Source organism: Panicum hallii, chromosome 2 (assembly GCF_002211085.1).
Source record: "Panicum hallii strain FIL2 chromosome 2, PHallii_v3.1, whole genome shotgun sequence".
Lineage (NCBI taxonomy): Eukaryota > Viridiplantae > Streptophyta > Magnoliopsida > Poales > Poaceae > Panicum > Panicum hallii.
In genome coordinates, this window is record NC_038043.1 from 54,354,897 (window position 1) to 54,489,749 (window position 134,853).

General features: G+C 46.7%; 18 protein-coding genes and 1 non-coding gene across 31 annotated transcripts in view; 11 read left to right on the top strand and 8 right to left on the bottom strand.

The window, feature by feature from the left end:
- Nucleotides 1-305: 305 nt before the first annotated feature.
- Nucleotides 306-3,043, bottom strand: LOC112879630 (elongation factor 1-delta 1). The gene is made up of 8 exons (XM_025943972.1): nt 2,908-3,043; nt 2,194-2,307; nt 2,000-2,116; nt 1,827-1,911; nt 1,449-1,575; nt 1,172-1,285; nt 902-1,063; nt 306-677 (listed from the first exon to the last, which is right to left on the bottom strand). Coding segments are annotated over exons 2-8 (693 nt in total). The 5' UTR covers nt 2,280-2,307; nt 2,908-3,043; the 3' UTR covers nt 306-675.
- A 1,934-nt stretch (nt 3,044-4,977) lies between these two features.
- On the top strand, nt 4,978-7,702 carry LOC112879626 (transmembrane protein 87A-like). The gene is made up of 5 exons (XM_025943966.1): nt 4,978-5,273; nt 5,373-6,321; nt 6,413-6,508; nt 7,040-7,176; nt 7,267-7,702. Exons 1-5 carry the CDS (start codon nt 5,089-5,091, stop codon nt 7,463-7,465), a joined length of 1,566 nt encoding a protein of 521 aa, XP_025799751.1. The 5' UTR covers nt 4,978-5,088; the 3' UTR covers nt 7,466-7,702.
- Nucleotides 7,703-8,386: 684 nt separating this feature from the next.
- Nucleotides 8,387-8,583, bottom strand: LOC112883658. The gene has a single exon (XR_003226913.1). It is a non-coding gene; the product is annotated as a U2 spliceosomal RNA (small nuclear RNA).
- A 136-nt stretch (nt 8,584-8,719) lies between these two features.
- LOC112879627 (pentatricopeptide repeat-containing protein At1g05670, mitochondrial-like) lies at nt 8,720-13,907 on the top strand. 2 transcript variants are annotated; one of them, XM_025943968.1, is made up of 4 exons: nt 8,720-9,124; nt 9,557-10,503; nt 10,599-12,104; nt 12,912-13,907. In XM_025943968.1, the coding sequence occupies exon 3, from the start codon at nt 10,647-10,649 to the stop codon at nt 11,883-11,885; it is 1,239 nt and encodes a 412-aa protein (XP_025799753.1). In that variant the 5' UTR covers nt 8,720-9,124; nt 9,557-10,503; nt 10,599-10,646; the 3' UTR covers nt 11,886-12,104; nt 12,912-13,907. The 2 variants fall into 2 exon arrangements, with proteins under 2 accessions (XP_025799753.1, XP_025799752.1); XM_025943967.1 differs by having other exon boundaries at nt 9,557-12,104.
- A 13,562-nt stretch (nt 13,908-27,469) lies between these two features.
- On the top strand, nt 27,470-30,008 carry LOC112881582 (protein TIFY 10b-like). Its single transcript, XM_025946351.1, has 5 exons — nt 27,470-27,925; nt 28,167-28,290; nt 28,945-29,222; nt 29,335-29,392; nt 29,487-30,008. Exons 1-5 carry the CDS (start codon nt 27,805-27,807, stop codon nt 29,605-29,607), a joined length of 702 nt encoding a protein of 233 aa, XP_025802136.1. The 5' UTR covers nt 27,470-27,804; the 3' UTR covers nt 29,608-30,008.
- A 15,833-nt stretch (nt 30,009-45,841) lies between these two features.
- LOC112880634 (DNA-directed RNA polymerases II, IV and V subunit 9A-like) lies at nt 45,842-48,674 on the bottom strand. Its single transcript, XM_025945358.1, has 4 exons — nt 48,543-48,674; nt 48,352-48,427; nt 46,812-46,970; nt 45,842-46,218 (listed from the first exon to the last, which is right to left on the bottom strand). The coding sequence occupies exons 1-4, from the start codon at nt 48,569-48,571 to the stop codon at nt 46,138-46,140; spliced, it is 345 nt and encodes a 114-aa protein (XP_025801143.1). The 5' UTR covers nt 48,572-48,674; the 3' UTR covers nt 45,842-46,137.
- A 130-nt stretch (nt 48,675-48,804) lies between these two features.
- Nucleotides 48,805-52,963, top strand: LOC112880633 (protein FAR1-RELATED SEQUENCE 5-like). Of its 3 annotated transcripts, XM_025945357.1 has the most exons (7): nt 48,805-48,956; nt 49,043-49,182; nt 49,427-49,529; nt 50,222-50,999; nt 51,063-52,075; nt 52,158-52,213; nt 52,659-52,963. In XM_025945357.1, the coding sequence occupies exons 2-6, from the start codon at nt 49,055-49,057 to the stop codon at nt 52,182-52,184; spliced, it is 2,049 nt and encodes a 682-aa protein (XP_025801142.1). In that variant the 5' UTR covers nt 48,805-48,956; nt 49,043-49,054; the 3' UTR covers nt 52,185-52,213; nt 52,659-52,963. The 3 variants fall into 3 exon arrangements, with proteins under 3 accessions (XP_025801142.1, XP_025801139.1, XP_025801140.1); XM_025945354.1 differs by having other exon boundaries at nt 50,222-52,075; XM_025945355.1 differs by having other exon boundaries at nt 49,048-49,182; nt 50,222-52,075.
- Nucleotides 52,964-59,492: 6,529 nt separating this feature from the next.
- On the top strand, nt 59,493-67,770 carry LOC112880297 (COP1-interacting protein 7). Of its 3 annotated transcripts, none has more exons than XM_025944845.1 (11): nt 59,493-60,025; nt 60,123-60,302; nt 60,395-60,497; nt 60,596-60,626; nt 61,092-61,137; nt 61,346-61,498; nt 62,226-64,242; nt 64,580-65,462; nt 65,604-65,918; nt 66,815-66,898; nt 67,088-67,706. In XM_025944845.1, exons 1-11 carry the CDS (start codon nt 59,967-59,969, stop codon nt 67,150-67,152), a joined length of 3,936 nt encoding a protein of 1,311 aa, XP_025800630.1. In that variant the 5' UTR covers nt 59,493-59,966; the 3' UTR covers nt 67,153-67,706. The 3 variants fall into 3 exon arrangements, 2 of the variants coding, with proteins under 2 accessions (XP_025800630.1, XP_025800629.1); XR_003226284.1 differs by having other exon boundaries at nt 59,494-60,025; nt 64,580-65,918; nt 67,088-67,228; nt 67,366-67,770; XM_025944844.1 differs by having other exon boundaries at nt 59,494-60,025; nt 64,580-65,918.
- An 8,866-nt stretch (nt 67,771-76,636) lies between these two features.
- On the bottom strand, nt 76,637-81,533 carry LOC112882547 (3-oxoacyl-[acyl-carrier-protein] synthase II, chloroplastic-like). Its single transcript, XM_025947626.1, has 13 exons — nt 81,006-81,533; nt 80,126-80,331; nt 79,812-80,015; nt 79,594-79,704; nt 79,410-79,505; nt 79,293-79,338; nt 79,121-79,200; nt 78,819-78,887; nt 78,602-78,686; nt 78,345-78,499; nt 78,187-78,267; nt 77,379-77,438; nt 76,637-77,199 (listed from the first exon to the last, which is right to left on the bottom strand). Exons 1-13 carry the CDS (start codon nt 81,193-81,195, stop codon nt 77,083-77,085), a joined length of 1,500 nt encoding a protein of 499 aa, XP_025803411.1. The 5' UTR covers nt 81,196-81,533; the 3' UTR covers nt 76,637-77,082.
- A 3,756-nt stretch (nt 81,534-85,289) lies between these two features.
- On the top strand, nt 85,290-90,670 carry LOC112880573 (peroxisomal (S)-2-hydroxy-acid oxidase GLO4). 5 transcript variants are annotated; one of them, XM_025945273.1, is made up of 13 exons: nt 85,290-85,326; nt 85,448-85,669; nt 87,707-87,857; nt 87,933-88,057; nt 88,155-88,201; nt 88,292-88,369; nt 88,454-88,578; nt 88,834-88,897; nt 89,019-89,081; nt 89,509-89,578; nt 89,701-89,801; nt 90,010-90,114; nt 90,229-90,670. In XM_025945273.1, exons 1-13 carry the CDS (start codon nt 85,305-85,307, stop codon nt 90,406-90,408), a joined length of 1,353 nt encoding a protein of 450 aa, XP_025801058.1. In that variant the 5' UTR covers nt 85,290-85,304; the 3' UTR covers nt 90,409-90,670. The 5 variants fall into 5 exon arrangements, with proteins under 5 accessions (XP_025801058.1, XP_025801059.1, XP_025801061.1 ...); XM_025945274.1 differs by having other exon boundaries at nt 88,292-88,327; XM_025945275.1 differs by lacking the exon at nt 85,290-85,326 and having other exon boundaries at nt 85,516-85,669; nt 87,702-87,857.
- A 3,249-nt stretch (nt 90,671-93,919) lies between these two features.
- Nucleotides 93,920-96,442, bottom strand: LOC112883637 (40S ribosomal protein SA-like). Its single transcript, XM_025948975.1, has 5 exons — nt 96,189-96,442; nt 95,315-95,577; nt 95,030-95,227; nt 94,730-94,928; nt 93,920-94,276 (listed from the first exon to the last, which is right to left on the bottom strand). Exons 1-5 carry the CDS (start codon nt 96,334-96,336, stop codon nt 94,167-94,169), a joined length of 918 nt encoding a protein of 305 aa, XP_025804760.1. The 5' UTR covers nt 96,337-96,442; the 3' UTR covers nt 93,920-94,166.
- A 532-nt stretch (nt 96,443-96,974) lies between these two features.
- LOC112881732 lies at nt 96,975-99,148 on the top strand. Its single transcript, XM_025946567.1, has 4 exons — nt 96,975-97,209; nt 97,731-97,991; nt 98,112-98,176; nt 98,729-99,148. Exons 2-3 carry the CDS (start codon nt 97,742-97,744, stop codon nt 98,144-98,146), a joined length of 285 nt encoding a protein of 94 aa, XP_025802352.1. The 5' UTR covers nt 96,975-97,209; nt 97,731-97,741; the 3' UTR covers nt 98,147-98,176; nt 98,729-99,148.
- Nucleotides 99,149-99,518: 370 nt separating this feature from the next.
- LOC112880557 lies at nt 99,519-103,160 on the top strand. Its single transcript, XM_025945238.1, has 5 exons — nt 99,519-99,730; nt 100,390-101,234; nt 101,319-101,519; nt 102,232-102,427; nt 102,698-103,160. Exons 2-5 carry the CDS (start codon nt 100,428-100,430, stop codon nt 102,880-102,882), a joined length of 1,389 nt encoding a protein of 462 aa, XP_025801023.1. The 5' UTR covers nt 99,519-99,730; nt 100,390-100,427; the 3' UTR covers nt 102,883-103,160.
- A 991-nt stretch (nt 103,161-104,151) lies between these two features.
- On the bottom strand, nt 104,152-106,400 carry LOC112880558 (ethylene-responsive transcription factor ERF073-like). Of its 2 annotated transcripts, none has more exons than XM_025945240.1 (3): nt 106,044-106,400; nt 104,920-105,715; nt 104,152-104,440 (listed from the first exon to the last, which is right to left on the bottom strand). In XM_025945240.1, the coding sequence occupies exons 1-2, from the start codon at nt 106,264-106,266 to the stop codon at nt 104,955-104,957; spliced, it is 984 nt and encodes a 327-aa protein (XP_025801025.1). In that variant the 5' UTR covers nt 106,267-106,400; the 3' UTR covers nt 104,152-104,440; nt 104,920-104,954. The 2 variants fall into 2 exon arrangements, with proteins under 2 accessions (XP_025801025.1, XP_025801024.1); XM_025945239.1 differs by having other exon boundaries at nt 104,152-104,454.
- A 2,904-nt stretch (nt 106,401-109,304) lies between these two features.
- LOC112880272 (dual specificity protein kinase shkD-like) lies at nt 109,305-114,340 on the bottom strand. Of its 2 annotated transcripts, none has more exons than XM_025944808.1 (8): nt 114,199-114,340; nt 111,581-113,819; nt 111,414-111,491; nt 110,943-111,095; nt 110,486-110,797; nt 110,233-110,355; nt 109,829-109,916; nt 109,305-109,739 (listed from the first exon to the last, which is right to left on the bottom strand). In XM_025944808.1, the coding sequence occupies exons 2-8, from the start codon at nt 113,657-113,659 to the stop codon at nt 109,564-109,566; spliced, it is 3,009 nt and encodes a 1,002-aa protein (XP_025800593.1). In that variant the 5' UTR covers nt 113,660-113,819; nt 114,199-114,340; the 3' UTR covers nt 109,305-109,563. The 2 variants fall into 2 exon arrangements, with proteins under 2 accessions (XP_025800593.1, XP_025800592.1); XM_025944807.1 differs by having other exon boundaries at nt 109,497-109,739; nt 111,581-113,903; nt 114,199-114,319.
- Nucleotides 114,341-115,236: 896 nt separating this feature from the next.
- On the bottom strand, nt 115,237-116,510 carry LOC112881322. The gene is made up of 5 exons (XM_025945990.1): nt 116,496-116,510; nt 115,930-116,372; nt 115,654-115,825; nt 115,425-115,536; nt 115,237-115,289 (listed from the first exon to the last, which is right to left on the bottom strand). The coding sequence occupies exons 1-5, from the start codon at nt 116,508-116,510 to the stop codon at nt 115,282-115,284; spliced, it is 750 nt and encodes a 249-aa protein (XP_025801775.1). The 3' UTR covers nt 115,237-115,281.
- Nucleotides 116,446-119,443, top strand: LOC112880273 (probable LL-diaminopimelate aminotransferase, chloroplastic). 2 transcript variants are annotated; one of them, XM_025944810.1, is made up of 10 exons: nt 116,446-116,606; nt 116,699-116,820; nt 117,051-117,118; nt 117,197-117,313; nt 117,503-117,565; nt 117,695-117,799; nt 117,887-117,937; nt 118,127-118,447; nt 118,617-118,823; nt 118,901-119,443. In XM_025944810.1, exons 1-10 carry the CDS (start codon nt 116,509-116,511, stop codon nt 119,192-119,194), a joined length of 1,446 nt encoding a protein of 481 aa, XP_025800595.1. In that variant the 5' UTR covers nt 116,446-116,508; the 3' UTR covers nt 119,195-119,443. The 2 variants fall into 2 exon arrangements, with proteins under 2 accessions (XP_025800595.1, XP_025800596.1); XM_025944811.1 differs by having other exon boundaries at nt 116,699-116,784.
- A 326-nt stretch (nt 119,444-119,769) lies between these two features.
- Nucleotides 119,770-120,733, top strand: LOC112881323 (dirigent protein 1-like). The gene has a single exon (XM_025945991.1). The coding sequence runs from the start codon at nt 120,203-120,205 to the stop codon at nt 120,731-120,733; it is 531 nt and encodes a 176-aa protein (XP_025801776.1). The 5' UTR covers nt 119,770-120,202.
- Nucleotides 120,734-134,432: 13,699 nt separating this feature from the next.
- LOC112882774 (F-box only protein 13-like) overlaps nt 134,433-134,853 on the top strand; it is a 1,749-nt gene continuing 1,328 nt past the window's right edge. Inside the window, exon 1 of the mRNA XM_025947922.1 lies at nt 134,433-134,853. This exon is cut by the window's right edge and continues 1,328 nt beyond it. Within this exon, the coding sequence (XP_025803707.1) occupies nt 134,783-134,853 (71 nt within the window). The 5' untranslated portion in view covers nt 134,433-134,782.

Sequence of the window (134,853 nt, forward strand, 5' to 3'; positions counted from 1 at the left end):
AGAACGCCGCTTCCCAGCCTGGATGACAAGTGCAGCAAGGTTGTCCTCCAGATCGCCCTTCCATGGCTGAAATAGTGAACATGGGCAGTCCTCAAGCTAAAGTTGGGAGCAGCTCTGTTGTTGCAATTAGCACGGCCAACTAGCCAAGCCAGCAACTAGTTATTCAGGCAATTCCAAAGCACAGTACAGTACTCGCTTCAGTTTACATCGATTAGATGGACAGATGCAGTGTGGCAGCTTAGCTTACTCAGTACCTCGCAAATACAATCGAAACTTAACGCCAAGATCAGGGAGTGGCGGCGAACTCAATGGCAAGGACTCGCGCGACAGCGGCACCGCACGGGTCCCTAGTCCATCGGCACCCCTCGGCCAGATGGACTCATCACATTTCACAAAGGTGGCCAGCCGAAAATATACAACCACCATCCGGCCAAAGGGCAAGTCAGGACAGGAAAGACAGGAAATACAAGAACAGTAGAAAAAGAAAGTTCAGCCAGATGGTCTTTCAAATTCAAGCAAATTAACCCTGGTAACAGTAACTGGTACACTTTTGACTAGGTTCCAAAAACCTCACAGGCAATAACCAGTGACATACGGAGCAGGCATAGTGATGCAAAACTCTGGATAAATTGGGCCGGTGCAGCGTCCATACCACACATCCGGCACACAGCAGATTTCTGCAACACAGCATGAAGATCAAAGGTTAGACCAACAGATCAAAAGCACAAAAGATAATGTAGGCCCTGAGGTTTCACAGCATTCAGGGCAGTAAAGATTACAAATGGAAGAGAAATGCACGACAATAATATGGGTAGACAAGCAACTTCTCGGAAACAAAGACATCCAAATAATGTCACTGCAGATGTATGAAATTTGGAGGTTCACGTGATGGAAGACTTACAGATCTTGTTGAAGGCAACAATGTCACAGCTCTGGACGTACTCGTTCACTGGCTCAGCGCACAGATGGTCCTCGATCAGAGTGTCAACAGAGACAAGGTCATCGACAATAGTCATCATGATCTGCAGCTTCTTGATGCCATACCCAACTGGGACAAGCTTGGCTGCAAAAGGGGTAGTAGGAATACATTTCAGAAACCAAACTACATGGCCAAACAAGTTTGACAGTCACTAAACTTCGTAAATAGGAAAACATGTGAGTGGTAACATACAAGCACCCCAGAGCAGTCCTTCCATCTTGACACTCCTTACTGCTTCCTCAAGCTTGGCCATGTCAGTCTCATCATCCCATGGCTTCACGTCAAGCAAAACTGACGACTTCCCAGCTGACAAGGTAAGTAAATGTTAGCACCAGGATTAGAAGTTCATGACTCGTGATTATGAAACATAGCTCCAACAGGTGGCAGCAATGTATCAATACTACGGCATCGACGGTTCATCTTTCCAAAAAGTTGTCAACACAGAGATAGATGAGAGGATCTGACATACATTCTTTCTTCTTGCCAGAAGCCTTGACAGCTGCAGCACGCTCTTCAGCAGCCTTCTTCTCCTCTTCAGTCTCCTCACCAAAAAGGTCAACGTCATCATCGTCGTCGTCATCGGCTGCAGGCGCAGCCTGCATTCAGAAAGTACACTTCAGTGATCAAATGGAGTAATACAGGGGATTAATACCAGTGTTAAGAGGAAATTAAACCAAAACAATGATAACTTTCATCAACAACAGTTTAAGCCCGTGATCAGCAGTTCATCACCAAATTGATTATGTGAGCATTCAATACTACTTGATAATTTTTGGTAAAAGAAAAGGAAACAGGACAACATTAAGGTCATTTGATAGCTTACAGAATAGAAGATCAAGAATTATACCGCTGTGTCAGCAACATCAGGTGTTGATGCTGATGGAACAGCAGATGACTCAACCTTGACACCTTGGCCCTCTGCAGTAACTCCACTGGAACAAGTACAGACCATTAAGCACATTCACACCTCACAATGCTCAACAGGACATGTAGAGAAAAAAGGTTAGCACAGGTGCATACCTCAGCCTCAAGAGTGCATCAATGTGACTGAACCACCTTGCGACATTGATATACTTGGATGAGGGAGCAGCAGAAAAGGAGGAGTAGACAGCCAAGTCATCCTTGGAAGCTTGGTAACTAGACAAAGATTAATACAGTGTAAATTCAGTGTAAAATATGTAACACGGATATGTAGGGTAGCCCCAGTCACATACCCAGTGATGTAGCTGCGAGTGAGAAGGTACTCGTCAAGCTTTTTAAGCCCTGCCTCAGAGTTGACGTTAGCGAAAGAAACCGCCATCTCCCCTCAAGAAAGTTTCACAAGTGATCTGTGGGCACAGAAGAGAGTGCTCTTAGAACAACTTGAAGAGCCCGATCATGATAAAAGTCTACCAATGAGCAATACATTAAGCATACTACGTACTGGAATGTAAAGCATAACCATGAAACAATTAGTTGTCAATATTTCTTGTTACAAAAGTTGATATTTAACCTGCAAGCAGCCCTAAACCCTGATCCTAAACCTATTCTGAAGCGACATAACTTCAGATCAGAGTTTCCTCAACAACTTATGTGCACCATGCTGCAGAGCACAAGCAAATACTCAACTAACAGCCAGCTTATCCGAACAGTATGAAAAAAGACCCGTAAGTGTGATATCCAATAGGTCACTAGGACAAGCAGAATTCTATAGCATCCAGGACAAATCCAGGACCCTAGAACTAAACTCAATCCAACCAATTATCCCAGGTGCGGACCCAGCATGGAACACGGGTGTACACATGTACACCCGATAATTTTTCCAAACAAAATCGAATCTAGTGGGTAAAAGATCGTAACTGGGTCAGATCCGAATACGAATAACTTATATTAAGGTTTGACGTCCTCTGTTTCGCACAGCAGGAAGGGAAGAGAAGGGGAGGGCATACCTGGTGGCCGCGGAGGTGACGACGGCGCCGAAGGGGAGACGGGAGAGCAGCGCGCGGCGGCTGCTGTGGAGCTGGGGAGAGGGAAGACGAGGGTGCTAGGGTTGGAGCAACACTTTTTATATTGGGGAGGCGTGGGATCGGGCTGGCTTGTTAAACGGGCCTTGTCCGGGCCGCCGGCGTGCCGTGCCACATTAGCGGCCCAAGAACGGCCTGATGCGCCTTGTCGCGCCCAAATACTCGTTGAATTTGCAAATAGGACCCAAACAATAGTGGTGGATCGTTTGCTAGTTGAAACTCAGCAAGATGCGCATGGTTAGGTCGTCAGCCAAACGGGACGGGACGTCTCAAGACTGTCTGGTTTCCTGCCAAACCCTGGCGTGGTTTTCCACCCAGCTGACCATCCACACGCACTTGTTTTCTTTTTCCAGCGAGTTGGCCAGACCACTCGTAAGTTTCTCCTCGAGCCCGTACGCGCATGATTTAATTCTTTAATTGGTGACTAAATCGACCTTGACCCCGTACGTGTCCGCACGGGAGGGCGCGATTAGTGAGGGCGGGCACGTGATGATCCCCGGTGACACGGCACGGCGCCTCAAATTCAGCTCGGCGCTAGCTTTCCCATGAATCTGCAGGCGCCGCGTGCACGCTTGCTGAGGCCACAGGTAGAATGCTTAAACAAAAAACATTGTCAAAACTCGCGATCTCCGAGGTCTTCTCGAGTGGAAGTGCTGGTGTTTCTTCGCTCGAGGCACCAAGCAATCTGCATCACAGGAGATGCAGGTCGTGGGTTGGGGTGTACGTGCCCCCCTGTATCAGAGACAACTAGACAAGACTATCCCGTTGCATCTTCGATGCCCTCCTTCAGCCCACGACATACCGGGGATCCTTTCCATATATAAGCATGTGGGCAGCTTTAGGTTTCAGTAGAATGTTGTTTATCCAAACCGCTAGCAGTTGGTCGTTTTACAGCTAATCATCCATTTTCCATCGACACAAACTCAAAGTGAGAGGCGTGCTGTTATCATTTACAATTAGTAATCAAGGTGGAAGGTGTTCCATGATATGCTTTCAAGTTTCTAGCATAGCAGTAGATGCTCATTTACTTTGATATTGTTAAATCGTCTATTGGTATTGTTAAGTCTTATATTGTCAAAAATAAATCTAACCATTGGCTTATCATTCACCAATTGTCTGTTGCGACTAAACATGAAGTCAATAAACAAAATACTTTTCTCCAGGACCTTAATTATTTTATCATAAAAGTTTTGCCTTTTTTTTATGAAATAGGAGGGGTCCCCCACCCCTACTGGTTATATACTAATTAAAGAGAAACAAACAAAGTTCCAACAAAGGGTTTCATGAAACAAAGAAAATAAAAAAGATTATAACAGAGCTTCTAGCCATAAAGGAATTGCTTCTTTGTGTTTCGCTTTTGCTCTAAGAATAACCAGAGCAAAATCACTCTTAAAGTGCCTCCTATAGGCATCAGGGTGCGGTTGTATGCCTCTGAAGATGTAATCTAGTTTTAGATTAGAACGGAAAAATGGTATATTTAGTTTTAGATTGCATAATAACTTATAGATGAATCACGAAGTTAGCCCAAGCTTGGTGGTTCCATTGGCATTCCTAAGTTTTCCATTTGGCATCTCATAGTTAAATTCCCTAGGCAATCCTAGAAGATTTATTCGCATGCCCCAAATGTTTAGTTTATCCATGCATTTGCTAAAACAATATCCTTCACAATCTTGGAAGATTCACTTATTTTCATAGATGCATAGTGCGTCACGAAATAGATAATTTCAAAGCAAATCTTGCATGCCACTCAGTTTGGGCTCATCTCGCTTGTCCCATTTGCTTTGTTTTCTCATGCATTTCTGTCCAATTTCATCATTTGGGCACGGAATCCTGGTCACTGTTCCCTTTGTTGCGTTCCTCTGTTCCGTGGCAACGGCTTTTGGGCGTGGACCTAACAGTTCATCGCTTCTCCACGTCAAAGTCTCCGCTTCCGTTCTTCTTCCACTCCACTCCTCCCCTTGAGATCCCACCTCTCCTCCCGTATTTCTATCCTACTCAACTCGGGTGCTCCAGTCAAGTGCCGGTGCGCCACGAGCACGCAGACGCGCGCAGCAAGCTAGGCAGGGGCACCTCCTCTCTTGCCGCGCGCCACGGACGACGCCAATAATGGCCTCCTCGAGGCTCGCCCACGTCGTGGTGGCCTTGGTGCTAACGTCGTGCGCCCTCCTCTGCGCCGACGCGTCGGTGCACGATTACACCGGCGAGCGGTTCGTCGGCTCCAGCAACGCCTTCGTCCTCCACGGCGGCAGCGAGGGCGTCTACGCCACCTTTAAGGCCGGCGCGTTCATCCGGTGCGTATGGACCGACGGCGGAGGATCGATTCAGTGTTTCTTTGGGTTATCGGGGAGGCGATTGCGAGTTTTGACGCTGTGGTTGCTTGGTCGTTGCAGTTTCGAGAAGGTCGCCTTCAGGAGGACGCCGGAGTCCGCGGCCGCGGCCGAGGAGGACGGCAACCGCACGGCCACGGTCACGGCGGTCATGTTCGAGGCCGGCCACCGCGACGCCGTCGGGGGCACGGACGTCTCCGGCGAGCGAGCGCTCTGCTGCACGCCGGACATGGCGAAGCTCGGGGTGTGCACCGAGGGAGCGGTGATGCACCGCGCGTGGAACGCCACCGGCTGGCCCAAGGTGCTCTCGGCCTCCTTCCTCCCGGGCGGCCTCGAGGCGGCGTTCCCGGACGAGACAGTCGCCGTGTCGCGCACCGGCATGTACACCCTCCTCTTCGTCCACTGCGACGCCTCGCTCACCGGCGGGCAGGTGGCGGCCGCGGGAAAGACCATCTGGAAGAACAGCCGCGGCTACCTCCCCGGCCGGATGGCGCCCCTGGTGCCCTTCTACGGCGTCATGTCGCTGGCGTTCGCGGCGCTGGCGGCATACTGGTTCGCGCAGTACGCGAGGTTCTGGCGGGAGGTGGTGCCGCTCCAGAGCTGCGCCACGCTGGTGATCGCGCTGGGGATGGTGGAGACCGCCACGTGGTACTTGGACCTCGCCGAGTTCAACGAGTCCGGCGTCCGCCCGCGCGGGGCCACGTTCTGGGCGGCCACCTGCGGCGCGCTCCGCGGCGTGGTGGCGCGCGTGCTGGTGCTGACCGTGGCCATGGGCCACGGCGTGGTGAGGCCCGCGCTGGCGGGGCTGAAGAGCGCCAGGGTGGCCGGCCTCGGCGCCGCGTTCTTCGCCGCCGCGGAGGCCCTCGAGGTCGGCGAGAACGTCGGCACCGTCAGCGACCACTCGCCGTCGCCGGCGAGGAGGCTGTTCCTGGTGCTCCCCGTGGCGGCCCTGAACACGGTGTTCGTGTACTGGATATTCAGCTCACTGTCCAGAACTCTGACCAAGCTCAAGGTGAGTAGCACTGAGGCATCTCAGAATGTTTTCTTCAGGTTTCTTCAGTGATCCCAACAGAATTTCGAATTGTAAATCCATTTTTCTGTAGGCGAGACGGATGACGACGAAGCTGGAGATGTACAGGAGACTCAACAATGCATTGATCATCGCGGTGGCCGTGTCGCTCGGCTGGATCACATTTGAGGTAAACCACACCAAGAAACTTGGACACCCCCTTTTTGTGTAAGCAGGAGTGTGAATTCATTCAACCACCATTCCTGCCCAGTCGCTCACTGCTTTAGAATCGCACCGTTCAGCGTCTGTTCTTAGCAAAGACGACTCTATTGAGCACTGCGCAGCCTCAGCCAGAGCCTGACCCTTCCTGTGGAACCGTCGATCTTGCAAATTTTTCTTTGGATCTTTGCTCAGAATGTTCAGTCCGTCACTCCCATCAACCCAGCTGCGACTTTTATCGATCTGTCGCGGCCACTGCACTAAATGTTCCCAGGGTATATGATCGACAGCGAAAGAACATTTTTTCTTGTAATTGAGATAATTCTGAATTCTAATGCGCATGGTCTAAGTTACTGATCAGACGATGCCGTGGCCTAAGGGTCATTTCCCTGACCAGAGAATGCTCATCCTATTCAGTTGCAAAAGAAAACGTCATTGACAGTGACAATCTGAAAAATTGAAGCGGTTACCAGACGGCCTGATCATCTCAATGCGCGTGCAGATCCACTTCAAGTCGACGGAGGAGTACAACGAGCGGTGGCGCGCGGCGTGGGTGATCCCGGCGGTGTGGCAGCTCATCTCCTTCTCGCTGCTCTGCGCCATCTGCCTCATCTGGGCGCCCTCGCAGAGCTCCACGAGGTAAACTGAAGGCTGCTGTGGCTTGCAGCGACATCACCCAATACACAAGAGGGCATCATAATACTAATGGCGGCGGGCTTGCATTTTCAGGTACGCCTACTCGGAGGAGGAGGAGGGCGAGGACGTGGACCGTGACCTGGAGGACACGCGGCCGCTGATCAGGCCCGGCCCGCTGTCCTACGTGGACACCTGGGCGATCTCCGTCTCGCAGGACGCTACCAAGATCATCCTGCGAACGGACTCCGGCGTGTACGCCAAAGCCGCCGGCGACGGAGGCAAGCGGGTGTAAGCTCCAGGAGCTGAGGATGCCTGACGGTTTCGTCGTAAGCATGTTGCGTTAGAAACTACTTAAAAAAAAAGCTTCCCACACACTGTAGCACGGAGGAGTTTGTTTGCACAGGGGAAAGGGGAGCGAAGGGGATTCTGCCATGGCCGTAGCAGTTGCTGCTTGTACAAATTCGGCACTCGCTTCTTGGATAATCCTGTGGGTGCACTGCAACAACGCTGCAATTGCAGAGAGTGAGCAGCATCTGTCTCTGCATCTGTATCAGCTCGCGTAGCTTCAATGTCCGTCTCGCACGGAAGCCTGCTGGCCTACCGCGCGGGAGGATCCGCCGGTCAAGTAGCCCGGTGGAGCGCGCGTGCGGGGCGGCGCCGCGCCCATGACCGGCAGCGGCGGATCGTGCAACGATGCGTTCGTTACTTCGTTTACCGAACCTGAATACGTGTCTTGTGCCTACTGCATTCACTCCCCCTGCGCATAAATTTCCGCGTGAGTTCTTAGCATCTCCACCGCCGTCAAATTGGGTCATTGACTCATTTCCATGATCACCTGATGGTCTGTGTTTCATTTACCAAACACCACCCCAACTAGCCGTTTCCTTTTTTTTTTCCATCACCACACAAATTGGAGTCTGAAACTAGGCACGCAGATGCAGGCATGCAGCAACGTATTCATTCCCCTTCTCCATGTCCTTTCTTATTTTTTTTTCTTTGGCCGAATTAGTCGCACCTGTGGCGAAGTCATCGTCTTTTCGGCGTTTGGTTCCCCGAGCACCGGATCTTTCATCAGTGCTCCGAATAGAACTCAGCTGCAGAAGGATGTCTGGGCCGTGGGTTTGGCACGGTGTTAGAAAGAAAGCGGGCCGAGCCCAACAAAATACTATGGACTTGGACCATGAGGTCCAATTAAATTTTTATTGCGAATTGGTTGGGGTGCGCCAGGCTCGGGCTGTAGTGCAACGCCCGAGCGACACTCGAGGGCCCCAGTGGCAAGCCACTGTAATGGACCCTCCCCCACAAAAAATAAATTTAATATCGAAGTGGGCACATGGCCCACATATCAGATATTAAACTGATAAGAACAGATACTACACTTGATCTTAGCCAAAAGGCCGAGAAAGGTATGAGTCGCTCCGATGCCCTGGGTCTCGTTTTATAGATCTCCTCCGGCTCCGCTCGCTCTAACCCGCCAAGGTGGTACTAAACTGAAGCACGCACAGGCACAGCGCGCAGCGCATCGCGTACTCTTTTCCGTCACTTGGGCCGTTTGGGCTGGCAATTTGGCGGAGCGTTAGGGCCCAGGAATGGTGGTAGCCTGTCCTTCGTTTGCTTCCTCGCACCCCAACTCCGTCGCCGCCACAGCGGCGCTATTTGGCCGTGCCGCCGCCGGAGTTCGTCTCTGTCCCACGCCGTCCTCCGTACTCCGCTTTTCTCCAGCCGTGCACGTCGACGAGGGTGAAGAGCATCCGGGGCGGGAGGGGAGCACTGAGCAGGAGCCTGGGGGCTGCAGCGGAGCGCCGGAGCAGGCCGTGGGGCGTGCGGAGGCTCTACGGAGAATACTGGGGCCGCTACCACCTCGCGCTCGTGGCAATCCGTGACGCCGTAGAGCCCTTAGCCTCCTGCCTCTCTGACCTCTCCATCGAGTTTAAGGGGCTTGGCTCAACAGGTGCTAACTGTCTGCCACTGGAATATAGTGTTCTATATTTGTAGTTCTGTATGCAGCAGTTTAACACAACGACATGCGCCTTAAACATTTAGGTTAAGAGCCGCAACACCGTGATCGATGTAAGTTTGGGTGGTTAGTTGTACCTATCTTAGGTTACCTGCAGTAATTATCTCAGTATTTGTCCCAAATTTCCCATGGTCGGCGAGAGGTTTCAGAACTTGGTTCTCTATTCCCTAGCGAGAATTTTGTTATGTTGCTTGTTCACCTAGTCTTAATCTAGATGTACTGCTGTTGAGAAACTTCTATGCTAGCTACATGGTTTTTAGTAGTATCTGAAGGCTGAGTCTCTTGCTTCAGAAGTGACTTTGGTAGTTGGTACAACGTATAACTTATGGTTTATAGTGATTATGTCTTTTTTTTTGTTTCTTGCAGGAGTGTTTGATGTAATCTGGAAGCTGTGACCTATTATCTCTCAGTTGGTCCTTTCCATCGATATATCAAGTAATATTTCTCCATGAAGTGTAGTTTATGCACAGTTCATTCCTGCTTCTGCTGCTACTGTAAATGTAAGGAGGGGGTCGGCTTCCCTCGTCTATGCGCCGGGCAGTCCAAGGGTTCCTGCGGCTAGCCCTTGCAATCAGGAGCTCTACCCCCCAGTGTTGCGTCTTTCCTCTCAGGCCTGTTGCTTGAACAGCTCAGATAATGAGGAGCCCAGTCGGAGTTCTGCTTATGTTGATTATAGAAGCCAGTGTCTGCTTCCCTCGATCACGCTAGCAGTGGGGACTTCAAACTGGGATGCTGCCAGAAATATAAGCTTCAGGGAGTGTGTGAGATTATATGGGCCATCTCAATCAATTGGTCTGTTTGCATTGCTTGTGCAGTTGTTCTTACCAAGGAGAATCAGAGAAATCTGGTGCTTGATTCAGAGCATTGTTGATTATTGTGGAAATACCGGACAGGAGTTGTTTGAGTTGGCTCCTATGTTGGTCAGCAAATTGGGTGGGTCAATGACGCTGTTACAAGTTTATGCTGCAGTCATCCGGATTTTGTTAGAGTTGTCAATGTTTGAGGACGCTCTTCTCACTTACATTGAGGCCAAGAAGGTTGGTGTTGAGCTACGTTTGTGCAACTTCTTGCTGAAGTGTTTAGTCCAGGGGAATCAGATCGTGTATGCAAGGAGTTTATTTGATGACATGAAGAGTTCCGGTCCTTCACCAAATGTCTACTCTTATTCAATTTTGATGAGTATGTATACACATGGAGAGAGGTTATGCTTAGAGGAAGCTTTTGAGCTTCTTCGTGAAATGGAAACTAATGGTGTGAGACCGAATGCTGCAACCTATGGAACTTACCTCTATGGGCTTTGCTGTTCCAGACAGGTAACATCTGCATGAGACTTTCTCCAAGATCTTTGTCAGAGAGGGTGCCCTTGCAACACTTATTGTTTTAATGCCGTGATTCATGGTTTCTGTAGTGAGGGTCAGGTTCACAAAGCCATAGAAGTGTTTAATGGGATGAAGAAATGTGGATTTCTCCCGATGCCCACAGCTATAGCATATTAATTGATGGGTTTTGCAAACAAGGGGAACTATTGAAAGGTTATGACATGCTTGATGAAATGGCAAGAAAGGGAATCAGTCCTAACCATGTGAGTTATAGTTCACTTTTGCACGGTCTTTGCAAGACTAGAAATGTTAATCTTGCGCTTGGGATTTTCAAGATGCTTAAAGATCAAGGTTTCAAGCATGACCAGATAATGTACAGCATCCTTTTTCATGGCTGTTGCCAATATTTAGATCTAGATATCGTCAATGATCTTTGGGACGACATGATTCATCATGATTTTGCTCCAGATGTTTATGATTATACCAATCTGATCTATGCATTATGTAGACATAGATACCTTATAGAAGCATTGGAAGCATTTGAACTCATGCTTGAGAATGGGGTAACTCCCAACATTGTGACATGCACAATCCTAGCTGATAGCTTTAGCAAAAAAGGGATGATAGGTGAGGCCTTCCTATTCCTTGATAAAGTACATCAGTCACTGGGAATTGCCCCCAACCTTTTCACATACAAAGTTATTATCAAAGGCCTTTGCAAGACCAACAAATCGGACAACGTTTGGGAAATTTTTGCAGACATGGTAAAAAGGGGACATGTTCCTGATGCTACCCTCTACAGTATTATTATTGATGGTTTTGTGAAGGCTTTGGAGTTGCAGGAGGCTTTCAGGCTGTATCATAAAATGTTAGATGAAGGGATAAAACCTACTATTTTTACAAATACTAGCCTCCTAAATGGGCTGTGCCATGATGATGGACTTCCTGGATTTAGGAAATTGATGAGGGATATGATTGGGGAGGAACTGGTACTTGACAAGATTTTGTGCACATCTATTATTGCATGCTATTGTCGACGTTCAAATATGAAGGCCGCCATGGAAATGTACAAAAAAATGGAAAGCTATGGTTTATCACCAGATGCTTTTGTATATACTTGTCTAATTAGTGGTTTTAGTAAAGTTCGTGCGATGGATGGTGCTTTCTTGATGATGAAAGAAATGGAAAAAAGGAATATTAAACCTACTGTAGTAACCTATACAGCAGTCATAATTGGATACCTTAAAACAGAGGATGAGAAACAAGCTTTTAAGACGTGCATAAGTATGCGTCGGGCAGTCATTGTTCCGGATGACAAGCTGAGTTGTATATTGGGCCTTGGCAATGGCAGGGATGATTCTGATTATTATTCTTAGAAAGCAAAGGATGTAACATAGATTATCAAACAGAGCTTTATGAACTTATCAAGGGGCTCCTCTGTGATGGTGATGAGCTCACCTAGTGTGGAAAAATATTGGCTACACTCTTTTCCTCTGCTTCCACACTGCTATCGGATGAATAAGAAACAGAAATGAAGTAACCTGAAAGTGACAGTTTAATCCATGGACAACACCTGGAGGGTGCAATCATTACAGGTAGCCCATTGCTTTGTGCATGTGTCTAATATAGGATATTAGACTGCATTTTAGAAAATCACCTTTTTTACCTTATCAAAAGCCAATTTAAACTTTGGGTCGCATCAGTTCATATGTGTCATCTCCATCCTTGAAATTTGTGCTGGTTTCCTAGTTTCATATTTATAAAGATGTCCGCTAGTCAATTATTTCCTTCCACAACTGCTACAAGATTCGTTACATTCAATCATGCTATTAGTTCAAAAAACACTTTCCTGTAACTTTACTATCTATACTACTCGTAAAGGCATGAACTTGGCAGATCTGTAAGATTGCAACAATCCATTATCCATCAAATAAATCCAATGGCTGAAATTTAAAGATGTTCCCCACCTGAAATCATTACCATTCCATTAATCAGTTTAGTGCTTGATTGGTTCACCTTCCCTGCATTCTCATCCTCTGCGAGAGAAAAGAAAAATTACATTCTCTCTGGCGTGCCCCCTTGGGATTCTGTCTCCTGTAGGCTGACATGTAATCTCCCTCACTGCTGCATAGAACACTGCGCGGTGGCTGAAGCTGCCACTTGGCTGAAGAGGCAGCATGCTCCAGGTCACCGCTGAAGGCGCCACTCTGTTTACAAATACATTTATAAATATAATTGTTTGGTAGAATTCGCATGAAGTTCGTCATGGTGCCTATAAATATGCCGCAGAAAAACTTAAAAATGCATTGATATTATTCTGCCTGAAGGAACTTAAGTCTAGGAATCAAAATGTTCTTTCTGTGAAATGTTCACTTACTGTGATATATTCCAATACTCTGCAGCTTAGGCTTTTGAGAAGCATCAAGCATGGTTGTTACTCCATTTGTCCGGCCTATTGATTAGGACTTCAGAGTTGCAAGCAAAGACCAACAGCAGTCTATGGTTTGAGTTATCTGCTTCCTAGACTGACCATCAACCAATCTGGAAGGTACAGAAGCTCCCTCGACCTATACCACCAAAGGTACAGGTTTCTGCTGGAGACTGCTGCATGGTTTCCGACCAATTTGGCACATTTTACATATGTGGCATATAGAGATCCTGGGAGCTGTGTCACCTGTGGAACATTAGGGGATGCATCTACAATGCTTTGGTTAGGAGCACTTATGCCCAGTTGTTTTCGAAGGAGCTGTACACATACTAAGGTGCAGAATTTCCCCATCTACAGCCAAGATCTTGCTTGAAAGATATCCTGGATGATTATTATTGTTCGGTGCAGATGTGAGCTGTGTTCCTTCAGAATATGGGCAATCTGGACTGCCAGAAATGAAAATGAAGCATGGCGTGAACGGAAGGAGTGTAAGCTGCTGTCAAATGGGTTTGGGAGGCAGCTGCAGACTCGCTGAGTATGATGACAGCTATGCCAATCGAAAAATAAGAAGCAAGATGGTGAAGTGCAGTGGGGACCACCAAAGATAGGGGAAGTGAAAGTAAACACAGATGGGGCATTTTCTTTGACCAGCTCATTCACAGGGGCGATGAATGTCATCATTTGAGAGTGCAGGAGAGGCCCCTCGTAGGCTAACTCATGCTGGCATGATAATGTCCTGATGTGCTAACGGCGGTGATGCTCACTTGCGGGAACAGGAATGCAAGGTGCAGAATTAGTTGAATCTGAATAGGTCCCGTCCCGGGGGTAAGGGTTCGGGGGTTTTCTCAACCTGCGTGAGAGGTCTTCTCTTAGCAAAAATCTGAGGGCCGTCATACCTCCTGCAGGCCAAGTTTTTTTTTAATTCCGGTGAGGAAGTGGCATGAACAAGAAATAAATAAATCAGAAATAAGTAAACTCTTATGCTGAAAGAATTCCGAGCGACGGCAGTAGCTCTCCCGTCTATACGTACCGCTAGCTGACGTGTGTACTCGGGCTTCTGGTTTTTACCGTGCGTGATGTCAACATGCTCTTTTTCTCCAACACTGGTTGTTTTCCTTGCGGCATGCATCCATTCTGGACCTCTCATTCAGCATCCTCATGGGCTATGCCTCCGCACGAATCGTTAGTGCCCGCTCAATATTTCCTTGACTACTGCCGGCCCAAAAGCTAATCCTGCTGCGCCATTGTCTCTCCCTTTTCCCCTCTTCTTCTATGTAGGTTCCGCAACAGCTTTTATAATTTGGTTCGATACCAGTGCGATCCCATCACCGGGCGCGGCGAAGCGCGCTTCCTTACCTAGTCAGCATCATCATGGTGTTTTCATTATTTCAAGATTTAGTCTGTGAAGTCCTTCAAATGACATGGTAAATGCTTGTGCTCAATAGACATCATCAAGCTCCTCGGCCCTGTGTTTGATAACCATCTTTGTATTTCCCCATGTAATCTGTTTAGTGCTATATAATAAAAGCTGAGCTGGGCCTGTTTCTTAAAGAGAGATTATTGAAGTCAAGCTTTTGCATGATCTTGCTTCTAAAATATATAATCAGGAGCGAAGCTAGAGCATACAGGATCCAAGTGCACACCTCAATATAGACATGTAAAAGCAATCCTGTACCTTGTAAAATTTAGATGCTAATCACTGAATCTTTATTTTTCTCTTGAGCCTGTTTCTTTGCCCTGTATGAAAATCCGTTTTCGTGTTTAAACTAGAAAACTTGGGCGTGGCAAATGACCTACTAAATAATTTTGTGTGTGGTCGAAGAGCTTTAAAATTTGATGGAGAAACTATACAGGAGTGCGTGTTTAATCGAATATTTGTAATTGTACCTCATAATTAACTTAACAATTAGTTAAACAACATCTATGCACAATGGGGCTATATATAGGAATGTGCAATCAAAATAAAAACAATCTTTGGTATTATCCAGCTTACAAATGTCGTAGTTGGACATGTAGTGATAAAGAAGAGGTACAGCATATATTAAAAAACTGAGATACTGGAGAAAGACTAAGAGAGATGAAATTTGCAGACTTTCTGAAAGCCCTATTCATTTATAGCTTGATCTCTCTTGGGTATCTACTTCATTCCATGGTATGTTCTTCCATGTCATCTTTGTCTCTCAAAGTTGGGAAATGGTGTTAGTTTCAGCAGCTCAACCTCAAATCTTAAATAATAGTTGATATAGTTATAGCAACTGATACTTTACCAAAGACAAAAAAAATGAGAAATTAGAATTGAAACTATATAATCTCCAAATAGTGCATAGCAGGGAACTATCATTGATGCAATCATCATTCAGCATAAAGGTTCATGATAGTTATCTCTGCAAATTATCAGAAAATTATATTAAAAATAAACCGAAGGTCATCTAATTGCAAATATAAAATTTGACAACAATGATTTATTGGCCTTCTAGAGATGTCAAACTTCCATACCATCTAGTTTTAAGCCAGCAATCCATGTCTCTGAGTTACTACTGAACTAATTATCTTAAGTTGTCGTAATGTTTTGTCAAATATCTAGATAACCTATTTTCTGGGGAAAATTGGAATTATACCATCAAAAGATCCAAACTTTAGATATATACTATCAAAAGAATCAACTATAAATATATACCATCAAAAGATGACACTTCTTAGAATCCTACCGTATCTGTGAACTCCACGTTACTTATGACCATGGTACCCTAGGCTGAGCGTCTTCCTGAGTGGGTAACTAAGCTTATGTGCAGTGGCAGAACTCTCTTTATTACGCAACAACTAAAGATGGCAACGGGTATGAAATATCCGAAATATCCGCGTACCCGAGGATACCAAACCCGGTGGGCGTGGATACGAGTCTGGATCTGTGCCCGCAGGTACGGGCGCGGGTACAACTCTAAACCCAATGGATATTTTCTAACGGGTTTAAAAAAATGATACCTGAACCTGCAAACCCGCCAGACCCGCTGACATGTGGGCCCGAGTACCCTTATATATATACGAATTTAGGGTTTCACAATTTCACTTCCCAGCGTCCAGCCGCCTAGGCTCCAAGCCGCCAGCCCTCGGCCCCTGTCACCAAGCCATCCGCCGGCCGCCCCCATCCGTCGGTCACCGCCCCTCCGCCGGCAGCCGCCCATCCGCCGGTCGCCCCCGTCCGCCGCTCATCCGCCGGTCGCCGCACCTGCGCCGGCCACCGCCCATCCGCCGGCCCCTGTCACCAAGCCGTCCGCCGGCCGCCGCCCGTCCGCCGGCCATCCGCCGGTCGCCGGCCGCCGCCCGTCCGCCGGCCATCCGCCGGTCGCCGGCCGCCGCCCCTCTCCTCCTCCTCCGGCCTTTGCGCCACCTCGCTCCCTTCCCCCTCCTCCCTGTGCCGCTCGGGCTTGGCGCCGCCGTCCGGCCGTGAACATCCTCCCTCCGCCAAGGCGTCACGACCACGGCCCGCGCTGAGCGCCCTCTCCCCTTCCTCCACGCTGCCGCCTGCCGCGCCTCTCCTCCTCCTCTGACCTGTGCGCCGCCTCGCTCCCTTCTTTTATAAACAAGCCGCCTGCTCTGCTGAAGGTATATTTTTGGATATGGTCTGGATCTGTGCAAATTTCTGGTGGATCATTGATTCAAGAGATCCTATTGGGAGCAAAATAATATGCCTTGAATTTTGATCCTATTGGGAGCAAAATAATATGCCTTGAATTTTTCAGGTACCCTTTCTAGTCTAATAGATCTAAACATTCTGAGATGAGCAGTAATTCTTGTTAATTATATTACCTGCTTGATGCTCTGTGGACCAATTTCTGTGGACAGTGGACCTCTCAATCTCTATTCATTCTTTCTTCAACTTTTGCAGGTTTAATGAGCTCCATTATTTGTGATTCTACATTGGTGATTGGCTGATAACTTCTAATTATTCTCTTTCTACAAATAAATAACTAACATTGAATTTGGTCATAAGTCATTCTCTTGTTATCAGATAAGCTTCCAAGGTTGCTGCTATATTGCATCTTCATTTCCTTTAAGTTACTGTAATTGTGACTTGTATAAATCTTTGTTGGCTTAGCCTAGTTCCTTTTTATTAAACGAAGCTAGTAGGCTGCCAAAATAATATATTGACACAGAATGGATAAGAAATCATGAACTCACCATGTAGATGCACAGTATGCTTGATTTGCATGAGAATGCCTATGCTAGATATGATTGGTCTTTTAGCTAGATATGCTTGTTCTTTAGCTGCAGTGCATTGAATCACTGATGTACTGATCTGAACATGTTTATTGTTCTACAGTTGCAATGGCTAGTAGCTTCCAAGTTCCAGATTCCCAAGCATCAGGTGCTTTAATGGCTGCGGCTGACACAACAGAAGATAATGTTGTGCACATTTCGGATGGGGAGGAAGAAGCTCCTGCTGCTCCTTGTAAAAGGAGAAAACTTTATTCTAAAGTGTGGAATGACTTCGTCCAAGTGTGTGTTGATGGAGAATGGAAGGCCAAATGCAACCATTGTGGCAAGAAACTTTCAGCCATCTCAAGGAATGGTACAACCCATCTGAAAACCCATCTGAAATCTTGTCCTTTAAATAATAAGAAGCTAGGAGATAAAATCAAAGTAATTTGCGGTTTGGAACCACTGAAAAAGGGGCAATGACTGTAGAAAATTATATGTTTGATCAAGAAGTAGCTAGGAAAGCTCTTTATTCCATGATCATATTGCATGAGTACCCATTGTCCATTGTTGATCACCATGATTTTCGTAAGTTTGTTAGTGCCCTACAACCTTTATTTAAAATGGGTACTAGAAACACTATTAGAAGGGATATAATGCATTTCTATGAGGGTGAGAAAAGAAAAGCTAGGATATTCTTGCAAAAGACCAATTGCCGTGTTGCTGTTACAACTGACCTTTGGAGAGCTGATAATCAAAAAAGAGGCTATATGGCTATGACTGGATATTTTATTGATGACTCGTGGACGCTTAAAAGCTGCATTTTGAGGTGATTATCTTTTTTCATGAATTGTTGCTTGCTGTTCAGATTTTAAATTTCTATAAATTATGAACTTTACAACTGAACTATTGCTTTATTATGTGTAGGTTTATGTATGTGCCATGCCCCCACACCGCTGAAGTTATTTGTGATGCATTGCACAAGTGCCTCCAGAGCTGGGATATTGATCGGAGGTATCAACCGTGACTCTTAACAATTGCAGCACCAATGATAGTATTATTGGCTTAATGGAGACAAGGCTTGGTGCAGCTAATATGCTTTTAAGAGGTAAATGGCTGCATATGCGGTGTTGCGCACACATTCTCAACCTCATCGTCAAAGATGGCATGGGCGTCATTGGAAGTGCCATTTCAAACATCCGAGACAGTATTGCTTATTGGGTTGCTACACCAAAGAGGTATGAAAAGTTTGAGAAAACAGATTTAGATGAAATTGTTGAATTGGTCAAGAAGTTGCAACTAGATTGCAAAACTAGATGGAACTCAACCTATATCATGCTTAGAATTGCTATACCCTATAGGAAGATTTTTGAACGTTTGGATGAGCTTGATAGGAACTATGTTTGTCTACCACCAAATGATTGGATATTTGCTAGTATAGTTTGTGAGAAATTAAAATTATTCTATGACCTCACTGAGTTGTTTTCTGGGACGAAATATGTGACAGCCAACCTTTTTTCCCTAAAGTATGTGAGATTAAACTTAAGATCAAATCTTGGGAGCATGATGAGTATGAAATAATTAGGGAAATGTCTGCTGCTATGATAGAAAAATATGATAAGTATTGGACTGATATACACGGTCTTATAGCTGTTGCTGTCATTCTTGATCCACGTCTTAAGATGACAATGTTACATGCTTGCTATATTGCCCTTTTTGGTGAAGAACGTACTGAAATTTACGTGACAGAGGCCTATGAATTGCTATCTGATTTGATGAAATAATACCATATTAAAGAACAAGACTTTGTTAGTACATCATCGAGTGGTGCTAGTTCTTCAGTTGATGCAGCTGGTGTGTTGTCTATTTTTAAAATTCTTGCTGCAAATAAGAAGACTACTAGCTTTGTTAGAAGTAAGAATGAGCTAGATCGCTATTTGGATGAAGAAACTCTTCCTCATGATGAGAATGAATATTTTGATATCCTTGGTTGGTGGAAGTTGGAGGGGACTCGGTATCCCACTTTGAGGCAAATTGCTCGTGACATCTTAGCTATTCCAATCACAACGGTAGCTTCTGAAGAGCTTTTAGCACTAGTGGAAAGGGTTTGAATGAGCATCGCAGTCGTCTTACTCCTAAAATGTTGGAGGCTTTGATGTGTGGCCAAAGTTGGCTTCGTCACGCTCTTAAATGTAGTACTGTACTAGAATGTATTTTTGATATAAGACCTATAAACTGTGGCTATTAATATATGTAAAACTTGTTTTTAGATGACGGTGATGAAAGGTTCAATAGCTTCTGGTCATGTCTTGAAGAAATTCAAGAAAAAATGAAGGCAGATTCTTGCATCAGCACCGGTGATTCCGACTAATGATTTCTAATATTTGCTTGGCTCAATTGGATTTTTATGTAATAATGATTTTGAACACGGACTCTTGTATGGATGTATGCATTTGTTTCTATTAATGTGTGATGTACCATGTATTCATGCATGAGACTAGTTCATTTATTTGCTCAGATTTGTTTATTTTCTTAAATAAATGGTGTTTACTAGCTGTTGAATGGTAATGTGTGCTTTATTTCTTAAAGCTTGCGGGTACGCGGGCATGCCCGCGGGTACGCGGATATCCGCGGATAGCGGTTACGGGCGTGGTTTTGTGCCCATGGCGGGTTGTGGGCGCGGGTGCGGGTACGAATTTTAGTTCGCGGATACGGATTTATAAAGTTACTATCCGCGCGGATTTTACCCGTTGCCATCCGTAGCAACAACAGAACATGAACTTCTCTGCTCCTCTGGTCCTACCCGTTGCTCCACCAGAGTTACTCATTTATCTCCTTATTCCATCTTGCAAATGCACTTGCTGCTCCTGCCTCCATCTGTTTTCTTTTGAGAACCGCAAAGCAAAATCAAAGTAAAACTTGGAAGCAACTTAAGTTAGGTGGAAGGAGAGGGAGTATCGGCCACTCAATCGGCACGACACCGGAGCGTCGATAGGAAGATGCGCCACCCACTACCGAGGAGCGGACCAGCGAGGGGAGGGCAGGGGAGGGAAGAGGAGGCGGCCGTCGCCGCAGAAACCACTGGGTTTCTAAATTTTAAATTGCCAATCAATATAACTGCTAAGTCTAGATTTTGTATTCACCAAGTATATGTGAAATGTGAATTTGTTATTTTCATTTGTTATTTCTTCATAGTAAAAAAGCGCAAACTTTACCAACATCGGTTCATAATAATTTAAGATGAAAACACAACTATAATAGTTAATATCTAGATTAAGAGGCAATCACTTGCTAAAATATTGGACCAACCTTGGAAAGTTTAGCAAGGATATGTCAGGAAAATCCTGATATGTACATGGATTAAAAACTAATACCAGCCAATTGATTCATTTTAGTACTTGGGCAAGTAGTTACAAGGAAAAAATAACAACAATATTGCTATTTCTCATCAGGTTACCCACAGAAGTAATATTCAAATCATCAGTCTATTTGCAGTTAAGCTAACCAATTGTTGATGCTAAATTAAAAAGTAGATATCCAATCAGTAATAAAAATATAGTAGCCTAATAGGTATCATTGACGTCACACTGCCCCCTTGGTGATAGGAAGATGAACTTTTATATGCTGCTTTGAAAAATTAACAACGAGATAGATCTAGTATATGAGTTATAAATTAATGGAGAAGATGGTTTGCATCTGCATCTGGAGGGGGAAATTAAAAGATCTAAGCAAACACATACTATATATAAGTGAGATTTTAGTCTATTACCACGAGAGATGTTTTGCTTTGGAAAGTTCCAGTAGATGAAAGGTCGCATGGAAGAAGTGAGAAGTGGATAGAAAGCACCGGTCGCCGTCTTGACTACACCTCAGACTTGTATGTGGCGCCGCAACATTCCGTCGAACGGGTCATAGGCTCATGGCACGGAGGTGTGCGACACCCACATGCTGCCGGGTTGCTCGCGGCTGCTACAGTGCTACCTGGTGCCGCCGAGACCGAGAGCCCGGTGGCAAGGACGAGGAGAGATGCCGCTGCCGGCTGCTGCCCGGTGTTCTCGCGCTGCGCGGCAACATCGGCCGTCTCTTGACGCACGCTCACTTGCTCTCGTAGTCTCGCTTCCCCAGCCCCCTGCGGCTGCGCGGCGTCGCGGGCTGCCATGCTGCAAGGGGGGGGGGGGGGGGGGGGGGGGCACCGTAATGCTTCTCTTCTCGATGTCGCTGCGCTTCTAGGCCTCTCGCGTTGCCAAAGGGGCTAGCTCGTCACTACCGTTGCTACTTGCTCGGTCGCCCATGGCACCTGTCGGCGGAGACGGAGCTGGCCGAGCTTACCCCGCGCCGCTGTGGGCTCAGCATCCACCGTCGCTGCGACAAAGGATGGGCGATGGTCGATGGACTACCACCACGCCCGCGACCCCTTAGGCTCCTCCTTCCCGCTCATCGCTGGGCTGCCGCCATCCGCGAGCGCATCGGCGGAAGCGTCGCTCGATCTCTCCCGAAGCCAACGCGTTGCGTTATCCCGGAACCCAATCCTTTGGCCGTTCAAGCATGATCGAATGGCCGAGAAACGGAGGCGACGTGGCCCAATAAAATCGCACGGTTTGATCCCAGAATTTGTGTTTAGAGATATGAACAGTGCATTTCGAAGTGCAAATTTTGAGACATTCAGATTGTAGATTAGGAATACAAGTACCAAGGATGACAGGTATCTTCTAGCAAAACCGAAAGTTCAAATTGAGATGACACTTGAGGCATATAGATTTGCTGAACATTTTGTCTATTTCTTTGTAAAGTAGGATGGAGCATTGGAATGCAAACATGAAAAGAAAGAGATAAGCCTTAAAACTAGTTGAGAAATCACTTGGTGTAGGATTTACCACTTGGCGTCATATACTATAATTTTCGATTTTGGTCATTTCCATTGTAGGATCATGGAAAGATATGTTGATAAAAGATGGTCATGAAGCAACCATTGCAAGGTGTTGCGATTGGCCAGCCATCTACCAACATCACAGATGTATTCCCTCTATCATGCCTGCCTTGATGACAAAGTTTTCAGGAAATTAGGCATAGCTGTTTTCCATTCTGGTCTTGCAAGTGTATCATGGTGCTTTGATTCAATTCCGTTCCATAAGATTACCTTTTATTTTCCATACTGCAGTATATTGGAAGGTTATCATCCACGAACCACGCTGAGCAGGCGTGCCCGGCTTGTGAGCCGCAGCAGGCCGGAGGTGGGAGCAGCATTGGTCTCGCGCAACCAAACACTTGGGTTGCACGCCACAATTGACTCAACTTTTTCTTTCGCGAGTTTTTGGCCGTCGCTGGAGAGCCTGGAGGGAGCCAGAGGGTACAGGGACGTATCCGGGCTCCATGTGGCCGTCTCCATCGGCAAGATCTCGCCTGTCCCCTGCACCCATGCTTTCCAGCTTCCATCATGAGCTTTGATCGCAAGTGACCGCACAGGAGCTCGCGCCTTGTGTGCTCTGGTACACGGATCACATGATTGCAACTGCAAAATGTTCAGATACCGATGGTGATTTGTGCGCGGCCTGCTTTTAGTAGCCTCCAACCCTAGCCTTTCTTGCCTGTGAAGCATCCGGCATTCAGGCTAACTGGAGCTTTGCTTCATTTGGTCATGTACACATTACAGATTTTTCAGATTTATCTTTTCACAAGAAAGAATCAGCTAGCATGTTCTAAAACACCCTTCGTCAATGAACCATACCCGGATGCATCTTGTGCACGGCAGTTTGCTTATCTTTAGGAGCTGCCGAGCTGGAGCCCAGCGACGCCAGGTGTAACACGGTTCCTGACGTGAGTCCTGTGTCTGATGGGCAATCATACCGCTACTCATATCCTAATTCCTGTCACTGCAAGTTTCTTTCTTTTTCTTGACAAAAGAACAAGATTAGCAGATCCGAGCAGCTCGGTCTTTCTGTTCACACGCTGTTTCGGCCTTTCTGTTCACATTCTGTTTCCCTGCACCGTGGCGTTCTCTCTTCAGACTGCACATTTGCCATCGCTTTCTGCACAATAGCGCCCTCCTTTTCCCTGATTTCTTTTTTCTTTTTGCGAAGATCCTTTGCCCGATTTCAACAGGGTGACGGCTGACAACTCCTACCGGCCACAAATACATCTGAGAGAGAGAGAGAGAGGAGAAAAAAAAATCTCTGAGTCACACGTGTCTCCAAGACATTTGTGGGCTTAGCAGCCGTTCAACCAGTACTGTTGCGCACGTGTCTGATCCGCTCTTCTCTTCCACTCTCCTCGCACGACCACCAACGTGTCCGTACCACGAGCGGCAATTGCCCAGCGCTCTCCAGAGACCACTTGGCAGTTGCTGAGTGAGCAGCTACCGGCCATGGCATTCAAGTAGGTCAGGTACTACACCACCACGACTCCACGAGACGAAGCACCAGTGGCCAGCAGCTGACAAGGACTCGTCCTGAGTCCTGACCTGCCGCTGCAGTGGAGGCCCGTGTGAAACTCGAGCGAGCGCCGATCTTTCCCGGCCCGCGGGCCCACGGACAAGTTGCGGTGGCGCGGCGCGGCTCCGGCCGGCCACCGCGCACTGCACGGGCGCTGACACTGACGGTCAATTTATGGATCAACCGCAGCGACGCCGGTTGGAGATTTTCCAGGATCTCTCGCGCAGCGTACGAGCTGCAGGCGGCCACAGAACAGAACAGCAGCGTCACGGCCGCGGTGATTTGATTTGCGGCCGCGCGCGCGCAAATCAGCTGCCGGCGAGCGGTACATCGTGCACAGGCCGCGACGCGGGTGTTGCGTTGGCGCCAGCCGCCAGGCGCCACGCCGGGAAAGTCGCCGCCGGGGCCTCGCGCGTGCTCGCGCACGCGGAAACACTCGCTAGTGGGCGGCAGCGCGAGGTGGACGACGACCCCGGCCACGAGAACGAAGTCGCTCCCGTGGCTCGCTAGAAGGTCGTCCGACTTGTTTTCCTATGCGTTTGGGTAATTTTACTACTGTATTTCCTTTTGAAGAGTTGATCTTCTAGTGTCTTTGAAGACATCTGTCTAAAAATCCAGCCAGGATTGCGTAACCACAGTTGAATTTACTAGTAATGTGAAAGTTTACCAGTCAAGTTCCGACTGGACTGATCGTATGGGGGGCAAAAAGTCTCGGTCTATGCACACAGATGGCCGCCAGGTTTTCAAGAACGAGTCAACTACGGAGGTGCGGAGATCTTGTACCACCGGCATTTCAGCTCGATCATGGACTGTGGAATCCGGAGCATGCAACGACCATGCATGTGCCTAGGTCACTGTCATGGAATTGTCGCTCAGTTGGTAGTGGTAGCTCTGTGCTTTGCATTTTTGAATGCACCATGTGCTTTGGGGTTAATTGAACTTGAAGATCGCCTAGTCGTAGGCTCGTAGCACCCACTGCTAGAGAAACCACCACCCTCCAGCCTAACTTCCATCTTGGAAAGTGACAGTACTGAAATACTATCTTTGGAACGATGCAGATTCAGAAGAGTCTTGTAGGAAATGTCGAGTCCTCACATGAGCAAACCCTTCTATTTCCCCTGTGAAAGCGCATTAAAAAATCTACTGACCATTCGACGATTACTATTCTTGAATACTACAGGCACTGTATTTTAAAGGTTAGTAGTCTGTATGTCTATTCTTCATCGTCTGAACTCTGAACAGCAGGTTGATTCGGGAACAGGTGAGAACGGTCAGACTTCAGAGCACAGTTGGATGTGAAGGAGACACTTGGACAGAGACTAGGAGAGCCGGCCTGGAGCACACTAGAAGTAATCAACAGTTAGTGGGGGTTTCTTGCAGACAACGAAGACCAGGGTTACCTAGAAGTCATTATCAACTATCCACTTGTTTATGACTAATAATGCCAAAAGATAAACATATATACAAGATCGACGCGCATACATACATGATGCTTCTGCGTGGTGCACGTACTAATCAACAATTAGATACTAGAGATAAATGAGGCCTTCTTTACTCCTTTTAAGGAAGCAAGTGTGCCTCCTTTGGCTCATTAAATACGCGATTAGTACGATCTTAAGATATTGCACCCTGTCATAGTTGCTGTCTGCCTTCGCCTCACCCAAGCCAATGCAGGAGGGAGAAAATATGCTGCAAGTTTTTATCAAAGATGCTGCGGTTTGTCGTAAGAAAATTAAAGTGGCTGCGTATCGGCGCTCTTGGCTTGGTTCATGTATGCGTGCAACACGAGCTCCTTTTTTTATTGTGATGGACGCCAAGTTGTTCTTCGTCGTCAATTCCATGCCTCGTCTTTGTAGCTTGTCAGGAAATTTGGTTTAGTTTCCCGCGGTTTTGCATTGCCCGGTAGTCCGGTTTGCGATGTTGATCAAGTCATAAGTTAAAGTCTTCCAAGCCTAACCAATGCATGGAGCTCACACCATGTTGTACCCATGAGAAAACAACATTCGCCAAATTGAAAAAGGAGAATGAGTAGCTCACCAAATCTTTTAAATCAGCTCTCAAGGGATGTTCACATCAACATTACAATGCAACGGTTACTCGGAAATGCTAGCCCTCGGTAATTCTTTTTAAGCACGAGCCCAGACATTGGAGTGGAGCATCACTCTCGCGCGTCACTTTCCTTTGAGCACAATATATATACTAGAGATCTGAAAGCTACTGCTGGAAGAATCGTGGTCGAGTGAAAGGAGCACAAGAAAGCAACACAAAACCAGCAACAATGACCGAGCAGGAACGGCCCAAATGCAAGTGGGAGCAAACAACGGCGGAAACTAATCGATCGTTGGGTCGATCAGTCAGCAGTAGCGCTGATAGATTAACACTGACCACAGCAGATTAAGAATGCGGCAAAGAGGTGGGTAAAACAGTAAAAGTATTATCCTTTAATTCCCTGCCACTCGCACGCTTCCAACGTCTCCAATTTAATTCAGATTAGTAACGGTGCACAATACTTATCATGGGATGATTTACTCATTTACAGGATATTTGACCAAGCCGCACCATGCAATTTTGCTGTATTTTTATATTTTTTAAGAACCTTTTTGTAGAAAAAAATACATATAAAAAAAAGAAAACCACGCTGGGATGGGTACAAAAGAATTTCACCTGACAAAGATAGGATGAAAAGGATGGTCGCGGTAATAATATTCACATGTCACAAGGTACGAAGAGAGCAGGAAGTTTCATGGTGAAAAAGACTATTTTTTTTTCTTTAGAGGACCGTGGTGACAATGAACATAGTCATATCCTCCAAAAGGTGGGTTAGGTCCATTTCTATCACCTCCTGCTCCTCAGGGCATGTTGAGGTTTTGCTTCGGGTAATTTATTTACTTGATTTAGCTCTTTTTGAAAAAAAAGGTGGCAAGGACTCAGAGCCTATATATGCCCCTGTGCCCCTATGTATTACCTCAGCATGTATCTTTTTATTTAAATAGTTTACACGGTCTAGAAATGCTTCACTTTTTTCTATCAAATAGGTAATAGTTTACGTGAACTATTAATGTAAAGAAAAGCTCTTCCTATTAATGTCAGAAAATCAAAGAAGAAAACAATACAATGCTTCCGCGAGTACGATTCGTCCTATACTTTGAATATTGTCCAACTTTCATCACAGCCTGACTTCCTTATAAAGCCTTAAGGGTCTAGATTAAATGACAAAAGTTAGGAAAAAAAATTAGCATATAGTGCAACAATTGCCTAAAATTTTAAATTACACGCTTACTATAGTTACATTGAAGCCACTGCTATGCAACAAAAAATTCCTTGCTAACTCTATTTAGTAAGGCTAAAGCAGCAAGCACCCCCAAGCCCAACCTAACCTGCTATAAGCCGCTGAACCCAACCATAGCCGCATAATTAACTGTAAAATCTCTCAAAAGTAATTGTAATAGAAAAGAAAAGATCCAAAAGAAAAACCACATGGTTAATTGACCATGCCTGGTCCTACAACACACTGCTACGAGCACGGCCGTAGCTGCTAGCCGAGCCTATTAACCCGTCTTATCCAATCATCAACAGGGTCCAGTCAAACCAAACAAACCCGGCCCAACCCTGACCCAGCGCCAACTCGTGTTCCCGAACAGTCCAATCCGTCCGTCCGTCCGCCCCCGGCCCACCCGCGATCACGAGGCCGCCCCCCCGCTCGAGAAGAAACGCGCACATGGGCAGCAGCGCGGGCCCCACCACGGGCGACGAGCCCCACGCCCGTCCAATCCGAGGCGAGCGCTCGGTGGACGCAACGTCCCAAAAGGAAAAACTTTTTTTCCCCTCCTCCCCTCCCCCCCCCGTCCCGAAACCACCGCCTCCGACCGCCCACACGAACCACGTGCGAATTCTTTCCGAGCGAGACATTATGGCGCGCCCTCCGCCATTAAACTACTCCTCCCCTCTCCCTCCCCCGCCAGCGAAACGATAAATCAATTCCCGTGGTTTTTAATCGCGGGGGATTTGTATTCATTACGGCCGGAAAACTGGGGGCTCCTTTATAAGCGCGTCGGGGCGCGGCGTGCTCACACGAGGCAGCGCTTGCATCTCGCGCACGAACCCTGGGGAGAGGAGGAGAGAGGGAGGCGAACCACCGCCGCTGCTGCGAGGCGAATAGCACGAGCTGGGGCGGAGTTGGAGGCGGCGGCGCGGGGATTTGCTTGAGGAAGGTGGGGGGAAGGAGGAGGAGAGAGGCCGGCGATGGCGGCGTCCGCGAGGCCCGGGGAGAGGGCGACTAGCTTCGCCGTGGCGTGCAGCCTCCTCAGCCGCTTCGTCCGCCAGAACGGCGCCGCGGCCGCCGAGCTCGGCCTCGGGATCAAAGGTGAGCGCGGCACCGCCGGTCCAGGGTTTGGCTGCTACAGCTGGTTGCTTTTGGGGGAAGATTGCAAAAAAAATATTTTTTGGGGGTCTGCCGTCTGCGTCTCGATTCCTGCCGGAAGCTTCTGTTTGGGGCTGTTTGGTGTGAGATCTGAGCTGAGCTTCAGTTCTCGGGGCCGAAATTGACGGCTCTGGGCTTGAAATTTCCAACTCTCTGATCCGGGTTTGGCTTGGTTTGGTTTCAGGTGAGGCCGAGCCGCAGACGAGGAGCTTGCTGCCTGGAGCCGAGGCCGAGGAGGCGGAGAGGAGGAAGGAGACCATGGAGCTGTTCCCCCAGAGCGCCGGGTTCGGCGTGAAGGATGCTGCTAGGTACGTACAGTACTTCTAGATCGCAGCATGTTTTTCATTTCGTTCTAGGCTTCTAGGCGTGTGCAACAATTCTTAGGTACCAGTAACTAGCATAACACGAACATGATAGTTGTGCTGTCTCATGGACAGAAAGGCTAGTATTGACTCTAGAAGCCTCGCAATCTGAGTAAGTTTTGTGTATTCTTCGGTGATACATGTTGCAAGGTGGTCTGAAGTCTAGTTGAGCGATATGTTCAATCTCGTTTTTGACAGAGTTGGGTAATTATGTAAGCATCCTTGTAGTTTTATTTTGTCATGGTATCTCTGGTAAAAGCTGTATCTTTGTAGTCGGAAGATGCTATTCTTGCTTTTCTTGAGACGATATATGTTCTTCCAGATGAAGCAACAAGATATTTTCTTTTTTAGGCGAAGCAATCAACCCACCTCATTTAGATTGTAGCTAATGAAACATGAGTTCCTTGTCGATAAGACTTGGAGAACGGTTAATCTGAGCTGGAGTTTAGCCATCCATGTGTCAAAGATGAGGTATTTCAACCACGAAAAAGGTTCTGTGTTTGGTAGTGAAGATATATTAGGCAATCTATGCAAAACTGAAGTAGTGACCTACAGGCACGTTCTTACTTCTTAGTGTTCCTCTTGTGTAAATATTCTCAGGGAGCCAGAAAAGAAAGATAAATCTCAGCAGCTCACCATCTTCTACGGAGGGAAGGTGCTGGTGTTCGACGACTTCCCAGCCGACAAGGCAAAGGACCTGATGCAGCTGGCCAGCAAGAGCAACCCGATGGTTCAGAACGTTGGCTTGCCTCAGCCCTCTGCACCCGCAACTGTCACCGACAACAGGAAGGTCCACAAGGCCATGCCTACCCCTGTGAGCAGCTTGCCTGTTGCTCAGGCTGCTGATGCTCAGAAGCCTGCTCGTACAAATGCTTCTGGTACTTATTCTTTTTCTTCCTGTTGGGTCATTCCTCATTCAAGCTTCAAAATATGGATAGGTGAACTTTGTCATGTTGATTATTGACCGAACCCATTTCTTCTCTTTTGTAGACATGCCTATTGCTAGGAAGGCGTCACTTCACCGCTTCCTTGAGAAGAGAAAGGATCGGTAAGCAGCTGTTGCCATGATTGTTCTCTAAATATGTCGATCTTTTTTTACCAGTCTTGTATTTGCATCTAAATTATTTCTTATTGTTCTTCAGCCTCAACGCAAAGACACCGTATCAAACTTCCCCTGTCGACGCTACACCAGTCAAGAAGGAGCCTGAGAACCAGCCATGGCTTGGACTAGGACCAAATACCGTGAAGCCCAACCTGAGTTAGCACGACACTCAACCAATAAGATGGCACCGCAACCTCACCAAACCTTTGCATAAGGTTCTGAATATGCTTGCCATTAGAGTAACGAAATCACAAATATTCTCTCGTTATCGTGTTGTTTAGAGCTTTCTTTAGGTCGTGGTTCTACGTCCTCTTGTCACATAGTTCTGGATGTAAAGAAAAAGTAGCCAGTCATGACCATTACCCAGAGTCCGAGAGAAGTTTTGGGTTGTTAACACACGGCGACTCTGAATTGGCCATGCTAAGTAAAATGATAGTGCAAAGAGACCTATATGTATTTTTTCTGAAACCTGGATCGTTTGGCTCTAGCCTTGATGTATGCAGAACAAGTGATTGTAATGGATCCAGCGTATCATAAGACTAGTATTGTTGTTTTCTGATCACATGGCTTGATTGTCAAGGTTATATGGATTCTTGTTACACCTGCTGTTGCAAATCTTTGGTAGTTTCCGGTAACTGGAGCGATCTGGTAATGTAAAACTACATCTAAGTAATTTATTGTGTTTTTGTTCCTGTTGAACTATTACATGCCTCTCCAGTGTAGGGCTTGCTCAAAAGAAATAAAAATAAAAATCAAATAATAAAACATGATATCATAATGCTAGGACACAATCAATGGTACATTTGATGCTGTAAAAAAACACGAGTAATAGGTAGTAAATTGTATATGAACCATGGAGTAATTTTACCTTGCTCTTGTCCTAACAATCATGCAGATGGACAGATTCATGGCAGCACATGAGTCAGAGCCGGTAGGTTGAATGGCGTTGTCCGGTTGAAGATAGGGTCTGAGCTGAGGAGGAAGATGCACGGGCAGGACTTGTCGCTGCTGCCGAATTCTTTAATCAAAAGGCTCGAGCACATGTGAGAAATAGGGGCCCTGACAGCAAAAGCAAAGCGAAATAGTCCAAACACTCCACGGAAGAAAACAACGAGAAGTTGTTTGGAAACTGCGTGGGGACGAGAAGCCCGGGGGACACCCGAGCCCACCGTCGCCCAACTTGCTGCACTCAACTTGCTCGTAGTATAGTAGTGTTGACACAAGACTTCTGCAGAGCCCTTGCTGGTCGCTGTCCTTTTTTCAAAACTTTTTTCCTCCAGCTTTTGATTGTTTCTTGTGGAAGTTTCGTTCCCCTGGCTTTGATCATTGGCTCTTTGACTGAATTTCGTCAAAAGGGGGTTTGCGGGGGGAGGTTTCCACGGACGGAGTCGCTGAACTGAGGAAAAACAATGCATGGTTCAGGGATTCAGGCAAGTTCAGTACTAGAATACTCGCTTCTGGTGCTGTAGCAGAGAACCAGAAATCAAACCTGTCGGCAGTTGTGCAGGTTCATCTAGAGCTTGGCTTGTGTGTCACTCACTCAGCTTCTTTGCGTGATGCGTGTGGCCAACCACCCAAAGTCATCTAAAAGGAAGAGCCATGTGCGAGTTGCTCACATGCAAAAATCTTCTAAACTATACGAAAAAAATAGAAACAAAAAACCGTGTACCGTCCGCTGGTCCAGGACGCATGGTGCCCTGGTTTTCAGGATGGCAACGTTCTTGCTCGCTCGTACAGTACTGACCGATGGATCTCTCGCACCCAATGGCATGGCAACAATCCAATCCGGCAGGTCGATTTCACGGCGCGAGCGCACGGGAAAGGGCCTGCCTGGCCTGACTCCTCCATCCCATTCCATTCCACCTCGTGGACCACCATGAGCCAGCCATCCGATCCGATCCATGGTCCCTCCCCTCCACGCTGAAGCCTACCGATCGAGCAGCGACTGCCACCAAACACGCCTCGCGAGCAACAGAAGTTCTCGCCGATGGAGCTCGCTGCCGTTCCACGACGAAGTCTTCTGGAGATCGATCTCTCTCAGCCCGTACAGCCGTAGCAGACTAACAGTAGTGTGGTCCTGGAACGCCGTTGCAACGGAAGCAAACAGCCGTGCGTCGGCGGAGTAGCGGAGCACCACAGCAGGGGCGGGAGCTTTTGACGACGCCGACGGAGACGGGGCAAGATTTTTTTTTTAGTTTTTTATTTAAAAAAAGTTTTCTGTCTCGTGGTCAATGGACATGGAGTCGTCAGACCCGGGATAAACAATTCTGAAGTGTTGGCTGAGACCAGACTCCAGAGGCAAGATGGCGACCAACATGCGTGCATGGGCAATTGGGCAGCACGCAGGAATCTCTCGGTTTCTTGGCCATGCCCCCCCCCCCCCCCCCCCCCTCTTCTTCAACCTTCAGGTTCAGGTTCATTTCACCACATGTGGATTGTTTAAACAAAACGCGAGTTCCTGTACCTGCGGGCAAGGTCGTCAACCTCCTGCGCCGCGGCGGGTTCATGTTCCTGACGACCTTCTGAATCTGAAACACAGCTTCAATGAACCCTTCTCGGCCTGACCAACGCTCCCAACAGCCCACTGGGCTCGATACTTTTTCTTTCATCACGGTCTAAGGACAACGAGACGCATCCCGTCGTCGTCGTAGTCGTCGTGTGATTTTTGGGTTGGTTTGAACAACCACCTTGAATGCTAAAATTTAGCATATATTAGCATTTATATGTATATATTTTAAAGTTTTTAAATTTTAGCTAAAATTTAGCTCATTCCATTAGTACTTCTATTTAGATAAGATAGTATTAAAGTTTAGCACTTGTACTTATATCCAAACAGAATTTTTATTATATTTATATATGTGTTGGATGGAACGTGGGATCGCTTGACGAGCAATGCTATTACAGCGCAGGTGCAGTACAGTGTGATGCACTGTGCGAGCACGGGCTGTGCAGGCAGGAACGGGCGCGCGGCACATGGCGGGCACGGGACGATCCAAGCGTCGTCCTCTGACGCGGGCCCGCGCCACTGTTCATGGCGCTTTGCCGTGCGGTTCGAAGCTTCAAGCGGCACGGCGTGTGCGTCGGCGTGTTCCCGGAGATGGGATCGGCACGGGGCCTTAGATGGTAGTGTACACGACACGGATCGATCCATACCCGTGCAATCGCCGTGGCCTAACCACCCGTTCGAACCTAACGGACACGTGCATGATGCGTGCTACTGTGTGCATCGCTGCGCCTTGCAAGCCGCTGCACGGGGGCTGCTTGGGTCGCACGTGCGAGTGCGACTGCGAGCGAGCGTGTCGCAGAAGGTCCATCTGCAGACTATGAGCAGCTTGTTCCCGCCGCCGGATCCGCTGCCCACCAATCGCCTCTGACGACTTTTCACGCTCTTCCATTCGGTGCGTGATTTACCAGTTATCTTCCTGATCACCGGTGGCCGGCGGCTCTTATCGTCTCGCCGCGCCGTCCCCTTAACCCGCCACCGCCGTCGGACCTCCGTAAGACCTCTTTCTATATCCGGCGGTGCCGGATTCCGCACTCCCTAGCAGCCCCCCTCTCCGAACCCGATAGATGTTCGCTAGCACCCGCGCACGTGACTCGCCTGCACTTCGGAAATGTGTGAGTATAACAAAATTTCTATATTCTGCGTAAACAGATTTTAGGGCCAGCCTATCTGCGCTCGGTGGTGAGAATCTGAATTTACATTCGCTCGCTACCTATCTTCCTTCCTGACGCTTGATCCAACTAACTACCCTCCGCCCCACTAATATTTATTTCCATTTTCCTTAGCGTGTGGCTCCGCCTCACACGCCAGGCCGACAGGGACGCTGACGCCAGGAGGCGGCTCGAGCTTCGCCTCATGCGCGCAGCCGTCGGAGGTAGCCGTTGCAGCCTCATGCGTGCATGAACCAGCGTTTTATCCTTTTGAATTTTTGTTATATAACAAAGTTGGTACACAGCTGTGCCAACTTTGTTGAACAGATTACTGTAGCGTTGTCTTTAATTTTCTGGTTGTGGGCATGACAATATTCTCACTTGAATTTGTGATAAAAGATTATCTCACAAGAAATCATAAGTATAAATTATGCATAAAAGTTGTTCGCAAAATTTCTTAACATTTTCGCTTAAAAGATGGTATGAAAAAATTGGTACGTCAAACTTGTATATATAAGTTTATAAATTTTTGAAATTATAAAGTAGTGGAAAATAAAAATTTCCAAAAAAAGAAAATCTGAGGTTGTCGATCGCTAGGAGCCCGGGGGCTCCTTGTGGAAGCTGGTTAAGCAATATACCTTTAAAGCCTATTAGACCTAAATTAGAGATTAGGCCCAAATTAGAGATCTAAATCTAATATTTTAAAAGATTAGATTCAACATTTTCAAAAATATAAATCAACATTTTAAAATAGCAGATTCAACATTTTCAGAAACACAAATCAATATTTTAAAAGCAAATACTAACATCGACATTTTTCACGACCTGTTTCAACATTTCAAAAAAAATTCAACATTTTCAAAATCTAGATCAACATTTTCTTTGAAATAGATTCTTTCTCCTCTTCTTCTCCGGCGATCATCGCGCAGGGTCAACAGGCGGCGCGGGGGCGGGGGGGGGGGGGGGCAGGCAGCGGCGGCGCGCGCTCAGTGTCGGTGTTTTACCACCACACCCACCAAGGGATACCCCCGAGGTGGTGAGTTTGTAGGTAGGGTGTTGCCGAGATCAGAAACTTGAAGGTGCAAAGAAACACAAGGTTTAGACAGATTTGGGCCGACCAGAGCGTAATACCCTACGTCCTGTGTGGTTTGTATTGCCTTTGATGATGATTGTGTGATCTCTGGGTGATTCCCTGCGTGATAGTTGGGTTCTCCCCCGGAGGGGGTTCTATCCGTCCTTATATATTCTGGGAGGACAGATTTACATAGAAGTCCTAGTCGGGTACAAGTCTAAGAGTTCTACCCGAGCACTTTTCGGATACTTTCCTACCGTGTGCGACTAATCTAACTACTCTATGAGTAATCCTATCGCATTACAAGTAGTTACAACAGATATAGGACGTGGGCCATATCCCATCCTGTATCCTAAGAGAAGTATGCTACGTGTACAGTTCCGTGCACCCGGGTCTGACAAGGCCCCGAGCTCTTCGTAGCCGAGTACTGCAGGCGTCCGAATACTTCCGAAGGCGTCTTCGAGTTCTCCCGAACTTCATCTTGGAGGTGTCGTCCGAGTACTTCCTTGGCTGCATTGAGGCTGTAAGGTGCTCATGCCCCGAGTAGTTGTAAAGTCTTCTTTATATAGGGTGCCATTAAACTCGCACTCCATATGGAGTAGTCCCTGAGTCTTAGGTTGACTCGTAGAATCAGGCTAAAGGTCAATTTAATCTTGAGTCTTCGGTCCTTATCTTCCAGCAGATTTGAAAAATTATAAGTCGCTGATGACACGTGTCCCGCAGCCTCCGAGCCTTGAATTCAAATCCCCAAGTTTTGGAATAAAGGGTCCAAAGAATCGTGGCATGCAATCTTTATTGCTGAGAGCCGTAACTTATTCGGCCCCCGAGCCTGGGAGCTAGAAGAGTCGCATAGTATATGCCTAGTAGTCGGTGGCGCCAACCCTCGAACCTAGGTATTTGCCAATTGCCTCTAGATCTTGAAATGTCGATGAAGCCGACTAGTCGGAGTTGATTCCGACTAGTTTTGTAGACGAGACTAGTAGTCGAAGTAGTCGCCAGCGTGTCGCCGTGCATTCTTCACGAAGTTCAGTCGTCGCCGACGGCTAATGATGTGCCCAACTAGTCGGAGTCGAATCTAGCGAGGTGTAGTCAAGCGTTCTCGCGAAGTAGAAGTAGTCATGGGCAATTGTTGATGAAGCCAACTAGTCGGAGTGGAATCCGACTTGCCCAGCAGCAGGGTCCAGATCTGGTCCCCTGCAAGGTAAACGTAAACGTATGTTGTAACTGATATATATGATATCGTGTTGGGAGCAAATCCCAGTATTGTAAAATGTTGTACTCTTGCTGGGTCGTATAATAACACCGGGTAGGTAGCCTGTTACGCTAAGCACCTGATCCTTGATTACCATAAACCGTTGTGCAGGGAGCTTGGCGGCGTGCACGCGTAGTTGCATTGGCGTACAGAAGAGTCGAGGTATCACGATAAGCGTATACTACCCGGGTATTGTAGCAGCCGTTGAGAGGAAACTAAAACAGTTGGCGCTACGCAGCAGTCGGCGCTACAGAAAAAAGAGAACGCTTGTGGAGCACACTTATAGAATGTAACCCGTTCGTCCGTGTTGCAGGGCGGACCGTGCAGGCAATCAGGAACACGCATGACATAGCCTGTGAAGAGAATGCGCATTGCGTAAAAAGTATCTGAGCCTGTGAAGAACAAGTCGGAAAAGGTATAAATGACTTAGCTTGATTCGTGGATGATTATCGATGAGCCGCAGTGGCCGTCAGTGGAGCCGCAACGGTTTGTTGATAAAGCTGACTAGTCGGAGTCGATTCCGACTAGTTGTTGACGGTGTGAAGCCCACTCCCGACAAGTAGCCAGAGTAGTCGAAACACGCCCACTCGTGGACGGTTGTCGAGGAAACCGCAGTAGTCATCGATGGAGCCGCGACGATTTCTTGATGAAACGACCTAGTCGGATTTGATCCCGACCAGTTGTTGATCGTGCAAAACTAGTCACCAAATAGATTAAGGCTCATCCATGACCGGTTTCTAGTCGAGACGAGTAGTTTAAGTAATCGTTGGTGATATAGATTTGTCGAAGTAGTCGTAGCCGGTGACAGCAGCGCGTCTACGTTGCAGCGCTAGCTGAAGTCGAGCCGCATCGTCAAGTGGGTGGCAATGGCGTGTCGTCGTTGCACGGGTTGAATTCGAGTCAATCACGAGTAGGAGCCAGGTTGGGTCCACACTCGTCGTCACGGTTTCCAATTAGATCGGAAAATCAAATTCCGCTGAGATCTTCGGCGAGGTCGTCAATATCGGGGCAGGATGCTGGAGCAGATGTCGTCGGCCCCTTGGCTTCAACGAGGTGGTAGTTTAAGCCACCACCTCGCCGGCGATGCAGACCTAGAAGTCGAGGATGGGCACCGGCGAGGTGGCCAGCTCCTCGTTGGAATCCGAGTCGTAGTCGAGAACGGGGTCCCCCGACGCGCTGTGGCTCCCTCGTCTCAAATCTTGAAGAGGTGATCCAAGTCCTCCTCCAAGTCGAGGAGGGACTTGGATCATGAAGCCTCCTGAAACCTCCTCAAATCGATTTGAGTCCAATCTGAGTAGTCCTGGTGTAGCACGAATTGAATTCGCGTTGAAAACAGACATTTTTTCGATCTGTCTGGATAGATCGGGGAGCAGCAACTCATCAAGATCATCGACAAAGGAGTTGAGGTTGCAGCATCAAGTCGCTGCAGAGGCCTTCGGCTTCCTGGGATTGACTAGGTGGCTGAAGAAGCCTCCCAAGCCGTTGGCGACGCAGATCCAGGGGCCGAAGATGAAGGTTATGCCCTCGCCGAGCATGTTGGTGGTAAAGCTGAGAGATGCCATCGAGTTCTCCAGTGGATGCTTGATGAACACCCCTACCTAGCGCGCCAGCTGTTGGTGTTTTACCATCATATCCACCGAGGGATACCCCTGAGGTGGTGAGTTTGTAGGTAGAGTGTCGTCGAGATCAGGAACTTGAAGGTGCAAAGGAACACAAGGTTTAGATAGGTTTGTTTCGCCGAGAGTGTAATACCCTACGTCCTGTGTGGTTTGTATTGCCTTTGATGATGATTATGTGATTCCCTAGGTGATCGTTGGGTTCTCTCCCATAGGGGTCCTATCCGCCCTTATATAGTCTGGAGGGACAGATTTACATAGAAGTCCTGATCGGGTACAAGCCCAAGAGTTCTACCCGAGTACGTCTCGGGTAGTTTCCTACCGTGTACGACTAGTCTAACTACTCTATAAGTAATCCTACTGCATTACAAATAGTTACAACAGATGTAGAGCATGAATCATGTTACATTTCGTATTCTAAAAGAAGTATGCCACGTGTACAGTCCCATGCATCCGGATCTGACACTCGGGAGCAGCAGCAGGCGGCGACGGTGGCGCGGTGGCGGGGAGGCAGGCGGCGCGGGGTGGCGCAGTGCGCGGGGCAGGGTTCAGCTGCGAGCAACAGCCGCCCAGGCGAGCAATGGAGGCAGCGGCGGTGCACGACTGAGAGGAGAAGGAAGAGGAGGAGGAAGAGCAGGAGGATCAGACGGTCTATAGCTCGTGCACGAGTCTTAAAGCATCTGGAAGCCAAGTAACTATCCCAGTCACCGGAATCCAGATAGTTTGGCGCTGGGAGCCCAACTAGAAATATTGTCTCGGGCCATAAGCCCACAACACTTCACTCAAGAAGGCTGCACACTGCGCGAGTTTTTTCAAAAAGGGGATAAAAAATTAAAATTCGAAAAAGGGGAGCCGGAGGGGAAAATTAGGAAAATAGGTACCTCCCGCCCTTTGATCGGGCGGGAAACGTGGGGCCGGGGACCTCCCGCCCACCCATCGGGCGGGAGGTTCCAAAATTTTTTTTCAGGGGCCTCTTCGCGAATAAGAAAAGTTTCTTATTCGCGAAGAGGTCCCTAAAGCAGGCGTCCCGCCCGGCCAGTGGGCGGGAGGCATCCCGCCCGGCTAGTGGGCGGGATGTCCCCTGGTTATGATTTTTGTTATATTTTCTTTTTTATGTTTCACAAACTATTTGAAATTCAAACTTTTTTAAAATACAAGATTTATTCGGCATACTCTTATGTATGCATATAAAATTTTAATTCAATTTTAAGAAGAAGATTACGGTATCTAAAAATCGTACGAAGATGGTTAAACGATAACGTTTTGCAAAGTAGAATCCAAATATTACGATAGTTGACATGAAGCCATTAAAAATAAAATAATATGATAACAAATATTACAACAAATATTACAAATACATGAATCAAAATATTTTGTCTTTAGTCAATGCGGCAGATATTACAAATACACATTCAGGTCTGATACAATCTCAACGCGGCAAATATTACACATGAGCAAACAACGTTCAAATAAAATTACAACTAAATGATGCCTGATGATGTACTAGCACTCGATTGGCGACGTCTCCCACTCCTTGATGCAATCGGAGGCCTTCCATCTGTAGCATCACCTGTAGGGCCAGCTTCAGCAGAACTGCGGCCAGCATCATTGTTTGGACGATGTTTATACGTGTGTCCAATCAGATTACATGCACTGCAGCGCTGTATCCTCGGACGGAGCTCGGACTCATCCATATCATTACGAATACGCCGTGTCTAACGGCGCCCTCTCTTAACCCGTCATGATCTTGGGTCTGGAATATATATAACAGGATTCGCTATCTCAGTGAACGATCCAACCAAACGGAACCCATAGATCTCATACTGCCAGTTGCTGGCAATTGTCTCCTTTCTGAAGTAATGGGAAACATATATATCAACAGGATGTCGAATATCCGCACAAGCAGCCATTACAAGAGAACAAGGTAAGTGCAGCAACTTTGGCCTCATGCATGAGCAACAACAAGTTCCATCAAACTTGAGCTCCTGTGTACCACATTGCCGTACGTGGTGTAACCGGGCGCTAACTGCCTTCTTAGTCATATATTCTGTTATCATTTTCCCAAAATATCTGTCAGGATCTTGCATGAATACCTGATTTTTAGTGAACCGCTCCCTAAAGTAATCGGTACACCCGTGGACAATGAATTCCACAATTGCAACCAGTGGAAGCCCACGAACACCTCACAGCACCCAATTGTAAACCTCGGCGAAGTTGGTGGTCATTATGCCGTACGTTGCACCATCGGTATCGTAAAGTAACGCCCACTTCTCCTTGGGTTCATTCTCAATCCATTCAGAAAAGGTTTTCATCGCTGACCCAGACCTTCTGCGAGTATGTGCAGTATCCGTTGGCAAAGGACACAAAGCCTTTGCTTCATCCTGTGCAGTTATATTTTTTGATGCGTCCACGGCTCTTTTCTTCCCGGTCAGTTCATCAAGTTTCTGCCACTGCTTGTTAAATTTTTGCTGATTCGTTTCCTTACATAGCCTCTTGAACATATCCATAAGGTGCTTGTTCTTGAATTGACTGAAAAAGTTTGCACCGATATGTCTCATGCACCACCTACTGTGAACATCACGCCACTTGGGCGGCTCTCCGGTCTCCACACACCCCTGCTACAAATCTAGTATTGCCCTCAGTATGCCGGCGTGACGATCATGAATCAGGCAGACATCTTCCCTATCCCGAACGACTGCAAGCTTAACCCGTTTCAGGAACCAGTACCAACTGTCTGTGTTCTCACTCTCAACAAAAGCAAAAGCAACAGGAAGCAACTGATTATTTCCATCCACTCCAATAGCTGTCAGCATTTGCAATCTATACTTTTCTGTGAGAAAGGTCCCATCGATGCAAAGGAGAGGCCGGCAGTGTTGGAATGCGTTAATGCATGAACCCAAGCTGAAAAAGATCCGCTGCAGTATGTAGGGCGGACTTTCTCCTCTGTCTAGAGTTTTCAGGTCATAATAGCTTTCCGGATTTCTCTAACATAGGACGGCCAGCAATCGAGGAAAATTATCATATGCAGCCTCGAACGTACCAAACCTCATCTCCAACACCTTTTGTTTTGCACTCCACGTCTTGCTGTACGAGATGGTATACTTGTACTTTTCCTGAATATACCGGATAATAGACTTTGATTCATATGACATGTTTTTTACTATCATCCTGTACATCTCATTTGCGATGTATTATAATGTAAGGTTGCGATGGGTCTTCTGCACCCCCGGCAAATGACAAGTGTGCTGAGTGACAATTGAGCATTCCTAATAATTTTTCCATTTACCCTTATAGGCATGCACCCGCCACGGACAACCCTCCTTCACACATACCACATCGTACTTACGAGATTTGCACTCGACTGTTTTAACTCTCGCACAAGAGAGAGAGACCAACACTTAACAGCTTCCTTCACCTCTTCAATTGAGTGGTACCTCGCACCCTGGACAATTTCATTCTCTCTGCAATCCGAAGGCCCGCTAGATCCGTCATCTACAACAAGATGACTGAAGTCGCTGCTTACCCATTCTTCAGGCACATCATCGTCATCATCAGATGAATCGGCATTCATTGCTTCATCCAATTCACGTTTTTCGTCTTGCAGCTGTTCAACAATAAAGGGTATGTTCTCCCCCTCATCGGGCACGCATTGAGGTGCTGCGGTGCCACCTGCCTCAATGTTTGCCTCCTCAACTTCTTCATCAATATTTTCATCCCCCGGCGCAGCTTCAATGTTTATCAAAGGGTTCTGGTGCATACTGACAAGGAGTACCAGTGGCCATTGCCAATGACTTGCATTTTGCAGATAAGTTTACCAGTCCTCGTTGCTTGCAAGTGGCATCAGCTCCCAGATCAAAGCGTGAGTGGTATGATTTATGACGCATTGAACACTCACAGTGTGTGTCTCCTGATTAATCCTTAATCCCCTCATTAACCAGTTGCATAGGGATTCAAATGTCCTCTCGTGGGGTCCGGTAATTCCTCTGACCGCACAGTTGAATTCACTTAAATCTACCCCATTCGGCCCATAAATCATATTTCCTTCTCCGTAATATATACTGAAAATACCCTTCTCGGAAGACATATCTGTCAATCATTAATAAACTAGTTATACTACATATTAATACACAACGACGACCCTAAGTTTCAGCGATTCTCAGATTATATTTTACATATTCTAAACTATTCAGAATATAAATTATGCTAAAAACAAATGAAAATACTAAAAACTATTCAAAACATAACTACTCTAAGAAATATTTCCTAAATTATAGTTATTTTCAAGTAATTATACGGCTAGAACGATAATATACCTCCAAATCGACGTGTGAACAGGGCTTCGCCGCTTCCTCTTCTCTCTTCCTCTCATCTCTTTTTTTTCTGATTTTTGCTGGATAAAATGAAATTTTTGAGGCAGATTGGGGCTTATATAGCCAGGGGGACCTCCCGCCCGACCAAAGGGCGGGATGCCCCTCAGGACCACATCCCGCCCGTTGGGTGGGCGGGATGCCCCCGCAGGGACCTCTTCGCAAATTTCTTATTTGCGAAGAGCCCCTCGGGGAACCTCCCGCCCGCTGGATGGGAGGGAGGTCCCCGGCCCCACGCCTCCCGCCCAATCAGCGGGCACGCCTCCCGCCCAATCAGCGGGCGGGAGGTACCCATTTTTCAAAATCTTCCCTACCGGCACCCCTTTTGCGAATTTTATTTTTTATCTTTTTTTTAAAAAAAACATCCACACTGCGCGACTGACTTTGGGCCTGGATCCTTTGCTGGGCCGCCAAACTGAGATGATGGGTGCACGTGTGCAAAGTCGTGCTGGGTCAAAAGTCGGGTTGAACGGGCTTGCTGGTGGTTTTGGGCCGGCAGGCCTCAGATGATCAGTACAACTACTAGCTAAGATGGAGGCAGGACCAAAACCCCAAGTGGATTCCCCGTCCCTCGGGTCTGGCAAAGATCAACGTTGACGCTGCTACTTCCAAGAATTCTAACTCGGCTTCAGTAGCGGCTGTGGCACGAGACAGTACAGATCTCTTCCTCGGAGCTTCGACGGTGACTTTGTCAGGAATATCTGACCCAGAGACTCTGGAAGCAATAGCATGCAGGGAAGGTTTGGCTCTCGCAAGCGACCTCCTACTCCAAAGGATCCGAGTGGCGAGTGATTGCGTCAATGCAATTCGCAGCATTCAGGAGTCGTCGATGTGGCAGTATGGCCAAATTAACAGAGAAATCAGGCGACTTCAGAACAGTTCCTGAAGGTTGATTTCGTCCATGAACGTCGGGAGTCTAATCACGACGCGCACATTCTAGCAAGGAGTGCTATTTACGACTCGCTTGGCCGGCGTGTTTGGCTCATTGATCCGCCTGCGGGCGTTTGTAACCAGTACTCTTCTATTAATTAGTGAGTTTTTCCCCCTAAAAAAAAACTACTAGATAAGATTCATGCCACCAAGCTACTGGTACGAGGTCGTCTATGAACATCCACAGAAATTCACATGCAAATATGGAGATAAGCTTTGCCTTGATTCTGCATTGAGTTGTCGATAAACGACACCATAAAATAAAATTGCTCTTTTGTTTCGGTGCAGGCTGGACCTGAATTTTGCATTAAGGGATGAGAATTGCTAGTACATCCGGGATAGATCGGTCATCTGTGCATACATCACACGAGCAAATTAATTTACATTGTCTCGCATTCACATCGTCACACTATCTCTCACACTCTAGTTTGTTTGCATCCTGCTTCTTTACAGCATGTACAGTACGCGACGAACACGGCGCGGCGGTTTCATGGGAACGATCCGGAGTCGTCGTCGTCGCCGCGCTCGTCATCGGGGGCGAGGAAGATGCGCCTGGAGCTCCGGTCTGCAGCCTCCGCGTGCAGGTCTGCCTTGCCATCATGATGCGTCCTCCATGCCCTCTTGCTCGCCCGCGCCACGGCGGCGAGCTTCCGTCTCTGCTCGTACAGCTCCTCCAGGAAGTACTCGTACCTGCACTCCGGATTGCAGAACCCCTTGTCCCTGCCACGTGCCACCCAACAATTTTAAAAGAGCAGTTGATCAGCAGGTAGCAGGGGGTAAGAGTAAGACGACGAGCAATGCAAGCTAAATAATGGTGGCTCTCGATCGAGGCTTACATGTATATGTGGATGGTCCTGTCATCCAGGCGGCGGCGGCAGAGCTCGCAGGCGAGCAAGGACCCGTTGACACGCCGACCGCCGCCGTAGGAGGCGGTGTCGTTGTCGCTCATGCCGGTCACTGCTGACATGACGATGCCGGACGCGCCGGCGCGGGCGGGTTCGGCGACGCGGAGGAGGCGTGCGGAGGCGGGCTCCGCGACGGCGGCCATGAGGCCGACTCTGGTCTCCGGGTTGCAGGAAGGGACCCCGGTCGTCGACGACGGCGCCCCCGTGCGCTTCCTCTTCTGGAGGACAGGCCGCCGCGGGCGCCGCCGCGGCGCGCAGCCGGCCGCGAAGAGACTTCTCTCGGGGACGCGGGCGCCGCCGGGTCGGGACGGCGGCGACCAGCCGGGCTCCGCCAGGGCTAGCAGGTCGCGGATCGTCGACACCCTGCTTCCCAGCATCGTCGCTGCCTCGTTGCTCCAGTAATTATCTTGTTCTCCGCGTGCTCGAGAGCGAGGAGCGAGCTGGTGTGTTGGGGACTGCTGGCTTGGAGGGGGTTTATATAGGGCAGGAGGGACTGACAGGGGCGCCCTGCTCTGAACTCCTGTGTGGGTTTTTTCGATTACAAGGATGACGCAGACATGTACGCACCACCGTGCGCACTCACGCATGGATGCACCTTTTATCACAGGCCTTTTTTGCTTTTTTCGATCCAGAGAAATCTGTTTTGCTAACATCTTGGTGTACCTACAGACACACGAAGAGGATATACGTTCTCGTTAATAAAAAAAAAGATCAAATTTTTTTAAGATTCATCTATAGTTTGTTTCCTTAAACCTCCCCCTAAGCTTTCTTTTCACAGTCTACCACTAGCTTATTATTCACACTGATGCAGACTATATAGATTATGAGGTCTGGTTGATTGCATAATTTGTTTAGCATATAAAATTCGGGAATTTCTTGCAGTAGCTTTGTTCATGAATCGTACCCAACCCTTTCATCAAAAGAACTAAAACAAACTTAAAAATTAGGAAAATACTACGTAACATGCTAATTTTTTCGCATCAAGTTTGATTCTTGTTTGCCTTGTGATGCGTGATGGATTTCTTCCTAAGCAAACAAACAAAAATGGAATCTGAAGTCATATACCTCTTATGGAGTCTAGTCTTGACACCAAACGTTTGCCCCTCTCCTCGGCATATGAAGCCTTATTGTCGAAATATGTACACCAATTTGCGCTAGAGGATTACTCCATAGAGTGGGCCCTCCAGTAGCTAACCTAATTCGACTGTGTGAATCGATGAGGTTTCAAGAGCCAACGCTTCCATTTTATAGACCGTGCGTAAACACCGGTTCACCTCCTTTGCTTTACGCTTTCCTTATATTCATTCTGATCCCTATTTTATTGATATTTACACTACATGAAAATACCTACATAGTACCGCCTATTAGGACCTGTTTATTTCGTAATATGTGTAGGTTGAGTGGTGTACCCTTACCAAGTACCTACATTGCTTGAAAACAGGAAAGAGTACGGTAGATGGACTGTATCCCGCCGTGTCAGTGACTCATCTTTGGAAGAACCTGGGAGAGAGACCTGATCCCCACAACAAACCACCACTCCTGCGAGAACGTGAGCACACCAACCGGGCCATGCATCACAAAGCCATGGAAAATGTTTGGGCGCTCGCTTTTTTCCTGCAGCATCAGTTTGTCTCTAGCGCAGCTGCCTTTGCCCTCAGCGCATATGAGCGGAAGCCTCAACAGGCTCAGGCATGGTGTGTGCTCCTTGGACGTGTAAAGCGTAGTGATTTGGAGCTTTCTTTTCTAATTTCATCAGTGATCTGACCGTGGCATCAATTCTGTCTTACGTGCCGCCGGTTTCGGTTTGCTGTAAAGTTTTGGCACAGAATTGATGAAGGAACAGATTTTGTCTTTGGCCAAACAAATTTTGTCTCAAGTTTTGCAAATCGCCAGTGCCTTTTTGGCTCTTCCCGTCGGCGTGTACGGTGCACATAGCAAGGAAATCAATGCATGGATGCGTGCACAGTGGTGGTTCGGTTTGGCTTTGGTGAGAGCTCGGTTGTAAATGTGAAGTTTTTGGCTGAACGGGAACAGACTTTGTCTCGGGTTCTGACCATTTTTTGGTTGGGTTCAAGTGCCTTTAATTTAGATTGCTTTTCGAGATGTGACAACTGCTGTTGTCTGGATGACTGTATGTAGATAGGCATACGGACGTTTGCAACTCGATCGCAAAGCTTGTACATATGTTAGTGCTCTTGTGCAGTGGTCCGGCCAAGTTTGTTTTCCTTCCCCTTTGCTATGCTCTGGATGCAGAATGGCTGCAACCAGGCGATGTATGGCACCATCCTGTCTACTGTATGATTTTTGCAAAATGAAAAACAACTGTTTTGTATGCTTGTGTGTATGTGAGATTAGTTAGAGGCGCGACACAGATGCTGACTGTATGGTTTATCCATTTATGTTTATCTCACAGGAGATGATAACTAAATAAATGGGCCACTTGGGTATGTTTGCACACTAGGCCCATAAACCCAAGCCCGGGATGGAGCAGCTTGGTTTGAACCCAGCCCATATATATATTCCGGCAGTTTGCAAGCATGCTAGCGATTGCTGCTGCTGCTGCTGCTGCTGCATGAGACCCAGTTAGTACAAATTACTGTGCATTGCAATCCACGGAATAGTTTTTCTTTTAAGATCACGACCCTTTCGCTTACAAGCTTGCAGCACCCGCCAATTGACATGAGAGTAGTTACACCGGATCTTGTTCACAACATTACTCAGCAGCATGGTAAACCAAGCGCGCATCCAAAGGACAGGTTTGCACCCAAGTCTTCTTAACCGTGGCGCCCTTCCAATCCCGGTGAAGGTTCATGCCAAGACCTGCTAGTCTACTACTAAGTTTTCTGGAGTGAGTATTGATCCTTCTGGAACTGATTTCCCAGATCCGGGTACTTCTCAGTCCCTCCACCTGTGGCCACAGCTCGGGTTGCAGCAGATGAAGTAAAGCGTCATGGCTTGCTCTCCCTTAGTTGGAGCCTGCAAGTTCAAGGCATCAGAATACATGTTAACAGCACTAAAATCAAGCGCAGCAATGACTAAGTCAATGCACCAGGCAGCCCGTGCATTAATAAGGATTCCAAAACTAGCAGTAACGCGATCCATCGCAGTTATATTGCAAAAATAAGAGATACATGTCCTGAATCCTGATACACAAAAAGTCTGGGGAAACCAAATAGCTTACTAATAACAACTGGTTATAGACCCTTGGAGCATTTGGAACCCAGCTTTTTGAGCAATGTGACAGATTATGAGACCCAGGAAATTCGAATCTTACTTAAGTGGTACATAATGATTTGATTCCATCTGGACAGGTTGATTCAAGCTTTCATTGTATGGACTAGGTGGATGCCACAGGGGCTCCAATCCAGTTTGGCTTGGCTAAAGACGCAAACCTTCCCTAACCACAAATAACCAACAAATCATGCAACACTACACGCTGTTATTATGAATGCCAGTGTACTAACAAACTCCATCATGCTTTCGTATTAGCTTCTAGCCAACTAGATGACACAACAAAATCATCATCTCTAGTGACAGCTACAGTATGTAAACAGCACCCATGTACAAACCTGGAAAAAAGCAGCTTCTGGATGGTTGCAGTTGTAGCATCTAACACTTCTGGTGCGAGGCAGACTGGGATCAGCTGCTACATCCTTCAGGACATCCTTGGGTTCACCCGAAGGCTTACGGAGAACCCTTTTGTACACACAAGTATCGGAAGCAACCTCCTGTTCACATCAATGATTTAAAGATTGGAATGATCAGTGAAACTATGAGCAAGCTTGTTAATTGAAAATTAAATACGTTGAGCATGTGTGGAAACGGTATGTACAAATAAACAATGAGAAAAACTCATACTTCACTGCACACAAAAGAAAGAGCATCTAAGGGGAACAAGAAAACCTGAGAAATTTATCTACTTCATAATGTTCTGGAAGCATCAAAAGCATCAGCAAGATACATGACTTATTTTAAATGGCATTCAGCTTCAACCTGGGTTCCCCTTGCAAAAAATATTTTCACAGAAGGATTGCATTGGCTCCTTCACCTTCCTCTAAAGGTGGGTTTCTGCTAACACAGTTTAGTTCTGTAATTACTCCCACTGTTTTAATTTTTAAAATAGTTGATCAACAAAATGTGCACTGGCCACAGAGGGCCAACACATTTAACTGTTAATGGAATTGGACCATGATTACCTAGCGCTAGCTGCGATGCGGGTGGCAGCTCAGCCATTGGCAGCACGTGTGGCAGTTGTGGTGCGGGCCGTGGGTGCAGGGGCGAGCGGTTGGGGCACGGGCACCAAGCATGGGCGGGCGGCAGGCTGAGCAAGTGAGACAGATTGGCGGCAGCACGGGCGGGCAGGACGCTGCGGCGCTGGATCTGCGAGGTACGCACTCCTCTCTCTCTCTCTCTCTCCCTCTCCTCGATTGAGAGAAGTCCGAGCTGTGGCGTGTGTCTTCGCGGTTGCTCCCCGGGCTGAGTAGGGGCTCGGGTGGGAGCTCCTACATCTGTGAGCTCAGGGGATATGGATGAGAGCTCGGATGAGAGAGGGGAGGAGTTCAGATGAGAGGTTGGTTGGAGATGATTTTCTGCGTTTCAACTCTCATCAGAAGTGTAGGGGCCGAGATGAGGGCTAGGTTGGAGTTGCTCTAAACACTACTCGGTTAAAGCACATTTCAAGGCAAACCAAATTTTTTATGCAAATATTAAAGCAACATTATAGGCTCTTTGTAACCTACAACAGGCTTTATGTTATTATGGGCAACTGCAGCCCTGAGCCCATGAATCATCTATTAATGTTCAAGAAAGAAAGCACCAGAAACATGAAGCATCAGCGTTTCCAGCAGAACCAAAATTGGTACCATCATGAAACCAAAATTTAGGTGCAGAATATACGACAGTACGAATGTCAGCCTAAAACATCCACGAAATCATAACGGAAACAATGTACTACCAGACCCAGATTTGCATCCATCCTTACACAGCAGATCACTAAACCCAGCCTAAACCTACCCGCTCCCCGCTCCCCAAGTAATCCTAGGGTTTCCACGAATCAACAAAAAAATCTGAGGAAAAAGGGATTAATCTGAGGAGGAACACGGGAACCACCTGGTGCTCGCAGGACTGGCAAGCGTAGAGGAGGGTGCACGTCTCCTTGTCCTCCCGCGGGTACAGCATGTTGTTGCTGCGGCGAAAAGCCGAAAACAAAACAAGAACAATTAGAACATGAATCGAACGACAAGATTCCTCTTTCGAAGAAACAATCTTGAGATTGAAGATAAAAATTCCGTGGCTCTTACCATTCGCGGCAGAACTTGAGAGCGCTCATGGTGGTCTCGTCGCCTCTGTGACCCTGTCTCTCACCTTCCGCTCTGTGTCTGCTTGTCCCCTTCTCGGCTTCTCCCTTCTGCTCCTTTTCACTCTGCGACTTCTGGCAGGCGGGCCAAATAGACCCCACATGTCAGTGACCAGACAGTGCCATGCCAGGGCCCACCGGAAGGCGAGATTGTACACGTGTCGTGCGATGGCCGCTACCGCACGTGGGCCACCTACCCCGCCGCCGCACCGGATCCCGCTGACCCCTCCCCTCCTACTCCCCTGCGTCCGCTCGTCGTCTCCCCGCTCCAAACCCTAACTCCAATCCGGAACAGCCAAAACAATTCGCGAAAATCGCGCAGAATTTCGCTCCAGACTACTGCTTGGTCCCTCCTCTGGTGCGAACCCAATTCGATTACCCCATTTTTGCGATTTTTTCATTTTTTTGGGAGGATTTTTTTTCATTCGAATGTGGCCATGGCAGGGCAGTGATGCAATGATGCACATGCTGGTGGCCCCGGACGGGGGCGGAGTGGAGCTTCAGCCGTACGGCGCTCCGCCGGTGGAGCAGGAGCTGGAGCTCCTCCGCGACAACGCCGACGACGGCCTCGAAGGCCACGTGCGGTATGTAGGCGCGGCCAAGAGCTTCTTCTTGTTGCTGTGCTTGTGGCAATCACTCGCGTTTAGTCGCCGTCGGTCCGCTGGGCGATGGAACGGTCTCGCCTCTGCGCGTTGGTTGCTTGCTCTGGAGCAGTGACAGTGCTCTTGCTCTACTTCGGAATTTATTTTTATGCTTCTTCTATTTCAGAAATGGTTGTGGTTGAAGCCTGGTGTTGATTCTGTCATTCCTTTACTGTGATTCCATCAGGTGTTTGCGGTGCGGGATATCTGGCAATGCGACGCCCCATATGCGGCGTGGTCCTGATGGACCAAGAACTCTTTGCAATGCGTGCGGCATTGCTTACAGGAAGGTAAAACCATGCTCTTATGTTCTGAAGTAGTAGTGTAAGAGTTGTTTTCAACTTCCTGACACTTGCTTTGCCATCAGCAATTTGGATGTTGCCAAGCTCCCTTTATCAATTCCTTGGAGATATTATAGCTAGGCGTAGACTTAACTTTCTGATTCATAGGTTCTATCTTTCCGATGCTCTGTGCCTTATTTTGGACTAGGTGTCATGCACTGTAAGGGCTATTTTTTCCCCTTCTGTTGGAGGTTATGTATTGTGATTTTCTTGTGATCACAGGTTGCAACCTGCAAGCAAAAACCATGGCATAGTGTCGGGTTGTGCATTTTTTTCTGCAGTGGCAAAACTTCTTTCTTTGATGATCATGAAATAATTGAATTACTCATCAAATGTATGCATATGCATCCTAGTTTCGATAGAGTAATACCCTATTTCCCTTAAAAACAGAGAAAATCAAATTTTGTTGTCTCGGATTAATTTTGATCTAGCATGTTAGGATTGAAGACCATATGGCAATGCTACTTACAGCAAAAATAAGAGATATCAATATTTGTATTTTTCCATTATGGCTAAAATGCTGCATTGCTGCTCTATGTCATTTTCCTCCCATTTTTGTGTAGTGAGGAGAAACTGATGCAACCAAATATGCACTGTGGTTTTTTGCCTTCTACTCAAACATTTCATGATCGGTTATCCAGGGCAAAATGAGAAGAATGATAGAAGCTGAGCCTCCCATAGATGAGGCTGCACTCGCAAAGCTTGTTCCGGAAGTTGGCATGGAATTTGAGAGTGAGGAAAAGGCATACGAATTCTACAACAAATATGCTGGGCATATTGGCTTTAGTGTTAGAAAAAGTACATCACATAAATCTTCTGAAAATATTACCAAAGTAAGAACTTTTGTGTGCTCAAGAGAAGGCTACAACAGGGATAAAAAATCACTGGAAGCAAAGAAGCCAAGATTGGATACACGAATTGGTTGCCCAGCGAGATTGATTATTAAAGTCACACCAGAGTGTAAGTATAGAGTAACTGATTTCAAAGCAGAACACAATCATCAGCTGGCCCCTCCTTCGACGATGCATATGTTAAGGTCACAGAGGATATTGACAGAACTTCAGTCTGGAGAAGCAGAATTATCAGATGATTCGGTAGTGACACCAACAACAAAAGCAACTGGTGATCTTGTTGTTAGACAAGTCAGTTTCCTTCGGAGTATCTCTCTCCTTCCAGCTGATTACAAGAATTATCTCCGTTCTAAGCGAACGAAGACTATGCAACCTGGTGATGGTGGAGCAATATTGAAATATCTGCAGACAATGCAAATGGATAACCCCTCTTTCTTTTACACCATGCAGATTGATGAGGATGACAAGCTGACCAACTTCTTTTGGGCAGACCCAAAATCAAGAGATGACTTCAACTACTTTGGCGATGTACTCTGCTTAGACACAACATACAAAATAAATGGATATGGTAGGCCACTTGCATTGTTCCTTGGTGTGAATCATCATAAACAAACAATTATTTTTGGTGCAGCTTTGCTTTATGATGAATCATTTGAATCATACAAGTGGCTTTTTGAGAGCTTTAAGATCGCTATGCATGGGAAACAGCCTGCTGTAGCTTTAGTAGATCAATCTATTCCATTGAGTAGTGCAATGGCAGCAGCCTGGCCAAATACCACACAACGAATTTGTGCTTGGCATGTATTTCAGAATTCTCTTAAGCACCTCAACCATGTCGTCCAAGGTTCAAAGACATTTGCGAAGGACTTTAGCAAATGTGTCTTTGGCTATGAAGATGGAGATGAATTCTTGTTTGCATGGAGAAGTATGCTGGAAAAGTATGATCTTAGACATAACGAATGGCTGTCTAAAGTGTTTGATGAGAAGGAGCAATGGGCCTTGGCATATGATAGGCATATATTTTCTGCTGACATCATAAGTGCACTTCAAGCCGAGAGTTTCAGTAGTATTTTGAAGAAGTTCTTGAGTCCTCAACTGGACCTACTGTCCTTCTTCAAGCACTATGAAAGAGCAGTGGATGAGCATCGCTATGCTGAGCTGCAAGCTGACTTCCAAGCTAGTCAGAGCTATCCAAGAATACCTCCAGCCAAGATGCTAAAGCAAACTGCTCATACATATACACCAGTGGTGTTTGAGATCTTTCGTAAAGAGTTTGAGCTATTCATGGACTCTGTGTTATTCAGTTGTGGGGAGGCTGGGACAACATCTGAGTACAAGGTTGCTTCATCTGAGAAACCCAAGGAACACTTTGTTCGATTTGATTCAAGTGATCGCTCCTGTGTGTGCACTTGTAGGAAGTTTGAGTTTATGGGCATCCCATGTTGTCACATGTTGAAGGTGCTGGATTACAGAAATATTAAAGAGCTACCTCAAAAATATTTGCTGAAGCGATGGAGGAGGACGGCCAAATCTGCAAATGAAGACAATGAAGGCAATGCATCAAATGCTAATGGGTCATCATTGAATGCCCCTGCTCCTGCTGCAAATCACCATGGGCTTCAAAGCTTCAGTGCAATGATTCAAGTAAGTAGCTCCTGATACTTGTCCGTACAGAGTGTATTGCTCTGTATTTATTGTAGCTGATGACATCTTTATATGAGTGCAGGACACTTCTGTTTCTAGTATGCCTTAGAGTTCATTTCACAGGAGCTTTTGATATAGGTACCAGAACTCATTTCAGTAATTTCCTCATTTTTGTGCTTCAGATGAATTTTCATATGCGCAGTACCTCTTGTTAGTTAATTTTATCTGGGTTTAGTTCTGGGCCCATCTGGCTTATCGGCTCATCTTAGAAAATGGAAAGTCAGCTCCTGCTACAATGTGGACAGTTGATGAATCCATAACAAAGATGTTATCATAACAAATTCAAATTTTCCATACGTGCCGGCAAGAAATCATCTTTGAATCTTTGATCATCCATTTGGACTTTCTGCATTCATGCTGAAAGGCTCGAGTGCATCATGAGCTTTCCTGGATTTCCTAGCAGCACCCTTATAAGAGATCTTGACATTCTTTTAGAAAGATATGTTAAACATTTTGATCAAACAGTTCTATGTGCTCTCGATTGTGTTGTCTAACGCTTCAATTTGCTTCAATTGTCATGCAGGTTTAAACACCAACGATGACTCCACATGCACCTTGCAACATCATTGGCCACTGAAGCAGTGGATGGGCTGCCTTGAAGTGCCCCTGAATAAGTCTCCAACATGTACATTATTCAGCTGTAGGAAATTCAGTTGCTAAGGCACCGATCCTTAGTGTAGAGTAGATTGTAATTTTAAAAAATAATGCTTGTATTGCTCTGGAAATAATTCAGGAAATTTTGTGCATACTGTAAGCTCCCCCTATTCATGGTAGCCCATCCATCATGAGTAAAAATGTGATTCAGGGCTTCAGGCACAGGCAGTTCAACCGACTGTATGCTCGAGAAGAGGATGTATCTGAAACTTGTGCGGACAGCCTGAGGGGACCATTCTGTGGAGAGCAAGCAGACCCGTCATCATGATACGAAGCTCAGTACGATTCAGTTAGATTCAGATCTGGGGTTTCATCTCGCCTGCAGCTGAGCTGGACGGCTCGTGCATTGAAGCGTTGGGGGCAAGCCAGAGCAGCTTGCATTGTCTCGGCTGTGGGTCTCGGCTGGCCCGACCGGCCGGAGGGCTAGGCGCTCCAGCAGCCAGCGATGCTCTCCCCTGGCTGGTCTGCTTGCCATCTCTGGTTCAGAGGTGATGTGCTTGCCTCATGGTTCATGTCTATGTATACCACATCTGCATAGCAATAACCTGCAAATGCCATCGTATCGTGTCATAATCTTTGGTTCCATAATGTTACTAGCATGTTCGTCCCATTAAGTGTCCAGTCGAGGAGCTTTCGTGCTTAGTTCTCTGCCCCTATTATTTCTCTGCCCCTATCTTTGGCCTTTGGGCAAGTCGCCAGCTGGTGGGCGGCCCAATGATGCAGCAGCATTGTCTTGGTGTTAGCTAGTTGAGGATCTTCCAGATACGATTCGATTCAATAACCTCCCAGGTTGCTGAAGAATCTCAAGGATACCTTGGATAAGACAACACCAAGCGGCGCCGCCGCTGGCCTGAGCGTCCGCGCCGGCTCCGACGATCAGCGGCCACCGTTCCATTGCCGTGCCAGGCCAGGCCCGTTCGAGCACCGCATGCCATTGCCGCGCAGCGACGGCGGCGACAGGGACGTCGCAGCCGACTGACACTGATGCAGGCATCCACGATGTGGCAGAGTACCGTGGCGACCCGACCCAAGCGTCGCTGCGGCTGCGGCTGCAGGCAAGCGTGACGCCGGCCTTGTCCTCGGTTGGAGCAGCGTGCCGGGCGGGAGAAGCGGGGAGAGCTCACCAATCAGAAGCAAAAAGATGGTTGGGTGGGCTGGTGGTCCATGCCTGATGCTTCCTTCCCAGGGGGATGGCTTGCTTCCTGCCCAATTCTTTCTCCTCGCTCGCCGCCGAGGGCCGGTGACGGTGACAAGGGCATGGCGCTCGAGCCTCCTCGCTCACTCGGTCCTATCCTACCCTATCCCCCGCATCGAGTCAGGTCGCCCTTCGAAGATCGCCGGCCAGACGATGGTGGTGGCGATGCCCGGCGCCTAATCGCCACCGATCAGGTGGGATCGTGGCTGCTAGCGACCAGACGTTGTAAGCTGCCTACCTGGCCGATCTTCGAAATTGTGCCACGTAGATAACATGAACATTGATAGGCTTGCAGGTTAATGTTTCTTTTTTTCCCCGGATTTTTCATTCTAGGAATGATGAACCGTGCGCGCACTCCGGAACACCTCGTGTAATCTAAGCCACCGACAACGCGGCGCGTGCGCCGGAGCCCACATCACAGAGCACAGGGGTGAGCCGGTGAGGCTGGCGAGGCGAGGCGTCGGCCCCGGGCTCGCGCGCCGCACGCGTTCTGCTCGCGTCATTGCCCCGCGCCCACGCCACGCACCGGACACGGCGCATGTGACGCCGGCCTGCGGCGGGTCTCAGCTTTTCCACGCCGCTGCTGGTGCTGGCGCGGTCACGGCGCCGTGGACCCGTGCACATGCAGCAGCCGGCTCTCGTTCTGCAGGTCCCTGCCGCTCTCTTTGCGGCGGCCGGCGTGCCCCGGAAGCCTCCAGAGCTCCATGATTCCCCTCTCGCTCTGCTTGGTCCTTCTCCTTCACTAACTTGCCTCTCTGGCTCTGAGCTTTTACCCACTATCCATCGAGGTTCAACTAGCACTGATGCTCATGTAAGAAGGCTGCCTGCTGATGGAGGTTAAAGAAGAAGCTGATGTTCATCTGACAGGGGCAAAAAAATCCGAGTGCTCCAAAGACAGCCCAGTACTAATTGATGCACTCCACGAATAAAAACACCAAGACGGAGATGGCATGGCACTTTGTACCAGTTGTCCAAAAATTGGTCCAAAGCTATGCTCGTGTGTGGGGAGAAAGATATATGCTGTTCCACAGTCACATGCTGAAACCTTTTCCTTCTTCCCTCCATCACCTCAGCTCCACAACAAATCAAACCGGCCAAGCAACTTTAATCGTACTACCATTTCCGACGCGGATCATTTCGCACTATCAGTGAGTACTTAACCTAGCACAGCACACTTACGGCGAATCAGAGCTAAAAAAAATGGCGTCGAAATCGCTCCGGTCGTTGCTCAGTCCTCGTCACCGGCGATTGAAAACAAGCCCCGGGTCTCGTCACCGGCGCACAAAAACTTCCCTCCTCGCAAATGGGCTCTGCCTTTTTCTATCATCCTGCTCCATTCAGGAAAAAAGTATGGTACCTGATGCAATTTGATACTCTGATTCTGTGGTTCATGACCTAATTGCTCTGTTTCCTTTTTCAAAAAACAATATCAGTGAGGTGATCATCAGCTGCTGGGCCTCCAAATCTCGCTGCTTCATTTTCTGAAGCGTCTCTTTCGTGCGAAGAGGCCAAGAAAACAGAGCGAGATGCGGCTGCTGTTGCTGGCCCTGTCTGCATTCTCTGGTGGAGGAAGGATGCTGCTTAAAGTCAGGCGCGCCATTAACTAGGACTTGGCGGCAAAGCAACCTCCCGGGGACGACGTCTGATACGTGATTATTTCGCGTCTCCGTCTTGAGATGAGCATGTTTCTACCATTACACTTTATTACCAAGCATCTACAAAACTGATGAGACCGGTTTAAGAAAACGAAGATGCCATCATGCACCAGATGACCCCAAACTGCCTGTCGAGCAACACGTATACCTCCGCTGTCATCTCTGACAGAGGTGAGAAAACCACAACCGAGGGTGCGTTCGTTTTCTCCCCTCTAAATTTTAGACCCGTCACATCAAAAAGAATCTTTCTATTTAGAAGTATTAAATAAAATCTGTTTATAAAACTTTTTCACAGATGGGTGCTAATTCGCGAGACAAATTTAATGAGCCTAATTAATCCATAATTTGCCTGATGCTACAGTAATCATCCGTTAATCATGGGCTAATATACCTCATTAGATTCGTCTCGCGAATTAGCCCTAGAGTTCTGCAATTAGTTTTGTAATTAGACTTTATTTAATATTTCTAAATGATAAGATTCTCTTTGATGTGACACCTCTAAATTTTAGACCCTAAGAAATGAACACACACCTGAGTGACATTTAACAGATCCTCTGAGGGGCGGGAATCTCGAGGCTCCACCCTAGCGAGTTAATCAATCAATATCAACTTTAAAAGAAACTATATTGATCAGTCGATCAATCAAATCTCAGGAGGGAAAAGGCAGGGAGATCAGACAAATGAGCGAATGATTTGTCCTCTCCAATACATGCTTTTGCATTGCAGGAGTACAATGCAAGACACTTGCTGAACCTGACCACCAGCAACTTCCCAATTAAAAATCGTTTAAAACGAGCACCTTGGTCACCCTCCATCCAGTCCAAGTGTCGGCTGGTTAACCTTTCAAGCTATTGAAAGGAATCACAGTTGCAAAGAGACAGCGGCAAGTAAAAAAAAGGCAAAAGTTTATATGCAAATATACCAGACTTGAGGTACCTAGTTGTAAATATGCATGTATATTTTTAGTGTACAAAAGTCAAATACCAGAGCTGTACAGTGACAGCAGTATACTATGCAACAGGGTTATGAGACAGGAGTGGTGATTAAACTAGCTGAGAAGGTGCCAATCAGAAGGCCAGACCTGACTTGGCAGGGGGGGGGGGGGGGTGAATGGAAGCAGACTGCTCAGCTGTACTAAAGAATGTCTTAGCCCTTAATATTGTATCATTAGCAGTGATGCATGTTCAAAGTACATCTGTTGCTTGTCCTGTTGACCTTTTACTGTGGGCTCTGCGGTTCTCAGCTCCAACAAGTGGCGTTTATTTATTTGTTTGTTTGTTGCTTTAATTACTTGGTTGCTTGGAATCGTCTGCCAAAAATGTTATGTGGAGAGATGTGCTACCTCATTTTAAATTGTGAGAGGTGTGCTGCTTCTGTCCTTTGTTCTTGAGAAACTGAACTCGTGAAGAACACCGTTGTCCCTATTTTAATCATGGAGGAAAGGGGGGTAAAATATTAGTTTTCCACGAGGTTGAAGAATTTAGTGTTTTGGTTTGCGAGTAGGAGAACACGTGTTCGATCCCTGGTAGTTTGAAGGATTTGATTTTTTAAGAAAGATGGATTTTAGGCATCAAATTCTGGTTATGTTAAATGTGCAGAAAATCTAATACTTGCAATAATTAAACTCGTATATTATTTAAATGTACATAAAATCTAGTGCGTAGTTGCATTGTAAATATAGTTGGCATGATTAACAAGTTAGGTAAATTAGACAATATTATATCGATCAATTCACTATGTTTTTGTTTCAGTTTGGTTTTGCTAATTTGTACCATGAACCCATGATGAGTTCATAATTGCGATTTGTTCGACTCGGTTTTGTTCATACGTGCAATGAGTCCATGATTGCACTTCAACGATGCTGCCAACAAACACCGAGTGTACTCAGCTGTGGAGAAAAAAATGGCTACTCAGCATCAGCAATGCTAGTACACGGCAGGTGATCAACCCAAATCCTAGAGTTCACCAACCTCGCACAAAAAGCTATAAAGGTGGTGAAACATTGCAATCCCATGAGCATAATTAGCACCTAAATCAAGCATGCATTAACACTGTTTATGGAACTCTGGTGCAGTACCGGAGCTTTTATGCATCACATCAGTACAAATCATTGTACCACCGTAACACTGTAGAAATTTCATTTTCCAGAACATGTCTATTCAGCACATCGCTTGTCTAGCGCTTCTATCTTAAAATTTCATAAATTGAAGTTACATGATCTGTAGGTGACAAAAATATTCAACATAATCTCTGTAGGGATTCAAGGGACTGAAAAAAGTGATAATTACATCAGAGAAACCATTAAACAAAGCTAAAGTAATGGATAAATCAAAGTTTGTTAGAAATCTTGAGGCAGAATCTAGTGAGCTCAGATGAAAGGGACTGCATCGGGTGATATGTGAGCTTAATGTGCCAACTACCCCGTCTTCTTCAGCTAACTATTACTCTGCCTCACCTTTTTCCGTTGTCGAACCTGTTCATATGATTTCAGACAGTACAAAAGTAATTTTTTTTTGGCGTTTAAAATATTTTCCCGAATGAAGAACTGTTACTGAGCACACATGCTAATGGAGGTAAGATTTGTGCTGTTTTTCTATCTAGGTGTGACATGAACACGTCAGACAACACTGCTTGGATTTCACAATTGTTTAAGTTGTTTTCACCGACAAGAGAGATGCGATCATGATTTGATATTCACTGCTTCCGTCATACTGTTTTTTTTAAAGTCCCCGTACAACTAGTACATGCAATTCTATGTTCCCCCCACCTTGGTCCACTCGTTTTCTCTACAACAGTCGGTCAACAGCAAGATCTAGATTTTTGGGAATTTTTTACAGAAAATATAAAGGAGGAGATAAGATGTAGAAGGATTTTGGAAGAAAAATCGTTCTTCAGCTATTAATACTATAAGTAAGCATGATTAGGCTTGTCTAAACTATATTTGGAGGGGGGGCGGGTGCAAGTAATAAAACGGCCGGCACACCTGCGGCGGAAAAAGTGTGGCGTGCCGTGGCGGGTTAGACGACACTCCGAACAGTCCCATCTGTTCAAACACATGCAAATAAGGTGTGTCACTGTTGAACTCTCGGGGCCCCAGTATGTTCTAGAACAATCACTGCAGGATGCTCACTTTTATGTTAGATTACCTTTTGTTTTACGTGCAATTCAAAGAAAAGGGAATTAAATAAAAAAGGGAAGAAAAGTATGTTATTTAATTCCTTTTGCACCTTCGCATATTTCTTTTTGCGCACTGTTCATTGTACAAAATAGTATACTTTTGGAATGCAGTGAATTGCATTCAGAACAAGCACCGCAGAAAGGGTGAACAGCAGTTTGGGAGGCTGGAGTTTTCCATAGGCTCAAGAAAAAGCTATCGAGGGCATCAAATCAACGCAACAAGCCGTGCTATTTAATAGAACTGTAATGTAATTACCTACATGCTAAAAGCATAATTAATGTAACACAAACAACCTTGGTTTTCAGTTCACTCGCTGCACGACACACTTCATTATGGATGCATCATGTTTGATAGAGACTTTAAAAAAAATAATTCGCCACTCAAAATTTGGTGACCTAACGTTTCCTCAACAATTAAACACAAGTAATACTTATTTAACCATCACCAACAATGGTTCTTCTGAATTGTTTATATTACCAAGGTCCTCCTCGAACAGAAATCCCTCCTCTGAATTTCAAAAGCCAAAGCCTACATCTTCTCCCGGAGGGGCAAAATGGTAAGCCCCAGCACCTCAGTCTTCTCAAAGCCGTTGCTGTTATCCTCAAAAGTTAGGAGCACAAAAGCCAAATTGAGAAGAAAAATCAAAGATAACCAAAAGTAGCTGCGCTTCAGCTACCATTCTTTTGTCCATAATTCCAACAATCTCAAAAGAGAACTGGTTCCCATAATCACACAGCTAGCTTAACCAAGGCTAAAAAAATTTAGCCACTAATCTCTCCCAAATACCACCCAAAATTCCTGATTTAGCTTCATTCTTCAGCAGCAGGCCAGGCCAGTGAAGGGAGAAGTCAGTCCACCACCACCACCATACACGCAGCGCTCGCTAGTCCTCCCTTCTTCCACTCCGCTCTCCCCCGTCGCAGGCGCGCTCGTCGGATTCGGCCAGGCGCCGGCGAGATCCGGGCCGCCGCAGCACGGTCCGGTCGACGCCGCCGCCGCCAGCCGCGATCTTGTCGCCGCGGGAGCTGCATTGGCGCTCCACGCAGCCGTTCCAGCGTTTCTTAGGAGGTTGCGGCGGGGGGAGGAGCTCGTGTCCGGGATCCGCCAGATCCGAGCTCGCCGCCGGCTGCGGCAGTGGCGGAGGACTCCATGGAGGCCGACGCGCCGCTCGACTTCGCGCTCTTCCAGCTCTCCCCTCGGCGTCAGCGGTGAGGAAGCGCGGGGCTAGGAAGGAAAATTCCACCCTTTTGATGCGTTCGTGCGGTTCTTGTGCGCTAAATGCGGCGTCTTTGGGTCCCTGCGCAGGTGCGAGCTTGTTGTGTCCGGCAATGGGCGGACAGAGAAGATTGCGTCCGGGTCGGTGAAGCCGTTCGTGGCGCACCTGCGGGCTGCGGAGGAGCAGGCGTCGGCGCAGCCACCGCCGCCGGCCATCCGCCTGCAGCTGGAGCGCCGCGCCCCGTGGTTCAGCAAGGGAACCCTCGAGAGGTCTGCTGATTGTGGCTTATCCGGTGGTTATTGGGTTGGGGGTGCCCAAAAGATTGGATTTAGATGGATGTTTGGCTGGCCTCTGCCTGCAGGTTCGTGCGCTTCGTGAGCACGCCAGAGGTTCTGGAGTTGGCGAATACCTATGATTTGGAGATGTCACAGCTAGAAGGGGCCAGGAAGATTTATGCGCAGGGAGTAAGTGTCAAACAACCTTTTCAGTTCCTGGAGTGTGTAGCTGTTTCTTGTTTCTTTCTAAATTTTGCTGTTGTCTTAAAATTGTGTACCTTGTTCAGGGTACTGGAGATGCCACCTCGGGTGCAGCCGGTATGTCGTATGATTATATTTACTGTTTGGATTGCCCTTCCGTTATCCATTGGGGTCTGGATCTTGTTAGATTAGTCCATCTATGTTCATACCTGAGAATGTTTAACTGCGTTTTTTTATTGTGGGAAAATTCAGTCCATATTAACTTGGGTGACACGAAAATTTCTAATTGATGGTAAAATCAGAAGCAAAGAAGGAAGGTAGTTGATTATATTCAGATGGGGACACAACTGGGTTAATTGATTGCCTGAAATTTTACGAGCTAATGAAGGAATGCATTGGATAGCATGAAATTCGCATAAGAGGCAATATATTTCTAATTGAGGAAAGACATAAATGCAGAAATTAATCGCTGCAAGTGTTTGCGGGGTTAATGGATATTCATATAATTTTGCAGTATTAGTATGATCTTGTATGTGTGCTGCTTCTGGATCTAATTTATGCTCTGACCATGCTTATTGGCAGCTGAAAATGTTACAGCCTCAGCAGCAGCAGTAGCAGATGTTACAAAGTAAGCTCCTTTGTCATGTCTATTTTCTTCTTTCCCAGATAAACTTGATTTGTCTTAGTTGGGCATGACTTATCCAATTAGTTTGTTTTAAAATCCGTGAGACACCTCAAGTGCAGTTCTTGTTAGGTCTGCTACCAATTTGTGGTTGTTACACTCTTGTGTTTTGTAATTTACTAATTACTAATTGATGAGTTCAATTCTTGTGTAGGAAAGAACTACTTAGAGCGATTGATGTGCGTCTAAGTGCCCTTAAACAAGATTTAGCCGCAGCTTGTTCCCGAGCATCATCTGCTGGGTTCAATCCTAACAGTATATCCGAGCTTCTTCTTTTTGCAAACCATTTTGGTGCCAACCGGCTGAGGTAATGCTTAAAACCTGTCAGTCTCATAATTCTGGTATGTATTATAGCTACTGTGTAAGATTGTTGCTCACAAGTATTTCTGTACTCGAATTTGATTAATAATCACATAAGATTTTTTTTCTGTAATGCAATCATCAGTAGACTGATCACCACACAATATTCTTTTGGTTTCTCTAGGAGTTGATCGAATGTTACAGCAGCTGCAGATTTTGCATAATTTGAGCAGTATTATTGTGTATAAATTACACATTTTCTAGGTGGTGTGAAACAGGGAAGTCTCATATGAACAACCGCTAGTTGCACAGTTAATGATAATTTAATTTTGCAGATTCTTTGTATTTGTGAAATTTGAAATGACATTGCATTGTACGGCAAATTATACATGATTTATGGTTGGTTAATAAACCTTATGATATAACTAAGAAAGTAACAGATTTGTATACGTAAGGTGTAAACTTAGAAACTTTATAATTGAATTTTTGGGAAGTGGGGAAGTTTGCATGGGGAGGAGGTTCTTTCAGTTGGGACTTTGTGTGTGTGTGTGTGGGGGGGGGGGGTAGTGAAATCTGTTCAATCTCTATGGGCCCTCAACCCTCAAGTCATTGTTACCTTGCTGGTTGCAATGGCAGCGCTGAAGTTATTCTTCCTTTGCACTCCTTGCTTTATTTTTCCTTTCTTTCTGAGTAATGTCTGGACATGTATGACAACTTATACTTGTTTTGTTCAGTGAAGCATGCACCAAATTCATGTCACTTTGCCAGCGGCATCCTGACATCATTCCTCAAAATGCATCACCAGCAGTTTTATCACACTGGAAGGGCTTTGATGATGGGAATGTCCGTGATTCTTCCAGTTCAGACATGTCTATAGATGAGCCGCAAGTTGATCTTGGCGAATCCAACAACAAATCTACAGTTGGCAAAAGTGACTCTCAGATCCACAGACTAAGCAACAGCGAAGGTTCAGTACAAGTTGCATCCGAACCTGCTGCAGACCAGCAACACAAGCCAACCATCCAACAGGCAGCAGATAAACAAGAAACAGAAAAAGATGCGTCTACCGCACCTTCTGTAGGTGTTTCAAGGCGGCTGAGTGTGAAGGACAGGATAAGCATGTTTGAGAGCCAGAAAAAGGAGCAGACTCCAAGTTCTGGTAACAGCACCTCAGCAGGTACTGCTAGGGTGGTTCCAGGGAAAGGTGAGCACCGCAGGGTTCCTTCTGGTGCCTCCATGGAGAAATTGGTTAGAAGGTGGAGCAGTGTTAGCGATATGAGTATTGATCTAAGCAACAATGACAGTGGGAACTTAAATGAAAAAAAGGAGAATGGAACTCCTGTTGCGACTCCGACATCTAGAGATTTGGAGGCCAACTCAAAAGCAAGAGTGGATGAGGATTCTAATGGGATGAAGGATTCGGTCACATCAGAGTCTTGGCCATGTCAAAAGGATAACATATCAATGGATTCGGCCACCAAAAATTCGTGCCCAGCTCCAAATTTAAGCAATACGCCTGCTCCTCATAATGAGAGCATATATCATGCAGAAGATGACATGGTTATAAACTCTAGCATTGAGAGTGAGTCATCCTTTGGGAAAGAACAGGGAGTTATTCAAGGACACACGAGGATGTCCAACAATGCTGCTTCAAATGTTTCCACTAGAATCCGTTTAAATACTTCTGCAAAGCCAGTTGAGGAAACCTTGCTGAAAGATAAGGATATTTTAACTAGCCCATCGTCAGAGGAGCATTTCCGCATGATAGATAAGGAAATAGAAGGTGTTGCTCATGAAGTACCAGTTGCAAGCGAACAGATTCCACAAAATGATATTAGAGGTCCTCGCCTCCATACAAAAGATATTCACACTGAAGCAGAAGTGGTCAGAAGGAAAGATCGGCCATCCCGAACATTTGAAAAGGTATCTGTTGGTCTTAAATCTAAAGCATCATCTAATTCCCGAGCTAATGTTAGAGGCTCATCTAGTAGGGATGAGGTAGCCTCTACAGAAACTGAGGTCCATGATGTCAGTTTGCAGCGAAACCAGCGAAACCGTCTAGCACGGAAGGCAGAGGATGTAGGGAGAAAGGTTACTGCTGGTTCTGATTCAGATTGTTCTGGTCGCCAGGGAACAAATTTGAGCCGGCAATCATCCATTACCGAGCAAGAGCTAAATTTGCAGGCTAGGGTAAGACCAGGAAAAGGGAACCAAGATCGACATGGTGAACTGCAAATGAAGGCCAATGAATTAGAGAAACTATATGCTGCGCATAAGCTAACATCCTCTCGAAGAGTCAAGCCTACAGATGTGCAGGTTGATAGCACACCTATGGTGAGTGAGGTGAAGCCTATAGCAGTTCTTCCAGAGACAATTTATACGAAACAAGTTGTGGAGGAAAGTATAACAACAAATGATTTTGATGCCAACGAGCTTCTGAAGATGGTGAACAATCAAGGGTATAACATTAGCACACCACAAAAACTTGGCATTCTCAGTTTAGAAGAATCGAGAGGGAAGTTCTATGAGCAGTATATGCAAAAGAGGGATGCAAAACTGAAGGAAGACTGGAAACTGCAGAGAGAGGAGAAGGAAGCAATGTTAAAGGCAATGCATGAGAGCCTAGAACGGAGCAAGGCTGAGATGCTAGCCAAATTTTCGCGGTCTGCAGACATCCCTGGCTCAACTTATGTTTCTCATTGTTCTCAGAAGATTCCTCCTTTGCAGTCAACTAGAAAAAATAAGGATCAGGTATATATTTGTATTTGAAATAGCTGTTTGATGACAGAAAAGTAGTTCTCTTTGTTATAGCTAAAAGGTGACTTTAGAATTTTGGGTAGGATGCTTAATGAACACCCTGAGTGCATAACTTTAGGATTTCCACTTTACATGAAATATTGTTCTGAAGTTTCTTTGGTACAGAAAATTAATACTTTACAAAGTATTTGTGTAAAACTGTAAACCATTCATTATTCTGTGTCATATGCATACCTTGGAATCCTGCAGTTGCATGCAATGTTGTGGTATGCTGGAATAATGAACAATATGGAGTTTACTTTCTTGCAATAATTTTCTTTGCCATTTCCAGGGGGTAGACTCATTCTTGGTTGAAGAGGAACTGAATAGTGACTACCTATCTGGTGATGGTTCTTCGAGGAGTGCTGATTCCAGGAAGCATTTTTCAAATAAAGTTGCTTCCACCCAAAAGAAATCTGTTGCTCCTATCCATAAGCGTTCATCAAGGACTGTAAGCTCCGGTTATGCAAACCGCAGGAATCCACCAGAAAATCCTCTTGCGCAGTCTGTCCCCAATTTCTCTGACTTAAGAAAAGAAAATACGAGGCCTTCACCTGGACTCAGCAGAGCAACCGCCAGGGTTCAGCAAAAATCATTTGCCCGTAGCAAGAGCATTATTGAAGAGTCAAAGAGTATCTTGAAAGAAGATCAATCAAGGATGTCACAGTCTATGAGGAAGAGCCAAATTCCTGATGAACTAAAGGACATTCCATCAGTGAATGAGGACGTTTACAATTGGGCTCCCTCAAGAATTTCCAATAATCAATCAGAGGGAGCTTTTGCTTACAATACCGGTAGAACCGGTCCACCAAAGGCTTTTCTTAGGAAAGGCAATGGGACTCACCCTGTTGTTGGTATAGCTGGATTTCAGGCTGCGGCAGCCATGATGGCAAATGCCCTCCAGCACAATGAGAGCAGTGGTGATTTTGAAGATCAGCAAGAGGACTCCCCTGATGATGACAAAGAAGAGGAAGAACATGAAAGCATTGAAGAGAATCTTAGGGAAAGTGACTTTCCTGCTGATTCTGACAGTGAGAACCCAAGAGCGAGTCATGAATTTGGAAATTCAGATGATCCAGGATCAGAAAATGGCGATGTTAACTTTCCAAGTGAGGCATCTGGCCTTGGTGGCACCAAGTTCACTGCTTTTACAGGAAATATGCACAATCCGACTGGTGATCTTCCAGCACCCTGGAGCTCTCGCCTTCCACAGCTATTCCCTTATGCAAATGATAATTCAGATGGTGATGCTTTTGCTGATTCACCGTATGGAAGTCCATCACCATGGAATTCTCATTCACTTGATGAAATAACAGATGCTGATGTTTCCCGGATGCGGAAAAAGTGGGGCAGCGCACAGATGCCTTTTGCCGGTGTCAATGCATCTCAACAGCCACGCAAAGATGTTTCCAAAGGATTGAAGAAACTCTGGAAATTTGGAAGGAAGAATAGAGGTGGGGATGGCTTAGTAAATGATTGGGTATCTGCTTCCACTGCCTCAGAATGCGATGATGACATGGAAGATGGACGGGATCTAGTAGTAGGATCTTCTGATGATTTCAGAAAGTCTCGAATGGGTTATCTTGCTTCATATGATGGTTTTGTTGAGAACGAGGTTTATGCTGAGCAAGGTATTTTGCTTTCTATTTTTCTACAAAAGCTCCAGTATTGTCTTTAAATTAGTTAGTATGCCTCTCAAAATCCTACTCCCACACTGTATGGGCACTAGATAAAGTTAAAGGGGACTTTCTAGTATGATGATCATAGCCCTAAAAGCTCCAAAGAAAAAAGTTCCGGTAGGTTCCAACAATTTACCCACAAGTTGGCAGACAATTTATCATATGTTTGTCTGAGAACATTAGATTTCTGAGTGGTACTCATACTCTTGCTGAGATACACCAAGGTTAACCAATTATTCTTCGCTCACGTTATATACATTAACCAGGGTGCTTCAGTTCTGTATTACGACTTGAATACGTTGTTTATCTGCAATATGTTGATAATGACCGTTTGGATGTTCATCTGTTCATTCTCTTGATTGCATTCATAATTCACATGCTCATCTAGCTCCCTAGTTCATGTTTGTGGATGCATTTCGAATGCGTGGATTTTGCCCAGGGGAAAAAAGATGTTAGAGTTGTATGTTCACTATGGAATTCCTGTGCATTGCCATCAGAAAAAAATCTGATAACTTATTTTTGTGAACCATGGCTCAAGGACCACCCAGCAATGAGTCAGGAGGAGAAAGATTTTAACTTCTGAAAACTATTGACCCCAACAACCAGGCCCAAAGGTCAAAGTTGTAATCCTCTCAAAAGTAGTAACTTCCCTAGATCATGATGTTCATGCATATGCATTTAGGAAAGGTTTGCTGGGTATGGGAATGATGCACTCACATAGCTCAAGGACTTCTGAATGTTAAGATATTAGATATGTGTATGTCCTTTAGCCACTGTCTAATTTTAGCTCTGGCCACACATTTTCTTTACTCTAGCCGTAAGCTTGATTAAGACTTTTTAATTTGCAGAACAATCACTACGCAGCTCCATTCCAAACCCCCCTGCAAATTTCAGATTGAGGGAGGATCAACTCACTGGGAGTTCTCTCAAAGGTATGGAAATTTAAAACATGTGTATGCTTATGTTAAGTTGGTTATTCAAAGCATAGGATGTGAAGATTTTGGTTTGAAGCGTAGGGTGTGAAGATTTTGGTTCTTCATACTAATTCTCGTCATCTTTGCCATAAATACTTATTTTGGGAATCACAATCTTCTCTAAAATATCTTATCCCCGAAATGCAGCGCCACGATCTTTCTTCTCCCTCTCAACGTTCCGAAACAAGGGAGGTGATGCCAGGCTCAGGTGATCCTGAAAAGACACCAGGGTTGGAGTGTATAAAATATCTTCCGGAATTAGGTACAAGTATCAAATTTTCATGGATGGTACGCAACGCTGCTAGCTTATGATTTTATAAATATATATTGTGTATCTATGGCAATTCATATAAGCTGCCAGTTGAGCTTTCCATTGTTCCCGTTTGATTATTCTTTTTCTTAATATTCTTTTACCCCCTGTGTAGAGTTGGACTTCAAGATCTTTTGCAATATTTTCTTTCAACTGGCCCAGAACTACTGTATTTTTTCATTGTTTTTTGTGATATATCTGTATCTCCCTCTCAACTGTTTCTTCATCGACATATATCACAAATTCACGATATATGGTAATTTTGCCATTTAGAGAACGGAAACTGGACTTCTACAAGGTACATGCAAGTCATTTATCAAGTGTGACTGATAAATGTTTCTATTCGTACATTTATTGTTAGCAAACTTCATCGAGCTTGTTCTCAAACTTCGCCTTATTTATCGGGTGACTAGTTTGTTCTCAAACTTTGCCTTATTCATCGAGTTTGTTCTCAAACTTCGCCTTTGATGTACATATGTTTCTGACGATTTGTGGAGTATCTCATACAACTTCAGCCCAACCTCATGTACTTGGTTTTACTGATGATCTTATCAAACAAATCTTGTACTTGTTCTGTTTACCTTCATTTAAAATGGTTGTGCTTGTGCATGGGCAGCTCTTGGATCTGAAAAGTGAAAACACAAGAAACGAATCTCATCTGACATGCAATGGATGCCCAGTTTGCTGAACTTGTAGATGAGCAGAATGCCTTCAGAGTTGTTGGAAAAATGCTCGTGAAATTGCTTCTGGTTGATTGCTTTGCACTTCCATTGAGTCTTATTCCATCGAAATCTTCATCTGAAATCCATGGAAAAACATGTGCATTGAACCGGGTAGCTTCTGCGAAATAAAGACGGATGTGTTGGTGTTACATGCTGTAGCGGCTACTATGAACATAGCCTGTGCCTGGGTGACATCCTCTCTGATCCATGCAGGGCCTAGGGTGAGCCCCAACCCAGTGGGCGCAGGGCTAGGGCTTGTCGTAGGCTCTGTAGATGGATCATGCTGCACCTTGCCACCGTCCATGGGAGCCAATCATCTCTCTCTCCATTTGGCCTCTGCATTGAAGCCAAGGGTCAAGACTCAAGAGAAGAGAGGAGCTCAGATGAATTTGTGGGCGCTGGTAGAGGGTGTTGCCATTTGCTCTCGTCCTTCTCTTGCCACTGGATTGGCAAACCTCTGATCTCTCGCCGTCAATGCATCGCGTCACTGGTTGACTAAGCGCCTTCCACTTCCAACCCTAATTACTGGTGTCTGGTGGTGAGGCAGAGCCAGAAGCTCGATTTGTTATCGTCGTCGTTATTGAAGCTTTGTACTGACTATTAACTATCACTAGATTGGTTGCCTTTCCTCGTCACCCTTAAACTTCGAATTGGTTGGCACAAGAAACTCATGGTGGATGTGACCTTTGTTTGTTACGTTCAAAAAAATGTGACCTTTGTTTTTCACATCTGTACTGAATTCTGGATGCATTGCGACGCCAATCTCCCTAGCTAGTCTACTCTACAATAACCACCAGGGATGGAAGGGACTGCCGCTGCGCCGCACCGGTATGGCACCTGGTATCACCATCCATTTATCGCTCTCCTGTGGAATGAAACGGAACATCAAGTGGAGCATGCCTAGCTTAGCCTCTTGTATACTGAATTAAAATATTCTTTAAAAATCCACTGTATTTCGCCGAATAACAGGGTCTCAGATGTCTTTTAGCACTACCACGTTAGCGTCCTGGGTACGGTCAATGATCTGCTGGAGATGCTCTATGATCAATAACGTTACTGATCAAGTACCAAAAAGATGACAGTGCCGACGTTGTGTAGTCAGCCAGTGACATTACAATGTCTAAGGACCTAGCTACCCACTTACATGAATGGCTATGCCAATGCATAGGGCCCAAAGAATAGCAGCATGCATGGCCATGCATGCCATATCTCCTCAACAAACCACACACTTCCTAGGACCGCCCCTACTACATGTCCCACTTGCTTCACACCCTCACCAACACTTACTTTCCTAGAAGTCTTACACTCATGCATGGGCCATAGCCGAGAAGAAGAAGACCCTCACAGCTTGCTTGCTTGAGCGTCCAAGATGGCAAGCCACCCATCCAGACCAGCTGCAACATGTTCACCTCCTTTTTCTTCCTCTTTTAGGAACAGCAGCACAGACCAAGAAGAACTCTCAGGGGCTTATTACATCAGGAGCCTTGTGAAGAAGCATCTGAGCTCCTCCTCGTCATCCCCAGCAAGATCCCAGGAGGACCATCACCTCAACACCATGACCAACAACACCATACCACACGATCAGCAGCCGCAGCTGCAGCAGGAGCAATCACCAGTTGTGTTGAAGCCACAGATGAAGAAGCAGGCGAGGAGGAGGACGCACGCGAGCAGGCCGTACCAGGAGAGGCTGCTCAACATGGCGGAGGCGCGGCGGGAGATCGTCACCGCCCTCAAGATTCACCGGGCCACCATGAGGCAGCAACCCTGCACCTATCAGCATCATCAGGAGCCGCTGCTTCTTCGTCAGCCACCGATACAGCAAGAGCATCAGCAGCAGCAAGGGCAAGTGGTGTTTCGGGATCGAAGCCAGGCCGCGGTTGAAGAAGAAGCACCTCTTATGGCGCCGACGAGCTACGCCGCCTCCTTCGCCGACCATCAGCTGCGCAACCCACTTGGGCAGTGGGTTGCCGCCGCCACGCCTGCTGGTAGCTACTACTACCCATCATCTGTTCGTCCTTATGATCCCACACCGCTTGAGGCGCCCACCGCCATGGGTGGCTTGGATCAGTTGGCTCGCAGCCTCCCTGCGCAGCCACTAGGGTTGAACCTTAGCTTCCAAGGTTTTGGTGGCTCCGTGGATGGTGCCAAGGACTGTGAAGATCTCTTTGGCGTTCCGTCGATCCGGTCCTCGCCGCCGGCCGCCTCGTCGTACTCGGCGTACTCGCCTCCGGCAACGGAGACGGCGAGCGGCACGCACGGGTCACCGGCGCTCAGCACCGCGGAGAAGTACCCGCCGTCGGTCGTCGACGCACCGGCTGCGTTCGTCGCCCCGGTGCTGGACGACATGGAGACGCAGCCGGCCGGCGAGATGCAGCAGGGCGTGGAGTGGTGGGGCGAGGCGACGGCCGCGGACGTGGCCGCCGCGTCCGCGTGGTGGAGCAAGATCCTCCTCGAGAGCATGGAGGTCGGCGGCGGCGAGGTCGCGGAGGGAGGCGCGGCTGGCTGCGCGGCGGACGACGTGGCAACAACGGCGGCGGCTGCCGGCTTGCCGGCGGAGTGGCGGTGGCTGTGCGAGGTCGGCGTCGGCGCGCAAGGCGCGGTCACGGGGGCCGATGGTAAAACGCCGGACGTCCTGGAGACGACGCACGCGGACGGCGACTACAGCACCTGCTGCTACGAAGGGGTTCGTCGCAGCGACGACGGCGGCGATGGCATCGCCGCCTTCCCCTGGTAAGATCTTACCGATGATCGGAGCTCAATTACTCCCTCACAAGAACTTGGACTTCTGGTTATTGTCTACACAATTACAACCTCACAATACACAATTACACTGGTGATCATGATGACGATATGAGATGGATTTGGCTTGTTTCTTTCAGCATGGACGGCATTGAAGGGTGGGACGGGGAGTGGTTCTCATGCTCATCGTGATCCCACAACTATAGTTTTAAATCACCGGTTAAGACATTAAGCGGCAGGCTACCATTACGTTATTTAGCGAGCTAAATGCTACAGTGGTTGTTGTTTCTAGCAGCTATAGCGACAGTTATAGCCGGCTAGGAGCGAAGCTAGACAATATATATTGTCGCTAATGTCAGTGTAGGATGTTAGTATAGAATCACCTTCACCAATTGGATTATGATGTACTGTCTTCGTATCCTTCCGTTCCAAATTGTAGGCTGTTTTGATAAATTTAAATACATAAATTTTGCTAAATACTAGATATAGCATATATCTATATATATATAGCAAAATCTATGTATCTACGAAATACAAAATGCAATTTAAAACGGGTGGTTTTTATTGTCGAAAAACACCTCTTCACCGATGCAATGCAGTATCGATGGAAAGAACAAATAGAAGCTTCAGTGGAGGACTTGCCGGTTGCCACGGTGCCGTTATTGGGTCGTCACTGTGTGTGTGCTTTTTGCGCGACGCAAGATGATAATTGAAAAGACGCTGATGGAAAATTGGAAATGAAATGTCACTAGATTAGACTGTATTGAAGAGCAATAGACAAAATGTGTTTATCCTATAGGCTGTGGTGGGCTGTTGCTTGTTGAATTATGGATTGCGTGAATGGCAGATTAGCAAGGCATCTAGCTGCTGGGCTGCTAATATCAACATAATTTTTACTGGTGTTAGAGCATGTAATAAATATATGGGCATTAGAGCTTACAACCGAGCCATTGATGTCATCTAATATCGAAGGTTGCACGTAACTCTCCGCCACTATAGCCGGTTATTTAAAATCTTGCACACAACACCACTCCAAGTCTGAAGTCTCCGCTGCTCTCGCCCATTTCTGTACACCCATCATGTAGTATGTGATTCGATTCGACAAGCAACGTGATGCCCAAACTTTCGATGGGGTTGTGCTGTGTTGTGTGTCCTTCATGTGATGTGACGTGTTCGCCGTGTTCGTGTTCATCCGATGGGCCTCGCGATGACCGCATGAGCTGAGTAGCCCGGGCCCACTGAAAGCGGGTCCACGTACGTCTCCCCTGCTCGTCGCCACGGCCCACTGCGTCTGTTCTCTGAGTGGAAGGGCACATCAAGCAAGTGCCAACTCCGGAGCAAGTAGTAACACACATGAAACAAAACCAGAGTACCTGTCTACCAGACTAGTTCTCGCCGATGCTTCAGCATACGTTGCCTGTGCGAAGCATGCTTGCAACATGTTCAGACAGCTGAATAACCCACCCCTCGGTGTCGTTCTACGCGTCTAGTTAAGCTGCAACGGCCTTTCCAAGCTCCTGAACCCCGGCAAGCAATACGGCTAACTTTCCTGCAGTTGCAGCAAGAGCAGCTAGCATTCAGTTATCTGCCTGTGAGTGAAGAGAAGGAAAAAGAACAGAGATTGCCTCCACTGTAAGCTGCTGTAATGCACTTGTTTTTTTTGTGTGTGTGTTTTTCTCGAAACATGATTGCAAGTTTCTGCATTGCACTTGCAAGTGCCAACATATTCAGACTGCTAGTATTCAGTTACCTGCTGTGGAAATCCTCAGAAGCAGATCGACGAAATGGAATCGATCTACCATGACGAACCCGTGAGTGGCACACTGGCGGAGTAATCCACTCCGATAACAAGTGGGATATTGGGCAAGGCGAATCCAGGTCACTGTAATGATGTGCTCGGACCTGCGAGTGAAGAAGAGGAACAGAGATTTCACGGTGAAAGCTCTGTTTCTCCTCTCATGGCGGAGGTAGCAGCCTCAGACAGCTTCGCTGCTGCGGCACAGTGTCCTATGAGTAGTGACGACGGCCGCTTAGGCTGCCGTGTTCCAGGAAGAGGAGCCGCCGCGGCCATTTGCGGGCGCTCAAGCGCGCTGCGAATCTCACGGCTTGCTGCGGGATCGGAGCAAAACAAACGAGTGGAGATCCCGTGTTAGGAAGGCGCCTGATTGAAGAACGGGTCTCTGCGCTTGCGCCCAGAACGGAGACGGCGAGGACGGCGGCGGCCGACGGTGGGCCGCAGGGAATCGAGCCGAGCCGCCCGAATTAGGGAGCCTTTTGCAAATATTCAATCCAAACTTTTTAAAAAACACCCCTAAATTGGATCGCGATTATTAATCGCGATCCGATTCATGGGGTATTTTGCAAATATTTGATCCAGTATTGTAAAAAATACCCCTAAATCGGATCGCGATCAATAATCGCGATCCAATTGAGGGGGTGTTTTGCAAATATTTCATCCGTTATTTTACAAAAAAGGACCCCGATCGTGTAACCAAGGGCTTTTCAAAAATATTTCGGGCGGCGCTGGATCAGCCGACGAGCCCGCGCGGTCGCGGCCCGCCGCCGCTGATCTCTGCTAACTCCGTGCCGTCATGTGTGCCGCTCGACTGCTCGAGTCTCCGTCGTTATTCGCTCGCGCAACGCCTAGCCATTTTCCCGGCTCCTCGCGCGCGCCGCTCGCGGCCCAAGCTCCAGCGGAGATGCCGCCGCAGCGGCGCCGGCGCGTCGGGAGCTCGGTGCCCGTGATGGTGGCGGACCTCCTGTATAGAGGCCGGCGAGGCGTCTAGCTTGGGCCGGCTCTTGCTGCAGCATTGTAGACGACCTGCGTGTACTGGGACATCTGACGACAGAGCGAGAAGAGCAGACCTGGGCTCCGGGCGGCCAGGCTCCGCTCATCGACGAACCCACACACGGAGGCCATCACCATGCGCCGCATCGCCGGTGTACTACAGGGAAATAAAGGAGGCGGGCACGCGACGCAGCCACAGCGTATGCGTCTGAGCTCTGAAGCAATGACATGCCCAGCGTACCAAGGAAGCAGAAAGGGGCGACAAGATCATACTGACATGAACTTTCAGATGTAAAACTCATGTGCTCGTCCGAGAAAACTTTCAGAGTATGCCATGCATTTTCAGCTAAAGCTTAGAAGCCTTCAACAGCAGATTCACTGAACTAAGGAGCAGCACAGAGCAAATCAGCATTCCCCCCCCCCCCCCCTCCCGTTAATGACACAAAAGGATCACCTGCAACGACATTGGTGTGCAGTTTTGCTGGCATTGCAATTCAATTAAACATTTGCTGCCAGCAAGTGTCGTTCCCCATTCATTACCAAGCGCGGCCGCCCATGCCAACATGTTCAGAAACTGAATAGTTGATGCGTTCTGTTCGTCCAGATGCTCATGGAACGTCAATGGCAGCAGCATTGAAGGTTTTTGTTGTTCAAATCAACAGAAGTCTTGGCGTGGATGGACCCGGGCAGCATTCAGTATCGCTGATGACATTAAAGCTAGGCATGGTTACCTACCTGATCACAAAATCATCACTACTGTGCCATAGAAATTCCTGTCGCAGCTTCAAATTACTGTGCCATACATGGATCCCTGTACTCTTCATAATATATACTACTATATATTGCCCTTTATTTTGTTGAAAGAAACACATGCATTTGTTCAGATGCTTACATCCCTTGGCTCTCCCGATTACGGCAGTAATCCATAACCATAGTATTATAGTAGTAAATATCCAAATCTCAATTATCCAAACCTAGAAAGTACTGCAACGTATTCAAGAAAATCACATGTTCTTAGATCTATCCAAACTTCAAGAACTAGTTAAGTACTCATTATTAATACTCTGGCGGCACGCTATAAACGGACAATTCCTATCGTCGCCTAGACTTGATTAACTAAATGGAGATCAGTTGAGGATTGGGATTACATCCTCACTCCACTCCGCCCTTCAGTATTCGTTGCCTGTGCATAGGTAGCTTGCTTGCCAACATGTTCAGACAGCTGGATAACAAATCAATTCCCATCTTGTCGTTCTGCGCATCTAGTTAAGCTGCAAGTCTGCAACATCAACTCCAAGCTACTGAACCCAGATAAGCAGCACATGACGTCCATGACGCTCGTGCACGCCGAGCTTTCCTGCAGTGGCAAAAAGAGCAGCCAACATTCAGTTATCTGCCTGCGTGTGAAGAGTAGGAACAGATTGACTTCATCCCACTCCACTCTAATGTTGCTGGATGCCTGGATCCTCGACTAGAGCGTAAGCGTATGCAGTCGGACTGTCGGAGTCGGATAGAGGGAGAAACAAAACATTTCATGAGGAAAGCTCTGATTCACCTCTCATCTCATGGCGGAGCTAGCAGCTACCATCGCCGCACCAGGACATGGCACAGGTTCCAATGTACGGATATGACTGCCGCGTAGGCTGCGGTGTTCCGGGAGGAGACGCCGCCGCCGCGCCCGCATGTGTGCCATCAAGCACGCGGCAAATCGCGCGGCTGCCCGAGCAAAGAAGAGGAATGGAAAGATCTTGTGCTAGGAAGGGACCTGAGCGAAGGACGAATCTTTGTGCTTCCCACTGGAAGGGAACATGGGGAGGACGGCGGCGGCCGCCGCCCGACCGAATCAGGGGTCTTTCTGAAAATATACGATCCTAAAATTTACAAAACGACCCCTAATTCGGATCGTGACTACTAATCGCGATCCAAATAAGGGGGTTTTCTGTAAACATTTGATCCGGTATTTATAAAAAAGCCCCTATCTTGGATCGCGATTAAAAGTCACGATCCGGACTAGGGGGCGTATTGTAAATTTTCTGAGCCGGCGCCGGAGCAGGCGACGAGATCGCGGTGCCGCCGGCAACCTCCGCTAGCTCCGCTTCCATGAGCCGCACGGGAGCAGATTCATTCGCCAATCCGTTCCTCAGGCTCCCCGCGCGCACCGCTCAAGGTCCACGCTCCTTCGGAGATGCTGCCCGCCGGAGCCAACTATTCGGTGACACAGCAACACCGCCACCAAGGCAGCAATAATCGTTGGCGGATGAGAACCAGCAGCATCGGAAGGGACACCGGCTGCTGACGCCGGCAACCGCAAGAACAAATGGTCGGAGGCGGCGGCCTTGAAGAAGGAGAGGATTCGGATTTCCGGCCCGATCTTCAGGTTTGGCCTCTCCGGCCGCCGAGACGCAGCACTTGGCTGCGGCTGACCTCTCTGCCATGGACTCTCAGCTCTCAGCCCCAGATAGTGGGCGCTTGGAAGGAGCTTTGCCTGCCAGAGCAATGGAAGGAGAGCAAGGTTCCTCAATTTGTCATCCTGGGCTCAGGCAGGTTCTGCATCGCAAGGTTCTTCTTCTTCCCAACTACGAACCTGGACGACCTTAGCCATTGACATCAGGTTCTGAATCGTCTGGTTTTACTCTGGTAAGAATTTTGCTGTCTTTTGACTGGTGTGGAGGTGGTGCCGCGTGACCCTGATGTCAAAATGGCAGTGGCGGCCATGGGAAAGCGGAACTCCGAATGATCCCTCACAGATTAATACGTGTAAACAGTACAAGCATAGAGGCATTTTTCTGAAGGAAAAAAAGACTTGTACATGAAAGGATTTACGTAGTGTTCTAGTTTAGGACTTGTACATGAAAGGATTTACATATTGTTGTATTGTCTCGTGTGATAGTAGATTCCGAATCAATTAATTTAATCCTGCATTTATGTGGAAATCTTTATCATAGGTTATCTTCTGCAGTGGTAAATTGCATCGTCTTCAGCCTGCCTAGCCTCCCAGGCAGCAGCTCTGTGCGTGCTGCCAGGCTAGCGGACCGAACTCGCAGCTCCCTGGAGGCAAAGACAACTAGACAAGTTCATCGAGTCATAGTACAGAGAAATGGCCGAACAGCGCCACCAATCGCAAATCTTTTAACTCAGGAAAAGCAGAAAAACGACGAAAATGAAAATGCCAAGCAAGTCTTACAGCGAAACCAGCAATTCATGGCTAATAACCGAGACATTGTTCACAACATCAATACAACATAAAATCCCAGCACCTCCGAAGGCAAGAGGATCATCTACTGGACTCCGCCAAATCTAGGAAATAGTACTGACTGGGCAGACACGGTGAAGGCGAAAACACCGGCCAGGTACAGTAAGTCGTTTGATAGATACCATATATTTGCAGTTTTGTGATATAATTGAACCTTGCAGGGGCCTGATGTTTTCACATAGTTATGTGTATGGCACAGCGTTCTCCTCTCAGCTTGGACCTCCATGTAGTATGTGTGGTGTAGAGGAAGCCACAGAGTCCACTAGTCTTCTATATGCAGGTCTAGATGTATGAAGCTGTCGGACGAAGATGGTAGTTTGTCGACCATGTTCACTTGAAAGGTGCGAAGAGAATTGATGAGTTGTGCCCACCAAATCCGAATGAGTTGGATAGTGCCACATTCACTTCACATCTCTCCTTCTGTGGTCCTACCAAGACGCCCACGTCCTGTATCAAGATCAACATTGATACATTCATATTAGCTCCATATTGAGTTGATATTTGAAACTGCACGCCATTCAACTTATAGATCCCCTGTAGATTTTGCTCTTTTGTATCTAGCTCCTTTAGTAGAAGTAGAAAGTAGATAAGATGACATTAAATCTTGCATCACTAAAGGAGCTTACCACAATATCCTCTGGATTTTCTAAATTCAGATTTGGATGGACCCAACCAGTTCTTATAGCCTGCAATGAACAACAAAGTTGAGGCCCACCATGCTTGCATTGAAACCCATAACAAAGCACATGCATTGGCATGCTTCTATTCATGCGGATTGTAGCCAAAAACACCCAAAGAACAGGAGTTGTGGTAAATTGTAACAAAGAATGAGATACAGTTCATGGCTATATGAGAATAAACCCAAACACCTCATGTTTATTGCAAAAGCACCAGCATATCTGCTATATCATATTTAATATCCTTGGTTTATGATAATTGGAGTAATATCCAAATGACCAATGCCTATGAATCTTCTAAAAAAGTATGAGGATTCTGGGTTAAGAAAAGATAAATAAATAGGAGCAAGAAAAATATATATGTGTCTGTAAATAATTTCATCCAGACAGCCACAAAGCAATCTACAAACAAGGCAGATGTAGTTGAAGATAATTTTAGAATAACTTAGCTTCAGTGCCACTACGTCAAACAAATATTTCAATTGAAGGGTAATATTAAGTGATGTGCTTGTTTTCCTAGGCAACAAATTGTAGCAGGTGATGTGCCCATTTTTCTTCAGTTACAGAGTTTTCGTCTTCCAACAAATTACCAATCGCACTGGAAATCACTACACTGGATAAATAGAAAAATACAATGGACAAGGAGAATTCAACACCATAAATGCCTAATTTGTACTCAATGGAGTAAAATTTTGCATTAGTGATACAATAGTACCGAGTAAATATGGCCCCTGTAAGAGTAAAAAGAATTCCTTACTTGTATAGAAGCAACTGCTTCAATTCCACCAGCTGCTCCTATAAGATGGCCAGTCATTGATTTTGTTGAGTTCACCCTTAGCTGCATCCCAGAAAAAAAGAGATTTAGATGGATACTTTATAAAATTACTGTAAAATCGCTAGCACCAGGTGGCATACTTGAGGATTCTGGCCGAAACAACGCACAATAGCTTCGTACTCCTTCAAGTCACCCGATTGTGTAGATGTTGCATGTGCATTCACATAGTTGATTTCCTCCCTTGCTACCCCGGCATCAGCTAGTGCCTTTTCGATGCAGAGAGTAATCCCTCTTCCTGATATTGAATTAATGAAAATGCTAGCATCAGAGTCCCGTTAGATTTTTAGGTAGGAAAAGAACAGGGAAGAGCATGGCAGAGCCAAGATATACACTTCACCTTCAGGATGTGGCTCAGTCATGTGGTAAGCATCACATGTAAAGCTTCCACCAAGAAATTCAGCATATATTTTTGCACCTCTTTCCTGAAAGAATATGCAGAGATCTCAGGAGGAAGAGTATACACTTCACCTTCAGGATGTGGCTCAGTCATTGAGCTGGAAACAAGCAGCAGAAGGATATATATAGAGGGACAACAGTAATTGTATGTTTAAAACCTTAGCATGCTCAAGTTCCTCCAATACGAGGACACCAGCCCCTTCCCCCATAACAAAACCATCACGGTCCTGCAACATGAAAGATAAATTATCTCAAAATAGCACAATAAATGGACCAAGCCAGCAAGTTATTTAAACCAACACGGTGCTGATGTGCTTGTAATAAATTATGGTAACAATTATCAGCCAGCAAAATTTTGTTAAGAAACTGACCATTTGAATCAAATCGGTAGGGAGAATACACATGAAGTAAATCATTCAACTACTTTGATTATAAGAGTTGGACAACAAAATGTACTAACCATGTCCCAGGGCCGGGAAGCTTTTGTTGGATCACTGTTTCTCTGTGAAAGAGCCCTGCAAGCCACAAAACCTCCCAATCCTGCATTACACATGGTTAAAACACTTGAAACTACAAAAATCAAGATATTACAGAAATCGGAGTCAGAAGAATGATGAACTGAGGCCACGAACCAATTGGGATAAGAGGTGCATCAGATCCACCACAGAGCATAACATCCTAAAAAATGATAAATAAGGTCACAAACAGAAGTTAAGTCATAGAGAACATGGAAGGTTTAAGTTACTTACAGCTTCCCCTCTTCTGATGTGGTTTGCTGCATTGAGGATACAGAAGTTACTGGTAGCACAAGCAGTGGAAATAGAATAATTTGGTCCCATCCATCCCTATAAATCACAGAAAGCATAGCTGTGGTGATCGCTGTTATCCACAAATAAATTATACAGAAGAATGAAAGGAGAGATCATGTCGCACCAGATCCATTGCAAGGATTGCAGAGCCCATGTTTGTAGTTGCAAAGGGAACACAAAATGGGTTCATTTTCTTGTAAGAGACCCTCAGTGCTTCAATTGCATCATTAAAAACCTGCATGGAAGTCCAGCATAACTTGTATGAGATTATGGGAAACAGGTATCCATGGATGGTCAAAATCGTTGAGATATAACAAATTCTAGTATATTGAGAATAGAAACCTTCATGCCGCCCATCGCAGAACCAATGAGAACACCACATCTGGTTTTGTCCAACTCACTCCTGAGTTCTTCAGTTAGTCCACCATTTTCTAGTGCCTTCTTTCCAGCAGTTATTAAATATAGCATAAACTTGTCCATCCGCTTAGCAAGCTTAGGTGCAACCCAACCATCAGTAGAAAAGGATTTTATCTCTCCTGCAATTCTCTGTATTATAGTCCAAATGTCAACCATTGTGTGATAATCTTTGACCAAATTGCAAAACCAGCCCTGACACTACTCCCCAAAATTGAAGGAAATCATGTGCTCTGTATTACCGTGGGGAAGTTGGAGCAGTCAAACCTCTCTATCTCGCTGATTCCACTAACTCCATCAAGAAGGTTGTTGTAAAACACATCGGGATCATGGCCCAATGGTGTCACTACACCCATGCCAGTGACAACCACCCTCCTTTGTTTGATATCAGGTTTCTTCTTTTCAATAACACTTCTTTCAGCTTGTAAGGCAACAGCCATGGCCATTCCTGCAAACCATAACCAATTTTGTTGAGACCCTTGTCTGCTTGAGTGAAAAACAAACGGCACCTGAAGAGGTGTGAACAAACATGCAAACAGTATAAAACTAAAGAAACAAACGGAGGGAATATGTTTGCTTGATAGAAGATGGGCATAACAAATGTGACTCTTATTGCATGATTTATTTTTAGCATTTTGGAGTCTTCCACGCCCACCCTTTCTGTTTTATATAGCAATGAGCAACACCCGTTCTATCTCAATTTTCAAGTCAAACTCTGTGCTAATAACAAACGAAACAAGAACAAGCAGAGCCAGACAAGCTGAAAGAAAACTATGTTGAAGTCACCAGTTCAGCAGTAGCCACAAGCGAATGCATCCCAAGCAGAAGCAGGGGAACTGGACAGCGAGGCCAAAACCAGAAGCGGGCTATGCTACTACTCACGATACCAAGAATCCAATATCCTCAGCACAATCCAAGGAATAATCCTACTACTCCACTCGCATTACGCATCGAAAACGCATAATGACAGCCCGGGGCAGGATAAAAATGGCACATTTACCCCCGGGCGATACTACCGATGCTCTGAGATTACACTAGGATTCGAACGTACGGGCATGCAAGGATCCAGCAAAGCGAACAAAGGACATGCGGCGACCAAATGCTGAGTGTGTCTCATCTCACCAGAGCGCGCCGCGCCGCGCCGCCGCGCACCGAGGCGGCGGCGCTCACGGCCCTGGCCAAATATGGCGTCGCCCCCAGCGCCGCTTCCACCAGCGCAGCAATGCTTCTGCTTGTGCTCGTCGGAGTCGCATGCCGCGGACAAGCACGCGGCTACGAGCCACGTGCAGAGAGGAGTCGCCACGGCCGCCATTGCCCGTCCCCCGGTGTGTCGCGCCGCTCCCGCTCACCGCCTGCTGGATCCCGCCCACAAGAAGGGGCCGCACGGGTCACTCGGATTCAGCGGCGCGGGCACCGGGCGGCCGCGCGACAGTCCAAGAACGGCGGAGGCCAAGAACCCGGAGCACGACGAGATGCGGGGGCGGCGAACGGGCGATGGCTCGGGGCCGAAGAAACGAACGAGGCCGGAGAATGGAGCACGCGGAGGAGGCGCGTCGATCTCACGAGGAGAGGAGGAGGCTCGCGCGCATCGGAGGGGCGTAGGCGGGAGCCGCCATTGGCAGTGCCAAGTGCTCGACGGGAGGAGTGGAGGGACGGGGACGACTGGAGGAGGGGGTTGGGGGAGTTTAATATAGGAGGAGGAGAAAAATGGGAGATTTTTCGGTGAATTTTTTTAAAATCTTTTTCCTATTTCTTTTCCAGTATTTCTCTCAGCACTTTTGTCCTTTTTCAGCCCCTTGTGATTTTATTATTTTTTGTTCCTTAGGTGGGCCCCATTTGATTTGATTCTGAGATGTTTAGGCTTGGACATGCTAGTTACTTAAGTCCAGCTGGGATGGGATCATGATGGTTTTAAGGGGCAGGAGCTTGGGGATTTGTTTTCTCCTGAGTGATTTCTTTTGTTTTTATTTTTTGGTTTGGGTTTGGTTGGTGAGACTAGAGATAGACTGTGGATGTGCATGTGTAGGAGAGAGAGATAGAGAGAGAGAGAGAGGAAAAGTTTTGTTTTCTTTGGATTTAGTAGTTATTTTGGATGGAGGATGAGGACAGTTATTTTGGAATTTGATGCCAAGCATTTTGGCAGTCTAGCGTCACCCGAGAGAGAGAGAGAGGGAGAGAGGGAGAGAGTGATAGAGAGATTGAGATTTTGGGTAACACCGGAGTTCATATCTTTATCATGGGTAAGTAAGAGTAGAGGTGCCAGTTTGCTGGATCCATCAGGCCGGACAGGCTAAATAAACAAATAATATTGTTTTCCGTATGGAGACATAGTGGGTGCACAAAAACCATTCGACATATCTATCCACGCACGAATTATTAGTTTCAGATAACTTTTGTATGAATTTTTGCTGAATTTTTCTTCTAATATAAAATTCGTATAAAAACTTGAAGCTCATATTCAGCTTTTGAAAAGTGACAAATTGGAAACGGAACGATGCTGCTATTCAAACAAAGTTATAATATTATTTACCCTGGAACATTTCGTGTTTGGAGAAGTTCTGTATACATTCTTATATGCGCACCACACGAAGCACCTAGTTGGTTTGATCTGAATCACTCGGTGCAAACAGATCACTCTTGCTGACCTTGCTAACCCCAAACTACGACTGGGTGCAGACTCATGCTTAGGGAATGGGCTTCGGCCTGCTCGCGTGCTGGTGGGCTAGCTGGTGGCCAATCTGTTGCCATGGAGCGTTTGATTCGCCAATCTGTTGCCACGAACCAAATTGTTGACGGGGAAACTCTGGAAACGCACCGTCACGTGGTGCTTCAATAAAGAGGGCTCCTCCTCGTAAGTCGTAACACCTCGAATGAGCCGTACGTCCATCAGCGCGGTGCCACGCCAACCGAGACGGGCCAGACGCGTGGCAGTTCTGCTCGGTCTCCAGGTCAACACGTGGCACAGCGGCGGCGGCCTCCACCCTCCCCAGGCTCCGGCGCTCGCCGGCGGCGGTCAGGGCGTCGTCATCGTCGTCCCCCGCCCGGCTTTCTTCTGGTGATGAGAGCCGCCGCGCCGCAGGTTCGACCGTTCATGCGACGTGTGATAGAGTGATGCGTGCTGCATGTGATTTTTTTCATGTGGGATGCACTATTTTCTATAAGAAGTAAGCTGTGTTGGTAACATAGGTGAAAGATGTTTTCATGAGAGTTTGATGTATAAAAGGTGCAATGCTCGACACTCTCCTTGGGCAAGATAGTAATGAAGTTTCTATTGGAGAATGTACTACATCAACCAAGGCACACGTCAAAGATATTTCACAGATGTACTACTGACAAGTTTAGTACACTTTGACAAATAAGTTAGGTTCACAGTAGTACATGCATGGGAATATGGGATTCCCCCCCCCCCCCCCCCCCCTCAATTTCCTCCTCATTCCAACAATTCTTCCTGTTTTCCTGTCCTTCATGTATTCATAGTGACATGCATGAGACTTCAACAATTCACATTTTTCTCATGTGTCATACAAGCATGTACTTTAAAGACTAAAATATGCATTTCCAAATCATAATATGGGTCTTACAAAATACTAAAACGGAGGGAGTGATGTTTTGCGGTGTCATTAATCTAAGGTAAGGGCTTTCCCAACATCTATAAGATTTGCACAATATGAGATGTTGTCGATCAGTACAATCTAATCTTTGATTAAGCTCGGCGCACCGCAGAAAAAGCCAAGACTCCTACCAAAAGGACAACAAAGCTACCCAACCCAAAATCCTTACAACTGGTGTACGTCAACCAACATTCCTAAAAACTACTGTTACAGCAAGGCAAGAAAGTCATAAATTTGTCATGGGCAGGTTTTCTCCATGGGCCCGCCTTACGTTACAGTACTGTCAGTACCGCAACCACATCGACAGGACGGCAAGTGAAATCATCCAAGCCAAGTAAAATCCCATGAAAAGTGAAAGCACAGGCACCAAATTTAGTAGGTAATTTGTTACTTTTTTTTGAAGTAATAGGTAGTTTGTTATTGCTAGTGGCCAGTACTAGCTATCACTATGTCATCATCACAAGCCACATGGGTAGTCAGCAAGCAAGACCAGTGAGCAGCAGTACTACTTTTTTTCGCCACAAAAAAAAGAAAAGAAGAGAAAACCCAAAATGTGCAGCGCTACTGTTGTGCCTGCATTGATCATGGGAACCTAACGAAGCATGTTTTGAAGCAGCCATCAGTGTGTGCATCCACTCATGGGCCAATCACTCTTAGCGAAGACCGTAGCAGCAACAAGAGGGCCTGCACCGAGGGCACAGGGCTGTGCCCCTTTCCGAGAGAAGCGTACGGGGATCCCTGCGCGCCACAGTAACTGCACTCCAAGCATGAACGCGTGATGATCCTCCCAGCGAACCCCAGAAGCCCACATGCTCCTGCGAGATGCCAAGGTACAGTCTCCATTGATGGTTGATGCGCCCGTATAATTGGGGTTGCGTCAATGCGAGCGCACAAGTTTCGTGGGATCGATCGAGGAGGATATTTGTTGTGGTGGCCTGTTTTTTTTTAACGATTCTATTTGATATAGCAGAAAAAGTATAAGGATATGTTGGTGGTGGGCTGTAGTTTTGGATTGGATGATTGACCCCTTTCTGTCGCGGAACCAAACGGGCTTGATGCTAGCTAAGCGTTGCACATGATAGAATCAACGAGATCAAGTGAAGAGTTAAACCAGTCCAGTAGAAAGTTGATTGTTTGATAGATTGCTAACTGTTGATCGATATGCAAACGTCACCAATGTTAAACTCTGTGGCCTAAGACTGTAATTTCGTTGCTTCTGAAGTAATGAAATTTGGGCATGGCCCATGTTGGAAAAAAAAGAGAGCAAACGTCACCAATCGCAGCTGGCAGCTTTATCTGAATCTTTCCTAGACATTTCCCAGATTTGTACAAGGTTCAGCTAGATTGTCCTAAATTTAGGTAGCAGCAGTAAATTTCAAGGTAGCAGAAGAACACGCTGTACTCTGCAGTCCCAGGAAAGGGAGATGATTCGTCAATGATGTGCTTCTGGCTGGTAGGAGTACTACAATCTGAATCGGAAGGACTAGGGTGTTTTAAATTCTTCTGTTCAAAGGACATAGCTTCTTAAAGTTCAAAGTAATGAATGGCAGGCACACGATATCAGCATTACTAACTTGGCAAGAAATTTGTCAACTGAATATGCTGGTTATTTAACTAAGATATATGTATAACTTAACTCCTTTTGTTTGTACAGTTCCTTATCTGATGATACATGATCTACTTAATACTTGCAATCTAGCCCATTGAAAATGCTGGCTATTCAGCTAGAACTGATTCATATTTGACAGAAATCAGGCAAGACAGAGCAAAGCCATTCTCGTTGCATAACGTCTGATATTCTTAAAGAGTGATGTCACCAACTTCCAAGCACGGTACTTAAAATACACCCAAAAGAAAGTAGGATTTTGCATGGACAAGCAGGGCATTTTTTTAATGGCATGTTAGGGAAAGATTAAGACCGGTAGGTGGAACATGACTGTCAATTTGATTCAGAGTGCAGGATCAGGATTTGGCCAGCCCTGGCCTTGTCCTCTACCGGAGCTTCTGACATCACACATCACACCGAGGAGGCAAGGAGTCAAGGACCGAGGGCGAGGACTACTCACAGTCACAGAAGCAGGCAAGCAGCTGCCTTTAACTCGTATTTCTGCCATACTTCTTCCTCTACCTCGATAGCGGTCCTTCCTCCCGACCTCCTCCTCCAAGTCCCTAGAGGTATGGTGCTGCGACTCACTGTTGTTTCATCAATTTACTCACATATGAGGTTTTCGCTCTCAGTTTCCTGTTTCAATCACGTGGAGAGTCCCTGTGTGCATCTTCTTGATTTTTGCGGAACCCTAGGTGGATGGCCATGTTAGATGCTGCTGCAATCTTGAATGCTCCCCAACTGTAAGCAATTAAAGGGATCGCCATGCTAGAGGGCCTGCCAATTTTGTACAGTCGCGCCACTGTCCGCCGTTCCCCCGATTCGGGCTTATCTTGAATTCAGTGGGGGCGCCGTTCGGTTCTGTTTCGTCAGAAAAAATATCTTTCAGCTGTGTTGTGGACTTCCATTGACCTAGTTCCTTGGTCTTCTAATAATCGACGCTTCAATTTACCACTTTGGACCTGACTATTATTAGGACGAGTGATCAAATCGAACGATCTGGGTTTCCCTGTGCTTTGCAGTCCTGCAGAAGCTTAGTTCTTTCTAAATGTATCAGTTTATTTAGCCTCTGTAGTCCTGCAGATGCTTAGTTGTTTCTAACTATATCAGTTTATTTAGCCTTTGCAGCAGGATATAGCAGTATGTTTGGTTCCAACTTGAATATATATAAGATGTCTGCAAGCTTTAGTATTTTTCGAAGAACAGGTGTCTTGAAACTGTAGTAACCACATCAATTTAAGCTAGATCTAAATTAGCTTATTCTAACTATCTAATTGGGGCATAAAGGTAGAGAGGAAGTTAATTCAAAGTTCAGAAAGAGTAGGTGCCATGATGCAAAATTTCTCCAGCTAAAATCCTTCTGTTCATGTCAGACACTTGAACGACGAGAAATAAAACTGTGGAATTTTGTGTTCCAAGTACCACTGCTTCCCAGCAAGCTTAACCCATGTTACCCATCTTATTACTTATGTGGGGCTGGGGGGGGGGGGGGGTGGCGCGGGGTGAAAATGGGAATATTCCCTTCCTAAGTCTTTACATATTTGACATAGCAGTGGTATACATCAAAGTATACGTATTTAGCATGTCAGTGCACTTGTCTGTGAAGTATGATGAAGAACTGAACAAACTGGGTTCTGTTTCAGTTGAGATGAGTAGGACCGGGACTAAACCTGAACAGTGACTCAGAGTCATTTTAGTTTGTTTGTTTCCCTTTTATTGCCCACTGTTGGTTACAGATCATGAGTAGATATCCTCATATCCATTTTTGCTGCCTTTTTGTTGTCTGTGCTTTGTTATGTCTAGCTCTAGCCAGAGTCTTAACAAAGGTATGAGTTGCAGTAGTTATTTTCGAAGTACAAAATACCAATGCAAATTAGAATGTACTGTCTTCACTGAAATCATATGCAGATCGATTGTTCAGTATGTCTTTCAACATCTGATAGCTGAAATTTTCATTTTCAATACTAAAGTCTACCGACTTCATCGAAGCTTGTTCATAAATTCGGAGTTAGCTTCGAAACATAAATGGATGGTTATCAAGTGTGGTATTACTAGTTTTGTAACATGGTACTTCATGTTGCGGTGTTTCATATATGTCTGTTAGTTTGTTGTTGTCTTGAATTTACATTTCCAGGAGAATTCAAATATTTCAGTTAAATGAACATGCCCTAGTGTTCCTAGTTGATAAAGATAAGAAAGTGGGAATCTTGCATTTTGTACCCAAGGATAGTTGTTTGGCCACACTTGGTTCGTTGTCTTAAATCTCCCAATATGTAGGGTGTTTTCTTGATCTTCTGTGTACTCTTAGAGAGAAGCAGTATTATAAACTCTAGCCTATATACAGGTTTTGGATTAGTTTGAATGGCTGAGGAACAACATAAAGTGCTAAGTGTCCATTACAAATACTAAAAGGCAAGATCTAAAATGCCTATCCTAGTATAGTTTGTTATCTTTGAAGCATACAAGTTTTGATGTGTCCAAAATGAAATGTTATGGGGCTGTACTGAAAAACGAACATCTTGATGATTTTGTTTCTAAATTTTCTGTATAAGCATAACAGAGATACTTGCAGCATCGAGAATGACCTTTTTAACAATTTAGTGTAGCAAAAATGGAGGATAATTTACCAGTCAATGTACGGGAGTATCAAGAACTCGCCAAGAAAGCACTACCAAAGATGCACTATGATTATATCAATGGGGGAGCGGAGGATGAGTACACACTGAGGGAGAATATTGCAGCATATGGAAGAATTTTGTACGATGCACTCACACCAATAATTTTAAACCCCATTAAGAAGTAGGACCTGACTTTTTAGCGTGGATCCCACAGGTTACGGCCAAGGGTTCTTATAGATGTCAGCAAGATAGACATGTCTACAACCTTGTTAGGATATAATATGCCATCGCCAATAATTGTCGCTCCAACAGGAGCACACAAATTAGCAAATCCAGAAGGTACAAAAACTCAAGTCAATCTAAGTTTTAAATGATAAGTTATATTGTCTAATAACTGTTGCTATCTCCATAACTCTTGGTTAAATGTTCATCTTAGGGGAGGTGGCCACAGCGAGAGCAGCAGCAGCATGTAAGACCATAATGGTAACTACTGATTGTTCTTCTAATGATAATCTGATGTACTACTCACCTTTATGTCCTCCGTGATTGTTAAAACTTTCGTATGTCATACAGGTGCTTTCCTTTGGATCCAACTGCAAAATCGAGGAGGTCGCTTCCAGTTGCGACGCCATTCGCTTTTATCAATTATATGTATGATCATGATATTGATGTTCTTTGAGTAAATTTCTCCTTCTGCATCTACTTTGAATTCTATTTCTTTTTGGTGTATCTTAGGTGTACAAGAGAAGGGATGTTTCAGCAACATTGGTACGACGGGCTGAGAGTTTAGGATTTAAGGCAATTGTTCTGACAGTTGACACGCCTGTGCTCGGTAGGCGTGAAGCTGATATCAGAAACAAGTATGCGGCGCTGGTTATCTAACCCGATTTTCCTGAACATTCACTTGAAATTTGTTCTTTTACAAATCACAATTCATTATTGTGGTCACCTATCGTTACAGAAGGTTAAATTTTGATAAGCTACTGCCTCCACATGCCATATATTAGATCGTCAAGATATTTATGTGGAGCAGTTTAGCAGCTTGAGGGTCAGGGTATCACAAAAATTTCCTTTCTTTTGGTGATGTTCTGTAACTGAGCTGATCATTGATGCAGGATGGTTGCTCCACCGTTTGCAAACCTTGAAGGCCTGATGTCACTCGATGATGATCTTGACAGTGTGAGTGAAACATTAGCTCTGGTTACTGGTTAGAACTTAGAACAGCATAGGAATCTGTTGATTGTGGATGAACTCCTTTTATTTCTGGAAGACTCAACCATTATCTTCTTATGATCATTAGGAAGGCGGCTCCAAGCTGGAAAGATTCGCGCATGAGACGCTGGATCCATCGTTGTCATGGAAGGTATGTACAGATAACACAGCTCAACCCGTAGCCATGCCATAAATTCCATAAATCTCGGATTCCATAGCATGTGCCCACAATACTTGCTGAGCATATGGAACAGTTATGGGATGCAAAGGACGTGTCCCCATCAGGCGTCATCAGAGCTGTACGCAGGATCCTGAAAGCCTGCTCTGAGAACAGTGTATGGTCCTTAATACAGCTTGCTGGTAGAAATGGTGGCCTACCGGCGTCCTGCTCCTGCCCCATGGACACGCAGACGTACTGCTCTTTGAATGGCATGCATCAGTACGTACTTGGCTACAGCGGCCTTGAATCGCCTGTACCGGCGATAATGGCGTGATGGGCCAGACGTAGTGGTCTTGCTGGCAATTACTCCTAAGTGGCGAGTGGTTGATGCTGTGTGTGTCCTGAACTGTGGTTGCAGGACGTGGAGTGGCTCAAGTCCATAACCAGCCTGCCGATCCTGCTCAAGGGCATCGTCACCGCCGAGGACGGTAATGAATTGAATTACTACCATAATATCGGTGTTGGATTTCTAACTGCGCAGTGCTGAATCGGAGCACTGGTGATTTGGTATGATCACTGAACTCGCTGACTCTGCGGCGGCGTTTGACAGCCAGGAAGGCCGTGGAGGTTGGGGCGGCTGGTGTGATCGTGTCCAACCACGGCGCCCGGCAGCTGGACTACGCTCCGGCCACCATCTCCGCGCTCGAAGAGGTAACGGCGCCGCAACTGATCAGCCACCGGCTGGCCGCCCGCATTCATCTCCGGAGTCCGCACACGCGGCCCACATGCAAATGCAAGGGATGCATGTGCAGCCCGCAGCCAGCGTGATGAGGGCGCGGCGGCGTGCTGTTACCGCGACGTACGGTGGTCATCTGCGCAGAGCTGCCGAAACTGACAGTGGCCCGGGGTGTCGTTGCAGGTGGTTAAGGCGGTGGCGGGGGCCGTGCCGGTGCTGGTGGACGGCGGGGTCCGGCGGGGCACCGACGTGTTCAAGGCGCTGGCGCTGGGCGCCACGGCAGTCATGGTACGGTCCGACCCTGGCCGAGCTAATCCATGTTGGGGAATCGGGACCATGGAAATTCTCTTCGGAAGAAAGGGGACCGTGGAAAAAAAATCCTCACTAGGATTTGCTTCTCAGGTGGGCAGACCGGTGCTCTTCGGGCTGGCGGCGCGCGGGGAGGCCGGGGCGAGGCACGTGATCGAGATGCTGAACCGGGAGCTGGAGCTGGCCATGGCGCTCTGCGGCTGCCGGAGCGTCGCCGAGGTCACCAGGCGGCACGTCCTGACGGAGGGCGACCGGATCAGGGCCCTGCTGTGAGCCCGCCCTTGATCCAAGATACATGGAGACTACCCATCTATGATCTATCTATCCAGTCAGGGTTGCGATGTGAGCGCATGCATGTGCCATTGATTGATCGCTCCAAAAAATAAGCCATTGTGCATTGCCAATATCGAAACGACGGTTACTGAATCTGTGCTGGATTAAGCTCTCTGTTGTGTGAGAATTGGTCAATGTATATTGGGATCCACTTCTGGAATATCATGAGAACATCGTGAAGCAAATAAGCAACTTTCAAGCACCAAATTCTGATGACAAGCAACTCCATTCAGCTCATCAACCGTGAGAGCAACTAGGCGGCGCCGCCGCTTCAGCCATGGTTGTGCTCGTCGGCGTCGCATGCAGAGTGGGTCCGCCATTGCCGGTCTCCTGGTTTGTGGCGCCCCTCCCGCTCGCAGCTCGCTCACCGCCTGCTGGATGCCTGGATCCCTCCCCAAACGATGGGGACGCGCGAACCGGGCTGAGCGAACGGCGGAGGCCAAGAACCCAGAGCACGACGACATGCGGGGGCGATCGCTCGCGGATGGAGCCACGGAGGAATGGATCAATGGAACGGGCAGGGGACGGAGCATGAGGACTGAGGAGTCGATCTCACGATGAGGCGGCGGCTTGCGGGATCGGAAGAACGTTGGTGGGAGCCGCCATTGGCCGTGGAGGAATGGAGGGGCGGGAGCGCCTGGACAAGTTTAATATAGGAGGAGACCTTTTTGGTAGATTTTAAATATTTTTTATAATTCCTTTTCCCCAGTTCTATCGGAATTTTTGTCCTTTCATGGCCCTCTTGTCCTTTCTATTTGCATGTAAAATTTGAAGTTAAGCAAAAAAAAATTGTGCAATGAGAAAGAAAAAAAACAAGAGTCAACATGAGAATGGTTGCAATCCTTCTTTAAATTATTATTTTTTCCTATTTCCACAAATTTTCGTGTGCACTTCGTCGACGGGACCACTGGGCTAGTTGCTCGGAACTCCATGAAATGAAATGTTGATCTTGACCTCTACCTGAACTTTTGACTGCATCACGAAAAGGAAGGAAGGACTAACCCTTGAAGCTGCCCTTGAAGCTAGTCCTTCAGTTACCTGCTTCCGTCATGTGGAGAATCCCAGTATGCTTTTTATTTGTTCATGATTTCTGTGCAACAATAGGTGGAGGGGATGGCCATGTTAGATGCTGCTGCAAATCTTGAATGCGCCCCAACTGTATGCCATAGAAGGGATTGCCGTACTAAAGGGCCTGCCAATTTTTTACAGTCCCCATGTCTATCCCTATCCGCCGTTAGTCCGTTCCGCCAATTTGGGGCTTATCTTGAACTCGGTGGGACATGTTTTCAGTTGTGTTTTGTCAGAAAAATAAACCTTTCAGTGGTGGCCTGGAGTTCCATTGATCTGCTTGTGGACTGGTCCTAGCTTTAGAGATATGAGATGAGATGAGATGTCTTAAAAGTTCAGTATTTTTCCTAAGAATACAAGACTCGAAGGCTCGAAGCTTTATAGACAACATTAATTCCCACTAGCTTTGCACCAGTTGTTTGGATCTTTGTTCTTATGGCCAATAGGTAGTGTTTTCTCCTTATCCATTTTTGACTTAACACCATAATGGTAACAACTGAATCTGATTTTTGGTCATCTGATGATTTGCTCAACATTAGTATGTCCTCTGTAGATTGTTACACATGTCCATATGTCATACAGGTGCTTTCCTTCACATCCAGCTGCAAAACTGAGGAGGTTGCAGCAAGTTGCGACTTGCGACGCCATTCGCTTTTATCAGTTATATGCATGATGATTGATGCCTTGACATTGATCTTCCTTTGGTAAATTCCTCTTTCCTCTGCAGCTACCTTACATCTGAAAATTTTCCATTGTGTAACTCAGGTGCACAAGAGAAGGGATGTTTCGGCAGCATTGGTACGGCGGGCTGAGAGTTTAGGATCCAAGGCAATTGCCTTGACAGTTGACACACCTGTGCTCGGTCGGCGTTGAGGCTGGCATCAGCAACAAGTACAGTGCTTAGTGATGTTTCCCCTCAACTAGTCAAATTTGCAGCTATTATTTTAGAGAAGGTTAAAAATTGATAAGCTACTAGCTTCTCATGCCATATCATAGATCGTGAACACATTTACGTAGATCATTTCAATAGCTTCAACATCACAATGGTGCAAATTTTCCCCTACTTTTTTTTTCTGTTGTGGATACTCTGCGACTGCGCTGAATCTCTGATCGTTGATGCAGGATGGTTTTCCCACTGCCGCCAAACTTTGAAGGTTTAGTGTCATTCGGTGCTGATCTTGACACTGCGAGACATTTGCTCGATACAATCCCAGATTTAGAGCTCCAAAAGGTTGATCATAATGGATGCTATTTATTCCTGAAAGCCTGAACCATCATCTCTTCATCTCGATCGTCAGGAAAGTGGCTGAACGATTCGCACGCGAGACGCTGGATCCATCTTTGTCATGGAAGGTGCGTACAAATATCATAGCGCAACCCCGGTAGCCGTGCCATAAATGTTCTTGAACCCCATAGCATGTGCCCCGGCATCCACAACACTAGTACTTGCCAAGTATCTGGAAGAACAGTTATGGGATGCAGAGGACGCGTCCGCATCAGGCATCGTCAGGGCTGTACACCGGGTACTGAAGGCCTAACAGTGTGTAGAAATGGCGGTGGCCTACCGGCGTCCTGCTCCTGCCCCACCGTGTAGAATTGTTATGCGTCAGTACTTGGCTACAGTGGCCTTGAATGCCGGCGCCGGAGACGATGGCGTGATGGGCCAAGCGCAGTAGTCTTGCCGGCAATTGATTGCGGTGCGTGTCCTGAACTGTGGTTGCAGGACGTGCCGTGGCGTTGCCGGCAATGGCGAGGACGGCAGTGAATTACCACCATGGATAATATCAGTGTTGGATTGCTGAAATGGTGCTGAATCAAATAAAGCACTGGTGATTTGGTATGGTCACTGAACTCGCTGACTCTGCCGCGGCGTTGGACGGTCAGGAAGGCCGCGGAGGTTGGGGCGGCCGGCGTGATCATGTCCAACCACGGCGGCCGGCAGCTGGACTACGCGCTGCCGACCATCTCCGCGCTCGAAGCGGTAGCACAACGAGACCGGTCGGTCGGCCGGCCACCAGCCGCATTCGTCTTGTAAACTGACATGGACCGCCGGGAGGCGTTGCAGGTGGTTAACGCGGTGGCGGGGGCCGTGCCGGCGTTAACCACCTGACGAGGATTTGCAGGTGCGGAGGCCAGTGTTCTACGGGCTGGACATCCGGGGTGAGGCCGCCGCGAGGCATGTGATCGAGATGCTTAACACGGAGCGTGGCGGAGGGCGACCGGATCAGGGCCCTGCTGTGATCCTGTGACATAGCCACAAACACCATGCGCCGAGCAGTCACTGAATCTGTTCAGCAAATCCTGGGTGCTATACTGCTATGTCCCCGAACGTTACAACTTACAATGAAGGCAATTCAGAGAAACTGAGAGCACACGATCAGCGAGCAGGCGAAGCATTTGCTGCAATGAACGACGTACAGTTCTCAAAACGCGCTTAAATAGTGCTATCCATCTGAGGTAACAAAAAAGGGCCGGTTCACTCGCTGTCCCAGCAGAGTCAATAACACAAAAATTGATTTGCATCTAACTCATTACTGTAAAAAATTCAAGCTACTCGAGCAGTGTCTACCAACAAATTCTGATCACATGTAACTCAGCTTTCAGCTCATCAGGTGTGCCTGATCAACCTTCTACTTCCAGTCAGGAGTGGGTGCGGGAACGGGGGCAGCGCCTTGTTCCCATCCAGGGGCTGCTGCAGGAGGGGCAGCTGCTGCATCCCAGACACCTTCAGCTGGAGGAGCTGCAGTTCAGAAGAAAGGATACAAGTACTTGTAAGGCTACCATCACAAAACAAACCGCAGCAAATCAGTTAAAGATGTCTGAATCTGTGCACAAAACAGACATCAGGCCAAAAGAGGGAAATCTACATAGCAACATTACTTGCTGGCCAGGTTAAAGTAAATGATTTTACTCAACTTCCTGAAACAAGAATTTGGGCAAGCATGGAAAATAAAAGAAACAAGCAAATGTCGATAAACCTTCAGTTACCACATAAAAACATATCAAAGCTTCACCTGGTGTCAACTTCCCACTTAGACCCAGCATCAAGACAATTATAGGCATATGCATAAGGTAGAGCATTCAGCCACTGATAATATCAAGAAAAAAAATGCATCCAAGACAAAAATAAGTGTAGACAACTCTTAGGCAGGCATACATATAACCAAATTATATTACTATGGAGGAGGAAGACCTGGAGCAGCAGTCCAGTCGGCACCAGCTGGTGCTGGAGCGCCAGCAGGTGTAGCTGCAGCATCACCAGCCCCCCAATCACCACCCCAGTTGTCAGTCCCAGGTGCAGCATATTCTGCAACTGCACCATAGTCAGGAGCAACCAAAGCCTCTTCCTCCTCCTTCGTTTCCTCTGGGTCTCTGTAGAAGAACAGATCAACCTGCAACAGGAAGCACGATTAGATGAAGAAGAAAGAAATGTCTTCTTTCTACAAGCCAAACATTAGCTGGAGGGATACTGGTTCAGATTGTGTTAGCTTACCATGACATCCCACTTGTGTCCTGGGAGAATTGTACCACGCATCTGGAGGACCATCCTGGCAAGCAACCAGAAGAGACAGCCAATGCTCTGCTTCCCCTTGTTATTTGCAGGAATGCCAATATCCACATAGCGCATAGGTGAGTCAGTGTCGCAGAAGGCAATTGTGGGGATGTTTCCAAGTGCAGACTCCTTAATGGGCTGTACACAGTTTGATAAAGAAGATATAAGAGCGTTCTGAGTTGACAAACTAACTTACACACACTGGTTTAACAGATAAAAGTTCACCTGATGATCAGTCCTGGGGTCAGTCAGGATAAGAAGACGCGGCTCACTGAAAGAGGTTTGCAACTGGTTGGTGAATGTACCAGGAGTGTGCCTGCCGGCAATGGCATGAGCACCAGTGTACTGCGCAAACTTGAGGACAGCCCTCTGGCCATATGGCCTAGCAGACTGCACGATGATGTCCTGGGGGTTCTCAATTGCAACAATCACCCTCGCGGCCAACTGAAGTTTCTCCCAGGTCTTGCCGAGGTTAATAATGTAAATACCTGAAACATAGTATAGAAAGGCCCTCTTGTTAACTTGCAGTTCACCATAGTCAAGTGACAAAGAAAATTGCTCAACAGAAAGAAACTCGTGTTAGCACAATAGCACTAGACTTTCTTGCCATAAATTCCAGTGAACAAACGCAGCAACATAGACATAAGATCTCCAATATCAGTCAATTGATCCTTCAATTTTGACAAGTCTACGAACTCATTCCACAGCTCATATTCATGAGATCAGATTGAGATGAACATTTATACGTTGCAGCTAGACCTTACACACATGGATACCACACTCACTCCAGTGACCTCCAAATCTTCACGCTAGACGAGTCTCAAGGCCTAAGATGTTGACTACAATTTGAAACGGACTACAATCCGAAACACGTAATACTGGAAATGCTACCAAAGGACGAGAGATATCTACCAATGGGAACACTGCCAACTAGAATGGCTTACGCATTCTCAATTAAAATGCACATTGCAGCAAAATATCTGTATACGCATGACAAGATCCAAATAGAAGACATTATGAACAGATACCTTATATATCTAATCCGACGCGCATTCGGTGTAAAAAAGATTGGTTAGATTCGAGAGGATAGGACTGATACCGTCAGTGCGGCGCTTGTGGGTGTAGCGCTCCATCTGGAAGTCGCAGTTTTTGGTGCCCAGGTGGACGTCGGCGGCAAGCATCATCTGCACGTCTTGCTCCCGCTCGGAAAGCGCCCGCGCGGCGCCGCCTGCCGGTGCCGACACCATCGTCACTGCTCGAGTTGAGGGTTTCAGGCGCGTGCACCGTGCGCGAGGGAGCCGGAGCAGGACGATGGGGCACAGGTGCGGGAGGTGGCGGCGCGAGAGGTCGCGAGGGGCTGAGGCTCTGACCTTTTATATGGGCCGGCACGTTTGGGATAAAAACCCTAGCTCGGGATCTTCTGCGGGTTTGCCTTTCAGACGTTTTTATTTGGACCCTTTTTATTTTGTGGGATGAACCCCCCCTTTTTTTAATATAAGAGGACGAACCTTCATATATTGTTTACGCTAAGATTAGTCTTTTCTAGAAATGAGCTTTCACTGATATCGTATTTTGTATTTGACACAGGTGAAAAAAATATGCATAAAACATGCTTTTATAAACAATACATGAAGATAATTTTTTCTACAGTAGAGAACAACATTAAAAAATGGAACTTAGATAATTTTTAATGTAGAGGCCTGTAATTACATGAAGAGAATTTTTTCTACTGTAGGGGCTAAGATTTTTTTTTTCTTTTTGAGGGGTTGGCCAAGAGTTTGCTAAGTGCCTCTACATCAAACAAAAAAAATGGCCCCATGTAAACAGTAGGCCGGCCCACTCGCCCGGCCCGTGTAAATGCAATTACAGGCCTCTCTGGCCGCGATTCGCCATCACTCTCGCACGCAGTCAGCCGCCGAGTCGCCAACCCAACAAGAAGGGCGCCGAAGGTTGGAGCCCCCGCCGTCGGCCGTCGCCGACCTATCCAACCCGCGGCAATTCCCAATCCCCGACGCGTCTCTTGGTTCTTGCCGTCCGGCCAGCCCGCCCGCCATCGACCATCCTGAACTGGGAGTCTGCGACCTAATCCCACCAACACCGCCGCCATCCACTTCACCCAGGTCAGGAATCACAACACCGCTTTTTCAAATCCAAGGCTCAACGTCCTTGGCCTTGCCTTGGATCTTCTCATAGAGGGTTTCACTTGATCCCTGGACATGCTTGTTCTAGCGGTTCGGTTTTGAAGAAATCAGACAGGGCTGGACCAATTGTGTAGAGTACTGGTTCTGTATGCACGTTCCCTTACAATAGAATCATGCCCTAGCGACCCTACTCGCTCAGGGGTTCTGTATATTGCCAAGATTGACTGACCTTCCTAGTCATGTACTGTACAGATTTGCGGGTTATAAGTGATGTAATATTTGAGAGAAAATGAGTTGTTTCTAAAGGTGCAATAGCTGGCATTACTCTACCTAGATCTACTTTCGGCCTAGAGATAGCAAATGTGCTACTAGTTTAGTTGTAACATTTTCTTCTGCTGATTTTCCGAATTATTCAAGGATATTTTTAGATGGCAATAACCAGTTTTTAGAGTGACGGTCTGCTCTTTTGTTAATTCTCATAAGCATTTTTACATGCACAGATTATTTCCAAATGGCTAGTGAGGACTCAAAAGATATGCTGAAGAATGTGGACTGGAAGACAGTGGGCGGTGCAGTGACTACTGAATCTAGCCAGCCAGTCATCAAGAAGCGCCTTCCAAAGAAGATCAGACAAGTCCCTGAGTGTTATTTTCTGCCTCGGCGATCTTGGCCTTCTGCATTGGCAATCTATGGTGCCGTTTGTGCTGCTGGTGTTGGTGCAGGAATGCTGCTTGAGGTGTGGATAAACAAAAAGATCAAAGGTGCATGGAAGGACATACCACTCTATTTTCTTAAGGATTTACAGTAGCACCATATCTCGAAAACTTGCACTGCTTTTGTATTTTGCACATGTTCTGTTTCTTATTAATTGCCGCATGCAGAGGATGGTGGCATTATCTGGGAGATGGATAAATGATGTTATGGTAGAACTACTTCTGGCACTACGGTAATTGCTAGCTCTGAAGTTCTCTGCTCTTGCTTAAACTGTATCTGAGGAATTATGTTCACCCTTTTGTTCCAGAGGGTCTATTGAGTTTTGACCTGAGAAAGCAAATTCTGTTTTCCGATGTGAGCTAGCACATCCTTTCCTGTGTAGTCCTGATTTCCTTGGGTACTCAAGCAACAAGATGCTTCAAATACATAGCCTCATTAGGCACATGAAATTGCAAATAACAGAATCACAGTGCATTTTGATTCTAGACTACAGAGTGGTCATTTTGCAAGGCATAGTTGCTACTTGAGTTGTAAGAATCAATCTGAATGTTTGCAATTCTGGTTGAAGCTCATGTTGCATATGAGATCTGATATTCTGATTGATGGATGCAAAAGAATATGCTGTCGTGATGAGCTATTCTTCTGTTGAGTTTCAGTGCCTTTCGTTCCTTTGTTTGGTGTCTAGTAGAGATTGCATCGGTTCTTTTTTTTTCTATCCATTACGAAATATTCTGGACAGTCCGCTATTCTCCTCTTACCGAAAAGTGAATATTGTTCATTTCAGATGACTCCCTCCTTGTCCTTGGAATGGCAACAGTAAAGCCTGCCTGTTACAACTTGCAAGACGGCAAGACCCTTTGATTGGTGCTTCTGACATTGCATCTATTGTATGGACCTTTGCATTCACACAGCTGGAAGGTGAATATCCACTGGTAGCAAGCGTTATGTATGCTTCTGTGGACCTTTTTGTCCTAAAGGACGACCTTGCACCTTTTACTTGATCGGTGCAATATCTCGCTCTTCCTTCCAGATCCTATTTCCACGAACTGTGCAATGGCTTGTAGCAGCTCTAAAGAGAATTAAAAACAGCAGAACTTGTATTTGTATTTATTTGGGAAACACAAATGGCTTCCTATCCGTTTGTACTGTTCTTGTGTCTTGTCAGCTTTCTGACCAGTGTAAAAGCTGCAAATACAGTTTGCCAGCTTGTACTGTTAGTATCGCATATTTTTTTGTATATACGGAAGTTTAAAAAAACTGTCAAAAATATGCCATCATATTTATTATGATATAAAAGGAAAATATTTACCAGAGGCATCACTAGAAAGGAAGGCAGCCCATCAAGCCCAAATAGTGTAACCGCGTCTTGACCCAGCCTGGCAGCACGTAAGCGGGCCATCCAACGCACGCGCTGCACCGTCTGTAAGGTGGGCCCCAGATAACACGCCTGAGGCTGAGCAAATTGCCAGCTCGGAGCCTCTTCCTCCTCCCACCTCTCAAGTCACAACAGACCCGGTAGGAAGAAGCCCAAAGCCCGTTAAGGCGATAACTTATCCCCAAATTAACTGGCAGCAAAAAAGCCGGTCGATAACTTGTTCGGAGTTCCATCTCGTGATTTTCCCTTCCTTCCTCCCTCCCTGCCGTTGCCGGCGGAACAAACAAACGAACCAGCCAGCGGACCCGATCCCCACCCCCGACGCCAACGCCGCCGTCGGGATCCACTTCCTCTTCCTCCGATCCCCCGCCGCGAGACCACCGCGTCGGCGCCCGTCCGATCATAGCACGCGTAAGCCTCGTTGTTCTTCTTACTGGCTTTTCCTCCGTGCGAAGAGGGTGGTAGCTAGCTCCCCCGCCGCGCCGTCCGATCGCGCAGGTTTCGTTGGGGCTTAGATTCGTCGTGTCCGCGCTTGAATCGATGGGTGTTCTGTAGATTCGATCGTTTCGCCTCGCCGGGTGATCGGCCGTCCTGATGGTCTGCCCCATCTAGGGTTCCGCAATTGTTGCCGTTTCAATCGCGTACCTGTATGTAGAGGTTACGGTCCACTGTCCACGCACGTTGGGCGAGCACGTTCCCGGTCATATCTGTTAAGAGGAGCTACTGGTGCGCGGTCGTGTTGTACATCTGGGATTAGTTTCAGCTGGTGGATGCTCTCTTTGGTTTCATTGCACATATATGTAGCGTTGCCTAGGTGGCCTGGTTTCAATGCTTGGTTTTGAAAACAGGATGCAACTTGAATGTTAGCTTTGTTTGGACTTGAAATGCTGTTGTAAACTTGTCTAAAGTTACTGTTTGCAAATTATGCACAAAATAGCAAGTGTATATAATGATCACATGATAATATGAGTTTTTTAATGTGATGATGAGACGTGAGGGATGTATTGTTGCAAGTCTTTTCCCTCCTTGCATCTATTTTTGACAATTTACATGCAATCACCTGCTTGCAGGTGGCCCCTTTGTTCTACTATAAGCTATAGATGATTCCATGGGAAGTCCAGACGAAATGATGGCATATTCTTCCCTGTCCAAAATTGATACCAGCCAGAACCAGAGAGCTGCTCTGTCCAATGGAGTTGCTGGAAACAACTATCCAGCTCAAGATTATCTCTATGAGCCATCATTTGAACCAGACTTCCCAGAGTATGATTCACGGGATAACCCATTCGCCCCAACACGAGCTAGTCCAAAAGTCGATCTGAAGACTGTTCTTGGTGGGCTGGTTTCAATCGTCATGGGTGCAAATAAGAGTGAGGATGATGCATCACAGCAGCAAAGTTTCACCACAGACATCTCGTTTCTTGGATCTGACAAGAATGGCGACATCGATGTGCATCCATCCGTCTGTGTTCCAAGTGCACCACCGCTACTTGAAGCAAGCGCATTGCAATATAGTGCATACAGGGAGGTGTTGCTTGCGGATCCACCAGAGTGGTTGCCAGATAGCTCTGCTAAGGCATGCCTGCAGTGCAACTTGCCTTTCACAGCTCTGACTCGTGGAAGGCACCATTGCCGGTTCTGTGGAGGTATATTCTGCAAAAATTGTTCCAAGGGAAGGTGTTTGCTGCCCATGAAATTCAGGATTCGTGATCCTCAGAGAGTTTGTGATGCTTGCTACGAGAGGCTTGATCCACTTCAGGGCTTATTGATCAACTACAATAGTAACTCCATGCAGCCAGCAAAACACGATGTCATGGATTGGACAAGCACTAGAAGCTGGTTGAACATGCCTGTTGGTGTATCAATGGAGTATGAAATATACAAGGCCACAAACACAATGAAGAAATATTGTCAGGTATGTATGGTGTTCTATTACTCATCAAAGATATATAACCTTATAATCCAGAGCTGAGAAATGTTTCTTTTTTCGAATATGTAGGTTGCAAGGTTAAACCCTGAGAAGTCCATCCCATCATCTATTCTCAAGGGAGCAAAGGGACTTGCAATTCTAACGGTTGCCAAGGCGGGTGCAGTTCTAACATACAAAGTTGGCACTGGTCTTGTAGTTGCTCGCAGATCAGATGGATCATGGTCTGCACCGTCAGCAATTTTATCTGTTGGACTGGGATGGGGAGTACAGGTATTTGCCCCCTAAATCTCATCTCTCTTTTAATGCGCAGGCAATATCTATAGCTTTTTAGGCAAATCTTCTTTTGCCTTTCACCAGAAAATAGATGAATTTTGTTATTCAGTAAAGATGTGGTCATCACAAGTATACATTGGTTTTATAGAAGAATATAAGCTACTCCCTCCATCTTTTTTTAAGGTGTATTAGGATTAAGGAAAGTCTTTACAACTATACTTTGACCATCAGTTACTTACACAACATATTACCAATTGCTAAAAAATCAGTTCAAATTAAAAGATATGAAATGTGAATCTATTGATACACCTTTCCTTTAGTATACTAATCATGCATATAACTCGAAGTTATTGTTGGTCAAAGTTTACAAAGTTTGAGATTTTTGAATTCTAACATGCCTTATATTTTGAAACTGGGAGAGTAGCTATTCGATGCACCAGGCGACTGAGTGATGAGAAAACTCGAGCTTTCCTTTGCATTGCTTTGCTGTAGGTATGCAAAAATGTCCACAAAATTACAATAGGCTCCTAAATAATCTGCATATTTTACATTAAAAGATCAGCATAGCTATCCTGAACAACATGTCTGAAAATAGATCACATTATGGCCCTTGTCCGAACAACTATGTAATGATTTTTATGCTCCACTGCATTTGTTGTTTGGATCCTTCAATTTCCACTTCATGGTGACCTTTCTTTGTATATTCCAGATTGGTGGAGAACTGACGGACTTTATAATTGTGCTTCATGACCGTAAAGCTGTCAAGGCATTCAGCAGTCGCATTCATCTTTCTCTTGGGGCAGGATTAAGTGCTGCAGCAGGGCCAATAGGCAGAGCCTTTGAGGCAGATGTTCGGGCCAGTGAGAAAGGTTCTGGAATATGCTACACTTACAGCTGCAGCAAAGGTAATAATCTGAACCAATGTTCAATTATGATAAGGTTTACAAGTAGTAGGACCTATGTTTTATATTAATAAAAGATTGGAAAACACATAAAGGCTCACCTCTGGGTATTTCTTTTTGCAATGTAATAATGTTTAGATGACTTGCCTATTTATTGATAGTTAACATTGAGGAGTCATGTCTTACCAACCTACGATTGGTACACTGTAGTAAGTTCAGGTTATCTTAATAGTAATCCTGAATTCACTTGACGTCCTGAAAACTTGTAAACAGGTGCATTCGTTGGGGTTTCACTGGAAGGGAACGTCGTGACAACCAGGTCAGAGACCAATCTTCGTTTCTATGGCGATGCTTACCTGACCACAACTGACATCCTGTTTGGGAGAGTGGGGAGGCCCCGAGCCGCCCAGCCCCTGTACTCAGCTCTAGACGATCTTTTCTCCAGAATGGTCTGCTAGTCCATTTAGATTGGTACAATACTCTGCTGCATGCCCACGGTCGTTAGCTTGCAGCCATGTACATAAATAGAGCATACCAGGAAAATCCTAAAAAAAAAAGAAAGATGCCAGGAAAAAAATGTACAGCTTTTGTTGGATGGTTCTACTTTCGCTTACCGTACTTGATATCAGTCGACACTTGTAAATATTGGCAGAATATTTGATATGCTGCCCTGTGCCGTTGTGGACTCATCCATGCAATGGAAGACTGATAAATTTGTTGGTTAGTTTCTGGCTAACTTAATTGGGCACATGATGAGTATGTCCAGTTATTCTGTAGCAAGTCGGGGCTGGTGGAATGTACAATTAGTTGCTCTTGTACAGAATAAGGGATTCGAGATGGAATTAGGAAGTGGGTCTGCTGAGTGTATTGAAGATGCTATTACGAACGAAAATTGTTATCACATTAATCTTTGATAATTTCTGTATAGATGCACATACATTTTTTTTTCATTTGTGGATGGCCGTAGTAGTTGACGAGTAACTTGAGCAACTCGAGAGAGCAGGGTGGAAGGCTGGTAAAATTTGCTAGCGAGTTCGTCAATTCGCTGTAGCCTGCCGCCGGCTGCTCCACGCGAGGATTCAGCTGCAGGCCGCGTCGCCCACCGCTGCCCACAGCAGCCGCCCTCGGTTGCAGAACACCAGCAGACCCCGCCCGTCTGGCACGCGAAAAGGCCTGGATGGTGCACGGGGGGCGCGGACAAGAACCAACCCCGGCACATGCGTGCACGCTTGGCGCCGCCACCGGCCGCCGCGAGCCGGCCCACGCCAGGGTTTCGCCTCGCCCGTCCGCCTCACGGCCTCACCCTCACGTGGGAAGCATCGACGCAGTCGCCGGAGGAACAAGAGGGCCGTCGCGTCCAATCTAGCAGAGATTCCTCGGCTTGCCGTCCGTCCGGTCAAAACGAAACGATCCTTGCCTTTGCTTGTACCGCGGTCTCGTGTCAAGGTTCCTTGGTCTCACCTTCCAGGGAATAATTTTAGCAGTAAACGATTAGGTCGACAGATTCCTGGCAACACAAAGAAATGCCATGTTGGTCCTTCCGTCGTCAATTAGGTTAACGGCTTCGCCTTTGCTTCTGCATCAGTCCCTCGATTAAAAACCTGGCGTGACATACAGGATATCTTCTTCAATCAGCAAGTTGCGCATGCCGCCGTCAGCACTTGCAAAAAGCCCTCTAAGTTTTACAGCAGGATTTCGCTTCATTTTGGCATTCAGACACAACCGTACAAGCTGAACAGATTGAGTTGAATTTGAACTTAAGCACAAACTCTTGATACAGAAAAGATTTCCAGTAATCACATACACCTGAACGGTGATGATAGAACAATGATTGTGGGGGAAAAGAGCACGATAATAAGGGGAAAAAACAGTCCTCGGCTCACAAGTTCAGCATGCATCACGCTTGGGTATTCCAACTGGAAAGAACTAGGAATCATCTTGGAGTAGCACCACACGTCAATAGAAGTTATGTCACTGCAAATCGCTGAAATAAAAGCCTGCTTCTTCCCTCGCCCCCTGTGTCAATGTAACTGAATAGCAACTCTCAGGAAATAGTGTGTTTTGAGAAAACTCCTAGGCTACGTTTGGATCTTTGGAATTGAATTCCATTCTAATAATTATAATTTAGACGTAAATTAATTAAGCTAGTATAGTTGTATGTGGAATATATTTATATATTATTGTTGACCATATGAGAGAGATACTTATGTACTGCACTTCTGCTACAAGGAAACGAGTCGACAAGTGTACTATAAGTTGTACATAGAAATATAACATAAGGGCCTATATAATTAATTTTCATCTCCCACCTCATGAATTTAAGATAAGCTTATATATATACTTTGGAAAGAATGCCACGTTCCAAGACAAATAGCCTACTCTATTAAGTAGATTCTAATTTCTCAAAATGAAAGGATCCAAATGGGACTATAAGAAAATAGGCAAATATATATATATATATTTATCGATGGCTTACGTGGGATGAGGGCACTTACAAGTTGAATCAGTGATTTCTTCAGGCTGCTGTGCTTCAGTAAACACCACGGTCCATTGGCAAATCGTCGAAATTCCAGAGACCTCCGATGTTCACGCAATCCTGAGCGGCTTTACCGTTGAAAAGAGCGTCAATGTTTTCATACGAGCTACCTTCAAGGTAAGGTAACTGCATAAAGTTTGGGTAAGGCTCGTAAGACGCAAAATCATCCGCAAGACGCACTTCGCCATCGCCAAAAACCATATCTGCTGTCACTCCCGTTTCATGATCAGTTTCTTCAGTTGTTTCTCTCCCATCAGCTTCAAGGTGCCTTAATCCACCAAGCTGGTTCAGCTCAAAAGCATCAAGCCATGAGCTGGACACTGGTAGTGGAGAAGCTGGTGGCTCTAACAACTCAATCTTGACAACGGTGCCATCAGTACTGCTGCCTGCTGAGACGACCTGACCAGAGGCGTTGCTTGACTTCAGGCTCTCTTGTGACATAATCCTCTTTGCCGGTCGTGCCACACGCCGCCGGTGGTGTTTCCCAGCAGCTGTGATGGTGTTAGGGAAATTCACCTTGGCTTTCTTGCCACGTATGCGTAGGGCTTCCACGTCATATGCCCTTGCAGCTTCCTCGGCAGTGCTGAACGTGCCAAGCCAAACTCGGACGCCCTTCTGTGGGTCTCTGATTTCAGCTGCCCATTTGCCCCAAGGGCGCCGCCGGATCCCTCGGTACTGAGTCTTTCGCTCCCTGCTGGCGACTTTGGCAGAATGGCCGTTGAATTCCACAAAATTCGAACTGTTCATTTGGAATTCTGCATCAGAGACACGATAGAAAAACACAGGTTAAGGCAAAACAAAAACTTCAGTTCCCTCTATGATCAGATCATAAGGATCCATAACTAGAATACAATATATATTCTGCTTGTCAAAAACTGTATGCTGGATCTCCTGTTGCATTCATAACCAGATGTGACTATGTGAGGATATGAAACCATGACAAGCAAGGCACAACAAAACATACTGGAAGCATGCCATCAACATGAAAACAGAAGGATACACCAAAGAAACAAAAACAGGAACAACAGAATCAAGAACCCAAGACCTAAATGATAAGAAAACAAGGATGGCCTAATTATGAACCTTTTTCCTCATGTCCAAAATCTACCTCCTCCTCGCTACTGCAATCCTCGAAATCCTCAAAATCAGCTTCAAAGTCGTCGTCGTCTTCATCAAACTTCCAAGAACTCCTCCTTTTCCAGCTCTTCCCATTCTTGCTGCTGCCACTCTCTCCCCATAGGTCACCGGCGGTGACCGTCCACCTCACTGGTGAGTAGAGATCACTGAGAATGGCCCCGCCGCACATGGCGAGAGTTTTACCCAAGGATCTAACAATGGAGATGGGGGATACAGGGGTGGGTGGTAGCTTCTGCTAATGGCTTAATGCAGTTAAGTTTGTGCTTGCATATTTGTACAACACTTGGCTTGTTCTAGGTGAGCTAATTTATTACAATTGCAAGTAATATATATACTAGTAGCATTAGAGTAGTATGCGGTACTATAGTGCAAGTGGAGTTGGTGAGTGGACAAGTTGGCATTGGTGTGCCAGGATGCAAATGTTCTGCATTGGAATATATGTGGTGCATGAACCAAATGGAGTACCTGGACAACACGACAAGATACAATAATGTTCTATGAACAAGTTGGCAACTTGTGATAAGTGAAATGTGCCAAAGTTAGATATATGCAAGGTATAAAATATGCTTTCATTTGGCATTACAGTGGCAATTACACAGAAATAAAAGGTCGAGTTTTGTTGCTTTTGTTCATTTACAAACTCAAGTGGGTCATGCTTAGCATTTTTTCATGGATTTTCAGTAACTCGCTATTATATCACATAAGAAGTAGAATGATATCATTTTTCAAGCAAGCAATATGTAGACAGTAGAATTTTGAATCAGAAGGCAAAAGAACATGTCGAACCTTTTTTGAACAAAAGTAGTACTATGCCAATTGCCAAGCACATCGAATAAAATATAACGAAAATTGACAGAAACTCAGCATTCTCACGACCACTATATGGAATTGCTGGATCTTGATATCTGTTTGAATAAATGTGTGGCATATGTTTCCCTTTTATTTTAGCCTTTCTCCATTTGGTCATCAATTGCCACAATGTCTGATAGTTCTGTTGGCCTATCTTTTATCCATCTCCGGAATAATCTTTATTTCCAAGTACAAGAGTGCACTATTGAATTGTCCTACTCCTACATAATTCTTCCATGCAAATTGAAAGATTATGCGATCATGAACCTCCATTGTGAAGTTCTAGAGCCTCAGATAAAAAATGGGCCATCCAAACAGTATAGATTTCGTCAGCACGCGATTAAATACCTCAAGACCAGTGCTCAACTAGATCTGATTGCTTTTGCACCTATGTCCCAAGACGTCTTAAATAACACAACTAGCCGAGAGGATTCAGTCAACATTACCAATAGAATAGACCTAACACAACTATAAGTCTATAACCAAACACACACCAGAAATGTACAGGCTAAGGAGACCAACTGGAAAAGTGTTCAATTGGGCATAAAACACAAGTCTCCTTAACCAAGCGGATATTCAGACTTACACGGTTACACCCAGTCCGGTCAGAGCCTGAACCCAAAACACAAGCATGAAATCAAATTACAATGCCAGGCGGCGGTCTCTGGTCATCCTCGACCATGCTTCTCAGAACCTGTCAAACAACACGCATAACGCAATTCATAGAACGCACGAGTGAGAAATGTATGCTGTATGCACGAGTAAGGGCCGAGCCATGAGTCGCCCACCTCGCCGTGCTCGATTGCAAGAACGGGTCCTCCAGCTCAATGCTCATCCGGAACCGCGAATATCCTTGTATCCTCCACCTTCCTGCCAAGCTCCGCATCACTTCCTCCCTCGCTGAGGTCGTCAAGGCGTCCATGGAGGTGGCCAGGTGGGGGCGAGGACCCGACGTCATTATGGCAGGGGCACTCACCAGCGGCGGATTGACGGGACCGTGCGGAGGTAATGAAATATGCTTCATGCCAGGCAATCCATGGGAGTGGAGGCGGTGGCGGCGTAAGGCCGGAGGGTAGCGCCGGCGGCGGCGGTGATAGAAGCAACGCACGAGTGTGTTTACTTTTTTTTTTGTTAGGAGATGAGTCAGACCTGTATCTGATAGTTAGAGGTATGTTTCTGCAAAAGGTTCCCCACGTTAAAACCTTCGATCTCGGCCGTGCTAGCATAATCCGACGGAGATCGGTGGGCTGATTCGGATCGCGATTAATTATCGTGATGCATTTTTAGGAATGTAAACAGAAATATTAGATTGTACGACGGCGTTACCAGAAAAGTCCATCCAGTGCCATTCTCGCGGAGATCGCGGCCTCACATTTCGATCAGACGGTAAAAAAAGTACCCAGAATCGGATTGCGATTAGTCTCCGCGATCCAATCTGGGGGCATTATAAACAATAAATAATATATGAAGGGTCCTTTTGGTAAAATTTCCTCGCAACATTTCCTTCCACCGAGGCGTGCAAGCACGAACCCACTTCTCCGGCCCGGATGCTAGTAGCGCGTCGCCGAGAGGGTGGAACCGGTTCACCTTCCAGTGAGGAGAGCAGCCGCCGGAGACGGGCTCTTCTCCGGGAGAAGGATGAACCGTGCTCCGGCATCACTCACGGCTAGAATTAAAAGCCTAGAACGGGCTGGGCGGAGCGGCTTCGCGTCCTCCGCCGACCGTGCGCATTCAGAGGCCGCTGGTTCGTGATGGAGAGGATCAGGTATTGTGGTTCTTAGCTCTGCGTCTCGCATTCATGCGCTTCTCTTTTGTTCTCTATGCTTGATTCTTATGCTACATGCGTCGGAACTGTTTGATGTATTTCCTCACTGGATTGGTGCCGCGCATTACAACTTCTCTGTGGAGTGGTCGAGATAGATCGGCAGGCACAAACGTAGTGAGGTGCTTTGTTGTAGATTATAATAAGGAAAATGCTTCGGTTTTCCTGAACTTTAGTAGATGTACCTATTTGTTCGCAAGGATTTTAGCTATCATACTTATTTGTGCATGCACATCAATATCTACTTGATGCGCAAGTTTCTTAAGTTCCCTGAAAACTGGTTTTGCAATGGCAATGTGTGAGTGTGAGGGATTTTTAAGTTTTAAGTTATGGCAAATTTATGCAGAGTCATATGTATCTTAACATACGCACCGGACACATATCTGATATTGACAGTTGGCATGTGAAAGCCACATAAGACTGGGATTTGTTTCTCGAAGAGCACTTGAAACAGTAATCTATGTTATTCTCTCACTAGAAGCTCCATTTAATATACAGCTAAAAGTACTAAATATACAGCTAAACTACACATACAGTTACTAAAAAAATATAAGGAGGTGAAATTTGCATTTAAACATCACTGTTAGTTCCCTAACAGCATTGCTACATATAAACCTTAGATACATGATGCTTATGCAAATGGTCCAATCCAAATACCAACATGCACACGCAGATCAAAGAATACTCAACGTAAAAGGTTCGCTAAAACTGAAGTACTGAACAGCATGAATATATACACAGGTACAGTTTTCAGCATAGACTCAAAGCATAGGCAGATGGTGGAGCATATGGAAGTTAGATCAGTGGCCTGTTCTGGTTGGCTTCTAGCATTAAACGGAGGCGGCTCACCACTTCTGTGAAGGTTGGTCTTTTGTCAGGCTCATTTGACCAGCACTGCTCCATCAGCTCCCTCCATTGTGGATCACATGATGCTGGTACTGTTGGCCTCAATGTGTTGCTCAAAATTCCTCCTGCAAATTTTCAGTTTGTAATCAGGACCTCAGATGGTGTTAGAGCATTGGTTACCCTTCATAATAACTTCATGATGTCTTAGGCACACCTATAACTCCTCCATGGTGCATGCCAGCATATGGCTCCTGGCCCGTGAGTATTTCCCACATTATGATTCCAAAAGAATACACATCAACCTGTCATAGTGTCAGATAAAGGTACATTTAATAATGTAGATAACGAAGAAGCATTCTTTTTTTCTTTTCTTCTTCACTTAAGCAACTTGAGTATGTAGAAATAGCTTTTAAGTATTCTCTAGTTTCCATATAAACGATAATCCTCCTAAATAACAGAGTTAGGCAACTCAATTATCTTAATACCAAAATCACAATTTAATGGTTAGTTTTCAGCTTTTTGAGTGCCATATGTGAAACACACACAAAGCCACAGCTCATTTTCTGCTTTGTAATATCATTATTTTTCGGGACCATCAAGATACTTAGTGAGTACTACCTTGGTTGATACCATATTGCTGCTCCATTCAAGCATTTCAGGAGCCATCCATGGAAGAGTACCTCTCATTCCACCAGAGACCATTGTAGTTTGTTTCACCTTGGACAAACCAAAATCAGCTACCTGCAGTCAAGATTATCGGTTGCTTTGTTTCATCTCACATGGAAAGGAAGCCAGGAATGGGCTATGTATACATCTCTGGCAACTCATTTTATACCAACATAAACATTACACTGATGGAAAAGTGGCACACCTTGCATATAGGACGAGACGGGTCATTGAGATTCACCAGTAAGTTATCACACTTCAGGTCGAAATGAATTATATCCTTGGAATGCAAGTATTCCATTCCAATAGCCACATCCATAGCAAGTGTTATCCGCCTGCGCCTGTCCAGAAATTTTTCTTTGCGCAAAAGGACTTTCTTGAGGGATCCACTGGCCATGAATTCTGTCACAGTTGCTAATGTCCCTCCAGGCCCATTATTCACAATCCCGTAGAATGCCAGCACATTAGGGTGGTGAAGTTTTGAGAGGATGGCTGCTTCTCTCCAAAACTCCACAATCTGCATGATAAAGTTTGTTATTGTTTTATGATGAGCAAAGCCTAGTTCACTAGATCCTGAGAGACCGATCTAGTGGTATTCTACTGCTAACTGCTAAGTCTCCATTGTGATTGTGATTCCAATATGTCATGTGATTTTAACTTACCAGTTTATCTGTATCTGATGATGGATACATGAAGCAGCTATTCTTTATCCGTTTGATGGCAACATCAGTTCCCCTCCATCTTCCATGAAAGACAGTTCCAAATGCACCTGAGCCCATCTCCTGCAGATCTTCGAGGTCCTCATTCCGTATTATCTGTGGTGTAATTCAAATGAATAATCAATGGCACATTGGGAAAAATCATGTGCAATAATGTGATTGATTGATGGTTCCTTGTCCAGAACTGCAATATTACTTGTACTTTAGCTTCTTTGTTCCTTTTTTTCTTTTAACTCCTCCTGTCAGTATATTTTCCTAACAGTATTGTGTAAATTCTTTTTTTTTTAACTGAAAACTGGAGGGAGATCCCCACAAAATACTATGCAGCTTCGCACAAACATGTAGTTCTGATTGAACTAATGATTGGCAGTTCAGACTGAAGATTCTTGCTTAAGTTACAAACAATTTACCCACCTGGACATTGCTTATAATATCTATACCCAATGTTGCATCTGCAGGAAGGGATGGTTTATTATCACTGATTTCACGTACCTGCCATCAGAGGAAATGCAAAGACTGTCATGGAAAATGCTTCCAGAGTTACATCTCACGAGTACCTATGTGGAGGTTATGGGATGTACCTCAAGCTGTGAGATTGGTGATGCAAAACTTTCTATAACTTCTTCCGATGAAGCTCCAACTTGCATATTGTTGCCATCGCCTCCAAGTGAAGTAGACCTAAAAATTTGTGCATCCTCTTGTACGCTACTGGGAGAAGCTTGTTGTTTGTCCCTTGAAGACTGCACAGGACCATTTTTCTGCAGCTCAGCTACCTTGCTATCTGAAGATGTAAACGGACTTAGGGAAGATACTATTTCACTGACATAGATAGTTGGCATAGAAGGATTGTCTTTCTTGACAGCACCACTGCAGATAACATCAGGAAGTTTATGTTCTATACTCCCTGTTGTACTCACTGAAAATACTCGCTCATGGGTGTATGGATTCACACTGATGTGTGTATTGTCCCACAAAACGTGAGCTCCTGCTTCATTTGGCTCAGATGACTGGGTAGGAGCAGGCCACTCTGTCCGGTTATGCAACTGATCTGTATCGGAATAAGGAATAGTGTCTCCTTGGGAGCTATACCTTCTTGTGTCTATGCTTTCATCAGATCTCAGGCATTTGTGCACTGGTTTTTGATAATCTCCTGAAGGAGATGCAAGCATTTCATATACAGCTCTTCCAACAGGCTCTTCTGTTACCAACTTCTCAAAATCGGTTGAATTGTTGGACTGGATAAATTGGATGGTTGTCTCAGTCTGTTCTCTCAGCAACATGTTGACTGGACTTGTATGTTGTGTTGGACTGCTGTAGTTTGAACTCAGTGATGGAATCCTCAAACTGTTCTCATCTGATGGTATGATCAGCTCTGTTCTTAATAATGCGCCTCCCTTATCTCTTTCAGCACGTTGACCTATCTTTGAAATGTTGGTTGCTGTTCTTTGCAGTTCAGGAATTTTCCTTGATGTGCCATTACTACCATTTTGCTCCCACTTAGATGGATATGCCAATTCCAATGGCATAGATGAAGCAGGGTCAATATTTCTTGAGTTTCTGGCAGGATAGGAGCTCGCCTTGCCTTCATCACTCTGTATGACACTGTCTTGATTGGTCATTTGTTCCATGACTATGGGAGGAATTTTATGTAGGGGGATCCTGGATGCCTTTGGAGGAACTGTAACAGTATTTTGTGAACACTTGCTCCTAATGCATGATGAAGCTTCTTCAGTCCTGCCTGCCAATGATCCTTCGTCGTCAATATCAAACATCAGGTGATCCAGATCGCTGGCTGATGTACTCCCAGGACCTTGTGCACTTAATTTCTCACCTGGTCCAGTGTATCCATATCCATTTATTAGAGCAATGTATTGTGCTTCCGTATCTTCATCTGATGAGCTCCCTACCACAAAATGTACATGGTGCTCATCATCTTCATCCGTAAATAGGTACATAGTTGGCCTTTCTTTGCTTTCTTCTAGTACAATGCACTCATCAATCATATGGTAAACATCATCATCTGAGGCAACAGAAATAAGCACATTCACTTGTTCCCCTGGCAAGTGGTACTTGACTATGTGAGCTTGCCTGATGAGTTTGGTTGTCTTGCTGATCAGTCCTTGCCATGACATTTCCCGACTAATCTGAATCAGATGCTTCTCACCACCAACATACCGAAGCTCGCCATCTATTGGCCTTGGTAGGAATCTGCCACCAAAGTTGCAAAGAAACTTCATTCTAGTTGATCCAGAGTTATATATCTCTTGTGGGTTCCTCTTATTTGATCCTTGACTTTTTGTTTCACTGAATGGAGGAAAAGCCAGCAGCTTCTTTGATGGTTTATCTCCAGAAATATTAGCTTCTTCCCCCCCAGGATTGAAGCTGGTGTTGATGGTCCTGTCATCAGAGATGACTGGAACCAAAGGCTTCCTTATATTTGTCCTGTCTTGCATGAATCCAAGAGCAAACTCTTCGCCAGTTCTGAAGGAGTAATTCAACAACTGTGTCTGCCCAGTTGTAACAAAAAACACTGGAGGCCTAGGGCTGGTATTTGGGACACTTGTTGGCAAAGCTTCTGAGAATCTTAGATGTGCAGCTTCAGGACCTCCAGCTCCAATTGTCTCTAAATTGCATGGAGAATATGTAATGTTCTTTGACATTACCTCTCAGGTCAGAGTTTGATCTGAGTTCTATTTCTCAATCCATTTTTAGTATACAAGCTAACTATGATATTAGCTGGCATGAATAGAATATTAGAATCACACAGCATCCTTGTTCAGCTAGTTTTAGTCTTGTTCCCAATGAGCTTAGACATACGGTCTGGAGATATGCAATTACAGGGTTAAAACATAAGATATAACTTGTATCTCACAAGAAATTATTAAATTTCTTGAAATTGTAAACCTGTAATATAAGGCAGAAAGTCAAAACTTAAAGGCTTAGCCATGATGCTTATTACAAGAAAGTGAAAGCATTCAATAATTCTCAAACTGTTTATTCTTGTTTCCAGTTTGTGCTACTAGTGATTATGCAGTGTTTGCCAATATTTAAAAAATCGAATAATATTTTATTATCAAGTATAAACTTTACTTCAACAGGATAATATTAAGTTTGTGAAGATTCTTGTTCTTCTGAAGGTGAAAACCATACATGCTGTTGCAAAGGAAATAGAAAGGTAAAGAAGAAGATAGGTCCTAACCCCCACGACCTCCAGCTGAAGGCTGAGATGACTCTTCAAAGCTTATGAACTGGTATGTACCGTCTACCTTACCTCTGTGATGCTTGAGAGATTGTTATATATGGATGGATGAGGTTGATTTAGAATAATACTAGTAGATTTCAAGATGGCTGGATTGGAGTTGGGGCAATGGGGCCTAAACTGAGTCATCTATGAAGCAGTTAATTGTTTTTGTCGAGACTTCAAATTGGATGACAGCAATGGGCTAAATAGTTTTAATCAGGGCTGCTACTGGTTGACGATTTTTTAGATATTATTAGGTTATGCACTTCAAAGGCAGACTACCAGGTCAATGTTTGTTAATATGGAACTGGAGTGAAGTGTAGTGTATTGTATTGTATTGTGACACGTCGATCATCTTTAAAGATATGCACATCAACATGTATTAGGCACTTATCCATCCGTGTAATTAATATCTAATAACGAAGAAAGGAACTCAGTTGCCAGATTATCTATCGATTTTGTATCTATAAGCGTAACTGCAAGTGAAACATTTATATGACATGAGCAGTAAGGTTGTACTCAATTGTCATGCAATGCAGTTTTGCCAAAAAAAAAAAGGAAAGAAAAGGAAGAAAAGAAAAGAAAGTCATGCAATGCAGTTTTGCACCAAAAGAAAAATCATGCAGTGCACAGCAAACTCAATTCTATAAACCTCGACTGGAGATTACTTGGGGCAAGGGACTGCCTTCTGAAACTCCCATTTGTCACCATCAGATACTGACTTAGACATAGATATTGTGGCTCACTGCTACACTATATATGGTGCAGCACTGCTGCATCATATTGAGTTCTATAGTGCCATTTGTAGCCAGCTGGACTATTTTTTATCTTGAAATGTATTGTTTTTGGCAGTCAGGAGGTAAGTGCCTTTGGTACGCAAACTGGACCCTGTAGGTACAACTTGATTTAGTCACACGTTGGTCCCGCCATTTGTGCACTAGTAGTTCTTTTAAGTTGACCTGTGACTTGATGCCTGAAGATATTTTGATTCACTCGCCATCAGATGATACTGAATCTTCTTTTCCCTTCGTGCTTCGTTATCTATTCACCTGCAGATTGAGAACTCCATAAGTAGTTTTTTGCATTGATTTTATTGGTAAATATAGTAAGGTTTTCCTTAATTTTTTGGGACGCTAAAATTGCCTGCTTGTGTTTTGCCTAGGTGCTATTTGTACGGAACCCACATTTTTGGGGTATAAGGGCGCTTGGTTGACAGGTACGTGGAAGCTCATCAGGTCGAATGATCAAACTGTAATGAACCGCAGACGGGATGAACAGTTCGTGTGGGCTGTTTTCCTGGATTGAACAAATGCAAGGGATTTGTCACGCAATCTTTTCCCATGCTTTCTGCAAGAAGACATGACCAGCCGGCATACAACACTGATATCCCTTCTGCGCTGACCTAGCCCTCACCGCGCTTACTTGGAAGGTCTGGAAGAGTAGTAAATCAAGGCCTTCGACGGTCGCGACATGCCTCTCCGTGCGGCTGCAGCTGACCTCCCTCTGGAGACAAACAGCTAGAGAATTGGGGAATGCCCTGGGACAACTTTGCGTATCAATAGTGTTCGGGCGGGCGTTTTGGATGCTGCAGTTCCGAAAACAAAACATCTGTTGAGTTTGCACACCGCATTTGGTAACGTACGCGTGTTCTACAAGTCCGCAGATGAGAGTTTCTTCCTCGCTGCATACCTGTTGATAGTAAACTTGAGGGTGGAATCCAGACAACCTGGATCGATCCTCTTAGCTTCGGTCCCGTCCACCACGCCGATGCTCCCGAACGACGAGCCGTTGGCGCCGGCCAGGGTCTCGTGCCCGTAGAGGTGGATGTGCGTCAGGCCGTGGCCGTCGCCGCCGCCAATGCCGGCGCCCGCGTCCGCCGGGCGACGACGCGGCCAGCAGCGGGAGGAACAGCGAGAGGGTCTGCGAGGATGCCATGGACGATGCCGTTGCTGGAAATTGCCTCTATGCAATCTGCGAGGGGGGTGTGCCCATGGCGGAGAGGTCAGCAGCCGCAGCAGCAGCCAGGGGGCCCAGGGCCGGGAGTCCAAACCAAACACCTGTTGCCCTGTTGCGATGTTTTTTTTTCTAACACGGGATGAAGTATTGGGCCGGCCCAAACAAAACCGAGTGCCCTTTTGAAGTTTGTTATGTTGTTATGGGCTTGGGCCTCCATCTCCTTCTTCCCTAATCTTTCGCCCGTCTTCACACTACCCCGCACTGCACACTCCCCCTACCCTTTCCTACGCCGCCGCCACTTCTGCCGTCGCCATGGCCCCGGCCCCCGCCTCTTCATCAGCCGCTATGGCCGCGGCCCCCGCCATCACCGCGTCTTCCTCCTTCATCTCGTCGTCGCTGTGCTCTCTCAGGTACCCCAGTTGCACACTTGCACCCCGCTCCCCGTCGCACGCTGCTCGTCTTTGTTAATCCGATGGATACCTCTAACCGTGGTACGCTTTAGGGTGTCGAAGACAAGCCCCCGGCGGCCCACGGGAAGAGTGTCCCACAAAATCAGCTGCGTCAGTAGCCCACCGGCCGTCGAAACATGTACTACCAAGCCCCTCGTGCACTTCATTTCTAATGGTTTTGATCCTCTTCCTGAAAGCTTTAGTCTCTGTTAGTTTTCGTTTGAGGCATCCAATCGAATGCTACTGGTGCTGGTTCGGATTAGGTTTTTTTTTCTAGGTTGCTGCACGCGGTAGTAGCTTCTTGTTCGGCTGCTGTTGCATTCATGTGAAGAGTTTGCCGGGAGATGCTGTAGGAACGGAAATAGGGGTGTTGTTTGCTAATATTTTCTTACTTCTGTCCTGAAGCTTACAAGACTAGTGTCCCGCGCAATGCTAACATGGCCAAGCTCCAAGCAGGATATTTATTTCCTGAGGTTATGACCTTTTCTTGTTGACGCTGTTCTGTTGTAGATTCAGCTTCTGATAATGCTGATTTGTTGACCGTCAATCAGATTGCCAGGAGAAGAGCAGCTCATTTGCTTAAGTACCCTGAAGCTAAGATCATAAGCCTTGGGATAGGTGACACTACAGAGCCCATTCCAGATGTCATAACGAATGCCATGGCAGAGGTGCTGTCTTCTTGTGAAAAATAAGATACTAATAGTGCTTTCAATTGTGTATCTTCAATTCACCCCTCATTTGGTTCCACTTGTACATATCTGTAGGAGTTTTCTAAGAAAATTCATCTACACATTTCTTTTGCTTAATACATCTTTTGCAATTACATTATTTATTGGTTTATCCATTTGTAAACACAGAGAGCACATGCCTTATCAACAATGGATGGGTACAGTGGTTATGGAGCTGAGCAAGGCGAAAAGGTACTATAGATTGTGGCTTTATTAGAAACTTCCAATGTATTTATAGACTGATCCAGATAACTCATTGTGCTGATCGACTTAGCTCCTTATCTTCAGCATCATGACATGTTGTGTTGGTTGTCAATGCAGAAACTAAGGTCAGCAATTGCTGCAACCTACTATGCGAACCTTGGTATTGAAGATTCAGACATATTTGTCTCTGATGGTGCCAAATGTGACATTTCCCGCCTGCAGGTACCAAAAGAACTTGCATCTTCCCTTTTAAGCTGACAGTTCATGTTAAATTGTTTGTTGACAAGTTTCCTGATTCTAATGTTCCAGGTCCTTTTTGGATCTAATGTGACGATTGCGGTCCAAGACCCATCATACCCTGTAAGAGAATTGTTAGATTGACTTTAACTTGCAGTTACTTTCATATTCATGATTCTGAACCTTGTATGATGATAATGGTGAAAATGGTTCTTTTTTATTATTGTTTTCATACTGTTACTTTTGGCTTATAGCTGCTACTTCTTTTGAATATTATCTGGTGAAATTAAAGTATGTCTTTCATTTTGACAGGCATATGTTGATTCAAGTGTTATCATGGGCCAAACTGGCTTATATCAGCAAGATGTTCAGAAGTACGGGAACATCGAGTACATGAGGTGCAATCCTGAAAATGGATTTTTCCCTGATCTGTCAACTGTCCCACGTACAGATATAATTTTCTTTTGCTCACCAAATAACCCTACTGGTGCTGCTGCCTCTCGGGACCAACTGACGAGACTAGTCAAATTTGCTAAGGACAATGGGTCTATCATTGTCTATGATTCTGCCTATGCTATGTACATATCGGATGATAGCCCAAAGTCTATCTTTGAAATTCCTGGAGCAAAAGAGGTGGGTTCTGTGTTGCAGTTGTTTACTTATTTATACTGCATATTGGATTTTTTTAGCCCTTAATTGCATTTTATCCTACGTATATAGTGCTATGGTTATGATAATAAACACATTATTTTCTTCAATAAATTGAGCTGCACTTTTGTCATCATGTTTTGTTTACGTGCAGGTTGCCATTGAGACAGCGTCATTCTCGAAATATGCTGGGTTTACTGGTGTCCGTCTAGGTTGGACTGTTGTCCCCAAGGAGCTTCTTTTCTCAGATGGGCATCCAGTCGCTAAAGATTTCAACCGCATAGTGTGCACTTGCTTCAATGGCGCATCAAACATTGCTCAAGCTGGTGGCTTAGCTTGCCTCTCTCCAGAGGGTCTGAAGGTAGACTTTCAGTTTGTTGAAATCTTCAAATGACACTTTTGTATTGTCTCTGCTCATATCTGTCTGTTCTCATACAGGCTATGCATGATGTTGTTGGCTTCTACAAGGAGAATACTGAAATTATTGTCGACACATTTACATCGCTTGGATTCAATGTGTATGGTGCCAAGAACGCTCCTTATGTGTGGGTCCACTTCCCTGGTCGCAATTCTTGGGATGTGTTCGCTGAGATCCTTGAGAAGGCGAACGTTGTCACTACCCCTGGCAGTGGATTTGGACCCGGCGGCGAAGGCTTTGTGAGGGTCAGCGCGTTCGGACACAGAGATAACATCATTGAAGCCGCTAGGAGATTAAAACAGCTGTACAAGTGAGCGGAGACACAGCTTAAGTATTGTCTTGGAAGGATGGAATCAATAAGATTGCAACAGGATTTGGAACACCAGATTCGCTCTGTTGTGCTACCTGGAGATATTTGAAGCGAGACTTGATAATTTCCTAGGCTTTATGTGGTGTTAGTTCTTTCAAACCATTTCCAATTTGAAACGATGCTTGTTGTATCCCTGAGACATTTGAATCACCAGGAAGTGGTTATTATGGCCTATGTTGGGTCTCGGCCCCTTGCTGTTCGTGTGCTGCTGCTGTTTCGGAATATCTCTGGGATGCAGACTAAACAAAATCGGATATAAAATCTTATTTCTCTGGGATGCAGACTAAACAAAATGGGATATAAATTCGGATGCAGATTAAAATCTTTCTTTCTGTATATATAATTACTGGTAGACAGCAGTGCTACAGTATCAGAGGTATAGGAGCCCCCAAGTTTTAGTTGGTCGCATCAATATTATTAACGTCACCATACGTCATAACCAATTCGGACAGATCCAAATTAATCGGACAAAAGTCCAGCTCCTAATTGCATAAGAATAAGATTATTTTTTTTCGGGAAGCATCAGTGCATACATGATGTCCTGTTCCGTTCTGTTCAGTTTAGCTGACCCGCTCCGCTAGCAGGCCAGTCGCTGCCGCCGCGGCGAACTGCTACCTGCCAAGCCTTATAACGAAGCAGCATCCCACTGGGCGGACTGATCAACACTGCATGATCGCTTGGAACCATTCTTCGCTGATCTGCACTCGATTTTTCAGTGTAAGTTAAGCTGAACAGAGTAGCTAGCATCTTGCACGCATGCGACGCTCCATGTCCTGTCCGGTTGTCCCTCGTCGACCGATCCATGGCCGCTCCGGCGAGCCCGGACCAAGCCACCGCCCACTGGTGCTATATATACACATCGCATTCAGAGTCTCGAGGCAGGAAACATTAGCACCTTGCAAATCTCCAGCTCCGGTCGATTGCTCACTCTAGCCTCGCCGCCATCAGATCAATGGCCTCCTCGCCGTCGCTGCTGGTGCTCGCCGCCGTGCTGGCCCTCTTCTCGCCGGCCGCCCTCGCCGCCGGCCGCGAGGAGCGCGAGCGCATCCGCGTCTACGTGCACGAGCGGTTCTCGGGCCCGAACGCCACGGTGGGGTCCGTGGCGCCGTCCCTGCTCGGCGACAACTCGACGTTCGGCGAGGTGGGCGTGGTCGACGACGTGCTGCGCGCGGGGCCGGACCCGTCGTCCCGGGAGGTCGGGCAGTACCAGGGCCTCTTCGCCGGCGCGGACCTCGCGGACGCCAACTACTTCTCGGCCATCACTCTCGTGTTCACCGCCGGCGAGCACCGCGGCAGCACGCTGTCCCTGCAGGGCAGCTACACCTTCCCCGGCGACGAGGTCCTCGAGCGCGCCGTCGTGGGCGGCACCGGCGGGTTCAGGATGGCGCGCGGCGTCTCCCTGCTCAAGGTCGTGAGCGCCCAGCCGGAGGCGGCCGTGTTCCAGCTCGACCTGGTCGTGTTCACGCCCCGCCGCCGATACTAGCTTGGTCGAGGGCGCGGTGGGCAGAGCATGTAACATTTCGTTCTCTACGCTACACGTTGACAATTTTGTTTTGGTGAGTTCCCGCGTCACGACAAGACGATGTTCAGTTTTCACAAATAACTTGATGGTGTCCAACATTTGCAAATTATTTGAATTAAGTGAAGTTCTTGTGTCTTGGATGCTCAAGTTTTCTATTTGCTTTTTTTAATCGAACTAGATTTTTTGAAAACTTTTGTATTTGAATAGTGGGTATTCAAGTCCAACTAGTTTGAAAAAACTTCTGTATTCGAATACTGGATGCTCAAGTGATGGTGCAGGTGCACGGACTGGATATTCCGTTTTCGTTTTCATTCGAGACTCGAGAGAGAGGAGGTTGAGTAAATTCGTTTACTTGCTTTTGTTCCTTTTCTAGCGAGTTGAAACAGGCTCAGCCCACAAGTGTGGACCTGGGGCTTTTGTTTGGGCAACGTTTCTGCAACTGGGCCCATGTGTTCCTTAAGAGAATTAGGCGGCCCATATGTCTCTTTCCCGCCCGCAGCCAGCCCAAGTGAAAAAAAGGCCCGTCAACCAGTTCTGTCCGTGGCGCCCAGCCCACTGCTCATCGCAATGCCGCGGGGCAAAATCGGAGGGCTGCAAGCATGCAGCAGCGCCTTGCACGAAATCGTGTTGCAAACGTCCAACCAAATCCCAAACCATGAAGGCATCATCAGATTCGCAGCTTGTCGCCCAGGATCTTCACGACCTTTTTTTTCATCAAGCAGGGAGGGTTGACGCAGTTGGCTAGAGTCACTGTCAGAGAGCTTGTTCAAGTTAAGCAGATCCGTTTTCGAATGATTCAGTTTAAATATGAACTAATTCCTAAAAAATCAAGGATATCCAAACAAAATGCTTAACCTGTCATCCGAGCAGATTCCCTTTGGGGACCGGAGGGGCCAGTTTGGCTTTGGCAGGTCAAAACTCGCACGACCAAGAGCAAGCAAGCAACCATGCAGACCATCTAGGATGCTGGTAAATAATACAAAAGCAAGCTGCAAAAGAAAGAAAGAAGAGCCCTCTGCAGGCAGGCCAGGGCCAGCTATCCACCCCTGCATCTGCATCCACTTGTACAATCTAATCTGTGCGTGCAAGGCTGACCGGAACAGGCGGCCGGCGCGGCCCACCGGCCTCGGGGAAGGCGAAAGGCGAAAGCGCCGCGCCGAGGCTCGTGTGTATCAGCAAAAGTCGCCGGACGCCGCCGCGGCTGCCCCCCTCCCTGCCCCTTCTCCTTCCGTCCTTTCACACTCGCGCAAGGGGAGGACGGAGGAGCTTTGCTTTGCTCTCCGCTAGATCGTCATCGTCAGTCATCGACGACAATGGCAGCAGCCAGCAGCATCCATCCTTCCTTCCACGCATCATCGCCATTGATCCGTCCACTCTGCTGGCTCCTGCTGGAACAACCACGTACACTCGCCTCACTCAACGATGTCGCGAGCTTTGCTCGCCCTGCCGGCGACAAGCCGGAGTACCATCTAGCTGTAGCTGCTGCTGCTGCTGCTGCTGCGAAGCTAAAGCGCTTTTTCTAGCCGGTGCTCGTGTTCTTCATGTAGACGCCATGATTGTGGTTTGTGTACATGACAAAACCGCATAATTACAGTCGTTAGCAGCGTAAATGACAATAGCGTAGCCTACTGGCTACCGATCATGCTGTGGAAACCTCAGTAGCTTTACTTACCAAAAGCTCTAGGTACTAGTAGTAGAGAGAGGTCTGGTCTGGTCATCAGGAGGAGCTAGAAGAGAACAAAGTGCAGATGCATACAACCAAAAATGCGCGTGGTTAGGGTTATAATTGCAGGCACCCTGCCGGGCCTCAAAGGCTTAACCACGCGCCCATGTGTGCGCATGAGCATGTCGCCTGCTGACTGCATGCATGAATGCTGCTGGCTCGATCATGTAGACTAGATGCACATGCTGCTGCAACTGCAGCCGTACTAGCTAATAGCTTCAGCACCTCTCAAAAGGCGCATGTTTTTACGCATGCTGTTCGAATTAGGAGCGGTATTTGGGGCTGTTTTGAGAGTGTGCGTGCTGGTGTGATGAGTGAGCCCAGTTGGGGATGGATGTTTGCAGAGCAGCATCACGGTTGATAAGGCTGTGTCAATCTGAACCTGAACCTCTCTTTAGCTGCGTCCAAGGCAAGCAAACACACAGCACAAGCACTTGTTTAGCGCCTCATGCTTTGGCTTTTGCAAGTACCAAGGAGGAGAACGAAGCTGGGTTCCGTCCTTGTCTCACGTGTGACGCCAGCTACACATCGCGCGCATGCGGCCAGCCAAGCTCGAGCGAGATCTAGCTACACACAACACACGTACAGCACTTGCTGGACCACGTGCTGCACGTACGTACGCACGTATGTATGTATGTATGTATGTATGTATGTATGTGTGTGTGTGTATGATGCATGTATGTATGTATGTATGTATGTATGTATGTATGTATGTATGTATGTATGTATGTATCCGTATTCATATACTCTACAGGCACGCAGAGGACGCCACGGTCTGGTAGGCCTTGCTTCAGAGATTCTCTGAGCTCTAGTGAACAAACATTCAGAGGATCAGTGGCTGACTGGCTGTCGACAAATCTTCCTTCTTCTTCTTTTTTCTTGACGAGCTCGAGCTGAAGAACATTCACACTAGCGCCTCTTTTTGTCCTGTGCATTGCAAATGCATTTCCTTATTGCGGATCTTCTGGCCCTTGCTGTGCCCAAGTTAATCAGAGGTCTCGCCTTTTGGGGCAAAAGCTCGCATAAGCTAGATGATGACAGGTTAAGCCATGCGAGTAGTACGTACACAGGCAGCATTTTAACGCGAGATCGATTGTGACGATGATGAGGTTTAAGCTGGCTGGATTTCCATGCGCGCGGCGCATCATTAGAGCAGGCTGCCGGCCTCAGCTTGTGCTAGCTCGTGTCGGGCAGCGATCCGCGTGCCTGGTTGGTTGTTGACCGTTCGTCCTTAACGACCCGTTCGGTTTACTCTACGTAAGCCACGGGCTCCGTTCTGCACGCCTTCCAACTTCTAGCAAGCCACGGTTTTCACCCCAAGAAATGCTATCTGTCCAATAGTTTTCGGCCGGTAGTTTTAGGAGAAATCAGGAAGGAGGAGGAGCAAGCAGAAAGAGAGACAGATAAAAAAGAAAAGAAGAAGTGTAGCTGGCTCCATCGCTGGCCACAGCCGCCGCTGCCACCGAGAGACAGACGCACAGGTCAACCAGATAAAGAGAGACCATGCCTGGCCGCCCCATGCTCACGCACAATCACGGACTATGACTGGAGGACGCCGTCGCCGCCTCGTTTCCGTGCAGTCACGTCGCCCGTGCCTTTAGCTCTGCGCCACGGCGGGAAGCCGCCGCAGAGCTGCACGGCCGCGCCGCGCCGGGCGGGGCCCCGGCCGATGGCCATCGATACGATACGGCGCGCAGCAAATCTACGCGCCAGTCATCGTCAAGCGCCTGCGCCTCCTGTGTCTGTGTGCGGCGGCAGAGGCTGCCTCTGCTGCGGCATCGCTTGCTTTTGTCAGCGGCCTGTGTCTGCGACGACGGTGCATGTGTTCTCGCTCGCAGCCGGCCAGGAGAGCGAGAGCATGCATGGGTCGGGTCACCACGCCCCTGATTGTGGTTTATTTGCACGAGTCTCAAACAAAATTTATTTAGGTTGTTTCCAAGGGCTAAGTTTTAGCTCTATCAATTTTTTGTTATTTAAAAGTATTAAATAAAATCTGTTTATAAAATTCTTTCACGAATGGTTGCTAATTCACGAGATAAATTTAATAAACCTAATTAATCTGCAACAGTGGTGCTATAATAACCATCTGCTAATTAAGTATTAACATATCTCGTAAGATTCGTCTCGCGAACTAGTCTAAAAGTTTTGCAATTAGTTTTATAATTAGATTTTATTTAGTACTTCTAAATGATAAAATTCTTTTTAATCTCATAGGGCTAAATTTTAGCACTCCGGAACCAAATACGCTCTTAATACTTATAGCAAGATTCTCTTTGATGTGATAGGATTAAAGTTTAGCGTTACAGCACCAAACCGGACCTTAGGCTAATCACAATAGGGTTTCATGGCGAGTTTTATGGAATTAATTACCATGACACATCAGCATTTTTGATGATGTGGCACTGATTTAACGAGGGAAGAGAAGAAACAAGTTTCATCCCCATGACACTCCGCTAACTCGTTTTCAAGATGTTGGAAATAGCATGAAACGACCACTGTGACCGCCGTTGTTTCATGGGATTCCGTGCGCAATTACTTACACTTAATTACACTGGTTACAAATATAAATGCCACACTAGATCAACTAGTATTAATTTACACTGGTTAACTTTGGAAACAGTGAAATGAAACTCTCCATTAAGACACAGTGTTTCGTTCATCCTCCAAACTGATGCGGTATTCTTGGAAACACAATATGAAACCCCTGCTACTGTGATTAGGCTTATTATCCGTGATCCGAGCTAGCTGATGTGTACGTGCTCCGGCGTTGGTGTGTACGGGGGAGCAGCATCTTTCTCGGGTTCCGGCGACTCTTGGATGGATCCAGCTGTCACCACGCACCTGATTGCGGTTTATTTGCACGAGTCTCAAAGCTAGAACGACAGAACTTGTGCTGCGAGTGTGGTCTTGCACCGCTACATTCATGAAGAAGGCACAATTATCCTGAAGATGTCGACAAACATGTCTTTAGTTCTTGGATGTCATCGCGCTTGGCATCACCTCGAGACACCCAGGGGGAAGTGAAATCGTGTGAGTAGGAGACAATGGAGGCGAATAACAATTAACAAGGCGAGGTGGTTTTGATTTGAATTTGAACAAAGAGTTAAGGAGACACTCCTTCCTGAGTCTTTCTTTTTTATTTATGAAAAAACCCCCCGATAGTCCTGGAGTCCTGACGGTGCTGCTGCTGCTCCTGTGCGGCTGAGCCATGTTGCAGTGGCGGCAGGTCCGTCCAAGCAAGCGCGAGCGCGTCATGATTCCGGCGTTGAAAACTTTAGCCGGCATGAGACGTGGCCTCGCTCTGCCTGAGCCAGTGACTCAGTGAGCCTGACTGACCGACTGACCGACTGATGCACGCAGTCAAAGCAGCAGGCGCTCCACACACGCGCAGGCTGTGGCAGCGCTGCTGCCTCTGAATCCGAACCATACGAGCGCATCGGATGCGGCGGGCCCACCCGCAGCCTCGCCCAGCCTCCGGCAAGGCCTGCGGCTTGACCGTCTCCCACCCCACCTGCCAGTGTTGCTACAGACCAGGTGCAGAGAGTGAGAGTGACCACTCCCTCCCTCTCCCCCTCTCTCTCTCTCTGTTGATCGCCAGTGGTAGAACACAGTAGTGGTTGTTGTTTAGGCCTGTTTGGTTTCGGTAGCTTCATTTTAATTTTAGCCCCTCAAATTAAAAAGAATCTTATAGCTATTAAATAAAATCTATTTCTAAATTTTTTTCACAGATGTGCTAATTCGTAAAATAAATTTAATAAATCTAATTAATTTATAATTTGCAACAGTAATGCTAAAATAACCATCCGCTAATTATGAATTAATATATTTTATTAGATTCATCTCGCGAATTAGTGTAGAGTTTCTGCAATTAATTTTATAGTTAAATTTTATTTAATACTTTTAAATAATAAGATTCTAAATAATAAAAATATTTTTACGTGATAGGGCTAAAGTTTAGATGTCCGGAAGTTGTATGTATGTAGGTCAGATATACACCCGGGGCTGTACCCGTACGTGCACTGCTCCCTGCACGTACATTCCAGTGAAAATACCAGTACAGGTACAGTATACTGTTGCTGTTGTGCTCGGAGAGAGAGAGACGATCAGACGCATAAGAAGACGGGCAAGTCGCATCACCTCTGGGAGGACCTAACAAAGTAACAAGGCGGCCCACCTCGTGTTCTCTCGCCAGGGAGTGGGTCCGTGGGGGGGGGCCTGCCCATCCATTTGACTTGCGCAAAAGCAAAAGCTCGGCACCCATCACATGACCGGCCGGCAGGCCGGCCCACACGACACGAGACCCAGACGAGAGCGAGCGGGCGAGCGTGTATAGAAAGAAGAGATTCCCCCTACGAGGAGCCGAGAGCAGCGGAGGTGCACGCTGGGCAAGACGAGACGTGCAGCCGCGCGCACCACGGCGGAGCCGGTAGCTGCCTCCCTCCGTGCCCCGCGCTTGTCGCTTGGTCCTGCTTTTACGGTACGGCGGGGGCCCCTGCGGCCGGCCGCATTGCCCAAGGTCAGCCGCGCCCGCGCGGGTGGGTTCAGCCGCACGGCGGGCGCCGCGAGCCCGCGCTGGCCGGGCTGGGGAGCATGGCCTTTGACATGGCGCCGTGCGCCGCTCACGGAGGCAGGCGGGCGGCCGGGCCCCGCGTTCCACGGGACGGGGTCGCGGTTCCGTTCACGCAGCCAGCCAGCCGGCAGCCGCACGCCTGTTCTCCTCCACTCTCCAGGCCTCTGTTCGCGTTGGTTTGGGCTCGCCGTTCGTACCGGCCTGCCTGCTGCCGTGCGCGTGTCACGACCCCAAAGTTCATAAACATGATTAACAATTAAAACAACATCATCATAAGCATCATCTAACTATAATGAAGCATCATGTGCATGTGATAGGCTTGACTTAATTAATTTTCTTGCATTGTGTAAGTGAGTGTTGTGGAGAAAGTTTAAATTTTGCTAAGTAGCTGTGCTCCCAAAAACTTTATTCAAATACTAGATTTCAAATGGTGAATTTTAAATATTTTTCACAATTTTGTGATGATTATCTCAAGCCATAAATTTCTTGAAAGCTTTGGAAACTGCAGTTTTGTTTGAATTTTTGTAAGCAATCTGTAATGGCTTTTTGAGTTTTTATTGTTGCACTATGTTCTTGGTGGTTTGATCTTGCTCCAGTAAATTTTTGGTAACTTTTGGAGCCTGGAAAGTACAAGTTTGTGAATTTATAATTTGAATCATCGTTTTCTTTTTTTCCACTCGCCCGAGCCCACACGTCAGCCTCCCACCTCTGCCATCCACGCGCCTCCGGCTTCGCCCGTTGGCTAGCCGCGTGGCGGCGCCACGCCGTCGGCGGCTGGCTGGGCCAGCGTGGCCGCGGAGGGGAAGCCATCCCGGCCGCTCGCCCTCCCCCCCTCCCCCCTCACTTCATTCACGCGTCGTTCTTTTCCTCCCGCAAACCCCAGCTCTCGCCACCCGCCGCCGCCTCCTTCCTCCTCTCCGCCGGCCGCCGTGATTCGCCGCCGCCGGTGAGCCCCCGCCTGATTCCTCGCACGTACGGCACCTCTTCCACCCTGTCGGTACATACAGAGAGGGGTACCTCCTGCTAGCGTGTTCAGGCCCTTGGAGTCTCGCAATTCGTAATCTCCCTTTTTGCCTTCTGGGGGACGTGGCATACGGCCACGGTCTGACAGCTGGGACCGTGGTCTCCGGACCCTCCCCGTGCTATTCCGGAACCGGGGCCCCCACGTCCCCAGGAAGGCTGGAGAGATCTCGGGTAGCCCCCGACCAGGGAGGTCCGGGGCCGCCACGTGTAATGGCCGGACCATCACAGGCCAGACCGCTCCGACCGGCCCCGGGGGACCGGACCCCCCCTCCCCTGGGAAGGGGTCCGGCGGCGCCGCGTGCCGTCCTGCGGTGGGAGCGGGGCCGGCCCTGCCACGTGCCTGCGGCTAGAGGCCCTTCGCGGGTCTCCTGCCCACCTACCAGCATTTAATGCGGTAGCTGGGCCGGGCGCGCCCAAGTCAAAAAAGACAGCCTGCCACTGACACACAGGGCAGGTAGGCTGACACCGCGGTAAGCCGCCTGTTTCCAAGGCGGCGCGTCGTATCACCGTGCACAGCACGCGGACTGTGTACAGTCCCGTCACGGCGCTGCGTACGTGATGATGGCCTGTAATAGGCAAGCCAAGGCGTGCGCTGCAACAGTGCGCACGCAACGAGTCAGCGCTGTTTCACCGCCTGGCTGGAGGTTACATCCTAACAGTGACAGCACGGCTTCGCTGTTGGGCAACACTGACACCGGACTCTGTGCAAGATAAGGCTGTGCACGGCCATATCCTGGCCATGGATACGCACATCAACTTCCCGATAGAGAAGACTACGGAGAGGAGCTGGAGATGAAGATCTCCACATCTCTCATTGAGCAGGCTCCTGATGGCCGGGCCCACCTGTCGGGGCCCCGCACAGTATAAGCTCTCCCCTTGGACTATAAAAGGGAGAGTGCACTCGTTAGAAGACAGGGTCAGATACACAAGCACAAGTCCAGGCTAAGTTCCAGGCAGGCTTACACAATCAATACAACACCAAAGTGGACGTAGGGTATTACGCTCCGGCGGCCCGAACCACTCTAAATCTTTGTGTCCTTCGTGTGCTCATCTGTCCACCGATCGAGCGCTCCTAAGTCTCCTCCAAACCCATCCTTAACTAGGATTAGACGGGTGCTTTCCGTCACCCGGCTGGAGAATTCCTCCGACACACCCCTTGCCCGATTCAAGCCTTCACCGCCCTTCTTCCTCCCTTGTAGGAGCCCCCCCTCCCCCCGATGTTGGGCTCCGCCCGCCGCCGCCGTTCGCCGCCTTGCTCCGCCCGTCAGCGCTGCGGGTGAGCATCCCCACCGCGCCCCGCTCACGCTCTTGGCCGCATCCACTCGCTGGCCGCCGCGTCGCGCACGCGTGTTCACGCGCGGGCCGCGTCGTGGGCACGCTTTGGCCGCGCCCCCGCGGCGAGTCAAGGCCAGCGGCCGGCCTTGACTCGTCCCGGGCCTGCCTGGCCTCCTAGGCCCACTTGTCGGCGCTTGGGAGTGCCGAATCCGGGTGCCTATAGCGTTTTTCAGGGTTTTGGATTTGTTTCATTTGAGCTGTGAACTTGTAAATTCCATAAGAACTTGTGTAGGCCTTCAAAAATTATTAAACTTATTTTGTTTGGTTCCTATGTGATAGATCTGCATGGAAAAATTGTTGTTGAGCATGTTAATGTCCTGTTCACTTAGTTATGATTTATCTTTGGCAAATTGAGGTAATTCCTTGATAAATCGTAGGATGCTCTGAAAATACCAAATTAAATCTTGTTGAATCCTTGTGAAATATGCTACCTAATGGTGCAATTTTGCAAATAAATCTATGCCGTTTCATAGGGTTTTAGTGTGTTTAATTATTTTCTGCCTGCAAGCTTGTTTGATTCATAACTTTTGTTTGAAAGGTGATAAAATGTCAAAACCAATTATTTTATCCTTTTTTTCATATCTATTTTCCATGGTAAGTTTCAGAAAATTTTTAGAAATGTTTTATATGTCTTTTAAGATTTAATTTTTGTAGAGTAGCTGAAAACTGTGAATTGCATAAGTATATTCTAAAAAAATGATTTTGCTGCAAATCCAACTCCTATGAGTTCTTTATGATGTCCCCTGTATGCAAAAATTAAATCATAATTTATGCTTTCTGGATGAGTTGTTTTGAGCAATACTCGCTTTCGGTCTTTATGATTAAGAGCGTAGTAAGCGAGATCCTTTTTCTAGCGTCCGTATTGCTTCCTTGTTTAAGTGTGATATTCATTCCTCATTTCATATCATATCATTTTCACATCATCGGCATCATGCTAACGCGTGCATTTCATTCATGCATTATAGTGACCGAAACGCCGGAGAACGAGCCTGTTGAGCCCACCGAGATCGTCAAAACCGAGCCGGGAGTTGGGTTCGTTGTCGAGCCGGAAGAAAATTAAGGCAAGAAGCTAAGCATGATTCCTTGACCCGCTTAACTTGATTGGATTTAGTTATCTCACTTGGATATTTGTGTTTATAATAAATATTTATCTATTGTATCGTTGATCCTACTTTCACATATTGACCTCCCTTGTTTCTATATGTCCATATCCTTGACGCTTGTAGCTAGTAGATAATCAATTGAATAAATACTTAGCCATGCTTAAAGTTGGTCTATAACTTGTAAGAAATTGTTGGAATAGGATCATCTTGCTCACTACATGACTTGTTACCTTGATCGCACTTGTCCGGTTTTGGAACGTTGGAAGGTTGGATCGGTCTAGTTGGAAAAAAATGGTTTCGTGATTTGAGCGGAATTAGGGTCCAGAGAAAGAAGTCTCGGAGGCATAGTCCGCTTGAATCGGTTAAGGACCGTCTGTAGATGATCTCGGTTTTGAGCATTTTAGCGTGCTACCACGTATCCAATCATGGTATGGATGAGCCGATTACCTTCTAAGTTTTAATTTTTGATGCACGATCCCAGATACGTGACCCTAGGGCTTTGTAGAAAGGCTTACAGGTGTCCCCGCAAGTTAGGCATGATGTTCAACTGTTGAGACTTGTCGGAAAAGGTTGAGGCGAGTAACCCCTTGCCCAATGTGATCGGTTGGGTGAGTCGTATGGTCCTTGTATCGTATGGATAAAGAAATACACCCTTGTAAGGTTAATTAATCAATTCGAGTTATCGCTCTCTTGGTTATGAGCAAGCTCAATATCCAATGAATTCTTCGTAGAAATATCCATTATATTCAGTTTGGTTTATATCCCCTTATTATACTTTGTTTGTTTGGTAATTCAATTGACTAAAATTTGAGGTGGTTTGGGAAAGATAATTAAAATGCTAGGTGTTGGATTAAAGAGCTCATGCTTATGCAAATTAGTTAACCCTAAAGCCATCTTATTTTGTGAGCCTTCATTCGCATAATCCTTCATTCGCATAATCCTTCTTATTTTGGGAAGAAGGAGCAGATGTAGATGATATGTGGCTAAAGATGGCGACATGTGTTCGGAAGGTGGCCTCAGAAGTGTTTGGTGTGAGTAGGGGAGGCAAGCAGGAAGTGAAAGAGACTTGGTGGTGGAATGACGAGGTGCAAAGGGCTATTAAGGAGAAGAAGGAGTGTTTCAAACGCCTTCACCTCGACAAGAGCGCAACCAACATCGAGGGATATAGATTAGCGAAAAGGTCTGCAAAGCGAGCTGTAAGTGTAGCGAAAGGTCAGGCTTTTGATGACCTGTATCAACGGCTAGGTACGAAGGAAGGAGAGAAGGACATTTATAGGATAGCTAGGACCCGCGAGAGGAAGACAAGGGACATAAACCAAATCAAATGCATCAAGGATGGGACAGGTCGACTTCTGGTGAAGGATGAGGAGATCAAGGACAGATGGCGAGAATACTTCGACAAGTTGTTTAATGGGGAACATGAGGGTCCTACCTTCGAGTTGGACGACTCATTTGATGATACCAACAGACGCTTTGTGAGGAGGATTCAGGAGGCAGAGATCGGGGAGGCTTTGAAGAGAATGAAGGGAGGTAAAGCGATGGGTCCCGATGGCATCCCCATTGAGGTGTGGAGATGCCTGGGCGAGAGGGCGGTAGTATGGTTAACTAAGCTTTTTAACCTAATTTTCCAGTCAAACAAGATGCCGGAGGAATGAAGGAGAAGTATATTAGTACCGATCTTCAAGAATAAGGGAAATGTTCAAAGTTGTACTAACTACCGGGGGATTAAGCTGATGAGCCATACGATGAAACTTTGGGAGAGGGTTATCGAGCATCGCCTAAGAGGATTGACAAGGGTGACCCAAAACCAGTTTGGGTTCATGCCTAGGAGGTCGACCATGGAGGCGATTTTCTTAGTACGACAGTTGATGGAGAGATATAGAGAGGAGAAGAAGGACTTACACATGGTCTTTATTGACCTAGAGAAGGCGTATGATAAAGTACCGAGAGACGTCATGTGGTGGGCCTTGGAAAAACACAAAGTTCCAACTAAGTATATTACCCTCATCAAGGATATGTACAAGGATGCGATGACTTGTGTTCGAACATGCGATGGCGATACCAGTGACTTTCCAATTAAAATAGGACTACATCAGGGGTCAGCATTGAGCCCTTATCTATTTGCTTTGGTGATGGATGAGGTCACAAGGGACATACAGGGTGATATCCCTTGGTGTATGCTCTTTGCTGATGATGTGGTGCTAGTTGATGAGAGTAGGGTAGGGGTTAATATGAAGTTAGAGCTGTGGAGACACACGTTAGAGTCGAGGGGGTTCAGACTGAGTAGGACCAAGACCGAGTATATGATGTGCGACTTTAGCCCGACTAGGCATGAGGATGGGGACGTTAGCCTCGAAGGTCAAGTGGTGGCCAAGAAGGATACTTTCCGGTATCTAGGATCAATGCTTCAGAAAGATGGAGACATTGATGAAGATGTTAGACATAGAATTTCAGCCGGGTGGTTGAAGTGGCGGCAGGCTTCGGGCATCCTCTGTGACAAGAAGGTGCCATAGAGGCTAAAAGGTAAGTTCTATAGGACGGCGATTCGCCCAGCGATGCTATATGGTGCTGAATGTTGGCCTACAAAAAGGCGACATGTCCAGCAACTGAGTGTAGCAGAGATGCGTATGCTGCGCTGGTTCTGCGGGCATACAAGAAGGGATAGAATCCGGAACGATGAGATTCGAGATAGGGTCGGGGTGGCACCTATCGATGAGAAGTTGATTCAACATCGGTTGAGATAGTTTGGACATGTACAACGGAGGCCTCCTGAGGCGCCGGTGCGTAATGGAGTTCTAAAGCGGGGCGATAATGTAAAGAGAGGTAGAGGTAGACCTAGACTAACTTGGGACGAGACGGTTAAGAGAGATCTTAAGGAGTGGAATATCGCTAAGGAATTAGCTATGGATAGGAGCGCTTGGAGATTAGCAATTAATGTACCTGAACCGTGACCTTTGTTACTTTTTGTTTAACCCCTAACCCTTCCTTTGGCTTGTGTACTTTTTGTGTTTCTTATTCTTGTTTTCTGTGGGTTTCATCTCTAGCCTACCCCAACTTGCTTGGGACAAAAGGCTAAGTTGTTGTTGTTGTTGTTGTATGTAAGTCTTACGAGTACATTTGTACTCATGTTACTTTGTAAACTAAGTTGCAGATGAGTCGGAAGTTGTGTTTGGCCATTTTTACCCCACCGAACCCGGTGCGGGTGAGGAGTAGGTCGATACGGTCTTGATGGTGTCCTTGAGCAAGTCCCTATTATTTTATCGTTATCAAGTTATCCACTGCGCAATCATTCTTTTGGGAAATATCATGTTAAACATTAAATTTAATGATCTATGTCTCTTCCTAAATATTAAAATAGTGAGCCCGAGGCTTCTATTTTATCGTTGAATCTTAAATTTCAGATTTGAACCCCCATGTTGAACGTGTAATGTTTATTTCTTAAACTTTGTTGTTTAAAATTGCTCTTTGTGATTTATCGGCAATATATGTGATTGTAAACGGTGCGTGTGTATGCGTGATTTTGAGCATATGGTGGAGCACATGCCGAAACTACCGGATTTGATATTATTTTTAACGAATGACGCGTTGGTTGTTTATGATTTAGATATGGGTTAACACGTGGTACACTCTTGGTGTAAGCGCTGTTAGCTCTCATCTTAATATTAATGACCGACGATTTATTTAAAATAGTGTTAAATTAGGCGTTTCTTACCGCGCGCGCGTGCGCAGCATGGCGCATGAACTCTGCGGCGCGTACGTATGATTCGAATTCGGCACAGGGCACGGGCCGAGTAGAGATCATTTCTTGCGGCCACGCAGCAGCTATAAAAACACACGGGCTCACCTCACAGCCAGCCAGGGGGAGGAGCAACCGGCAAGGTGGCGCCTACACTCTCTCGCCAGTCGGCACGCGACGAGCCCCTCACCTCACCTCCACTCACCCTCCCAAAGCGCCCGGCTTTCTCTTTCCTTCCTCCCGCCCGCCCGTGCTCCGCATCCGCATGTCAACGCGAACAAAAAGAGCTCCCTCCTCCACCACCACCGCTGCCACGCAACGAAGCTTCGCTCCCACCACCGCCGCCGCTCCGCCCCGGGCGGGAGAGCGCCTCCACTCGTATAAAGCCAGCGGCCTCGCACCGCTACTCCGCTAGTGGCGCTCCGATTCTCTCCGCTTCACCTCTGCTTGCTGCGGCCTCTCCTTGAGCTCCCTCTGCTAAGTGCTAAGCCTCTCTGCGCCTCGCGTACGTCGGTCGGGCATGGCGGCCGCGGCGGGAAGGAGCGGCGGCGGCTGCGGTAAGAAGCGCAAGCGCGTGGCGGCCGGTCTCGG

What these genes read in the sequence shown, in the direction of transcription:
- LOC112879630 (XM_025943972.1), bottom strand. Translation starts at nt 2,279, where the DNA reads ATGGCGGTTTCTTTCGCTAACGTCAACTCTGAGGCAGGGCTTAAAAAG. An exon ending in ACTCGCAGCTACATCACTGG is followed by an intron (nt 2,117 to 2,193) that starts GTATGTGACTGG and finishes ATCTTTGTCTAG; the next exon opens with TTACCAAGCTTCCAAGGATG. An exon ending in TTCTGGCAAGAAGAAAGAAT is followed by an intron (nt 1,286 to 1,448) that starts GTATGTCAGATC and finishes TTACCTTGTCAG; the next exon opens with CTGGGAAGTCGTCAGTTTTG.
- LOC112879626 (XM_025943966.1), top strand. Translation starts at nt 5,089, where the DNA reads ATGGCCTCCTCGAGGCTCGCCCACGTCGTGGTGGCCTTGGTGCTAACG. An exon ending in AAGGCCGGCGCGTTCATCCG is followed by an intron (nt 5,274 to 5,372) that starts GTGCGTATGGAC and finishes TGGTCGTTGCAG; the next exon opens with TTTCGAGAAGGTCGCCTTCA. An exon ending in CCCTCGCAGAGCTCCACGAG is followed by an intron (nt 7,177 to 7,266) that starts GTAAACTGAAGG and finishes TTGCATTTTCAG; the next exon opens with GTACGCCTACTCGGAGGAGG.
- LOC112879627 (XM_025943967.1), top strand. Translation starts at nt 10,647, where the DNA reads ATGTGGATTTCTCCCGATGCCCACAGCTATAGCATATTAATTGATGGG.
- LOC112881582 (XM_025946351.1), top strand. Translation starts at nt 27,805, where the DNA reads ATGGCGGCGTCCGCGAGGCCCGGGGAGAGGGCGACTAGCTTCGCCGTG. An exon ending in GGCGTGAAGGATGCTGCTAG is followed by an intron (nt 28,291 to 28,944) that starts GTACGTACAGTA and finishes AAATATTCTCAG; the next exon opens with GGAGCCAGAAAAGAAAGATA. An exon ending in CTTGAGAAGAGAAAGGATCG is followed by an intron (nt 29,393 to 29,486) that starts GTAAGCAGCTGT and finishes ATTGTTCTTCAG; the next exon opens with CCTCAACGCAAAGACACCGT.
- LOC112880634 (XM_025945358.1), bottom strand. Translation starts at nt 48,571, where the DNA reads ATGAGCGCTCTCAAGTTCTGCCGCGAATG. An exon ending in CTCAAGTTCTGCCGCGAATG is followed by an intron (nt 48,428 to 48,542) that starts GTAAGAGCCACG and finishes TTTTCGCCGCAG; the next exon opens with CAACAACATGCTGTACCCGC. An exon ending in CAGAAGCTGCTTTTTTCCAG is followed by an intron (nt 46,219 to 46,811) that starts GTTTGTACATGG and finishes TTGAACTTGCAG; the next exon opens with GCTCCAACTAAGGGAGAGCA.
- LOC112880633 (XM_025945354.1), top strand. Translation starts at nt 49,055, where the DNA reads ATGATGCACATGCTGGTGGCCCCGGACGGGGGCGGAGTGGAGCTTCAG. An exon ending in GGCCTCGAAGGCCACGTGCG is followed by an intron (nt 49,183 to 49,426) that starts GTATGTAGGCGC and finishes TGATTCCATCAG; the next exon opens with GTGTTTGCGGTGCGGGATAT. An exon ending in GCTTCAGTGCAATGATTCAA is followed by an intron (nt 52,076 to 52,157) that starts GTAAGTAGCTCC and finishes ATATGAGTGCAG; the next exon opens with GACACTTCTGTTTCTAGTAT.
- LOC112880297 (XM_025944844.1), top strand. Translation starts at nt 59,967, where the DNA reads ATGGAGGCCGACGCGCCGCTCGACTTCGCGCTCTTCCAGCTCTCCCCT. An exon ending in AGCAAGGGAACCCTCGAGAG is followed by an intron (nt 60,303 to 60,394) that starts GTCTGCTGATTG and finishes CTCTGCCTGCAG; the next exon opens with GTTCGTGCGCTTCGTGAGCA. An exon ending in CACTGGGAGTTCTCTCAAAG is followed by an intron (nt 66,899 to 67,087) that starts GTATGGAAATTT and finishes CCCGAAATGCAG; the next exon opens with CGCCACGATCTTTCTTCTCC.
- LOC112882547 (XM_025947626.1), bottom strand. Translation starts at nt 81,195, where the DNA reads ATGGCGGCCGTGGCGACTCCTCTCTGCACGTGGCTCGTAGCCGCGTGC. An exon ending in GCGCGGCGCGGCGCGCTCTG is followed by an intron (nt 80,332 to 81,005) that starts GTGAGATGAGAC and finishes TATGGTTTGCAG; the next exon opens with GAATGGCCATGGCTGTTGCC. An exon ending in CAATCCTTGCAATGGATCTG is followed by an intron (nt 79,506 to 79,593) that starts GTGCGACATGAT and finishes TGTGATTTATAG; the next exon opens with GGATGGATGGGACCAAATTA.
- LOC112880573 (XM_025945273.1), top strand. Translation starts at nt 85,305, where the DNA reads ATGTCACCAACTTCCAAGCACG. An exon ending in CCTCCTCCAAGTCCCTAGAG is followed by an intron (nt 85,670 to 87,706) that starts GTATGGTGCTGC and finishes AATTTAGTGTAG; the next exon opens with CAAAAATGGAGGATAATTTA. An exon ending in CCATCTCCGCGCTCGAAGAG is followed by an intron (nt 89,802 to 90,009) that starts GTAACGGCGCCG and finishes GTGTCGTTGCAG; the next exon opens with GTGGTTAAGGCGGTGGCGGG.
- LOC112883637 (XM_025948975.1), bottom strand. Translation starts at nt 96,336, where the DNA reads ATGGTGTCGGCACCGGCAGGCGGCGCCGCGCGGGCGCTTTCCGAGCGG. An exon ending in ACCCCAGGACTGATCATCAG is followed by an intron (nt 95,228 to 95,314) that starts GTGAACTTTTAT and finishes AACTGTGTACAG; the next exon opens with CCCATTAAGGAGTCTGCACT. An exon ending in CGACTGGACTGCTGCTCCAG is followed by an intron (nt 94,277 to 94,729) that starts GTCTTCCTCCTC and finishes TCTGAACTGCAG; the next exon opens with CTCCTCCAGCTGAAGGTGTC.
- LOC112881732 (XM_025946567.1), top strand. Translation starts at nt 97,742, where the DNA reads ATGGCTAGTGAGGACTCAAAAGATATGCTGAAGAATGTGGACTGGAAG. An exon ending in GATAAACAAAAAGATCAAAG is followed by an intron (nt 97,992 to 98,111) that starts GTGCATGGAAGG and finishes TGCCGCATGCAG; the next exon opens with AGGATGGTGGCATTATCTGG.
- LOC112880557 (XM_025945238.1), top strand. Translation starts at nt 100,428, where the DNA reads ATGGGAAGTCCAGACGAAATGATGGCATATTCTTCCCTGTCCAAAATT. An exon ending in GACTGGGATGGGGAGTACAG is followed by an intron (nt 101,520 to 102,231) that starts GTATTTGCCCCC and finishes TGTATATTCCAG; the next exon opens with ATTGGTGGAGAACTGACGGA. An exon ending in CACTTACAGCTGCAGCAAAG is followed by an intron (nt 102,428 to 102,697) that starts GTAATAATCTGA and finishes ACTTGTAAACAG; the next exon opens with GTGCATTCGTTGGGGTTTCA.
- LOC112880558 (XM_025945240.1), bottom strand. Translation starts at nt 106,266, where the DNA reads ATGTGCGGCGGGGCCATTCTCAGTGATCTCTACTCACCAGTGAGGTGG. An exon ending in TTTTGGACATGAGGAAAAAG is followed by an intron (nt 105,716 to 106,043) that starts GTTCATAATTAG and finishes TCTCTGATGCAG; the next exon opens with AATTCCAAATGAACAGTTCG.
- LOC112880272 (XM_025944808.1), bottom strand. Translation starts at nt 113,659, where the DNA reads ATGTCAAAGAACATTACATATTCTCCATGCAATTTAGAGACAATTGGA. An exon ending in CACCAATCTCACAGCTTGAG is followed by an intron (nt 111,492 to 111,580) that starts GTACATCCCATA and finishes CTCTGATGGCAG; the next exon opens with GTACGTGAAATCAGTGATAA. An exon ending in GCACCATGGAGGAGTTATAG is followed by an intron (nt 109,740 to 109,828) that starts GTGTGCCTAAGA and finishes GAAAATTTGCAG; the next exon opens with GAGGAATTTTGAGCAACACA.
- LOC112880273 (XM_025944810.1), top strand. Translation starts at nt 116,509, where the DNA reads ATGGCCCCGGCCCCCGCCTCTTCATCAGCCGCTATGGCCGCGGCCCCC. An exon ending in CAGGATATTTATTTCCTGAG is followed by an intron (nt 117,119 to 117,196) that starts GTTATGACCTTT and finishes ACCGTCAATCAG; the next exon opens with ATTGCCAGGAGAAGAGCAGC. An exon ending in GTGACATTTCCCGCCTGCAG is followed by an intron (nt 117,800 to 117,886) that starts GTACCAAAAGAA and finishes CTAATGTTCCAG; the next exon opens with GTCCTTTTTGGATCTAATGT.
- LOC112881322 (XM_025945990.1), bottom strand. An exon ending in CTCAAGTTTACTATCAACAG is followed by an intron (nt 115,826 to 115,929) that starts GTATGCAGCGAG and finishes TCGGAACTGCAG; the next exon opens with CATCCAAAACGCCCGCCCGA. An exon ending in AGACCTTCCAAGTAAGCGCG is followed by an intron (nt 115,537 to 115,653) that starts GTGAGGGCTAGG and finishes TGTTCAATCCAG; the next exon opens with GAAAACAGCCCACACGAACT.
- LOC112881323 (XM_025945991.1), top strand. Translation starts at nt 120,203, where the DNA reads ATGGCCTCCTCGCCGTCGCTGCTGGTGCTCGCCGCCGTGCTGGCCCTC.